The following is a 125583-nucleotide window of genomic DNA, read 5'->3' as shown; positions in this document are numbered from 1 at the left end:
ATCACTTAAGACTCACAATTGTAACAAGCATGGAGACGAAAAACCTGCAAAGTCTTACATTTGTCTGACTTTCTACTTTAATTGTTATTCCTTTCCTTCCCCTCTCATCCTTCGAGTGCCTCACGCCTGAGCATTATACTTCCATTAAACTCTCATAAAGTAACCTCATGGATTGTACCCTCGTGTGCAATTCATTGCCTTCACCGCTATCGAGAGGTAAAAAATAGTACTTGTAATATCACAAAGTCCTTTGAGAAAATGACAATGTTAAAAGGAAATCTACAAAAAATTATTTCCTTGTTTAATTCAACCTTGGTTCAGATAAGCCCCTATTGTCCAGAATCATCTCTGAAACACACATAGAACCCAAGTACAGTGTCTATCTGGTATTTGTAGCCCTAACATTTAATTTGATCACTAATAACATTTACTTTAAAAGTTAAAAGTTAAAACGGAAAATAAACCTTTTTACGGTGAGATACAAAATGCAAACAACTTAAACTACGTAAGCATAGTTTTCTTTGTTGCACAAATCAAAAACAAAAGGACATTAGAATACCTACATTTATCCATTACTTACATATAGTCTTTATTGAAGACTTTTTAAGGATTCTTGGTAAAATTTAAGGATCTTTAAGGGACCTTATTCAATGAAAAACCAATTTTGGAATTTTTTAAGGATGTCCAGGAGGCATATGAACCCTGCACTGTAATACCCCAAGTGTCTTAAAGAATAATTAAATAATAAGGTTAAAAGATTTGGAAGCTTTGATTACTGAGGCCCTCAATTAATAACTATAAAAGTCAACAACAGAGGCGACACTAGAAGTAAACAAAGAAAATTTAGGGACTCCCTACAAATACTTGGGAGTAAAAGGATCGTTATTATATATTAAATAAATAAAAACAACTGTTACGTCTATAGACTTCCTTATATTATTAATCATTGTTCTTTTTTTTTTGATAGATTAAATTTTCCTTAGTAAAGACTGTTTTTCATTGATAAGTGATCTTATTTACATAACTCACAATTACACTTATTATATGATATTCCTTAACGTTATTTACGATAGGGCCGGCCCTCAATGTATAACAAAAATTAAAATATTTAAAAACAAGAATGAAATTAACATTAGTAACTTTAAAGATTGTACATATAGTCCTTCCAAAACATAATATAAATTTCTTCTCCTCGAACTGCCTTTTACTGTCCGCTGTCTACTGGGTTACACTAATCTTGGGTTCGTGAATAAAAAGATAGAATTATGCGGGTATCACCCGGGGCTGTAGGTAGACGGTGATCAAGGTAGTAGGCCTAATGATGTTGGATTCTGCGCAGGAACCGACTCCAGAGGTTCTGGCAGAGGATTTTGGTTGCCCCAAACTTGGAACCCTGTCTGAAACAAAAGTCCAAATTCCAAAGAATTAGACCTGTTTCCAGACAGTATGCTTAAATGGCGCAAAAGGCCAATAGAAGGAAAATTAAGGGGGGGGGGATGACGTCAAGACTTACCAAAACAGGGTGTTGGTCCTGGCGCTCAGGAGAGGGCGTCTCGTCTCGGCAAACTCGAACCACGATTCGCGGTAGCCACGGAAGTCATCATGATTAATTAAAAAAAAATAATTTATATAAAAATACTAAGTTTCTCTACTTTCACCTAAACTACTGACTGGTTAATAATTTTAGCTAGGGACTCCATCCCTTTAGTCTGAGAAGACTACATAATATACGATGTCGATGATTCGCAGAAGATCGCAGATACAAACGGTACCAGTCAGTCAGGAGGCGCGCACCGAAGTAAATCCAGAGCGGGATCTCACCAGGATATCATAAGCGCGGGGTCTCTAGAGAATGGGAGGGGGGGTAGGCTCTGGGCCGAAAATTACCGAGTCCACCCGAAGGTGTCCGGCATAAAAAAAAATAGATCTTACTGGAGTGACTGCGCGACTGAGGCGCTATCTTTTGGTGGCGAGAGGAAGTACTAATAAATCGACTTGTGACCGACGAGTGTGTCAAGCTAGGGGGTTAATGGAGTAACCAGTGGTGCCACCTAGCGGCCTGAGACATAAGGAGGGGAGAGAGGTTGTCGTTACCTCCGCGCGAGCGCGGTAGTGTCGGCGCTGCCGACGCCTCACCAGTGGCATTAGTTACCACAGCCGTCGCTAGGTGTCGTTAAGGTGCAGAATCGTAACTGCGGCTGCCAAGCCTGAGATGGCCTTGAATTCGGTTAACGCACTCGAGCGGTCGTCGCTCCTAGCCACTTCTGAGAAGAGAGGGTGGGTGAGCAGGCGGGGGTGGCTTCAAAAAACGCATGGTCTGTGGGACACAAGGCCCACGGGATCCTCCTGTCGTGTCTTGCTGCTAGTGAACCTTATACCGATTCGTGACAGAGTTAGCAGGGCTCAGCACTGCTTCACAAGCTGCTCTTAGCAAAAGGAGACCCGCGAAGAAATAACGTTACCGGCTCCGACGTGCCTGGAGGCGGGAGAAATATTAGCCAGAATGCTAGCCTAGCATGAGGCTGGGAAAGAAAAACAGCTCGCCTCTGAGAACAGAGGCTGAGGGCTTGGCCGTAAAGAAAATAAGATGAGAGAAAAAAAAATAATATTTCCAAAAATATTTAAGATTACAAAATTTTTAAATAAAACGTGCCTAAATACTTAATACACGGCACATACTCCCCCGCGTTAAAGCGGAGCATAGGGGAAAGCAAAAACAAGAAACCAAAAACTTCAGTAGGACGAGTTACCAGGTTCGCCTGTATCCTACTACTTACATGCTAAAACACAAAAAAAATATTAAACACTCTTATGAACTAATGTGCACATTCTTAATGACTAACATGATTAAATTCATTATCTTAATTAAAATTATTAACTTAAGTGGCCACTTAAACTAACACCTTATATTAAGTTTTCTTACAAACTAGTACCATGGATTTTTATTGTTACTTAATGTTACTACCTAGGTTTTGTATTCTTCAGTTAAACTCCTTATTGAGTCTTATATATATATATATATCTGGCATGCCAAGGCTTAGAGAAAGTAATCGCTCCTATTTTAAATTCGGATGCGCTTTCTTAAGGTGGGAGATGTGCGCTCGTGTCACATACTCTCCGGAACTGGGGTCGGCTAGACTCACAGTCACTGGGGTTAGAAACCGTTGGATCTGTAATGGTCCAGTCCAGCGATACGATAACTTGGCCGATCGCTTATCGATGGCCTTACTCTGCGGGTGTGCTTTGCACATTACCGTGTCACCTACCCTGTAGGGGTTAGGGGAGCGGTACTTATTGTACCTTCTCTGACTTGTTTGGTGAGCCAAATTTAAATTCCTACGTGCCTTTCTCCAAATCTCCGTGATGTCCTTGGGATCATCCGGCAGTAGGTCTTCGAGAGACCAAAGATTGGAAAGGGGTGTGTTGGGCTTATAAGTAAACATAATCTCAAATGGGGTGGATTTGTGTCCTTCATGTCGGGCATAATTAAATGCCATCTGTAACCACACCAAATTACTGTCCCATTTTTCCTGCGCATTCGCGTGGAACGCTATGAGCGCCGAACGAAGATTTCTATTAAATCTCTCCGCGTGCGAGGGTTTAGGGTAGTATGGCGATGTTGTCACATGCTGTATACCATGCGAGAAACACATGTTCTTGAAAGTTCTGGATGTAAACTGTGTTCCGTTGTCGGATACAATTATGTTCGGTAATCCTGAAGTTTTAAAAATATGATTTTGTAATGCACGCACAGTGGTGTCAGCTGTAGCCTTACGGAGTGGAATAAGCCAAACAAATTTCGAAAAGGCATCTATGCCCACAAGAAGCATAGAGTGTCCGGATTTGGATCGAGGAAACGGCCCTACAAAATCAGTAAAAAGTTTTTGCATAGGTCTTTCGGCTACTTCTGAGGCAAGAAAACCGTACTGTGTATTTTGTGCAGGTTTACTTAGTGCACATAGCTTACATAACTTAACTCGCTGTGTAATGTCCCGGTGCATTCCTTCCCAAATAAAATGGCGTCGGATACCTTGAATGGTTTTATAAATACCTAAATGGGCACCGAGAGGTGAACTATGGTAATATGTGAAAATCATATCACGCAGATTTTGTGGAAGAACAATTTTAAAGTGCCTTGACTGTTGTGTACGTTTTTGTAGGAGACCTTTAGCTAACTTATAAAATTTCGGAGCTGTACCCGCTTTAACTTGTTCAATTATTTTTGCCAAATATGGGTCGGCTTGTTGATGTGTTTGTATGTCCTGAAAAGCTAAGGGGAAATCGGTTAGGAGTGCCTGACACGAAATCTGGGGTTCCTCCTGAGATATTGTTTCGGAGGGGTTCTCGAACATTCGAGAAAGTGTGTCAGCCACAATGTTTTGAGTACCGCGAATATGTTGAATATTAAATTTGAGAGAAGAAATTTTGGTGATCCATCTTCCAAGTTTTCCTAATTGTTTAGGGTGAGCTAACAGCCAAGCGAGTGCCTGATTATCAGTTTCCAATAGAAATTCCCTATGTTCCAGAAACTGTCGGAATTTATCAATACCAAAAACTACTGCTAAACATTCCAATTCATACACTGAAGATGCTTTCCTTTCCTGAAAAGTTAATGTACGTGAGGCAAAGGCAATGGGTTGCCTAGCGCCATCTATTTCCTGAGACAATACCGCCCCTATAGCAACGCTTGAGGCGTCTGTTTGTAAAATAAAGGGTTTACTAAAATCTGCCATGCGCAGAACAGGTGGATTCGCTATAGCTTCTTTCAAGAAATTAAATGCCTTGTCTTGTTCAGGACCCCAAATATATTGTGTATTTTTCTTACGTAATGCATTCAAAGGTGCCGCATGCTCGGCGAAATTTGGTATGTATTTGGCATAAAAATTAGCCATGCCAATAAAACGAGCTATGCCCTTTGTGTCTTTAGGTGGTTTGAATTCCCTGATCGCCTGTGTTCGTTCTGGATCAATTGTAACACCTTTGTGTGATACCAAATGTCCAAGAAAAGATATTTCGGAAGCAGCAAATTTTACCTTTTTTGTATTTACAGTGAGGCCTGCCTTGCGCAGTCTTTCAAGGACAAGAGTCAGATGCTGGATGTGTTCCTCAAAACTTTCTGAATAAATTACAAGATCATCTAAATAATTGTAAACAAATTTAAATTTAAAATCTCCTACTACTTGTTCAAGAAGTCGTGTGAGTACTTGAGCACCTGTGGCCAAGCCAAAAGGTACCACATTATACTGGTAAAGATTCCAAGGTACGCAAAATGCGGTAATAGGTTTTGAGTCTTGCGTGAGTGGGATCTGATGGTACGCCGAATTGAGATCGAACACACTGAAATACCTGGCCTTACTAAACCAATGAAAGGCTGAGTTCAAATCTGGGAGGGGTGTTTGCGGTATTTTAATCTGTTTGTTCAGTTTTCGATAATCAGTGACGAAACGTTGTTCCGTGCCCTTGGGTACTAGAAATGCAGGTGAACTGAAAGGAGAATTAGAAGGTTCTATTACCTTATTATCTAACATTTTCTGTACGTGTTTTCTCATAATTTCCATTTTGGGACCTAAAAGTTGATAAGGATGACTTTTGACTGGCATGGTATCAGTCAATTCAATTTGATATTCAATTAGGTTAGTTCGACCTAATTTCTTAGTTAGCACATCTGAAAATTCATTACACAAATCTCGAATAGCAACTTGTTTACTGGGCTCGAGATGATCCAGGGACAAAGAATTTCTCTCGTCAGTGTTGGTAGAAACATTAGTAACTTGTCCTGACCTTTTATTTTCAGGTTCCACGAATGATATGACAATATTTTTATTAAATTTAAATACAAAACTTCCTGCTTGTAGATCAATTAAAATACCTGTTTTAGCGATGAAGTCAGAGCCTAGAATAAGCTGCGTGGCTAAGTTTTCTGCCACAAGAAAAGGGAAATTCCAAGTGAATAATTCTATCCTGATTTTCACTATAGCCACTTTGGATATACTAATTGGTTCGTCCGCTGCAGTAAAACAGCGCACATCCGTGACTTCTGTTTTCAGAACCTGCTTGTTCTTCTGTAATTCCCTAAACAAATCGCCTGAAATAAAACTACGAGTAGCTCCTGTATCAATCAGACCAATAATTTGATTTTTGCCAAACATTGCTTTAGTGTATGGTAATACAGTTCGGACGTGACCGAAAATGTTGTGACACTTACGTTTTCCTTTGTTAGTCAGGCTAACACATGTTTTGCAAATTCTTGTGAATTTCTCAGAATTTTCTTTATGATTAATTTGCTGTGTTATAATCTTCTGTTTGTGTTTCCTGTGTTTTTCTGTGTATTTCTTTCGTTTATTTTTCTTGTGTTTTTGTTTTCCTGCGTTATGCCTTTTTTGATTTTTGTTTTGTTGCTGTGATTCGTTAGTATGCACATTATGCACTGAAAAATTCCTCTCGGATGAAGTTTTAGGTGGACCAGGTAGAAATTTGCCTGGCCACCGCCTTACGCGTTTTTTGCCTTGTTGAAATTTGGTTTGAAATTTTTGTGGTTACATTGCTCAATGTAATGTCCTGTTTGCTTGCAATAATTACAGAAAGGTGTTTGTTGTTGTATGTTCTTGTTTGAATTATACTTATTATTTCTGTAGTAGTTTGTTTTCTGTTGTGGGTGGCTATTTTGTTGTTTCGTGTATGGAAAACTAGTTGCAGTTTCTGCCTGAGAATCATGCTTATCCACGGACTTCGCTGACCTGTTTCTCTGAGTGTCTGCATATTCGTAACTCATGGCCTGTATACAAAGTTGATCTAGTTCTACAAAACTCCGTGGCCTAGCCTGGAAAACAGCGCGTGAGCGCTCTGCCTGATTTAGTCCGTCTACTATGCAACTAACTATTTCGCTCTCTGATACGCCCAATCTGAGAACCGCCGCGGCTTCTCTGATTGATGCTACATAGTGCGGCAAGGCTTCATTACTTCGCTGTAGCCTGTTGTACCATTCCAAACGGTAATTTGTCAAAAGTCTGGCAGGTATAAAAAAATTCAAAATTTCTTCGTGGTATTTGTCAAAAGAGTACTAACTATTTTCTATTGCTTGACTCGTTCTTTCACTCAGTGGTGGTTGGGTGTAGGGAAAAACTATCTCCAACAACTGTTTGTCAGGAATGCCCCCTTTCTGTCTGATTTTAAGTAAGTGCCTTATGAATTCGATTAATTTATCTGGGTCAAGACCACTTGTTTCAGGAAAACCAACAAGTAATCTCTCGACTGGATGGGCAATTTTCCCATAACAGCTATACTCAGCCGCCCTTGGCGTAACTGGTAATGTTGTTTCTGGTTGATTCTGCGTTGATGGCGGAGGTGGGGGTGAAGGATGTGCAATTTGCGCGGTGGGGATGGTAGGGATTGGAGTTCCTTGCCCGGATGTCAATAAAGAATGAAACTGGGAATATGGATTAAAATATGGCTGGTTTGTGGCGAATGGGAAAAACAAATTTTGTTGTGTTAAAGGATGTGGATTTGTAGGCAAGTTACCGGAAAATGTGACACTGGTGATGGGAGCTGTAGAAGCATGCATGCCTGAGGGAATTTGAATGGTGGCTGCTGGCATGGGAGGGGTTGAAACCGTGATGAGTGATTGAGATGTTGATGTTGATGAAATGGGCGGAACCTGCCTTGTTTGGCACAAAGATACTTGTGTGTCGGGTTGCCTTATTTCCTGGGGAAATTCCAGACTTTCACTCTCTACATTTCCTAGTGTTTCCATTCCTAGGTTTTCTGCCTGGGCAATGTTGGCCCGGAGGTCCTGTTGAGTTTCTAATTGGGCTGCCCTAGCTTTCAATTTAATTTGGAAGGTGTTTGTCTGTTGCAGACAACGATTTAGCTCTGTTCGATAAACACCATTGAGCACATCTGCGGAAAGTACCACAAGATTTTCCAGTCGTCTGGTGACATGCTCTAATCGCATAATGTGTCGCTTTACATTGGGCAAATTCTCTTCCACATCTGAATAACTTACGAAAGCAGCTATGTCGTAAAATTTGGAGCAAGCTATGTTGAATTCCTCGAGTATTTCTAAATTTAGATTATGTACTGAGGTAGGTAACTTATCACGTACTGCGGCTCGAAGCCTTTTTCGCAGCTCTTGCGCATTTACAGTAGTTGGTAAATTACGCAACTGCAACTCATAACTTAGTTCATCTACTAGTAATAGCTCCGGAGTAATCATCCTGTCCGGATTCATAGTATTACACAAAACAAAACAATACCCTCTTAAAATTATCTCTTAAAATTTAAACTTAGGTATACACTTAAATCTAGCTTATGATTAAAACAATTGCTTTATTGCGTGGGAAGTATGTGCCTTCATAATTTATTATTATAATTACTACGCGCGTCGGGAAATGAACAGTGTACTCGGGGGTAACAAGCTGTCAGGTTAGCTTGCACAACGGGGTACCTACAAGGAACGTCTCGTCAGCCGGCAGGACTGACCTTGGCGCGCAGCGCCTTTAACTAGGGGTGTGGGGGGGAGGGAGTATCTTGTCCAGCGGACACGTCTCTGTTGATAAGCCACGCGCGCGGCCCGAGTTGCGTGGGCGGGCAGCCAGCCAGCTGCTCACAGTGCGCGCTCAAATGTAAACACACAAAACTTATGATAATTTTAAAATTCAAGGGTCAATTTAACTACTACGTGTATCAGCGGACAGTTCACAAATTACTTACTACAAAAAGATTCTAAGTGACAAAAAAAATATAAAAAATTTTTTTTATTCAATTTTTTTTTTTTTAATTTTAATTTTAGGTATGACCTTTCAAATTAGGTATGCCTATAGACGTAACCATGCTCTGCTACCATTTTGTAATACCCCAAGTGTCTTAAAGAATAATTAAATAATAAGGTTAAAAGATTTGGAAGCTTTGATTACTGAGGCCCTCAATTAATAACTATAAAAGTCAACAACAGAGGCGACACTAGAAGTAAACAAAGAAAATTTAGGGACTCCCTACAAATACTTGGGAGTAAAAGGATCGTTATTATATATTAAATAAATAAAAACAACTGTTACGTCTATAGACTTCCTTATATTATTAATCATTGTTCTTTTTTTTTTGATAGATTAAATTTTCCTTAGTAAAGACTGTTTTTCATTGATAAGTGATCTTATTTACATAACTCACAATTACACTTATTATATGATATTCCTTAACGTTATTTACGATAGGGCCGGCCCTCAATGTATAACAAAAATTAAAATATTTAAAAACAAGAATGAAATTAACATTAGTAACTTTAAAGATTGTACATATAGTCCTTCCAAAACATAATATAAATTTCTTCTCCTCGAACTGCCTTTTACTGTCCGCTGTCTTAACTGGGTTACACTAATCTTGGGTTCGTGAATAAAAAGATAGAATTATGCGGGTATCACCCGGGGCTGTAGGTAGACGGTGATCAAGGTAGTAGGCCTAATGATGTTGGATTCTGCGCAGGAACCGACTCCAGAGGTTCTGGCAGAGGATTTTGGTTGCCCCAAACTTGGAACCCTGTCTGAAACAAAAGTCCAAATTCCAAAGAATTAGACCTGTTTCCAGACAGTATGCTTAAATGGCGCAAAAGGCCAATCGAAGGAAAATTAAGGGGGGGAGGATGACGTCAAGACTTACCAAAACAGGGTGTTGGTCCTGGCGCTCAGGAGAGGGCGTCTCGTCTCGGCAAACTCGAACCACGATTCGCGGTAGCCACGGAAGTCATCATGATTAATTAAAAAAAAATAATTTATATAAAAATACTAAGTTTCTCTACTTTCACCTAAACTACTGACTGGTTAATAATTTTAGCTAGGGACTCCATCCCTTTAGTCTGAGAAGACTACATAATATACGATGTCGATGATTCGCAGAAGATCGCAGATACAAACGGTACCAGTCAGTCAGGAGGCGCGCACCGAAGTAAATCCAGAGCGGGATCTCACCAGGATATCATAAGCGCGGGGTCTCTAGAGAATGGGAGGGGGGGTAGGCTCTGGGCCGAAAATTACTGAGTCCACCCGAAGGTGTCCGGCATAAAAAAAAATAGATCTTACTGGAGTGACTGCGCGACTGAGGCGCTATCTTTTGGTGGCGAGAGGAAGTACTAATAAATCGACTTGTGACCGACGAGTGTGTCAAGCTAGGGGGTTAATGGAGTAACCAGTGGTGCCACCTAGCGGCCTGAGACATAAGGAGGGGAGAGAGGTTGTCGTTACCTCCGCGCGAGCGCGGTAGTGTCGGCGCTGCCGACGCCTCACCAGTGGCATTAGTTACCACAGCCGTCGCTAGGTGTCGTTAAGGTGCAGAATCGTAACTGCGGCTGCCAAGCCTGAGATGGCCTTGAATTCGGTTAACGCACTCGAGCGGTCGTCGCTCCTAGCCACTTCTGAGAAGAGAGGGTGGGTGAGCAGGCGGGGGTGGCTTCAAAAAACGCATGGTCTGTGGGACACAAGGCCCACGGGATCCTCCTGTCGTGTCTTGCTGCTAGTGAACCTTATACCGATTCGTGACAGAGTTAGCAGGGCTCAGCACTGCTTCACAAGCTGCTCTTAGCAAAAGGAGACCCGCGAAGAAATAACGTTACCGGCTCCGACGTGCCTGGAGGCGGGAGAAATATTAGCCAGAATGCTAGCCTAGCATGAGGCTGGGAAAGAAAAACAGCTCGCCTCTGAGAACAGAGGCTGAGGGCCTGGCCGTAAAGAAAATAAGATGAGAGAAAAAAAAATAATATTTCCAAAAATATTTAAGATTACAAAATTTTTAAATAAAACGTGCCTAAATACTTAATACACGGCACAGCACCTTGACCTAGCCTACATGTTGTAAAGAAGTTTCACTTCAAAATATGTTCCATCATTAACAACTGCTAACAATTTATTGTACTCTTCTTCTTGAAGTACGAGATAATCTGGTCAAACAGTTTGTTGGGATGGCCATCAAACTACTGGAGCGTTCATGAAAGGTGCACAGCACCTGATGCACACCTAACAGCTGCTCATTATTAACACCTCACTCCACCACGTACCTGCATGGCCGGGCTGGCTTCTGGCTGCCGCAGGAACCACGTCCATGCTCACTGCCCGGTTCCCTCTCGGGCGGGAGTGCATCTCCCAGTGCTCTCAGGCGTCGGGGAAGTCCCAGCAGACGACTGTCTGTCTCCAGCTGTCACCCGTTGCAAGTGGCTGGGACTAGCTGGAATGACAAGAGTACCAGAAGGTGGGGAGCTCCCTGCCACAGACTTTCATCTCACAGCAGCACTACCGAGGTCATGACGACAGTCGCTGTAGACACTTACTTACAAGGAGAGGGCACGAACTTCGGGTCGCCCGAGTCTCACAGTAAAGGAGAAAACCCAAATCTCAATTGTTTTTGAGAAAAAGCCAATCAAATAACGAAGCACAAATTATGTACCCATAATTTTGTACTCAGACCAAGACAGCTTGAGCCGGCTTTTAGAGCGCCTGACTACAAGGCTGGCGACTTTGGTTCCATACCTGTATGGATACTTTATTTTCAATTTATCAATTTTTCATCGATAATGCGAAAATTCATGTTTATTTATTCAAAACAATACAATTTTTTTTTTTTTTACTAAAAACATTCAACTGCTAGGGTGAAGGTAATATGAAAAGAGCAAAATGCACAACATAGTTTATTTCTGAAACACATACAGAAGTGTAACAATATTTACACATCACTGACACAAGTCATTTTATACAGATTTGGTACACACTTGCAGGCAATACTTATCATAAAAAAAACCACGTAAAACATGTTTTGTTCGTATCACGCACATTGTATAGATGTAATAAGTTTGCATGAAATTTTTTTTAACAAAGACAGAGGGAATCAGATTATGTTAACATTTTGGAATGTGACTCGTGGTTCAATCAGTTTTGCAGCATACAAAACATATTTCAACATGATAGTATACTTTGGAGAGCTCAATTAGTGAAGAACTAATAAACGTATTTTAACGGCATCTTCGCACAGTGCTACTTCCCATTGTTCTTGACAGAGCAAGGGCATAAACGCACAGAGAACTCAAGAGAAATTTCTATTTTAAATAACATACAAGAAAAAAAATTGTCTTGATTTCAAACTGATAGTCCTTACCTTGATAAATTTATATATATATATTTTGTATTATAAATAAATAATCATAATTTTTCATATAATCCATGAAAGATCAATAAAAAAATTAAAAAAATAGTATATGAAATGGGACTGAACGCAAGTCACCAGCGTTGCAGTTAGATGCTCTTTAACACTGCCTTAGCAACACTGAACGCAACTACTATATGGGTCTAGAGGTTGTTCCTTGTTTTATGGCACTATATCTCAAAAACAACCGAGAGTTGGGTTTTCTACCTCTAGGGTGGTTTGCTATTGTGAAGTACTTTACTTTGCAACGGGAAACTAAAATCAGAAACCAGAAGTTTGCACCCTCTCCTTGTTAGTACCATGCCTTTTTAGGCACAAAGACCTCTGCCTACGGCAGAACTTTCCCACAACAGAATTTTAAACGTTCAAAGACTGGCCAAGCTAGAAAAAATTTCATCTTGAAACCAAAATTTCATGAATGGCCCCACATCCTGATACATCACTCTCTCTACCAGACGTCAGTGTATTATCTGACGACTGACGAGTAAAGTTTCTTCTCAACATAGGACAAGTATTAAATAAATATGAGAGAATTCTAAATAAGAAAGACCCTGTAATGTTTGATGACCCAAATGGCTAAAAATCTTAGCAGTCCTATCATTTTAAGCCCCTTGAGCACTTAAAATCTGAAACCTCACTCATGTGTTTGGAAATAGTAATTTTTTACTCTTATCTCTTTCATAATAAAAACAGTTGTGAAATTGGTTCATTTTCATCTTTGAAAAGTTGTTAGGTGGTTCCATGGTAAAACACTGAAGACATTACAGAGACCTGGGTTCCCACCGGTCCGGCCATCTTGAGTTCAGTGTTTCTTGGTTTCCCGAATTCACTCGCGGCAAATGCTAGGGTGGTTCCTTACAGGAGCATATGTAACTGTAAAAAAAAGGTGGGAGGGGGAAATACATACTAACCACCCCCCCCCCCCCCCCCCCCCAACCTAACAAATCTACCATTCACACTAACAAAAGTAAAGAATTCTAAAGCAAACATCATGCAAAGTAGTTCTACCCCCCTTCCCCCATCCCTAAATGAAATTATGTGCATGCTCCTAGTTTCTTAAAATCCTTCCCCAGTATCTCTGTGGTGCATAGTGTGCTTAATAACTCTGAAGACGTTAAGCTCAAATACAATAAATGAAAAATAAATACAACTATCTTAAAAATTAAGTTTAAATCTCAATGAGCAATGTCATCCTTCAAATCATCTTTGAAAGGGAGACACTAAAGAATATTTTTGTACCTTGTTTCACACTTAGCGGTAGCTTGGTATGTGCTTATGAGCTGATGTCTACAAACAAGAGCTTTACCTTTTACGTTTTTGATGTTATCACATAATTAGTGTTACCAGCTTTCCTAGTTTATGAATGGCAACATAAAACCGAATAGTAAATTTAACAAGCTTGATTATTTCACACAGCATTAAAAAACAGTTTTAAATTGTAGACAAAACAATTTATGGTTAAAACAACAAACCCCATATTAAGGTGTTGCATAACACTATGTTCTTACATAAATAATTTCACAGTAAATAAAAATGTAACTTTATTTTCAACCTTCACATCAGTATTACAAAAATTTTTTTTTAATATATTTTATATACAGCACTTCATTACAGAAAGTTCTGGACAAAAGAAAATGCACACCCTAATTCCATTAAAACATATTGCCTAAAGTTTACAATTAAAATACCCTGCAAAAATCTCAATTTAAAAAAATACACCACTCTGATAAAATAAAATTTACGTATTGAAGACTTTATGTCATATTTACGAACATATACTTCATTAATAATCCAACATTATAGAATAATAAACAATGGTAACCCAGTAAACGAAATATAGTGTCAAACAATTTAAATATAATAACAAAAATAATGGCTAAAAGAATATCTATTTTACATAATGTAATATCCTAACTGTATAGTGTTATGTACATGGTAAATAAACCTAGTAGGGAGGCCTATTTACAATGTTTTTGAACCATGCTTTACCATTAAATGTCCAAAAATTATTAGAACTATATTGGAAATGCAAACAAATGATGGTAAAGCTACTACTAACTCATTCAATTTTTATTATAAGTTAACTATAGCTATAAACAAATTCCATTTGTCTAAAAGGAAAGGAAAATTAATTCAAAAGTAAAAAGAAAACAATTGCTAACATATAACACTGAATCCTTCCATGTTAAATATGACAGTGCATGTACAATACAAATAAAATAGCACAATACTATCAAAGTTCTACATAATGGTTCAGTGTTGAGAATTTGTTTTGTTTTAAATTTTTTTGAACTTCAAAACATTTCTGACTTAGAAATTGTGCCACAAAAGCTACCAAGCACATAATAGGTACTTCATCACACTTTAGGTTTATAGTTTTTCTGCAATTTAATGCATTTTTATGTTTATTCAATACATTACAAATTTGAGAGTTATAAATAAAATAATTTACACCACAACATAGGCTATTCCAACATAAAATAAAATACATAAACTTAAGTAACAAGTTTCAGAATAAATTTCAAAATAAATTTCAAAAAAAAGACAAAAACTCTATCATAAATTTACAACATAAACTATCTACGTCAAACAGACCATAGTACATCACTATCATTTATACAATAAGCCCATATTCTCTACATGAAAAGCTTACATGTTAAAATATATTTCAGGCACAGCACTACAAGCTTTGTACAACCACATGTTACATAAAAAAACAATAAACCAACTCAACAGACATATACAAGATATTCACAAGGTACTCACTGCAGAATAACAGCATTACAAAGATCATGTCAAAATAATAATATACACACAAAATTATATTTCACACTCACCAATTCTGGTTAACTTCAGTACGTGTTCAAATAATGTAATAGGTATTTGAAATTCAAAGGCAACTAGCTCTCCCTCAGAAATCACGATAAAAGTTAAGGTAGCTCTTGAGGGGTGGTGGAAGTGGCAAGGATTGTATTTTGCAACGCATGTGGAAGCTGTACGAGTCCTTATTGGAGTCACCGTTGGACGTGGATGAGGTGGTCGCGTCGTTGGAGCAATCACTTCCCTCCAGCTTCTTGTCAGCGGACACGTGCGGCCGTTTGTTCTCCGGCAGGAACTCGCACGAGCTGCTCGAGCCGCCTTCTTCGCGGTCCGACTCGTCCACGACGTCCGAGTCGGAATCGTCAATCTCCATGTCCACCACCTCGTCGTCGTCCCGATCCGAGTCCGAGCTCAACCCTTTCCCGTTCTCGATGTCGTCCACGATCCCGCTGTCGAACTTCTCCCTCTTCGCGAGGTTCTTCCTCACCTCCATCACGGCTGCGCTGTCGGCGGAGCTCGGTAGGTTCGCTCCCTCGGTCGGCAGAGCAGCACTGCTCGCCTCCCTGAGGTCAGCTTCCCCGTCTTCGCTGCTGTCGCTCGACTCGCTGATCGTGGCCGGCAGCAGGCATCGCGCAAACTCCACCACCGCAGACGTGCGGTAGATAACTTGAGAGTGCGGCCGACTACGCACTTCGAAATGGGACAAGGAAACCATCTCGCCAGGATCTTCGATGATTGGGAACACCATGCGACGAAAGGTAGCCTTCTTCTTCAGCTTTTTCTTCGGCTGGCTGCGTCGGGTCTTGAGGTGTGGGTGCTCTCGCTCTATGTTTTGACGAAGAACAGAGCGGATTGAAAATCTGCACACATCTTGAAGAGGCATAGGATCCGGGTCAGCTATATGTGAACAAAAAAAAACAGCTTTTCAAACATGGGACAAAACCTGAATGTATCTGATAAAGCAAGTGCACACATGGAAATTTAAGGGACAATTTTAAAACATCAAGCCATATTACAATTAATGTACATACTTTTTTGAAAAAAAGCACAAATAATTTATATAATAAAATTGTAGCTTGTACATTTGACCCTGTTTGTATAAAATGTGACCATCTTTATAACAATTCTAATACAAAAATGATTGCCAGTGAATCCATATATGCAATTAAAAAAAAAAAGAGAAAAAGACAAGAAGTCAAACTTACGTAGTTCTATGTTATCTTTGATTGTCTCATCAGGAAGCAACAGAGAGGCAAACGAGACGGGCAGTACCATCTTGGTGTCCCAGGTGGTCTCGGAAGTGCGAACGATCTGCATTAGCTGGTCATTCAAGGGCATGACCAACACTCCCCCCACCTGGAACAATAGCACCAAGAAAGACTATGCCAGCTGATACCTTCATCTTGTACTTGAGACTGCAACAACCATCATGGCTATGCCAAATGCTTCTTTAGCAAAAACCACCAGCATTAACTGTCTGCGACACTCACAAATATGAGACTACAGCTAAATTGTAGCGGTTTACATCAGTCTTAATTAATTAACTATTTTAACATTATCAATAGTTTTGTCAGATCCAAGTTGATTTTGATAATTATACCATATGCACTATGTGAAAAACTGATAAAGGCATCAAAGTCAGCGTCTATCGGTATAAATAAACCTCTTAACGTAACAAAGTTTAAAATGTCCTCCTTTACCCGAAACAACTATAAAATCAGGGGTAACTTGCAAGATGGAATAATATAATTTGACAGCTTTAAAATTAAATACACACACAATGTGCCAAGGATTTGAAACAAGTAACTTAATGGCTTATGATTTTAAGGTTTTGGTACAAAAGTAACATCTCGGTGATTGTTCTCTGCCCAGGATGTCATCTCAAAATATTGTCAGCAACACAGCCACAGAATTACAACGACATTATATTAAATAACATGACAGCAACTAAGCTGCAACATTCAGGCAATGATCAGCACAACCTGCTACACACCCGTTGCTTCCCTAACACAGGAAGTCAACAGACAACCAAGTGATGTGAAGCGGCACAGGATGCTAGAGATTGCTGCTCCTGGGCCATTTGGCAACCCTCCCATGTTGGGAGAGTCAACGACGGGAGCACTAATTCCACTGCCCTTCACTGAGGGGAGAGCCATTCATCAACTCTCGACATAGGCATGACCACAGGGTGGTCACACAGGAACACTCATTACATCTGACAGGTGACAATATCTCCTCTTCTGAAATTTACAAATCCCATAGAATGAATACAGAAGTAAGGTGGGCGAGGCTGCACAGAATTGAATTTTTGTGCTTAACATCTATCGTGCCTAAATACACGAGATTACTGTTGAATAATCAGTAGAGGCAAGATTATTTTGTGGATTTATTAGGTAGCAAAGTAGACTTGAAGCACATATATAACTGTGTTTCTTCAACGATTGGACTTAAGTGCCCTTGACACTTCCTGGACAACTCCGAGCCAGTGATAAAGAGAAGATGTGGTTACACAATTTAGCGTAACCCGCCAAAGGATGCGACCTTGATCAACCAATGAGAATTCTAAAAAGGCTTGTTGATTTTAGGCTGGACTAGAACTAGTCCGGGGAAAAATTGTGGTTCTACTAATCAGTATCAAGGATTCGTACAAAAAAAAATATTGAGAAACTTATGGTTTTTATAATTTAGTAACTCAAGAAGTTGGCATCTGGGTCCTGGGCATAAGACCACCCAGTACCAGAACTCTAGCCACACCCACAACACAATTTGACAAAATGCTTCCCTAGACATTCTTCCACTAAACAAGATCAGCAGCATTCAACAATATGAACTCACATCCAATAACTACAGTGAAATTGTGAAATACTGTATATGACCAAGTGAAGGCTCAGATTTTTGGTTAACTGTGACCATTTATTTTCAAAATTATCACCTTGATCAAATTCTTCATGTAGCCCTCGTGGTTCTCCGGACACGAGGCCCCACAGTACACTCTGTCGTACCGATGGACGTCCGTGTTGATGCAGAGGCAGTTGCCTGCACACAAACAGAACTGTACTTAGTTCACGCAACCACGTTTTATACTCACATCAACCAGGTGAGCAGGGGAGGTGTTCAATCTATTTTATTTTGTGTTTTGTTGCCTTTATTAATGTGAAACGGTTGCCATTATAAATATAGTATGCTGTCAGGATCTGAAATTCATGACCAGTTTAAAAGTAGGTCTCACATGCCATGTTCTTTTTTTTCTCCCATTTTTTATTCATTACAGTCAAACCTCATCCATCCAGACAAATCTGGACAATCGGAAATCCGGATAATCTGAGTAATATTGGTAATAAGCAAAATAAAATACTTGAATAAGCGAATTTAAAGTTTATTATGATAAAAACTTAAGTTTTGTAACCAAACTACCTAGTATACATAACCTATATTATTTACAAGTGATTACAAAATATAAAAATAACTTTTCACATCATTTCTTATAAAGAATTTGTCCACTTTCTTCTGCTTTAAACATGTACTATAATAGCATTTGGTCATGCAAAAACTTTTATCATTAACAGTTCAGCTGGAACAGTGTCGGGCTGACGCTCCACTACGCCATGACATTTGTCAGCTGGTGCACTTGCTTAAACTCAAAAAAAAAAAAAAAGCATTTTACTACCATAATGCTGCCATCTGTGCAGGAACTGTACATTGAATCAAACTAAAAAGTCAATATTTGGCGTACTTGTAGTTTATGTTCTTGCTAACATAGTTAAAAAAAATTTTATGTGAACGTTAAATAAATGTCTACAAATCTGATCCGAATTATCCGGACATCTGGATCAATGAGGGCCGGATAAACAAGATTTTACCACTTTCATTTAAGGACTTTTTCTAAAATTTGAACTTAATACCTTTGCATTTTTTTCTGCTACAAATATTTTCAATAGATATTCGCTTAGTGTAATGTCATAGGTTTAAAAGAATCATGCAAGTTGTAATAATTATGAAGACTTGCATGCCTTTTTACACCAATGATGTTACATTAAGTGAATATCTGTTGAAAATATGTTTAGCAGAACTAATTCAAGCAAAATATAGAGTAGTTAAAATTTTCAAACAGACCTTAAGAAAAAGTAAAGACAAAAATGAAAAGAAAAAAAATCAATATTAAAATAACACAGGAGCTGTAACCTCAAACTCATTGTTTAGTAATATAATGATACAGTAAAAGAATACTGGTAATAGGGTAAGAAACCCAAGTTATACTTGTCTGCTACGACCACAATAAACCCACCATAAATACACTTATCCGTGCAATATAACTGGAGGCTCACGGGTCATGTAAAGTCTCTGAAGGCACATAAGGCGTGGCACTAAATCGGTTTTACTAATGTGAAGGACATTGATGCCCCATAAAATGGTCACAAAATTTTACTCCTGCACGTTTGCACCAGAGGCAAACAAGAACAAAAGCAATCAACAACTGAACTGGAGAATAGACACAACATGAACTGGTGTGTAATGACTCACGCTCATTTTAACTTTAAAGTTGTTTTTCACTGATAATAACTTCATTAAGATACATTCTTAAATAACTTGTATAAGAATGTACATACATACGTATTTTTAAGGTGATTTTAATATAGTAACTAAGTGCAAAAACTTTATGAGATTTTAGGTGAGGTTAGTTACATTTATGCATTCGAAAACTTAACTGGTGTTCAAACTGTATCAGAACTTGGCTATACCAATTAATATTTAAAATTCTTAGAACTCTAAACTCTACAGAAGGGTTAGTAAATTGTTTGCTAGCTGTCACACCATGAACTTTCACATTTTTTAAATATCTGGTAAAAATATAAATGTTCACTACCTTTAGCCACCTTGTAATTGACGTCTGCATTGGTGGGTACTTGGTTTGTGCATAAGGGTTTAGAACTATTACACATAGAGAAGTTTCAAAACAGTTACGAGCCAACTATACAGAATCGATGACATGAAAAAAAAAAAAAAACAATTACAGCAGGAAGAACTATGACAGGAGCCTATTTGGCTGTTTTAACTTGGAACTCATGTTTGGAAGTGTACTCGCAAGCTGTAATTGAAGTCACATGTATGAACAACGGCTGTCTTAGGTAAATCATCAGGATAGAATTCATAAAAAAAAGGAGATGATGCCGACAAAAGCTAATCTGTATTTATTTCTATCAAGCAACTTATTACAGATTGCTTAAAATATCATTATATTATATACTAATTTTTATTTGTATGCCCTTTAAAACTATTACTTGACTTTTGTAAAGCCGGCAAAATCACTAATTCGGCATGGCCTTGGTCTCGACGCTGTATGTAATCTAGTTTTACACAGCGATGACACAAAGTCATTAGAGACAAACCAGATGTATAACAGCACAAATGACGAAGTTGGGGATCAAGTCAACCATGGCGTACAGTACGAAACAATCTCAGTAATTGGCTGGACTAATTTCCAGAAACCTCGGGAAAATGAAATCAGAAAGGATGTTATAGTACTTGAACCTGAGTCCTCCAGATTAATAAGAGTTCACCATTTTACAGTCCCGCTCAGTATTTAACGAGAATCGCTTATATTACGATCCCAAATGCATCCTGATTAGTCGCTCCTCATAAGGCACTGGCTTTTTTGAGTGCCATTCTGCCAAAACTTACATTACAGGTTTCCAATAAAATTCTACTATTTAAATTCCTTAACTTTCCCAATTATTCCTGATAAAAACAGGAAAATATTCCAAACTCACTTAAGCTTACCGTAACATCAATAGTAGTAATAATTTCTAAATCATAAACAGACACTACAGAAAGTGTCTTGAATAAACTCATACATGAGGTTGTTTCCACCATTCCAAAGAAAGCATCTCCTTCTGCACAGCCACATAAAAATGTTTTTCATAAAACAGAGAAAAAAAAAAAAATTACTATAGTATGTGATTTCGGTTACAATAAGATAATGAATTATGTTGTTCTCAATTTTCTTCTCTAAAACAAAAACATGCTTTTTATCACAGATTATCTGAGGACACATTCCTGTAAAATGATATTTTATAATAAAATTCCTGAATTTATGTATGTATTTTTATTTATAAAACTTCTGTCTTTCAGTAACCATTCTCCGAATTCCTGACTTTACTGATTATGATGAACTAGTTCTCAATTACTGAAAAAGCAATACTGAAAAATTCCTGTATTAAAAGCAGCTAAATAAATTATTATAAAAAAATGGAAATAACACAGTACGAAGCACTTAATAAACCAGTAACACAATGAGCACCTTTCATAAATTTTGGCTCACAAAACTCATACTCGTCAAAGGCATGAGAGCTTTTCTTGAACTCCTCCAGTCTTTCGTTGGCGTAGTCTATTACATCCTGATGAAGTTCAATGCCATGATTTATTCCTTGAGCACCTGCAAGCAAGAAGTAAACATGAGTCACATGCTACAACTTAAAAGGAAATTATTTATCATGTACAAAAAAAGCTAGGTGTATAATAAATCACTTAATAATAAAATCTTTTTGTTCAAAAAAAGTTTTTAAAAAATAAGATTTTAAATGGTTGTTTATTACCAAAAGAACAAACTACAAGTATGACCTACATGTTCATATGTTCTTGTCTGCAATGGTACTTTTTGACCACTTTTTTCTGTCGCCTGCTAGGGCTGTAGCAAGATCATATTCTTTCTAAATGGTGAAAATGTAAACAAGAATTTACAATCATCAGGAATTTGCATAATGGTGCTTATTACATGCGTAGAGGTTCTTGTGATACTACTACGCACATTTTAGTCTGTTTAAAGCAGACCTACCAACGTTGAATTTCATGACTGCTCCAAACTTACTGACTGCAAACTGCAATAACCTTAGGCCTCTATAGGCCTACATATAAAAAAGTTACAACCATTTAGTCTGAAATTTTTTTCCATTTACTTTTTTTATTATTATTTATAACTCAAGAATTAACCAATTTTAGCTGTGATGCAGATTATTACCGTGAAAGGCAATATGAAGAGAAAACTACTTTCCCATTTTTTATATTGAAACATTTTGTTACATTATTTTAATAACCATATAATTTTTGTTTTCTGGATTCACGAAATAGTAAGTCGTTTGATTTGAAAACCCATCATGTAGTATGCAAGGACACAAAACATAGAAAAGAAATACAAAAAAAAATATTATAATAGTTTCACACTCATTCACATAAAATACTGCTATGCTAATTTCTAGGCTTCATTAACCCGTTCAGTCTATTCGTACACTGACGTGGACAATTATTATCTCAATGAAACAATAGAGTCTATCAAACTTTGAATGCATGGGTCATGGTGTACGTTCTAGTCGACTTAATACTTGATGCTTTCTTTGACTGGTTCTTGCAATGTGCGAGATTGATTCAAGATGTTGCATTGGACATACACCATTGCTGATTGCAATGTATGTCATAGTGAACCTCAATGAAAAAAAAAAAGATAAATATGCAAATACACAGAAAACAAGCCAATATCAAACATAGCAAGCACAGTAAATTCCATGGAAGGAATTAGTCAAAAAATTATTACAGCAAGGACAGACACAGTGGGACAGTAGCAACAAGAATAATAAATAAATACAAAAATGATCTTGTACAACACAATGAAAAACAGACGAATGCAACGATGATATTAAAAAGGTAAAATGAATGACACGACAACACACAGACACAGGCAAACCCAATGATGTGACAAAACAGATGTTCTGGACACCACGACAGAATTGAAGAACACAGTAGGCTTCCTAAGACAACAGTTGCAGCATTTCGCAAACTTAGATCTGTCTTATTGTTCCTGAAGACAAGAACAGATCTAAGTTCCCAAAACATCACAACTGTTGTCTTAAAAAGCCTACTGAGTAAGTCTGTGCCATTGTCATTGTGGTGTACACATATGTTGTCATATCACTGTAACTGTGTGTTGTTATTGTGCTGTCCATTTTATCTGGTTAGTACCATCGTTGGATTCTTCTTTTTGTGTTTTGTTGTACAAGGTAGTATTTTGTCTTTACTGTTCTTGCTGCTACTGTCTCGTCATTGTAAGTCCACTATATTCATCTGTGCTGTAATAATTTTTTGACTAATTCCTTCTCCTGAATTTACTGTGTTGTCTATGTTTTAAATTTTTTTCATAGCCTGATTTTGACTTGTTTTTTGTGTGTTTGCATATTTATATTTTTTATCTATAACTGAAGTTTCTTATGACATACGGTGCAATCAGCAATGGCATAAGTACAAAACAACCTCTTAATACATACTTTTTGGCTATTCAATAAATAAATTTTATTATAATTGTATGTATTATAATTTAATAACTTTATATAACATTATTTTATAGCTTAAGATTAATAATATATAAAATAAATTTAAAAAAAATATTTTTTTATTTATTTAAATATGTAACATGTCCACCGACAGTCAGAAGACTTTAATGGTGGGCACAACACACAAAGACAAATACATCGTAATCATTGCAAAGGTATGGACTCCCACCACCGTCTGTACCACAGCAAGCAGAACAACTGCAGATGGCCAACACAAAATAAAAAAAAATAAAAATTAATTATACCTAGTAATAATTGAAAGGGTTAAAAAAAAATCACAAAAAACCAGTGTAGTTTGTGGTCAAATGGGCCAAAACAGCATTGGCTTTGCTCCAAGCTACGTAACATAAGGTGCACTTTCACTTCATAAACTGGTGCAACATATCGTCTTCAAAATCCCTAACCCAAAGCCTTCTAGAAGGAGCTAACATGTCGCTCCAGGATTGACTACTACACGAACTTCTCATACACAGTGCAAGTATTTTTCGACCATGTACTTCATCTTGATCAACTGGCTTTCTTGGTCAGAGTCTCTTAAATATTTCAGCTTCACATGGCCACAGCTAATCAGGCTGTAGTCTATATGGGTAATGAATGTAAATACACTGATATGTTAAAGAGCGAAAAACCTGACTGAACAACAATGCCAGAATACTATGACCAAGTGCTGCGATGCAATTCAATGCACCCTAAGCCGGCAGTAAACAACAAATGTTTTCGTACTTTACATACTGTGCTGTGAATTATTGCTAATTGCTTTCAAGAAACACAGTACTACCACTTATTCTATATCAGAAACTTAAAAATTCAAATAAAAATACTAACTCTGCACAACTTTCTACGCTTATATGACATTTTATTAATTAAGACTGCAATCAGTATCTCTGTAAACTTAAATTACAAACACATTTGTTAAATAACCTGCATTATCCATGCATTTTTTTTATTAAAAGCAAACACACTCAACATATGTCGCATGCATCAAAGCTCCGTTTGGTCGAAGCTTATTTAATCTCAACACGAGGCATCAGTTAATGTGCAAAATGCTTTAGGAAAAACTATGATCTATTTCACAGGTAGGCCAACTATGCATAGAAGAACAAAATATATTCCGTGCTTTTACTTTTGTATGACCAGGGAAGCTAATGTCACATCTCTAACCACAGTACAAAATACAATGTGTATTTAGAGGAATTGTGGAGCTATCAATTTTTTCTGAACTATTAAAAAATTCCAAAAATAACATTTTAAGGTCCTATTTGATTAGATTAACTAATCCACCTACATTTTGGTTAATTCCTACTTCTTATTTTTATCACAAATCTGGACCTATTTAACCATGTGTAATTATTATAAATGTACAATTCAATAGCACAATTTTATATATATTTATGATAATGATTGACCCTTTTGTTCCATAATTCTATGTTATGTTAGTTCAGCTTCATTAAAAATATTGCAAGCTTGGTGGCAGCAAATTATTTTACTGATTATTACGTAATATGTTAAGTACGAAACTCAACAAGGCTAATTTTAAAAAGAACAATTTTTAAATGCTGCTTTTAAAGGATGGATCACAATCATAGCAATGGCAAAATCAAGAAATTTTTTTCAGGAAGGGATTTGAAGAAAAAAATAATTATAAGAATTCGTGTATTCAAAAAAACTTAAGTCAACAAAAGGGGTTTGGACAGAAATATTATCATTTTCGACATGCATCACTGCCTTTGAAGTTTGCAATTGTGTTGAAACAGCTCATCTTGCATCAACCAAAATAACATATTGCCGTTATCAAGATCTCCAACATTTTTCTTCAGGGGGGGGGGGGGGGGGGGGAGACATTCACAACCCCCCCCCCCCCGCAACCACCATTGAATCACAGCACAACATAACCATTGACGTGAAAAAAAAAATACTTAGTACTTCCTTATACCTGACACTAAAAGACAAATCTGCATACAGTATTTTAGCACAGGAGTAAGATTAGTATAATCTTATGCTAATTTCTATGCTCACAAATCACATGCAGCAGTTTTTCAGCTGTGTTGGTCACATAGAAGATACAGGCATATTGTTCAGTCCATAGCACACAAAATGTGAAAAGTGAAGCAAAAAATGAAATAGTTAAATCAACTAAACATTGGGGAAGAAATTGGCCATGGCTTAATCTATATGAATTTTTTAAGTTGTTATTGTTCTATTCCATAAGTGGAAGCCTAAATTTTAAGATTCAAGCTCAATTCTAAAAAGTTTTGGTGTATGCAAAAAAGTGATTTTTTTTAATGACAGGGATTCTTATGCATTTTTTTACAACCTAAAACCTTGCAACATTCATGAATGTCATAGCCCTTAACAATTGTAAAATTCTTGAAATGTAGGTAGAAAATTTTTGTGGAGGTAAACCTTTGACAAAATTACAATTTATAAAAAAAAAGAGAATATAATTGTTATGGTTATTTATTCTTTTTATTGGTCAGTACCATTCAGCATTACGTTAGCTTGATTAATAAACCTCTTAACTCCACTTAACGCAAACTTAAAATTTTTTGTAAAAAGTTCCTAAAAATTATTAATTGCTCATCTTATCAAAGCCTCAAAAACCAAGAAACTTCTCTATTAAACACAATTCCTTACGTAGCACACTTCTTAATCCCATACAGCCAATCCATTTGTCACTGGCATTACATTTTGACCTTTATTTTTTCTTTGTAAAATAACCAAAAGTTTTTTCCTCCAATTTAACAGTAAAAACTCGCTAACAGCCAAAATTTCAAAGACTTAAAATAAAACATTTTTAGAAAAATTATATACTTAAATATGCTGTCACAAGCACTACAATAATTGGGAACATTCTTTATACATGGTAAATTAAATTTTTTAAAAAAATACTGTTTAAAGTGTAAAAAATGTTTAAAGTAAATAAGATATAAAACTTTTTTTTTTTTTTAAGAATTAATTCTAACATTATATTATTTTTAATACTCTTTATCATAGGTTTTTAACATATTTTGTCACGTGTTATGAGTGACCAAGAAATAAACAAACATTTAATTTATTTTGGTAGTATGCTAAATTTGGGATGTAATACATTCTTAATGTCATTTATAAATTTGTTGGTATGGCTGGAACTCATTTTACATATGAGCATTAAGGAACTAAACTTCTACCTTAATGAATTAGGCAATAAAAAAATTCAATCATCATTTGTATAGTTTATTATTTATCTATAATTTAATTAGTGTATTTTTCACCTCCATGACAACATAGACTATGAATATCATTGTGGGCTGATTTTGATAGAGACAGAAGAGTTGGATGACAATTTCACTTCACTACTAGAGACATTACTGTTGGTTTCAGAGTCTGAGCTAATATCGGAACACCTTTAATTCGTGCTCTGGTCTTTCAAATAAATAAATAATTAAATAAATATATTTATTCATGTATGCATGTTCCCCTATGGACTCCAAAACGGCTGGACCGATTTTGATGAAATTTTCAGGCAATCTTCAGATTAGCCCAGGGGGTGATCCTGTGAAGTTTAGTAGCCATTGGATTAACAAATTTCTTTTTGTGACAATTTTGTCATATTTTCAATACAAATGAATAAATTTATATATATATATATATATATATATATATATATATATATATATATATATATAATATTAGGGTCACTAGTAGCCAATATTAGATGTTAAAGCTACTAAAATATTGAAAATGTTGAACTTTTTGATGTGATATAATTACTTGGCTTTTTTTACACATACTAACAAATGGTTTCTTTAGAGTGAAATTCAGCTTTTTTGGTACTGTGGTAATTTGAGCTTTTGTTTTATATTCCCCAATAGCCTCAATATTGACTTTGCAGTGCTCAGCAACGTTCAACCAAATGCATCCTTTAGGTTTAGAATAAATAGTAGGTTGCGCTATGATTTTTGCGGGAAAGTGTACAGAAATATTACAAGTGGATTTTTCCTGCTTAGGATTAATTGTTAGGTTGGTTTATTTATTTAGCAATTACCTATTTGAGATTATAAATGGATAATACATTATTGTTATTCACGTTCTAAACCGAGAGTCCATGTAGTATGTATCACTGATTAAAAGAGTCTAACTATTTAAATGATTATTAAATTTTTGTACATTTTAATATGTTTATCATGAAAATTTATTCATGTATTTCTTCTAAAGTCTGTAAATTTCTCAGTAAATTGTTTGCTTGCACACTGTGTGTGTGTGTGTGTGTGTGCACGTGTGTATGCATGCATGTGTGTTTGTGTGTGTTGTATGTGCGCGCATGTATGCGTTAGTGTGTATACACGCGCACGTGTGTGTGCGTGTATAATATAGCTGCTGACTGTTCCAGGCTTTATAAGAATTTTTACTTCTTTAACTTTTGACAAAAAAAAAACTAATTTTTGAAGCGTACATTATTCATTTTTGTTGAATGATAATATATTTGTAAAAAATAATGTGGTTTGTAAAAATTATCTGGTTTCATAGTTTAAACAAAAGTTTTTAAGCTTAGGTTCGTATGTTTGAAACATCTTGTCGGCAGATGTGCCACGAAACACAGTTTCATGAGTCTAGTGTTGAAGCAGTGCACTCAACCATGGTAACAAGGGAAAAGGAGGCAAACGTGACAGGGGCTTGTACGAGTGGAGATCGCATGAGGAGGACCCCGCCAACTTCACGGGGTAATGCCTAGCGACAAGAACGGTGGACATGTCTTTGGATGGCAAATCACTTCTTTACCTTCACTAGCATCAACCTAAAAAAAATCTGGTATGTTACTGCCCAAATAACCATTTTTATGCCACTCAAGTGCAAGTTACAGTCATAGGCGGCGCTGAACTCTCTTTTTTTCTATTTAACACAATAAATCAAGTTTTAGCTTATTCTATGTTCTCACATTTCTATACAACTATTGAGATGAGACTTTATTAATTAATGGCATGGAGTCATGGCCAAATTTTTTAAAAACTTATAAAGGAATGCTATTTAGGTTTTTGAAGAAACTTTAAAGTAATTTTTTTTAACATAAAATTATTGGTGATAGAAACTGCTATGAAACATCTTTTTTTTAAAAAAAAATCAAATTAACCAAACTTTACACTTTTTAAGGTTTAATGTAGGGAAGATTTATTTTTTTACTTTGACTGTTTAGACACTGAATTGGTGGGCGACCCTATCATAGCTCAGCTGTTGTGAGTTTGATGGGAACTATGAGTTGACACATTCAACACATAAAAGAACATAATTTTTTTGGGGTGACATAAAATTACCTACCAACACTGAGGAAGAACTGTTGTTACCTTTTGTTTGACACGTAAAGAAACGTTCATTGATTTTGGTTCATAGTGAGATATAGTTCACGTTTCCACAGATGAACTGAAATTTACAGAATTTTTTTTATATTGTTTTGTTGATAAAAAAATAAGAAAACTTTTTTCTACTTACTGATAACTTTTCTGTTGAATCTTAAATCTTTGCTATGCTTTGTGAAGGCAAAATAGCTAGTCATGATGACATTGTTAATTTAGTCTATGGTGTACCCTTTAGTTACTCAATCTCACATCATTAATGGTAAATTTGTGGCAGTTTGCAGCATAGCAATTTTTAATAATGTGTGATTAATATATTTTTTAAAGTGATTCTTAGTATTTATATCCAAGCGAGTGCACCTTTCACTTTTTTGATAATTTTGAGTGTTGGGCTTTTACTAAGCTCGTGGTTTGTATATTTAATAGGAGGATATTTTTCCAAACTCTGAGCCAATGTGATCTTCAGCCAAATTCATACAAGAAAGCTTTTGATTACTTTGTGTAACACCTGCTGAATAGGGGTTAGTTTAGTGTTTAACTTATTGGTAAAACCTTATGGTTTAATTCAATTCCCCACAATTGTATTAGTTATGTTATTTGACATGAGTTGTCAGAACTGATAAGTTTGAAATAGTTCAGGCCTACACAGTTTGGAAGTATCACACAAATATGTATAGCTGTTACAAAAACTTTTTTTTTTTGCTTGTGAGGTGGTTGTGGTGGATAATGTTGCATTTTATAATGATTTTCACAGCAGTTACTAAGTTAATAGAGAAATAGTTATATAGTAGGATAAGACGGAGAGAGATATATAGAGAGATTTAGGGATACAGAGATAGAGATTTATGCCTTGTACATCAAACAAATTACAAAAAAAATAGCCAGTCATGGGGACTGTTAACAGAAGTGTAAACTTAAAACTTTGTTTTTAAATGTGTAATATGACATCATTTCTATGTCAAATGTACGTAAGAAAATGATTTTGATATTATATCAGTACGATGTCAGCATGATATCATTTATCCTTACATAATTTTTTAGTCACAACAGATGTCAGTGGTATGTCAAAATTACGTAAAAATTCATTACCTAGGTCATGTATTCACGTGGTCAAATTAACTTCACTTACTGCTACTACAGCATGTCGGTGACGCAAACTCACAAGATTTTATCTATCCGAAAAAGAGTCCAACACGCACATGATACAGTCGAGTATATACAATGTATTAGTGTCTATATGCGTATACATGTACACAGGCCGCTGCGCGTCACCAGTCTGGCGCAACACGTCACTAGCATGTACATCAAAAGGAAAATTGTGAGGATTACATTATAAATAAATTTTACAGTGATTTTAACAACTTTCACTACACAAATTCCTAGTTTTTAATGTTTTTCAACCCAAAATATCACTGGACTTCATCATCGTTCCCATACAATTTTTTTTCAGTATCCAGATTAGTTTTGAAAACACTCTTTTGCAGCATAATAAACCAACACTAGTACTAGTACTAAAAGATACCATTTTCGCTATTTTATTTTAAAAGTTATAGCTTTCATTGTTTATCATCAATATATTGAGAACTATGTTTTATAATAACCCAAGAACATCATATGAAGACAGCATTTAACCAAACTATCAATAAATTTGATAAACAATTAAAATACTCCACAAACTCTTTTTTTCTTCTTAGATACTGCATTAACAAAATAGTAAGTTGATTTTTTAGCTTATATATAGCATCTTTATTTAACAAAAACTTTAAAATTCACTATACTTATTCAGACAACCTCACTTGTTAACATAACATGTACCTCACCATCTTCATTAACAAATCAAGGTACCAACTATCACACCTACATACTTCCAATTTAAGTCATTACTTAATCATTTTATTTATATATATGTATAAGAAAAAACAAAATTAATAAAGAACTTACTTTAGCAATAAAAATTTTAATGTTATAAAGAAGTTAAACATAAAATATCTTGTTGGTTTGGTAAAAAAAAAAGTTTCCATTATTGATGCTTTTCATGGATTGACTATTTCGTCAAAATATTTAATGCCAATCCCCGTATCTACTAAACTAATATAATTCTGTTGGTAAATATGTATTGTACGGATTAGCGCCAAAAAAAATCGTACAAATATGAAATAACTTTCATTATATGCTCTTTTACGTCCTCTTTTCAAAACCACCTGCGGAGATTAAAAATTCCAATTACTTTTGGAGATATCGCCGTTCTTATTTTGCAATACAAGCCCTATGTAATCATTCAACAGACAACATTTTATATTTTGCCGTGTGTGCGTGAATGCCTAAATAACAGAAATTTTCCATTAGGTAAGGTTAGTTACATGATAAATACTTCAAAATAAACGGAAATTAAAAATAATATCAATTAATTTTACTTGTATAGTTTTAAGTATTTATAATGTAACTGACCTGACCTAACAAAACGGGACAAAGGTGGATTAGGTCAGGTCAGCTACAGTATAAATACTTTGAAACTGAACGGACATTAAAAATAATAAAATTAATTTTAATGGTTGTTTAGTTTTAAAGTATTTATAATGTAGCTGACCTGACCTAACAAACCGGGAAAAAGGATGAACAGTAGGAACTCACGTAATTTTCTTTTTACGTGATGTAGTCGTTCAACTACGTCGCGAAAAAAAAAAACAACATAATAATACTTGTAAACAAGCAACAATGGTGAACGCGGGAAGCCTAGGATTCACTCATCCTTCTGGACATACCCGAATACTCACGTTGGCAAGCCTTCTTTCAACAGACGAGAGGCAAACGCCCGATCGTGCATCTTCGGTTTTTTTTTTTTGTTTATTGTAAATAAATATGCAACTCATGAAAACTAATGGTCAATTAGGTTATGTTAGCTACATTATAAATACTTCAAAACATTGTGGATGGTTGATTTGGTTAGGATAGCTACATTAAAAATACTGTGAAATCATGTAAACGGTTTCCTAGCGCTGGATAGCTACATATTAAAATGTTATTTGCTAAGCAACCATAAAATGATTTTACAGTTTTTTTAATGTAGCTATACTTACCTAATATAACCAACCATCTACAATGTTTTAAAGTATTTTTAATTACTTCTTGCTAATTTTAAGAAAAGAAGGCTTGCCAACGTGAGTATTCGGGTATGTCCAGAAGGATGTGTGAATCGTAGGCTTCCCGCTGAACGCCGCATCAGTGCACAACATGAAAATTATAAATGTCATATCTCCTAAAGTATTTGGAATTTCTGATCTCCGCCGGGTTTAATGAAAAGAGGAAGTTAAAGAGCACAGAATAAAGGTATTTTTGGATTTTTAAAATTTTTTTTAAAAAAAATCGCCAAAAAATTTGATATCTCCAAAAGTAATTGGAATTTTTTATCTCCGCAGGCGGTTCTGAAAAGAGGACATAAGATAGCATATAATGAAAGTTATTTCATATTTGTACGATTTTTTTTTGGCGCTAATCCGTACAATACATATTTACCATTCTGTTTAGTTTTGGTTTGATTTCTTAATGTATATAGTTCATGCCAATGTTATTTTCTGGAAAGCAGTGTGTACTTAATCGATTCTGCAGCTACAGTCGGGCACAAGCCCAGTGGCAAGCAGACCTCCCTACTTTTTTCCAACCTTCCTCCTAAAAAAACATTCCATACCAATTCACACTCCTCATCCAAGTTATTCCATTCACCAAATGTTCTTATAACCAGCGAGTTATGTCCTCCATCTGATTATACTTTCAATACCTTTCTGAAGTTTTCTCTCTTGCTGCTAGATCTCCATCTCTCTATCCTGGTCTCCACCATTCCCTTCTCGACATCCGTTACGTCCTCACCAACCTCACTGCTCCCCTTCAATCTTTTGAATTCTCCCACCGCATTTCCTTATCTCTGACGGGATATTATATACTCCCCCTCTACATTATATCCTATTCTCCTTGTAGCTGCTCTCCTCTGCCCAACCTCCAGTTCTCTCTCGAGCACAGCCACACACCAGTAGCATACTCCAGCCTGGGGCGCACCACGGAGGCGTACGGCTTCTTCAGCACACTGCTTCCTCCCCTCAGTTTTATTCCCAGCATACCTAACGCCTACCTGCTCAAATTTTCCACTTTCTCAACTTACTCCCCCCCCCCCCCCCCCCCGTAGATTTCGGATTTCGTTTGAGCACTATCCTAAGGTATTTTCCAGATTCTATTTCTTCCCCTTTCCATTAGTAGAGCCTTTTATTCAAAATAGTTTTCTTTGTGAATCTAACTACCCTGGTGAGGTAAATATGTAGAGTAGCGGTATTTGCGAGAAAAAAATGCTAAAAATCCGAAATTTCTTTTATTATATGCTCTTTCACTTCCTATTTTCATTAAAACCGGCGGAGATAAGAAATTCCAAATACTTTAGGAGATATCGAATTTTTTAATTTTCATCACAATACCTGTGTATTCATGCGGCACTTAACATTGTTTCTTGTTTACGAGTATCTATTTTTTTTTTTATTGGAGAATTTTGTCACGTTACAGTTCCGTGTTTGGCCAGTATTCAAATGAACCAATACGTGATTATTTATTCATTTATTGTAGCGCAAGTAATAAGTAAAAAAACAATTACGTGAGTTCCTACTGTTCTTCATTTGTCCCGGTTTGTTTGGTCAGGTCAGTTACATTATAAATACTTCAAAACTAAACAACCATTTCAATTAATTCACATTATTTTTAATGTCCGCTTAGTTTGAAAGTATTTATAATGTAACTGACCTGACCTAATCGACCATTTTAGTTCCTTCTGTTCATCCTTTGTCCCGGTTTGTTTGGTCCGGTCAGTTACATTATAAATATTTTAAAACTAAACAGCCATTAAAATTAATTGACATTATTTTTAATGTCCGCTTAGTTTGAAAGTATTAATAATGTAACTGACCTGACCACCATTTTAATAAATTACGTATTCACGAACACACGGCAAAATAACAAAAATGTAAACCATAGAATGATTGCACAGGTATAGTATTGCACAATTAAAAAATTCGATATCTCCTAGAATGTATTATCTCCGCTGGTTTTAATGAAAAGAGGAAGTGAAAGAGCATATAACAAAAGTAATTTCAGATTTTTAGCATTTTTTTTTCTCGCAAATACCACTACTCTACATGTTCAAAATTAAAAAAATTTGATATCTCCTAAAGTATTTGGAATTTATTATCTCCGCTGGTTAAAATGAAAAGAGGAAGTGAAAGAGCATATAATAAAAGTAATTTCAGATTTTTAGCATTTTTTTTTTTTTTGCAAATACCGCTACTCTACATATTTACCCCTGGTGATGCCTACATTTATCTTCATTCCATTTCTTTCCACAAATTCCTCTCAAGTGTTGAAATCTGCCTAGAAGCCTCTCATCTCTGCATCCCCATACATCTCACATCCATCGACAAAAAATTGTATATTCCTGGTTAAGCCTTTATCCTATATTATTGATCATGATTGTGAAGAGTAACGTGTCAAAACACTTCCTTGTAGCACCCCTGGCATAACTATACCCTTCTCAGACACTCGTTCTCTACTTGTACCATATGTTATTTAAATTTCCAATCAAAATTAAAACTACGGAGTTACAATGTATGCATAATTATATAAGTGGTAAAATTTGGTAAATATGTAGTTGGGCGGTATTTGCGAAAAAAAATGTTAAAAATCCGAAAATACCTTTATTTTATGCTCTTCAACGTCCTCTTTTCATTAAAAGTGGCGGAGGTAAGAAATTCCTAATACTTTAGGAGATATCGAATTTTTAAATATCATCATATGTAGTTGAGCGAAATTTGCGAAAAAAAATGTTAAAAATCCGAAAATACCTTTATTATATGCTCTTCAACTTCCTCTTTTCATTAAAAGCGGTGGAGATAAGAAATTCCAAATACTTTAGGAGATATCAAATTTTTTAATTTTGCAATACAAAACCTGTGGAACCATTCGAGCGACGCCATTTTTGTTATTTTGCCGTGTGTTCGTGAATACGTGAATCGTCAATGCGTAATTAATAAAATGGTTGATTAGGTCAGGTCAGTTACATTATTAATACTTTCAAACTAAGCCGACATTAAAAATAATGTGAATTAATTTTAATTATTTTTTAGTTTTAAATTATTTATAATGTAACTGACCTTACCTAACAAACCCGTAACAAAGGATGCACAGTAAAAACTCAAGTAAATTTTTTTTTGTTACTTATTACTTGCGCAACAATATCAAAAACACAAATAAGACTTTAAAATTAGAAACGTTAAAAACTCACCTAAATTGGAGGCGGTAATTAAACACCGTTTTAAACAATAAATGAACTAAATAATCACGTATTGGTTCGTTTGAATTCTGGCCTATCACGAACAATCACGTGACATCATTATCCAATAAAAAAAGTAGATACTCGTACCTCGTACGTAAACAATAAACAATGTTAACCGCCACATCACGGCACTGGTATTGTGATGAAATTTAAAAATTCGATATCTCCCAAAGTATTTGGAATTTCTTATCTCCGCCGCTTTTAATGAAAAGAGCAAGTTGAAGATCATATAATAAAGGTATTTTCGGATTTTTAACATTTTTTTTTGTACATACTGCTCAACTACATATTATGAAATTTAAAAATTCGATATCCCCTAAAGTATTAGGAATTTCTTACCTGCGCCACTTTTAATGAAAAGAGGACGTTGAAGAGCATAAAATAAAGGTATTTTCGGATTTTTAACATTTTTTTTCGCAAATACCGCCCAACTACATATTTACCTAAAATTTGAGAAACAAGTAATGTTTTCTCTCTCCTGTGAAATTTGTCTTCAGGTAGTTTTATATGCTAATTATACAAATTATTTACCCACTTTAAACTGTACAATCATTACAAAACTCTGCATCACCAATTAAACAATGTATTTACACTTGTAGCATTATTAAAATGCAAAAATGATTTATAACATTGGCCATTAAAGACCACATGAAGTCAACCTAAATTACTCATATAAAAAATATATAAATGACAAAAAACGTACCTAGGATTAGTCCAACCATTGTACTGAGGTAACCAGTACCAGAACCTAAGTTAAGGAAACTCAACCTAGGTGCTAGCTGCAAACTTTCCATAACTTCACTATAAATACATGGTGCAGAGAGATGAAGATTGCCATGTTTCCAAGCCAAGTCTTTATAAGCATTTTCTTTAAAACCGGGTGCAAAGTAATGAGCTCTATCAACTGCTCTAAAAACTCTTTCCACCGTAGGGCTTTTGATATAGTCTGCTTGGAGAAGATTATCGACGAGGTTGTCATTGTCTTCTCCTGCACTTACAGCGCCTCCCATTACTTACAACCTGAAATGGACAAGACTAGTTAAATCAAATTAATGCAATAACTTTCCAAGCAAGAATACAGCAAAAAAAAAAAAAAAAAAAAAAGCATATTCATGTAACTATAATTGAAATTCAATTTATACCTTGGGCAAGGTTCAAGGCCAGTCAGAAATCAGCTGGTTTTAACAAAGAACTTCATTTTTCAAAACAAATACACTACCAAAGAATTACGCAATTACTTGTTTTGAGTTTAGCTGACGAAAAATTTAACAAAGCTAAATTTTAAAAGAGCTGCAGATCAACACATCCTCCTATAATATATTGACGTCTCTAAATATTCCTAAAACATTTCGAAAACTAAAATGTCCTGAAATATGACCAAATATTCAATCCAAAATATTTTTACATTATCTAACAGGTCAATTCCGTTTCCGATTTCTCAAAACCATAGAATCCGAAAGACAAAGATATATTTTAAAAAATTGACATTTCAATATTGACATGTTGTAAACATTACATTAATTTATATTAATAATTAATTAATTTAATATAGCTGCGATTGGGTACAAAGTGCCCGGTGGCAAGCATTCTCCCTACTTCCCCCTCACTCTCCTTCTGAACTGGTCCACACTCCCAGCCGCCACACCCTCCTCCTCCAGCCTATTCCATTCCCCTACTGTCCTCACGACCATCGCATTTTTTCCCCTTTCTGTTCTCATCCTCTCTTTGAAAACCTTCCTAGTATTTTCCTTCCTACTTCTAGGCATTCCCATTTTGACTTTCCCCCTCAGCTCTCCCCATCCTCCCACTCCACTCAGCACCTGGTACATCTTGACCAATCTCTCCTTCTGTCTTCTATCCTTTAAGCTCTCCCATATCATTCCTATCATCATCTCTGTGGTACTGCACTCCCCCTTCCCTTCTCTCTTCGTTCTCCTCCACTTGCCCTTCACCCATCTAGCTGCTCTCCTCTGCACCCCCTCCAGCTCCCTCTCAAGTACTGCCGTGTATGGGTCCCACACTGCTGCGGCATACTCCAGCATGGGGCGGACCATAGTTTTATAGGCCTTGTCACGTATGCTGCTGCTTCCCCCCCTGAGCACTCATCCCAGCATGCCCAGTGCCTGTCTGCTCTTCTTCACTACCTTGTCTACATGCTCCCCCCCCCCCCCCCAGGTTACCCTGCAGCACCACCCCTAGATATTTATAGCTGTCGGCCTCACTTATCACGTCTCCCCTCCAGCGATATTCCCTCCTGACAATCTTCCTCTTCCTGGTAAACCTGACCACTTTCGTCTTTCCCACATTTATTTTCATACCATTATTTTCCACCCATTCTTCCAGCCTTTCCAGATCCTCCTGTAACCCATTTCTCTCCGCATCCATGTAAACCACGCAGTCGTCTGCAAAAAGCCTAATATGCCCTTGTATCTTATCTCCTATATCATTCATCATTATGGTGAAGAGAAGTGGGCCAAGCACACTGCCCTGCGGCACCCCTGACGTAACCCTTCCTTCCTCCGACAACTCCTCCTCCACACGTACCCTCTGTGTCCGGTTGCTTATGAAGTCACCAATCCAACCCACCACCCTCCTGTCACTTATAGCTCCCTCCACTTTTTTCATCATTTTTTCGTGAGGAACTTTATCGAATGCTTTTTCAAAATCAATGAAACAGGCATCAATCTGTAGACCATTATCTACCCCCTCCACCAGCTCCTCCAACAGTCCAGCCAGCTGAGTTTCACATGAATATCCCCTTCGAAATCCATGCTGTCTCCTGTCAATCCACTTTCTACCGTCCAGCTCCCCTACTACATGCCTGTGCACTAACCTCTCCATTACCTTGCCTACTGCCGACATGATACTAACTGGTCTATAGCTGGCTGGGTCCTCTTTGCTACCCCCCTTCTTGTATATCGGTACCACCACCGCCTCCTTACATTCTTGCGGCAAATTGCCCTCCTGCAGCGATCTACTGAATAGCAGCTCCAGGTACTTCACCATGGCTTGCCCCCCCAGCTTTATCATCCCATTCCCTATGCCATCCTTACCTATGGCTTTCCTGCTGTCTAACCTTTTCACTACTTTCTCAATTTCTTCCTTCCTGATCTCCAGCCGTTTCTCGTGTCGCCCTGTACTATGATCAGCATGTTTCCTTTCCCACTGTTTTCCCTTCTCGAACACTGACATGTACTGCATGGCCAACAAGTTTGCCTTTTCCTTGGATCCCGCTGCAATTTCACCTTCCTGATTCCTCAAAATTGGTACCCCTGTCCCTGTGCCCTTCGTGCTTCTAACAAACCCGTATAGCTTTTGCCAGTTGCCTTTTGTCCCCTGTACCATCAGGTCCCCGAGATAGGCCTCCTTCGCCTTCTTTATCTCTTTATTCAGTTGCTTTCCTATTTCTTTCAGCTCCTCTGTTACAGTCTTCTTTCCTTCCTTTTTCCCCAGCGCATATAACAGTCTACCCTTCCTCTTTAGTTTCCGAATTTCCCTTCCATAATAAGGTGGGTCCCCTCCCACATTAATCCTCTTTTTAGGTACGTATTGCTCTTGAGCATCTCCCACCACCTTTTTGAAATCCTTCCACAGTTCCTGCACATCGATGCCTATGCTCCATTGGTCGAATCTCTCTTCCAGAAACTCCTCCACCCTTGTCTGTACTGCCCTCCCATACAACCATATTTGCCTGCTGCTGCCTTTCATGACCTTCTTTTCCAGGCAAATCTCCACAACGGGAATATTGTGATCGCTTATCCCATCCACCACTTTAGAGTGAGTGGCTAGCTCCTCGGGTCTTACCAGCACTACATCCAATAGTGAGCCGCCAGCTCCCCCACCCATCCTAGTTTTCTCTACCACCACCTGTTGTAACCCCATGTTCACCAGTTTAGTTGCCCTCCGTTGTCCCAGTGGCCCCACCAGTTCCTTACCACACTGCCATTTGACCCCTGGAAGGTTGAGGTCACCTGCTACAACTACCATGCTGTCCTCCTTCAACCTATCAAGCCTTTCGAGTACAGCCTCCACCTCTGTACCCCCATCACCCGGCGGCCTGTACACCGCAAACAGCTGCATTTTCCTCTTCTTCCCTGAGATCTCCAAATGAAGTATTTCTTCCTTTTCTTCCATCCACTTTACTTCTGCATCCAACTCCCCCGAACAAGAACCACTATCCCACCCCCTCCCCTGTTTCTATCCCTTCTGAAAACTATGTAACTCCCTCTCCTGATTTCGTTGTCTGCAACATCCTCATCCAGCCATGTCTCTACTGCCACCACTATATCTGCCCCATAGAGCTCAACCACTGTCCAGAACTTGTCCACTTTGTTTAGGATACTCCTGCAGTTAACAACCATTATATTTACTCTCTCCCTTTTTTTCCTACCCTCTTCTCCTGTTTCTATATGCACCCTCCCCTCCCCATCCTGCTTTTGTCTTTCCCTCCCTCTCTCCATCCCTTCTTGATTATTTCCCCTGCCTCCCCCCTCCCCACCCACCTTTCTCACTTCATTCCTTTCTACTAGCTGCACCCTACCTTTGACCTCCCCCCTACCCCGTTTCCCTGCCCCATGTTACCCGCTCTTAAGCCGTCTATCATCACCTGCGTCAGGATTCCCACGCCTTCCCTATTCAGATGGATTTGATCCCTTGCCATGTGTCTCATCTGAAGTCGACTCCTTGCACTGATGTAGTTTGCTCCCCACTCCTGACACTGCTTCAGCATGATGGCTTCCGCAGCCCTGAGCTTGTGGATAGGCACACCCCTCCTAGGCAGCACTCCACTCACTAGGATGTCTCCCCTCACTTTCCTTTTTAACTCACAAAGCATTCCCTTCATGTCCTCCTCAAACTTTCCTGGTCCTCCCCCTCTAACAAGGTCGTTTGTGCCCACATGCACAATCACCTTCCTTATTCCGTCAAGCTGGCTAGCCTTAACTCTGTCTCTTACATCCTCCAACCTCTCACCACTCCTCCCTGCCTTATACACCCCCGGTATGTTTACATATCTGAGCATCGAATCCCCAAAAAATGCCACCTTTACGCTTCCGGTTCCCCTACCTTCCATAGTCCCCTCATTCCCAGCCCCTTTATTTGACTTATCTTCCTTTAGCCTGCCTGTGTCCTCTCTGGCTACCTCAGCCCATGATTTCTCTTCTCCCTTTTTGGTTCCGTCATTCTTGCATTTCGTCCCCTCCATTTTGCTTACCCAGTCATTCCTACCTTCCCCCTCGATTGTATCTTTCCACTTTTGTATCTGACCCTCTAGCGCTACCTTTTGCTTCCGCAAGTTGCTGACCTCTTCCTCCAGATCCCTAACCTTCCCGTTTTGCTTGCGTAGTCTGTCAATTTCTTTTCTCCCCTCCTCCAGTTCCCCCCTTAACATCCACACTTCATTCCTCAATTCAGCCTCCTTACTCCTAGTTTGCCCCAATGCCGTCCTTTTTTCATCTCTTGCATTTACCGCCAGTCCCTGCCCCTCCTGCATCCTGTCTGCTTTCCCTGCTTCATGCTTCTCTCCTATTCTTGCCCTTAACACTTCCTGCTGGAGGTCACCCATGTTCCCCTCCAGAGTTTTCACCTTATGTCTTAGTTTATCCACTTCCTCCTCCATTCTCTCCTCCCAGTTTTGCCTCCCCGCGCTTATGGTGTCCACTTCCCTTTTGGTACCTTTTATTAGCCCTTCCAGGTTTTTCTCTCTCCCAACTAGTTCCCTCTCTACATCTCCCTTCCAGGTACTCCACTCCTGTCGTGTTCCCTTTCCTCCCTCCACTATATTTCCAATTATTAGCTCCTTTACCCATTCCTGTATACCCCAGTTGTCTCTCATCACTCCTCCTACACTCACTACCTCCTTCCCCTGCATGGGTACCTCCTCTCCTTCAAGCATGTCGTTCGTTCCCTTTATATTTTCTTCCTCCGTTCGCCCTAGTGAACCTGTGTCTGTCCCCTTCACCAATTCAAAATCTTTGCCAGAACAATGTTTTTGTCCTTCAATTAGCCCCTCCTCATAATTTCCCCTACACAGTTCACATTCCCACTCCTTGTCTTTGAGACTTTCTAAGCCCACTATGATCCCTTCACATTCTACATGGTACCACTCGTCACATCTATCACACTGAACACCGTTCTCCTTCCTTCTCCACGCTTTCCCACACCCCCTACATTTCACTTTACCTCCCATCTCTAACCTAATTGCCACGTGCTTGCCACCGACCTTCGCCCTTTTAACTCCGCCTAATACGCACTCCCGTCGTGTATTTTATATACACACAATAACTCCCTAGTTCCTAGTATGATTTAAAACATATTTCGCTATAAACCACTGTATATTTATTAGCTCTTCACTAAATTACACCACAACCGGAGTTCACATATACCACATCCGCCATCTTGCTTACCATGAATGGTTAGAAGAAATTAAATGCAAAATAAGAAAATTAATTAACAAAACTGACATGAAAAAAAGTAATAAAACAACCAATTTTTTTTTAGTTCATTAAATGTCAACTCTTTAATGATTAATTTTTGGAAATAGTAAAACAAAATTATTTCCTATAATAGTATGACGCCATCCCCGCTACCTCTTACTATTTTGACGTGATTTTTGGTTGGGTTCGAGATCTCAGGGAGGGTTCGGCCTTGTGGCTAGAGGTAGGGGTTAACGCAGTAGGGCCCCCCGAGCTGTTATGGCCACTCGGGATGCCTGAAGAAGAACACAAAGTTTCTGGAGAATAGTTGATGAATTTATTACGGCACAGCCCTATACATAGTGCCGCCCGTTCTGGCCGTAACGGTTTTCCCGACGCGACTAGTCACACGCGCAGCTCACTTCCTCAGTGGCGGCTCACGATTTTAATGCGTGTGAGGGGCGGACTTGTACACCCGATGCGGCAGTTACAAAATACACTCTAACATGACGAATTATATCTTGACGAACAAAACACTTCACTATACCTAACACTTAATATACTGGGCTAGTGGCACGTAGGCCTGTGTCTCTGGCGACTCTACGTGATACCTAGATGTGTCCCAGGGACTGATTCGTTAGTACATTTGGTGGCACGATACCGTGCAGCGGTGGTGACTAAACTCTAACATGACAAATTCTACTTTGACGAGCAAACACTTCACTACTACATAACTTTTATTATACTGGGCTAGTGGCACGTAGGCCCGTGTCTCCGGCGACTCTACGTGATACCTAGATGTGTCCCAGGGACTGATTCGTTAGTACGTTCGGTGGCACGTGTCGCCTTCTGGCTGCCCCGTGCGGGCCAAAACTAAATAGCCGGTAAGCTAAGTTGGGGCGTGAAGCGCCGACGTAAAGTCTCATAGACTCCCCACAGTACTTACGTATTACATAGAACACTCATCTTGGAGCACTGATTTAATTAAGTGAAATACCTCATGGTAGATTGAGGCTGACCGCGGAACTGTACGTAAACGATTAAGAATATATTATCCTATTGTAACTACATGTCGGTGAAAACAAAGGTTGATGGTTCCGTGTTGCCCGCAGGTTGCCGGCCTCTCGGAGCTCCTGAAGGACACTGCCAGTGTCGCAGCGCGCAACCCCCCTCCCCCGCCAGCCCTCCCGTAGAAACGTGTGAATTTCGCGGGAAACTGAACCTGCCAGGTTCGGGACAAAATGCACAGTGAAACATGATTTTGAAAGGACTGAAATATTATTTGATGAAAAATAATGTTTAATAAAAACCTGTGGAAAAATATACATAAATTAATTTGTTGTAGTGCGGCGGAGGGATACGCCACACCCGGCCAGATCCTTCCGCCGGCGAAGCACTCGTTGCCTGGCGTTCGCCTCGTCGCACGAACTACACTTTGCTGTGCGCACCAACGCGTTCGGGGCACTCGCCTTTGTGAGACGTTTATGAGGCATAGCTTTCTATGCGACATAGAGGAGCATTGGCGGTCGGCTTCAAGTAAATATAATTTAATTTTAAAATCCTCCAGCAGTTGGGCACAAATTTGGTGTCAAGCAATCCTAATAAATGTTCCTTTACCATCATCCTAACTGTGCGGCATTCTTCACTGTTACTTCTCTTCCTCCAAACTATTCCAGGTCTCCTAGGGTGGTATTCATATTTATGTCTTGAACAATTCCTTCGTCAAGAAATCCTTATATGCATTCTTACTTAAATATTTGGGTGCCATAGATGTTGCTTGAGATTTTTAATTTATTTGCACTAAATATATTCAATTTTCGAACAGTATGTTTACAGAATAAAGGGCTTTACAGGTTGATATAAATTAAAATAAGTAAATAACACTTAAAACATATACACAAGAAATAACAAAAAAAACAGTCTTGATGAAGACCATATTATGATAGTCCCATATTTTGTCGTCGCCTGGCCGACTAGCCCCTGAATGATAGTATTTTGCCGGATACTCAGTGTTCGGTAGAGGGGGGTTCGGGCCGCGTGGCCAAGGGACTTGGTCACCAGAAGTAGCGGCCGGTATTAAAGAGCACAAGTGCACGTGCACACACAGTTTTCTACAGAACAATTATTTATTTTGTAGAGTTAAAAGTTCCTTTTTATCTACTTTTACCAGTGGCAGCTACCAGAGTTACACTCGTCGCTTTGTTTGCATCTGTCACGGACGTCTGTTTTTATTTTTTCGATTGCGGCGATACGGCAACGCTGTAGTGTTCACAATGGATCTGTGCACGAAACGCGCTGCCTGCATGCCTGCCTCGGTCCTTTTGCGCATGCGCACGAAGGAATTACGTCACCTCCTACGGGACATTTAACACTGGACGAGTGCACGACTCTGGTGTGCTCGTGATTGTCCTGGCGTTTCGTTGCTCATTGATGTAGTTCCAAATTTCAGCATGCACAGCAGCACTGATCAGAGAAGTAAGTCATAACTTATGAATCAGCCCGGTAGATGCCAGTATTGTCCACTCCAATACTATCACCCCTAACCAAACAAACTTTTCGTTTTCAGTTTTTTTACGTACAGTAGAAAAACTGTATTTGCGTGTGGTTCAATGCGAGTGTAAATATCTTTAAATAATTATTGTGAATGTGCGTTTGTAAAATATTTTTCTATGCCTTACGTAGGACAAAATTTTTCTGTGTTATGTTATAAAGTTTCCATTTGTTGTAAGACTTTAACTGTGAAAATGTGACTGCATTATTTGGCGCGTATAGCAAACATGTACGATTTTTAAAAATCGCCATAATGAATTCTGTACAAACAATTTTAGCGAACAGAAAACTTACTACAAGGAAAAGTTAACAATTAAAAACTTAGGAACACTTTGTCAGAAGAAAGACTTAGGGCGCGGTTACACGGGAGTCTGAACTACTTCAGGTGAACATGTTCAGCTGTTGAGTGGGGTTACACACAGTCTGAACATGTTTCGTTCGAGGCCATTTCCCATTTAACTTAAACAGGTTGGCAAAGTAGTTCAGATCGACATATCTTCTACATTAGCCTCTGATTGGCTGTTTAGAAAAGTCTTTTGCAGAAATTCAAGATGAAAAGTGTTTCTGGCACAAGTTCGAGTAATATTTTACCGAATGCAACAAAAAAAAACAACAGATAATTATATATATATATATATATATATATTTAAATTGATCCTGACCTTAATTTTCTTAAAACTGAGATAGATACTCTCGCTCAAAAAATAATAATAAATAAGTTTAAAAATTTTACTGTGCATGCTGTTTGAATTCCCGATTTGTAAAAAAAATATTGAGCAATATGAAAACACATTCCATTTCTGCTGATAATGCTGTATAAACAAGTGAGAAAATCCCGCGTTTTCTGGATACAATTACAAAATAGAGATCAACAACACGGTCATTCGTTGACAGTAGACAATCGGTTTAAGAGCTAAACACACTTTTCAGCAACTACCGTGTAACCGTACACTTTCGCGTTTATAAACGTGTTTGCTTAAACATGTTCACCTGAAGTAGTTCAGACTCCCGTGTAACCGCGCCCTTACTGCTTTAGCAATGTTGTCAATAGAAAAAAGACTAATAAATAGCATGCATGATTTTAATCATAGAGTCATCAACAAGTTTGCTCAGCTGAAAAGCAGAAGAATGGATTTTTTTACAAATAAATAATGGTGTAATACCTTTGTAGCATTAAAGTTTGTAAAATCATATTTTTTAGCTTCACATTGCTTTCAGGCGCAACACTTTGATAAGCTTAAGCCCAGCCACAAATTTGAAAAATCAAGAACATCAAACATAATTTTTTATTATTTATGTGAGGCTTGATCAGCGATCTACCATTATGAATTACAATTTAAAATCTCTTAAAAAACAACTAGTCTGATCAATATGCTTCGTTGTTTTAATTCGGGCTACAATTACAGACATGAGTTTGTGTAATAAATGAAATATATCTTTCACGATTCCAAGATAAGCAGTAACTGATACAATGCCACACCAACACATATAATCTGACACCAAAACAGGCTTCAAGAACGCAGTAAGGTAGGAGGTCTTTTTTTTTTTCTTTATGAGTGCATATTGCCATCACACGACCTCTGTGAAAGGCCCGGGGAGTATCTGACGGGCGCTACGGTAGTCGCGGTGCTCTTGTTGTCCGGAGGGGCGCCAGGCTAGCGGGCTGCTAGGCCGTTGGTGTTGGGTCGTAGGTACTCTGCCCTGGCGTGCCCCGCCAGGTACACGGCTTGAATCTACCCTGAATGGCCACGATGGCATTGGACACTTCTTGTCAAGCCGCATTATAAGTTCTTTCTTGATTTTGTCTTCAATTATTTCGCCTAGCGGCCCATATTACTTGTTCTGCTACTTACAGCGCTTCGCCACCATGTCTGCTTTACTCTTGTTTACTTTGTTTTAATTGTGTGAATGATTGTATTCATTTCGCGTCCCGCGGGAGCGCATTAGGATTTGCCTCAATGATAATTATTAACTGCTATAAACTGTAATTATTTATGTCATGTTCCATTTTCGCTCTAGAGGCATTTTATTATGAATAAAATTTTAATTTTCTAAAGCTTTATATTTTTTTCTAAAGCACCAGCTTCCCACTGTCGTTGGGTTTTAATGTAAAAACCCCCTCCCTGCTTTTGTCTTTGCCAGTTGTATTCAAGTCGGCTTCAATACGAGGTTCACGATAATCAGCCATTTTATACACTGCGATCTGATCAAGCAATTACTTGAGACGTGTCTGCAGTGGTCTTGGCAAAGACGGTCTTATTCGTGTTCTTAAGCTAGGTCTCACCGACTATGAAACATGCTTATGCGACGGTGTTCTCAAGTAACGACTATGATACAAGAGAATGCCCTCTCGGAATTAATAAATATGGGACTATCATAAGATGGTCTTCATCAAGACTGTCTTGTTTGCGATCTCTTGTGACAATCTCAAGCAACGTCTGTGGCACACAAATATTTAAATAAGAATGCATAGGTAAAATGATTTCTTTACGAAGGAATTGTTTAAGACATAAGTATGAATACCAACATTGGACCCCACTGAAACCGAAAAAAAGGGGGGGGGGGGGGGGTGAGTTCGAGTGGTCAAAAAAAATTAAGTCAACAAGTACCAGGAGTCGAGAAGTCAAGGCAAAAGTTAACTAGTGAGCCAACTATAGGCAAAAGAGCGTAGAATTTTACACCTACCATTCTGGAGGTGGAATAGTGAAAATCACTCCCTCGGAAGAAGCACTAGCGCTCGCGGTAGCCACGCGCGATTCATGCTACGACATTACCTAGTAATCCGAACTAAAGCGAATAGCAAACTTGAAAATAAAAAAAATAACATAGGGATCACATCCAGATTACATGGGATCACATCCCTTAAGTTAGTCGCGGCGAGACTGCTTTCGAATGGAATCATGGGCGAGAAGCATCAGAGAGATGCGACCACAGTGACGGAAGAAGGACGAATCAATCACTCCATAGAGTTGCGTCTAGTTTAAAAAAAAAATGTGTTAGGTGCTCGGAGTCCTAGGAAGTAGGAAAACTGGCCTCTGATTGGCTGGGGGTATAGGCCGGGGGGTGGCATAATGTGTTAATGTATATCCTGTTTTTTTTTAATTGCCATATTCAGCCACTTGGCCAACAACCCTAATGAGTGCTTGCAGGGCATAACATTTATGTATCCTTATCTAGAGACAGCCCAGACAGCAACAAAATGAAATGCAGCATGGTGTTTACGGGAAAAATCCTCCCACCATCCGAGCACAGACTGCAAACAATGATATTTTAAAAACCAATTCCTTGAAATATGTCGTGAAATACCTCAACATTTAAATTGACAAAAATATTTTTGTGGCATACACACATAGTTTGTTATTACAAGGTACAAAAATAAGGGTTTAGGTGTTTAATATGCTACACTAGTAGCCTAACCATATTCCTAGTGCATGATAGGATATGGCCAGTCCCTTATTTTTAGGGAACCAATTTTGGTATTTTAGCTGTTGCCATTGACGCCGACCGCCGGTGCTCCCTCTGGTTCGCACAGGCCGTTATGTCACAACAACACTTACTCTTAAGTGCATTGAACACGCCCGAGCGTGATGTCCGCCGAGTGTGTAAAAGTGCGCCGCAACGACCACCAAAGCGACGACAGCGCCCAGCCAGGTATTGCAATACGCCTAATTAAATACCTATGTAATTATTCTGTCCAAATAAAAAACAACCAATTTAATAAAAATTTAAAAGATAATTAATTCAAGGGAAATCATGTCTAATTGTTTTATAATCATATATTGTGTAACATGTCTTTTAAGCCCAAAACTGGCCGGATCTGTTTTTCCGCGCTCCACGCGTTTAGGCGCGAGTCCGCAGGGCGGTCTCGCGCTCAGTTACCGTCGGGAGCTCGCAGGGGTCGGACGCTCCGCGAACGCAGAGCCATCAACTTTCGCGCTACATCCACATATCAGCAATAGTGTAAGTTCTTAAAATCCTTTTACCAGCTCTGTGCCGACCCCACCCAGTCGCACGATATTTCGTGCGACTCGTAACTAATTAATTTTATCCCAGCAGGGAACTTTGCATTTTCTACGTAATTTCGTGTCCAGAGATTAAGGACAGCGTAATTGAGATACGCAGTTTCGGCTTCACAGCCACTTAATTGTTATCATCGAAGACTCTTAGCAACATGTGTCGAGTTCTTATTCGCTAACTTTCGCCTCTTAATTTTCATCGTCTATAAATGTGTAACTTGTAATGAGCAATCTAACTGAGTAATTTCCAATTAGAAAGTGACTGTAACGTGTATGCCTCCAGCTTACCGGGTGTACGTACTTTTCGGGACTTTAATATTTCGCCACAGGTTACAGTGCAAATAACTTTGGAACATATGTGTCATTCTCCATGTTAACGTAAATGTCTGCATAAGTTGTTGCAGCACAGTAGCTCCGCGACTATTCACCGCATCTTTCACGTTGACAGTCGGCCACTGTATCAGTCCGTATATACCCCTTTGCAACCTATCCTGGTCGCGTGCACCGTTCATGCGTAGAGATACGCGTGTCGCAACAGTCAGACAACAGACGCGGCCAGTACCTGGACCAATAAGTGTATCGGTTCTGAATAAAATCCAGTGTCGTGTCAATTCGTTTACCAGTTATTTATAAGGCGTCCTGGGTGGCCTGAACAGCCCAGGTAGGTTTCGAACCGCGACGCGCTCCTGCCTGCAACCACGAGGCTGAACCCCCGTTAAAACCCCTGAGATCTTTTCCAAACTTAATAGGTAATTCCTTAAAAAACTTAGACAGGCAGCGGGAGTGGCGTCACCATTTTGTTGCCAAAATTATGCGCATTTGCAATGCTCAACTTTTCGTTGATGTCATCCAGAAAACTGAATCGCATCTGGCGCCATTAACTCGTATATAGTCATTTTTATGACCAGCGGGTGACATACCAAGCGTGGAGGTGTGCTAAATGAATTTTTATGATAGCTAAACTATTCTGTAATACATTTTGGGGACTTTAATGGTCATAACAAGAAATAATCGGATCTTTAAAAGTAGTTCTTGTGAAAATTAAAACTAAACAATTTAATTCACACAATATCGCTGCTACCCATAGGATATTGTGCTGGAATGCATTGAAATCAGTTTTAGCTTCATACAGGACACAGTTTAAAAAACTTATTTTTTTTGTTATCCAATAGGGATTGGGTACTGACAGTTCTGGAATACTGTCTATGAGTTAGGTTACAGTTGTATCCCAACAAGGTAGTGTTTATTAACTGACGTCGTACCGACCATGGCCGTTAAGCCCGTGCTCCGCACCGCCGGTACCGTATCCCGTTTTCGGAGCGCGCCCCTTGCCCAGCCGGATTGAGTCAGGCGAGCGCCTCGGGCGTGACCCCAAAAGACATAATGAAATTTAAAGGTACGGAACCCCGGAGGCTCGAACCCATAATTCAATTAAGGGATAAGCCATTAGTACGAAATTACTAATTACCCGACATGTAATAAGTGCGTCGTAGCCACTCCAGGCGAGTACACCACGCACAGAGCAGACAACAAACCTCATTAACAGTCACCGCGGCCACTGGCCTTAATTAAAATGCCCGTGATTATGATCAAGTCAGAATAGGAGAAATCCCTCTAAACAATTCGCAGTGGGACAATATGTTAGTAAATTTACAGTCGCCAACTTGATGTCACAATTTAAATAATTAAATATATTAAAACCATTATTAAGCCTTAAGCACCCAATTACCAGGTGCCACATTTTAATTGGGCACCTGGAACATGTTTTAACTGGTAATAGAGTAAATTCAATTAATATAAATTTTTTGACGCCGACTCACAAAGAAGAGAAAGTTTCTCTTCCTTGCGAGGCGGCCATGTTCGGCAGTCTCCAACCACTCCGCGCCGGGAACAGACGTGTGTCCGTGGGCAGCATCCAAGATTCTTTCATTGATTATTTTTATTCTGTACTAAATCTTTAAATTTAAAACCTTTTGTTAATTCACCGCTGCCCACGTCGACTCGGCGCATATTTTGCGGAGCTGGGCCTATCCTGACCGTCTTCAGTGTGATACCGCACTACGTATTGTATCACAGAACGTACGGTACTGGCCGACTCCAGCGAAAGTGTTTTCACTTAAGGACGCCGTGCATATGCCTGCCGGCTGCACACACGTAAGTGTTTCACCGAATTTAAGAGCCCGCTCATAGAGCCCCCGCTGCACCCGTTAACTTTCGGCGCTGGCCGTCTCCAGCGAGCATCGACCCACGCCCCGCTAGACTGCCACGGTAACCATTAGTGTCGAGTAGTGTTATGTTTTTTTTGTGTTAATTGTGTAATGGCTAGACGTCGCCAAGTGTTGGTGAGAGTGTTTTGTAGCGGGACTAAATTAAAGGTAATTCTCACCAACCCGTGTACACTAATTTTCCGTAGTCCCCGTCCTCCACACGGCCGAGCGGCCTTTACAGTCAAGGGAGAGCCATTCAGGGTAGGTTACAAGCCGTGTACCTGGCGGGGCACGCGGGGGCAGAGTACCCACGACCCAACACCAACGGCCTAGAAGCCCGCTAGCCTGGCGCCCCTCCGGAAAACAAGAGCATCACGACGCCCGTAGCGCCCGTCAGGTACCCCCCGGGCCTTTCACAGAGGTCGGGTGACGGCATCACTACCTTACCCGAATGTCTTGGAATACCGAATGTAGACTCGAAGCGAGAACATGCCAATGGCAGAAAGTGTGAACTCTACCCAGTAATGAGAAAGCACTTCGCCAGTACAGTTCATAACAGGCTGCTGCTTTACAATACCTCATCCGACCAGTAATATATTATTTATGTTGCCCCTGAATGAGCAACTGCAACCAAAAAATGCCTTATTAAATTACAGAGAATTCAAATTAGATGTATTATAATCGCTTCAGTTACTTCCAAATATTGTCCTGTACAGTCACTGCATCGCAAAACGAACACATAAACTTTATATGACTTCTACATTCGAACACTGACCAAATTTTATGAAAAATGCGAAACTCATCTGTACCCATTGATTTCGTCTCTCCGAAATTATCTCCCGACGAGATACAGAAATATAAATGCCATAAAATGGTCATCGCATTTTCACTGCCCTAGCGCACCACAGTTGGCCAAGACTGTGACCAATCACTGCATGGCTGCCCCCGCGATACGAGCCAGCCCTAGCTTTGCAAAAAGATGCCGTCCGCCGCGGTCTCGTGTTCGAGGTCGGGCGCAAGTCCTAGCGGGGTGGCTGGCTTTCTTAGAGATTTCTGTTCCGGGGGGGGCGGGGGGGCGCCAAGCTAGCTCGGTGTCTAACCGTGTGATGGTCGTGGGTTCGTTGCCCCAGCGTAGCCCGCTAGAACCGTCGGCGGTGATGGAATTTGTTTCCTGATTAGGTTGGGTTGTTTAGGTTAATTTACATACACTGTTCTGGTTGTTCTACGGGTCGCACGTCGCGGCGGGAGGTGCGGGGTGGAAGTTTTATTGCTTACGATTTACACTGGTTCATTACATTGGGCGCGAGGTCTACTCGGCGGTACATGACTGCCAGTAAAGGTGTCGGAACATGTAGAAGTTTTGGTTACACTGTTATTACAATTACCCTTGAAAAAACAACACCCTGTGGTGCTCTTACGTACACGATTACACTCCACACATTATCTAAGAGGGACACCTGCGTGCCTCTACGTGTGTTTACTTAAGTCCTCATGCCAGTAGCAGTGGAGGGTGATTGTTTAATTAGCTTCGGCTAATCTCGTTAGCGGTAAATTGCGACGCGCGGGCTCACCTGTGTGGACCGCGGCTCGCTACTAAATTAAGAACACAATTAAAGTTTGTATGTAGCCGGTGCCTGTGCACTGGGCGAATTAACTAAAGTTCTGTGGTGGCGGGAGACGGCCCATACCATATAATGCACGGCCCCACGTAATGCTTTGTGTGGGGCGTGTTAAAATTAACGCGGCTGGGTTAGGCCCTACACCGGAAAAGGACCGGGCGCACACGGGGAGTATTTAAAAAGAGGTTTTGGTTGTGACTATAATTACCAGATGGAAGTTCGGTGAAACAAAGGGATGCTGGCTCCCCGTGGGATGTGCGTCCATCCCGGTCCGCGAGTCGCGCTGTACTGGCGTCTGGCCCTGGCGCGTGGGGAGGGGTGAGCTCCCTGTCGCGCCAGAGTTTCTAAAGTTCCATTATTCGTAAAAAATTACATTAATAATAAAAAGCAAGTGGCTCTAATTTCATACACTAAAACTTAATGATTAACTTAATATCTATATATGTTTTAGAATTGATATTTAATAAGTTTGTCTAAAATAAGTTTGAATATTAGAGTCAAGCTGGAGACTGTCTGTTTCTTGATAACTACTCCATTGGCGAATAATAATGCTAATTTGGGGTAGTTTGCATTACGTCACACATTTCACTACTGAATTTAGGCTGAAGGCCGCATGGTTTTCAGTCACAGCTGTTTTAGTAGAAAACTACAAGAGAGTGACCCGGACACTCCTACGTCGCACTCTATTAGTTAGGGGCTTTTGTTTGTTTCTGATTAATTTATTATTGTGTGGGGAATTTTGTAGGCACGGGGAGTGCGTTGCATGTGTAATTAAAATATTTCGCTATTCTCTACCTTGGGCTGCGGTCCGCTCACTTGACTCAGGTGGGCCATGACTAGGGGTTCTTTCCGTTAGTGGAGCCGAGTACTGGCGGGTGCAGGTCGGGCTTTGGGGTGGCCTTCGGCCGTACGATGTAAATGCCCCCCCCCCCCCCCCCCCTCGAGAAGCCAGACCTTGCACCGCGAGTGGCTCCGCCACATGAGGGCGCCCCTAGCTTCGGCAGCAGCACCGCTTCAGCGGTGTCCGTGATAGCCGCAGCTGGTAGGCTCTGCGTCCTGGGCCCAGGTCGTCCCACGTTGAACACCCGGGTGCTGGCCTGTTGACATCGTTCCTCGGCGCCTGGTATGGCGTGGATGGGTACAGCCTCCTCTCCCGTTCCGGTGTACCGGGCGTGTTTGGAGTAGAGGTCTCCTCGTCCTCGTCGTCCAGTTCCGTCACCATGGGGTGGTGTCGGCGTGGTTGTTCTGCGGTTGTGGCCTAAGCACCTCCCCGGACTCGTTCTCGGGGGGTGACAGTTGTTCCGAGTGTGGCTGTGGTGTCTCGCAGTGTGCGGCGGTGCGGTGGTGGCCAGGGTGCCGGCCGGCAGGGGGGCGGCGACCAAGGTCAGGTGGCTCTTGGCAGGTGGGCATCAAGCGCGGGCGGCGCTCGGCACGGCCCGGCTCAGCCTTGCCGACATGCGAGCGTTTCGCAGCCCGTCGTGCCAGACGGATGACAGGTGTCATCGTCTGAGTGACGGTCATGTGCGGTGGTGGGGCGGTCGGGCGTCCAGGTGCCGGGGCGTCGACCTGCATTGCGTCAGGCAGATGCAGGGAGCTCAAGTGACCCGGTAGCCGTGGTGACATCACTTTGTGGTGGCGCGGTGGCTTTGGGGGCCAGAGTGCGCGTCGCCTCGGCTGCTGCTGTGGCAGGCTGGCCGAGGGGCGGCGTAGTGGCGCCTGTGAAGCGCAGAGTACGCTTCGCCTCGGCAGCTGCTGTGGCAGGCTGGCCGAGGGGCGGCGTCGTGGCGCTTCTGGAGCACAGAGTGTGCGTCGCCTCGGTGGCTGCTGTGGCAGGCTGGCCGAGACGTGGCATCGTAGCGCCTCTGGAGCACAGAGTGCGCATCGCCTCTGCGGCTGCTGTGGCAGGCCGGCCGAGGGGTGGCGTCGTGGCGCCTCGGGCGTTCCTGATGTCGCCTCAGGTGGTGACGAAGACGGCATCTGCATCGTGTGAGTCTGTTTCGTTCTGGCGGGTTGTATCGACTGAGCCTCGAAGCCAGGCGGGCACTGCGGGGCGAATCCAGGCGGCGGGGCCTCGCACAGGCGTCTCGGCGTCGTGGTCCTAGGCGTTTCATTGTCCAGCGTCCCTTTTGAGACCGCGTACTCTTTGTGGCAGTGAGGACAGCTGCATGACATTGAAGCTAGGCGGTGGCGACAGTGTGGCGCGACGTGTCGGTGTCGAGTCTGGTGGCGTACCGGATGAGGCGTGTGTCAGAGACGACGCGGGTTGCGTCGGAATGGTCCTTCGCGGCACTTTGACGGTGGTCAGGTGCGGTGGCGAGGCCATCCCGGCGTCGTGAGGTGTCTCCGACATGAGGCGGGTTCGGGACGTCGTGACAGACTGGTGGCTTTTGGGGCCAGAGTGCGCGTCGCCTCGACGGCTGCTGTGGCAGGCCGGCCGAGGGGTGGCGTCGTGGCGACTCGGGCGTTCCTGATGTCGCCTCAGGTGGTGATGAAGACGGCATCAGCATCGTGTGAGTCTGTTTCGTTCTGGCGGGTTGTATCGACTGAGCCTCGAAGCCAGGCGGGCACCGCGGGGCGAATCCAGGCGGCGGGGCCTCGCACAGGCGTCTCGGCGTCGTGGCCCTAGGCGTTGCATTGTCCAGCGTCCCTTTTGAGACCGCGTACTCATGTGGCAGTGAGGACGGCTGTATGACGTTGAAGCTAGGCGGTGGCGACGGTGTGGCGCGACGTGTCGGTGTCGAGTCTGGTGGCATACCGGATGAGGCGTGTGTCAGAGACGACGCGGGTTGCGTCGGAATGGTCCTTCGCGGCACTTTGACGGTGGTCAGGTGCGGTGGCGAGGCCATCCCTGCGTCGTGAGGTGTCTCCGACATGAGGCGGGTTCGGGACCTCGTGACAGACTGCGGTGGGACAGTCGGCGTCGTGCGTCGTTTGGTCGGCTTCGGCGGGTCAAGCGTCGTCACAGTCATGTTGAGTGGCGTCAGGTCTGCGAGGGGTGTTGAGGTTGGTGTCTTTGGGCCCGGAGGCGGAGGGAGCGGGATTGGCGGTGAGAGGGTGACGAGCGTCGGTGTCGGGACGGCAGGCGTCCTTGGTACGTCATGCGTCGGCGTGAGTGGTGTCTCGATGTCGTGAATCGTCGCGGCGTTTAGTAGGGGAGGAATCGTTAGCGTCGCTGCCGAATACTGCACCTGGCTGTCTCGTTTTGTGGTACATCGCGCGCACGTGAAGGGGAAGGACTGGCGCCGCAAAGTCCCTTCACTCTCGTTGGTACAGTAACAATGCCATAGGCCAGCACACTCGTCGCAGTGGTAGCCCATGCTACTTCCTCCGGGACACGACCGGTTTCCACACATCGTCACTCCATATAGGTGGTACTCTTGACAATAGCCACACACGTACCCCGCGGCGGTCCTGCCTTATAAGTACCAACTCGGGCAGGGGTGGTAACACCCGATGCATTCGTCCGCATACATCTCTGGTTACCGTGCGTGTTCAGCTGTGTTGATTCGTCCTTTAATTCGTGGCGTCGTGCGCGCGGGTCAGTCTGCGCGCGGGGTCGCGCTCGCCGGCTGGGCAGGTGCCCAGACAGCCGCACAAAACGGAGGCCGAGAATGGCTGCGGCGCCGGCGGGGGTGCGAATGGGTGTGCGAGGCGATGACCGAGAGCGCCCGGACAGCCGCACAAAGCGGACGGGTGGAGGATTGAAGGAGGGGGAAGCAGTTCAGATGGCCGCGCGGAGCGGTGAGTTGCTAGGGGTTGGAGAGGTGGGGAGGTGGGGGGAAGGGCGTTCGGCCTGTCACGCGAAAGAGAAAGCGGGATGGTGCGGAAGTGAAGAGGGGTTGGGGGTGGCCGCTGGTCTGTGACGTCACTCGCCTGCGTCGCGCGTTCTGCTCCAATGTCGTGCGCTGGGGGAGGGGGAATGGGATCCTTTGTCCGCTGCTCCTGGCGCGTCAGCCTGTCTAACCCTCGCGCGTCCAAAATGGCCATTTTCTTGCAAATTTTTCGGTTTTCACGTATTTTGTTCAAAATTTTGCCCCACGTTGGGCGCCATTTGCCGTCCGCCGCGGTCTCGTGTTCGAGGTCGGGCGCAAGTCCTAGCGGGGTGGCTGGCTTTCTTAGATATTTCATTTCCGTGGGGGAGAGGGGTGCCAGGCTAGCTAGGTGTCTAACCGTGTGATGGTCGTGGGTTCGTTGCCCCAGCATGGCCCGCTAGAACCGTCGGCGGTGATGAAATTTGTTTCCTGATTAGGTTGGGTTGTTTAGGTTAATTTACATACACTGTTCTGGTTGTTCTACGGATCGCACGTCGCGCACGGGAGGTGCGGGGTGGACGTTTTATTGCTCACGATTTACACTGGTTCATTACATTGGGCGCGAGGTCTACTAGGTGGTACATGACTGCCAGTGAGGCGTCGGAACACGTAGAAGTTTTGGTTACACTATTATTACATTTACACTTGACAAAACGGTACCCTGTGGTGCTCTTACGTACACGATTACACTCCACACGTTATCTGAGAAGGACACCTGCGTGCCTCTATGTGTGTTTACTTATTAAGCCCTCACGCCAGTCGCAGTTGAGGGAGAGCATTCGATTAGAGTCGGCTAATCCCGTAATTGGTAAATTGCGACGCGCGGGCCCACCTGTGTGGACCACGGCTCACTACTAAATTAAAAACACGTCTACGATTGGATGTAGGCTGTGCCTGTGCACTGGGCGATTAATTAAAGTTCTGGGGTGGCGGGAGACGGCCCGTACCATATACTGCACGGCCCCACGTAATGCTTTGTGTGGGGTGTGTTAAAACGACGTGGCTGGGTTATGACCTACACTGAAAAAGGACCGGGCGCACAAGGGGAGTATTTAAAAAAAGGTTTCGGTTGTGACTTTAATTACCAGATGGACGTTCGGTGAACACAAAGAAATGATGGCTCCCCGTGTAGGACTTGTGTCCGTCCCGGTCCGCGAGTCGCGCTGTACTAGCGTCTGGCCCTGGCGCGAGGGGAGGGGTGAGCACCCTGTCGCGCCAGAATTTCTAAAGTTCCGTTATTCGTAAAAAATTACATTAATAATAAAAAGCAAGTGGCTCTAATTTCATACACTAAAACTTAATGATTAACTTAATATCTATATATGTTTTAGAATTGACATTTAATAAGTTTGTCTAAAAAAAGTTTGAATATTAGAGTCAAGCTGGAGACTGTTTCTTGATAACTACTCCAGTGGCGAATGATAATGCTAATTTGGGGCAGTTTGCGTTACGTCACACATTTCACTACTGAATTTAGGCTGACGGCCGCAAGGGTTGCACTCACAGCTGTTTTAGTAGAAAGCTACATGTGAGATAATGTCCGCGCCTGGGTTCACTGGGGGGTCGATGCTCCGAGTGGAAGCTCTCGTGAAGCCACAGGTGGATGATGAGGGGAGGGGGTTAAACTTGCTAAGTCGCCTGGGAAAGGTGTTGTTTGGACTGTCCCGAGGTGTCGCCGAGGGGTGTAACCTAGTCCTGTACGTGCTGGCAAAAGGCTTACCTTTGCTTGCCTCCAAGAAATGAAATTTGCTAGCAGTGGGCTTGGGGTAGCGTTCGCTAGCACGAAAAGTCATTTTGTTACAGGGAGAAAACGTGATTCAAACCGCGGTTGAGATGCTGCGATCACAAATCGTCAGCAAACAGTATCTAATTGAAGCCTGCGAACAAGCGCAGGTGCACTGGTTTGCACAAGATTAGGTCCGAGTGTACAGTAATGGAAACAAAATTAAATGAAATTAAAAATACAAATTGTTTATTTGGTTTCCTTCGTTAAAAATAAAAAAATAAATTTAAAATCGTACATTTGTGCCTGATAGTAGCACTGAAACGGCACAACACATTTTCTACTCTACTGCTTGTTTGATGTATTTTAGGAAGTCCTCATTCCACCTCTTCGTTCTCTCATCAATTATGATCCTCTCTGCCTTCTGCATCAGCTTATCTTAGACACCTAATTAAATGCTTTTTCAAAGACAACGAAACAAGTATTAATCTGCTTTCCCCTGTCTACTTCCTGCACAAGATCCTCTAGCAATAACATGAATAACCACTCTTGAACCCATGCTGCCTATCATACAACCATTGCCACTTTTCCATAACCTCTACCACATTCCTGCATACTATTTTATTTACATAATTTTCCCTATTTGATTTTTTTAGACTCATCAGTTATTTCAAGAAAATGATGGAGATTCATGAGATTATTTCTGACTCCACAGATGTGTCGCACAAGACTGTAGCATGGGTTAAAAGTGCCCAATTCCACTCCATGGAAGCAGAATTCGCATCAACATTACCACTAATTAAAATATCAGATACTGAAGGTCTGTATGTGAGTGACTATAAAAGACATAAATTGCTTTGGAATATATATAACTGTTTGTTTTGCTGTTTAAATATTTTAAGTAACATTTTTAAAACACAACAGTAGCGGCTGCTAGCCGCAATATCACAGGTTGTTTTGCAGCTGCAGCGTACGTTCTGTAACCTGGCTTTGCTTACTGCATAGTGCAGTATTGTGTCAAACTGGCTGAGTCCTCTTTCTATCCCCCTTTTTAATGTAGCAAATTTTAATTTTCAAGATTTGTGTGATATCAAGGAAGACTTCTTTTAGTTTAAGCAGGTTTTGAATCTCCTCTGTAATACCCATCGGAGAAAATTGTTTACAAGGAAATGAATTTTTAGCTCTTACTGTGGTTTTTTTTTCTCTGATAACAAGCAAATTTTAAATGAGAAATTTTTTTTGAACCAAAAATCAAATTATTACAAAGTAAACACATGGAATTTTTACCACGCGTTACATCAACTACAGTTTTATTTTTTTTAAATATTACCATTATATATTAATAAAAAAGTTTATTCCTAAAATAATTATTTCTTACTTTACTACTATATTTAACGACAGTAATATCAATTATATATTATTCTATATTATTGTTTGTTTTGTTTTGAAGAGTACTTGCTGAATTAATATTTTGTTTTTAGCTTTCTTATAAGGAGGCGGAGCATACGGCTATAGCACCGCGATCTGAAAATGGTAAGAAGTATTTGTATTTTTGATATTGTATATTAATTCATTTATATATATGACATGGAAGTAGCTTTTAAGCGGAAGAAAAAAACGTTTACCTTTAAAGCTATTTTTCCTTTTGCATGATGAAGTTTAACGCAAGCACGTTAACAAAGTTTGTATTTGTATTGAATACAATCACAGTTTCTAGACAAGTAAAAATTTAAAATTGAAAATATTGTGTCGAGTGCATATATTGAAAAAAATTGTTTATTAACGATATAGCGCAAAAACTGCAAATAACATTACACTTTTTAGTATACAAGTTTAAAAACGTGGTGTAAATTTGCCGTGGAAAATTGTTAAAGAACAGTTAATAAAGGGCGCATGTTTCAACGCACAGTGAATGTACACCACATCGCAGAACTTTGTTAACTCTAGATTGCACGAATTTACTTTTATTTGTTAAAAGGTAATTATTGATATTGAGTAAACCTTTTAAATTAAATTGCGATTATTTAAATACATGTTATAATTTATTTCAAGTGTTTATGAGTGACGTATGTTATGCAATTTTGAAAGACCTTCCGGCCAAAACGTGCGTATATTTTGAAGTTTTTTTTTTTTTAATTTGAAATAATTAGCTGCGGATTAGGATAAATTAATAATTGAATTTATTGTCGTAGGCTTTTTTTGTATCAATTGCGATAAAAAAAAAAGATCACGTATAAGAATTAAAATAAATGGCAAATATTTTTTTCCTTTACAATAAAATATTATAGATTATCTTACGAACTGTGCATATTTTGTTGTATTCACGTGAAAAATGTTATAATTCTCTGGTTCATTCAATAAGTTCTTCATATCAAACTGGTGGTCAGATTTTTTTTAAATATTTCTGTGTTTAAGTAATATGTGTCTACTTTTTGTGTGTTTGTTTAGACTTAATTTCCATTTTCTTTGTGGGCAAAATAATTAAATTGGAGGTGAAAAAAAATTGTACTATGGCTAACATGTGTTTTTAGTGATTTATTTTTCAAAATCATAGTAAACATCTTCAGAAAATGCATACTTCAAAAAAGTTAAGGTTTTATTCATTCATGAGCATATTTATTTTCATGTTCTTTATTTAAATTTTAAGCAATTTTTAGTTGTTTTTTTTTACTCTTGATTTTATCATATTATATTTTGTCTTCATAATTAAGCCCAGATTTCTGCATGTTTGTGTTTTATCTGTTGGGTGGATCCAATCATTGAAAGTGGTATTACATATTATCCACTTTTTTTTAAGTTATGGTATTGATATGTCTAGGCCTACCTATTTTAATCACCCATATTTGTAGAAAAAAAATATATAATTTCACTTTTTATTAAGATTAGAGTAATTGTGATACATCATAATGTTGATGTTCCTGTATATGGGAGACTGCTACTGTTAACCTATTTGTAGCATAAATAAGAATCAGTTTTTTTTATTAGTATTAGGTCACTGAATTGGTTATCTGTTTGAAGACGGGCTAACTATATCAAAACTTGCCATTCTAATTTGTTGTACTGTACGTACTTTAACATTTTAGGTTCATTTTTTTTTTTTTTTTGTAATGAAGGAGAAAGGGGCTACACATGCTAATAATTTGTTAGTCTTTTCCTCATGAATGAATAATCTTGTTTTGAAAGACACATTATATATTTCATGGGGCCAGGGCTTTGTACGACAATATCAGTGCTGCAACTATGTCATTATTACTCATTTAAACTTCCATTAACAGAAGTATGTGGTGTTTCTAGTACATAAACAGAGAAACGTTATGGCACATCTAAAATATTGTGTGTACCAGCGTTTCGTACTATATATCCAGCTCATGTAGCTGTTATCTCTGTGTACTTCCATTTACCCTACCCATTCATTCCTTCAATGCTCCATTAGCATATTATCACGCCTCATCATCTCTAATGACATCTATATCACTGAAACATTAAGCCCAATGTAATCCATTTATTGCTTTGGTTTACAAATGTTTTGTTGTATGTCATTACTTGTGATTGCTGATGGTTTTACATGGAAGTTACTAGTACCTACTGCAATAAATTGATGAAGGGCCCATCCCTAAATTTTTGATTTTATTTCCCTTGATGAGTGTATTGTTATCTTTATTTGATGCAAAACTTGTGCCACTTATATCTTTGAAAATTAACTCAAAAGTGAGAGTCGGGTGCAGTTACCGATAAAACATAAACAAACTTGTTGCAGATCCAGAATGATCACTTAGGGCAAGCTTTACGACCTCCCGTTAAATTTGAAGGCTTGCAACCTTCAGTTAAGCCAACATCAGGTTAAAAAATTAGTGTTGTATTGCGACTCATATTTAGCTAAAGGTTGGCTAACCAAAACCTGACGAAGCGTGTGGTGTAATATTGGATGTGTTGGTAGTAATAAAATGATCTAGAATTTGTTTACATTTGTTTTATAAATGTTGCAAGACATCTCTCTGGTAGTCTGATAGTCAGCTGTTGGTTTGAATTGTAAACCATAATTGTGACAGCTCAACAAAAAAATATGTCATAAACTTTATCTGGCAACAGAATTACATTAAATGAAACAAAAAAAACTATTCTGTCATCTTTGTTTGCATGAAACAATAAAATTACAATTAAAGATGAATAACTGTTTCAGTTTTCTTGTTTTCATTGATACTCTTGTATTTAAAGGCATGAGCAATGTTAGGTTATGTTAGGTTAATTTAAGACAAAACGAAACAAGTAATTGTCTACACACAAAAATTATAGAGATATTTTTATTTTATTTTTTTCATTTAGAACAACTTTTCTTTTTCGTCATATTGTATATTTATTAATCCATTTATGTAGACCCTTTCTCGGCAAATCACATGTCAATTTTCATTACACTTGTGTGGGTTTTATTTGTGTGCTGTTTTCATTTCAGTGATATTATTCACACCTTTTACTGCATGGCAGGAATATAGTACTGTATAGGTTTATAAGATAGGGAGGGGAAAAAAGGATACATTTATTTTCACATTTAATTGCATTTAGGGTAAATTGATCCATGTCTGAAGTCTGTAGATCCCAGCATGTGTCTACTTTATTCTGAATAAAGTTTCATTTATATACTTACGTACCACAAGTTCTGCTAATTAATTAATAGCAATTTTTTATGAACACACAAATTTTATATGTTGGAATAATACTTGTTTTGCAATTTTTAATGCAGTAAATTACACGTGTTCTAAAGCCATCGCATGTAAGTTTATGTGTGTGTGTGTGTGTGTGTGTGTGTGTATATGTTTATTTCCTTTGGGAATAATTAAAGACAAATGAGTCATTCCATATCAAATCAACCCAAAAGAAAAATTAATTTAGAAACTTCATGTTTCAGATTTATATGATTTTTTGTATATTGGTAATATCAACTAAATACATTATAAATATATTTTTTCTAAAAAAAAATTTAGTTTTTTTTGTATAAATTTTTGAAAATTGCAAAAATAGCCATTTTTAGCAATGTTTTGGATCACTAAAATACTTGTAGGTTTCCAACTAATGGTGCTAGAAGGCTGTTTGACAGCTCATTTTAAAGGTCATTGAATGGGCTTCAATTTGATATGTAATATGACCAACTTTGGAAAAAATAATAATTTTTATTTGTTTTCAAAATTTTTAATATTGAATTTCTAAAAAACACCATTTTCAATTTTTTTTTTTTTAAAAAAAAGTATGTTATTCTTACATATATTGGTTAGATTTGTGCCAAATTTCAAGGTGGAGAATCAATGGGATCATGAGTAAATAAAAATGAGAAGTTTAGTAGATGCTTAAGGGGGCATGGTAGATAAATAAATGCTTTAAGCGTCAGTTGGACGTTATTGGTTTTTGGAAGACAACATTGAAAAACTGCAAAACAACAATCCTACATAATGTTATTTGCCAACTTTATTAGTAGACGTCCTAAAAAGACAATTCTCGAGCGTTGTTTCTTCCGCAGCAATTAAATGTTAGAAATTACCAAGGCAGAAGTTTTGGCTTCAAGTAATCTTCAGTTTTTAATTAATGCATTTATCTCTGGTTTAGATACCATGCCACCTTAAGAAATAGTTGCAGCAAGGAAGATTAGCATAATTTTACATAAAATTTTGACTTAGTAAAGTATTCAAATTTTATTTTTAAAGACTAAAAATTTTTGACAAATTATAAAACACGGATAACAAATCTTACCTTACATTCATCCAGTGTTCTTTGATTAAACCAGGAATAAATCCCAGATTGCCTTGGTGGGAGACGAGTGTTCTGACCACTGAACCCCAATATAATCATACTGTATACGTCCTGTTTGCTGATCATGCAAAACTTGTGTCATATAAGTGTTGCTCTAAATGAAATCCAAAATTTGAAATAGACATGCTGCCTATAAAACCCTATTTACTGTAAATGTGTACAGTTCAGTTGATATCTGATGTTATTTTATTTTAGAGGATAATAAAGTAAACACTTTATCTTTCTGGCTCAACACACATATGAACTTTATATATTTTGTATTCTGGCTTTATACACACACACACACACACAATATCTATTGTATTTTTTTATTGTTTCAGAATGGTGTACACATGATACCGACAGGAAATATAGAGAAGAAAATTATGTAAGTATTGCTACATTGGATATGGTTAATCAACCATTCATTTAGAGGAGGCAAGTGAAGGCATAATGTGATTGTTTCATAGACTTACAATAAAACCAGCTTGCCCTAATAATTTAAAATGAAAAAAACAACATAAATTTCATAGCTTTATGTGCAGTTGCAGGTTGTGGACCTTAGGCTACTTCTTCTTTTACGTATCTTGGCTACCGTGTCTTGCAGGCTAATTACGTAGATCACTCATGTGCATTTAAACATCCTTTTTGTGCAGGTCATTGAATCTTAAAAAAAATATGGTGCGAAATCTTTACATGTTTTTCAAATCATTATTCTGCAGACTGTTTGATTCAATTCTCTGAGCATTTTCACCCAGCGCTAAACTTTTGTCTTCCTACAACCAGCACCTTCTACATCAAATTTAATCTGCTGCTCATATTCCTGCCTTTTTCAACCTTTATGGGGTTGAATGAAAATTTTGAATCAGCTAATGACACAAAACAAGATGAATGTCATTTTCATTAATTAAGGGATTTTTGTGAAAATTTATTTCTATAGCTCTCTTTATTTTCATGTTGGGTCACAAATCTTCCCACTAGATATTTACTGAACATTATTTTCGAGCTGACTTAGATCATCACTCAAGTGAACATAATTGTATTAATTTGCATGATTTTTTACTGCTATAAGATGACATTTAGTTAATATCTCTGAGAAAATTTATGATGAAACACATTATGCAAGAGAGCTATCAAGATGAATTGACAGGAGAAGCCCACAAACAACAGCAGGGTTGTTGCATTTTCGAAAAATATTTGATATTCGTGATTTTTTTTTTTTAAATGGTCAAAATACTCTTTTTTTATGTATATAATTAGTACGATCAAAAAAAAAACATTTTTAAACATAGAATTTTCCTGGTTGAAGAAAATGGGTTGCTAGGTTTTGATCTTGCAATTTGCAAGACTATTGTGGTTCCATTTATATTTCTTTCTCTCTTTCATTTTACTGCATCTTGCATCAATTTTCTTTTGGACTTCTATGAATTGTAAATTAAATGTTTTAATCTGTGTTTAAATTAAATTTAGAAAAATTACTCCATATTCGTGCTTAATTTGATATTTTATTCAAATAAAAAATACATAATTCACAGAAGCCTAGAAACTAAGGGCGTGGGGGCAAATAATTAGGTTGGCCTTATGTACAACTTTTCAACACCTGAATTTAAAAAAAAAAAATTAAGACCTTAAACATTACTGTTACTTTTCCAATGAATTATATTAGCAATAGACTTGTAATTTTCATCCTACTATATTGCTCCCCCTCCCCACCCCTTTTTCCACACCACAGATCATTCTCGACTCTCCTGAATACAAGTAATGACAATGAAATTAAATAGTAACTAACATGGAGTGGGAGACCTAGTCTCAAGTTCTAGCTTCCTAAAAATGGAAATGAAAAAGTGCTTATTCACAATAAACAAAAAGCAGCTACATATCAACATTTTCTGATTATTCCATTTACTTACATGTAAGCGCACACTTGGTACAGTAATAAAAGTGTCACTACTAATAAAATCCTCCAGTGTGGATTAGAGGCTGTTACCTATTTGTGTGGCAAATGAGGAATCACAAATTAATTGCTGAATAATTTTTGAATGATTATTTTTGTTACCTATTCTGCTTTTCATAGGGGATAAAATAATTCTTGAACTGGAACACCATTAGAACCACCATATGCACAAAAAACAGACCACAAAGTTTGAGGAGGGATAGGATCCTAAAGACCCTATAATGTTTTCAACATTTGTTAATAATTTAACATCAACAATTTTCCTTCATTGAAGCATAGTAACCCATTAAGAGATTTACAAAGCCCCTAAGATAGTGTTAAGTTACAGTATTATTACAGTTGTAGTCATTCCCAAAAATAAATTAAGTTCTAAACACCTATGACTGACTTTACAGGGTGAACTATTTGTAGCTGCCAGTCGCCATTCATGTTGTGAAGCAGGAGTGTGTGTGTTTTGCATAATGCTGACGTTTTGTGATTGGAACACAAATTTTTTTAAGCACCGTTATAATGTGGTTCCTGAAAGTTTTGCCGTCTTATAAGATAAGGAATTAATAAAACATAATTTTTTGAAATTTTGTAGTTATTTTCATGGAAATGGCTGTTCCCGGAGACTTTATTTTTTGTCACCTGTGAAATGCTGTTAGATAATTATCCATAACAGTATCAGAAGTTCATTGCGTAACTCACATTTTCTACACAAATAGGGTTGCAGCCAGGGATGCTGGCTGAAGCGAGAAAGCCGGTCTAAAATTAGTTGCGCATTGGTAACACACTGGTTTCACGTTCCAGAGGACTTTGGTTTGAATGCCAGAAGAGCCAACCTGACTTTGTTTTTGCGTGGTTTCCTGAAACCACTCTGGGGAAATGGCAGTTTGCTTTCCTGATATCCTGATCTGTGAGACAGTGTTTTACTGTCCAGCTGACCTTGCTGTCCAGGAAATGCCTTTCTGGGCAGATATACTGTGTGCAGAGCTTCAAAAGAAACCACAGCTTTAAAAACTGCTCAAGATAGCTGAGTGGTGTCTGTTTATGAAAAGTATTTCCGTTTCTGTATCTCATTTTTAAACTGTATTTTTAGGAGATTGAAAAAGGTTTAAACTTGTGTTTTCAGAATAATTTTTAGATGTGAAATGCCCGGTACAGATTCTTGAAAGCACTCAAGGGCCTTTCATAGTAAGTTGTCGTATGCACTAAGAGAAGACTGCATGGCAGTCCACAGCCTTGCACTTGGAGAAGATTCTGTACTAGAAGCTGTTGCACTTGCATCGCCTCACCAACATACACACACACCCCCTGACTAGACGGACCCTTTAAGTCTCTGTCTCACGTACCATTTTGATTTTATTTTCATTTCCTTGTTATTACTATTATTTAGGGGCTAATACTGAAAATATATCGTGATGTCTTATTTGCATTTGTTGTTCTGTCACTAATATTTTCAACAGATATAATCTTAGTGTAATATCATGGGTGTAAAAAGTTGTTCAACTGATAGTAATTACGAACACTTGCATGACTTTTTACACCTTTTATGTTACACTTGGTTAATTTCTTTTAACAATATTTGTGACAAAACAAAAATGCAAGGGAGGTATTGTGTTAAAAATTCAGCAATTGCACTTAAGTGTTAGCAATGGTGAGAAAGAGAAGGGGAAAAAAAATCAAATTGATGTACAAATAAAATTTAAAAATGTTAATAATGTTTTATTTACTCATTCAGTGTTTTTTGAACTCCCAGATTTTACCTCTATTACTAGATTACATTGAGTGAGGGAAAACAGTGATAAGACACTGGTCTAGCATTCCAGAGGATTTTGGTTGGAATCCTGATTCGGTACTTCCTTTAACTTCATTCAGCCTTTAACATTACATTCTGTTTTATTTTTGTTTGTTAATGCTAGATACATATTTAACTTACAACATTCTTCTGTAGCAACCACTTTTCAAAAGCTTCCATTATTTTAATTAATTTTTAATGATACAGCTTACACTGTCTGAAATTTAATGTCAAGTTTAAAGTTTTATAGTATGTATTTGTACGTGAGTGTGTGCAGCTGGTCTCATATTAAATTTATAGACACTATTTGTTGCGATATTTAATGGATTTACGTATTCTAGAGTGTAATATATTTTTAATTTATTTAGTATGTTGTAGTGTTTGTTATGTAAATGTGGCATACTTGTTTCAAGATGGGTGTGAAACTATATATTCTCCTTAAAAAAATTATAATAATAATAATAACATTGGGCACACAATTTTAGAACTAACATCAATTTTTTCCCCAAAATTTTTGCATCTCTTTCATGTTTTCACATATACATTCTTCACAGATTTGGTCTTATTTAAACACATATTTTTGTAAGATATATTTGGAATTTTGGGAGTCTCTGTCTTTAGTAAAGTATAACTAAACTTTACATTTCTGAATGTGGAATTTTAACTGCAGTTTAAAGGAATCAAGGATGCCCAAAGTGAAAGCTCAACTGACCTGCTTGGTTGCTCGGTGCGCAGGGTGAACGTGTCGACAATGTCTGTGCCCCACACCTCCATACTGCGGACGGACAAGACAGAGGTGGCGGGCCTGCAGGGTCCCTTGGCCCCCGCTCAGCAGCACCAGTCCGCGGGCACGCCCCGCATGCTGCCCCTGCTCTACATACAGAGCTCCCCGCCCGTCAGGATCAACGCCAGCAGCGCTGCCACCTCCACCATCACGGGAACTGTGTCGGCCCAGGTACCTGCTCGCCATATTTCTGTATTTCACTTCAGGCTGTGTTAAAGCTTAAAAACGTTTTTTGTTTTTTTTTTAAACAAAGTATTTCTTCCAATCTGAAAGATAAACTTATCAATAAAAATGTGATGAGACCATGAATGAAGTAAATGTGTGCTCACAGTAGTGATATCTTTAACACTGAAAATCTATTTAAACCCAGAACTGCACTATAATATTTTAGTTTGTTGCTCAAATATTCCTTTTTCCACTGGTTGGGTGGGTGGGTGGGGGTATGTGCGTATGTATGTTTGTATCTCAACCACGCCGTAACGGCTGAACGGATCTGGATGAAATTTGGCCTACAGCAAGCTCATAACCTGGATTAACACATAGACCACATGTTAATATGAAATTCCATCCCTAAGGTAGTGAAAAAATGATAATTTCATTTTATAACAGAAAAAATCATAGGCCATAGACATACAAATAGTGAGTGAGTGTCATTTCTCTATGTCTGCCACACAATAATACACATAGTAAGGTCTTGCAAATTCATATTTTTCTCCTTGGTGAGACCAGCCCGCTTAGTGGAGCTCGCAGCAGCTAGCAAAATAAAGGCGCTAATAACCGTTTGGTTCTTAACTTTGTCAATAGATAGAGTTGCCATGAATTATAAACGCACCTTCGTTCGATGCGTTTGTCATGTCTTTAATTTTAGTTTGTTTGTGTCGTATGCGTTCCTATACCATTTATCCGATTGCGATTAAATTTTGGTGAGTTGTTATGCGGATGCCCGTGAAGGTTTCTGAGACGGTATAACTATTTTGCAATAGTTGGAGCACGAATTGTTTAAAAAAAAGTGTTTATTTCATATTATATAGAGGCTCTTTGTCTGTTTTTGTTGTCTGAGTGCGCACGCATGAGACAAAATATTTAAATATAAAAGAGAGACAGAGATAGAGTGATATATATACACACACACACACACACAGAGAGTGAGATTGAGAGAGACAGAGAGATAAGTTGAGATAGAGCGAGGTATAGAGAATGAAATAGGTTAGATAAAGAGATATATAGATGTATAGCACTATATAGAGATTTATATATATAGAAGAGATAGAGATAGTGGGAGGTATATATGTATATACGTATGTAGATATAAAGAGATAAATAGAGATAGAGAGATGCATATATATATATGTAGATGTAAATAGAGATAAATATATATTTAGAGATATAGATGGATGATTTGTATATGTGTAATTACTTTAAACATATTACAAAACAAAACTGAATGAGGCATTGCAATGCATGCTGAGCATTAGCTAGATAATGGAATCATTTCATTATTAGTATCTTATTTTTCAGCTTTTTTCTATAGTACTTTATAAAATCTAGATTACATACAGACCACCAATTTTTCGATATATATATAGGTAAATAACTATACACTGGCAGAACGTCTGTCGGGATCTGAAAGTGATATAAATCATTTTGCACACTTGACATTCAAATTAAGAATACAATTACTAACTACATCTGATTTCGAAAAAGGTCCCCTTCACCCTGTTTACAGCCCGGGCAACGCCGGGTACTGCAGCTAGTATGACATATGAATTATAAAGGGTAGGGTAACATTTATCTTTTATCCTTAGCTTTAAGTTCAATAATTATTATAAAATGTTAAAAACAATTTGTTTTTGGCATAAGTAAAAGAATTTTGTACCACATATAAACAATAAATCGAAAATCATATGATCTCACTATGTATTAACTTATTTTAACAAATTTTTATTTTAGCGTAAGTAAAGTTATTTTTTTACCCCATATAAACAGTGAATCGAAAATCATACAATCAAATCTAATTCACATTGTATTAACTGATTTGATCATTCATACACATAGATTTAAGATGTTTTTTATTTGGGCATATGCCATTGCTGGTTACACTGTTTTTCATAAGAAACCTCAAAATGTACAAAAGAAAAATAAAGATGAAATTTCCAACACAAAGAAATGAAGCCAAAACCAGCCAATTTCAAAAAGTCAATAACATAGCACAGCAATTTTCATGAAGGTATTTTTCAGAGAATTATTACAGCACATGTGAACACAGTGAGCAAACAGCAATGAGGCAGTTTCATCAAAAATATTAAATAAAGACAAAAAATTTCCTTGGAGAAAACAGCTACAAACAGACAGCACTCAGTGATTATATGTATGTGTGTGTGTGTGTGTGTGTGTATAAAAATTTATAATAAACTATTTATTGGTTTGGCTACAAAAAAGCTCTAGGCTTTTTCCAGACTTACAGCTTCAACAATTTACTGTTTATAGCACTGAAAATAATAATTTGTTTGTATTGTTCTGTCCACAATGTTTTTTATTGTATGCTTACAAAGAAATGCATTGGCATACTGTTTCAGTCTTTAAAGAGGCTATCAAAGCAAATTAAAAGGTTTAGTATAGTTTTCAAGCTACAGTAAACACACCAAACTATTTAATGTAATATGTATTAATAAAAAAATAAATTCGAAATAATATAGAGAACACTTAATAAAACTAAAATTTACTCTATTCATCTAGTAATTACCTCAACAAATCTACTTACACCCTCCTTTAAAACATAGGAATAAAAAGAAAATATTACAATGGAAATAAATACAATAATTGTGAACTTTCAAAGAATCAAAATAATAAATTGTCCATCTAAATTATTGCCTACATTGAATTCAGTTTGTTAGCACAGTCAACAGTAAATTACTGCCACATTTCTTACACAATTTACTCTATTTGGCCAGAATAATTATACTTTACAAGTGTCATCAAGCATTTCATTTGACCAGTCAATAGTAAAATACATCTACACATCCATACACCACTTTACAAAAAAAAAACTTTAAAAACAATATTTGTATCATGTGTCCACGAGATCTTCGTCAACGCTATTAACATTAAAAACAAAGACGTGCCACTTTCAAAGGAATCCCGTTTGCCTAAAAGAGAAAGTTACTAGCCATTCCGCTAAATGGCTGTAGGTGCAGTGAACTTGCACTGCAAAAAAAGCATAAAATTTTAGAATGCCGAAAATTATTAAGGAAAATTTTAAATCAATCATTAATGCTATTAAACAAATATTCTGTGGAATTTGCACTTTTAATTGTTCTTTATACACCAGTCACCAATACTTACGTTTCAACGAATCAATTAACTGCCTATTTTAAAAACAAATTGAAACAAACATGGCGTCTTCTATTCTCACATCTATGGCACCTTCAACTGTTATGTTTTGATTGTAAAACGTAATTTGTTTACAGATGTGACGAGAATATTAAATATTTTCACGTATAATTTATTTTATAGTTAGAGAATAGAGATGAATATTATTCCACAGAAGTCCAAAAAAATAATTCATATGTGTATTGCACGTGAGTTGAGCCATTTCATGCTGCAGTTAAGTTGTAGTGAAGGACTATTTTCATAAAGGGTTTTGCTATACTGCCGGCACCGACATTTTAGCTGCGGTTCTCGGTGCCGGTTAAAATGCTGAGAACCGTAGGAACCGAGAACCGAGAACCGGTACCGACCCATCCCTAATTCAGACATTTGAAAAGTGAGCAATTTAACCATTATTCAAGAAAATTTATCACACTCATTTCAGTACACCTTTGAATAGGAAAGTCTATAGAATCTGCAAAATTCTTCACGCATATGAAAAATGTGTCAGTTAAGATTCATTAGATGAAAAAAATGATTCCCAACACATCCCCTTCATGCCCATTTTCCACAGGTGACAAAAAAATTTTATTTTACATTTTAAAACAGGTTTAATAGTATTTTATTATGTACGGGCTATAGAACGCCGTCCCAATAAATTATGACGTAAAAGGAAAAAGTAAGTCAAGGAAAGATGCCATGTAGCCAGCCCTGCGGCCTGTCTTGTGGAAGCCTCACCAACAGAGCTGAGCTGCCATCTTTTATCTTTATTTATCCTTGTGAATATCCACCGCTTGCTGGTAGATATGCATGCCACCAAGTGAGCTAGTATGGCAAGCTGAGAGTGACAGGGGACAGGGGGTGTCCAAGGAACCAATGTGACGCGCGATTATAGCGCAGCTCATCGGCAGTAGCACTGAACTATTTCACCGATAAAGCATAAAGGTTCACTGGATGCCGGAATGTTCCAAACCGAGCCTTCGTAATTACCCAACCCAACCCTGCCCCTAAAGCATTTAAGCATGCACCACAAAGCCTTGCATCTTCTATCGAGTGCCTGTTTCTTTACGAATATTACTATGATTTTGTAGTTTGGTGCCCGAACAGTGCTTCCTGATGATGGATCAGCTTATTGATTTCTCATTATTACCATCATTATTCAGGATCTGATATTTTCTTGTTGTTGGCAGACTGCGACGAGCACCATGCGGCCTACCATCGTGACGAGCAACAGCCACCAGTTCATTCCCGCGGCGCTGAGCACCAAGACGGCCGGCGGCACTAAGAACATGGGCTCCCAGCCGCACTTCCTCATCCAGACATCTCGCCCAGGCACGCAAGTGCCTGTCTCGGGCGGGAACAACAAGCACACCATCACGTATTTCAGCACCATCCTCAAGGTAGGGCGTGAGCCTGCAGCTGGCAATTGTTGGTTATCCCCTTTCTTACTTTTAATGTACGGTGGAAGGTTTTTCATTTGGACTATTGAATGTCGATACAGTTTTAATGGGTACACTAAAGAAAATTAATATACAGTACAGTGGAATTTAAAACAATTTGTAATTAGCTGTTTCACAGAAAGACTCTGATATGTTGCATCATACAATTTATATCGCTTCAAACAAATCATTGCGAAAATTTAACCAGCTATAAAATAGGAAAAATTTTACTGCAATGAAAAATGATAGTAATGATAAACTCTTAAGCAAATGAAAAATGCAGGCAGTGCAGTAATTTTATTTATTTATTTGAAGGTGAAACTCAACAGCGGGAATGTCCTTGTAAAAAAATTTTAACACACTTACATATCTACAGTTTTGTAACAAGGCAGTTAATTGTGACTTCTTCATTTTGGACTTTTATTTTGTTTGAAGAGCCATCCTAACTTTATTCTCATACTTGTTTGTCCTAAAGATTTCGTTGCTTTAAAGCAATAATTATTTAATTATGCTGTTAAGCAGTGTTTAAAAAATTGGGCAAGTATTTACATTTCAACTGGAGAATCTAGTGATCCATTTATTTTACCTATATACACATATACATTCAGTATAAAAGTTAATGAATCAAGGAGTGTGTTATAACTTTTTCTTCGTGTGGTTACATTTAGGTTCCTGATGTGGTGTTGCTTGCCGAGCTGGATAGTGTGGTGGTGTTTGCAGCAGCCGGGAGTGGGCGTGCCCAAGGCCGGAGACGGCACTCAGCTGGTGCTGCCCGCCGGCCAGCTGCAGACCAACATCCTGCCCGGCTCCAACCAGAAGCTCGTGCTGGCGCCCCTGCCGGTCCTGCCGTCTTCAACCTCGGGATCCGGCTGCCCTGCCCAGCCCGGGAAGCTGACGAGCGTGCTGATGCCCGTGTCGCTGGCTCCTCAGGTCGGCTCCACCAAGAGTAACATGATCAATCTGAAGATAGCCAACGGACAGATCCATCACGATGGGAAGGGACCTGTTACTGGTTAGTGGTTCCATTTATGTTTTGTATTTGTCATTACTGTAATAACATTCCTAATTATGACATTTACACCTTTAGCTTGCTGTCATGCCTGTACTCTTATAATAAAAAAGGCAATGCACGTCTTCTGTATTATTTTTGCATCATTATTATAGTAACAACTCTAAATTGATAAAAGTTTGTGCATTATCTTTTAAATATAATATGTATCACAGAATAAGTTTCACACATTTTTTCACAAGAAATAAAATTTAGTCTGGGTTTATGTGTGTGAATGTCCTAAGAGTCAATTAAGGAAGTCAACTTAATTTGAAGCAATACGTTTACCTAATGTGCCATTGGAGCAAGAAAATTGCTATTTGTTTCCGAAAGGCAGAGTTTGTGTATGTAATTTGAGTGTCACATATATGATGGACTTTGCCCTGATATTTTTATTTCTTGAAATCTGAGAAAGTGAAAACTTTTTTCAGTTCTCCGAGAGACAAAGCCCATGTCCGGGCCAGCGAGTCCTGCTGTGCCACCTCTCCAGCCCCTTGGGAAATTCCCGAGCAAAGTGAAGTGCGTCAACACGAACGGTGTGATCATATCAGAGCCGACCGCCATGACATCCATGCCGCTGGGGCAGTTCACCCACCTGGTGCCCATCGCGCCCAAGAAACACGGTACGTCAGACGAGAGCCGGATGGCCACCGCAAGCGGCGATGGCGGCGGTGCAGCCAGCAGCAAGAGCGCGCAGGAAGAGGAAGATGCGGTCGAGGAGAGGCGGAAGAGGAGCCAGAACCGCCTGCACGAGGCCCTTGCTGCAGTTCTGAACAACAGTTCCACGTCGGTCTCGAACAACAGTTCCACATCGATCCTGAACAACAGCTCTGCGGCTGTCGCGCAGCTGCCGGTGATGTCTGTGGCCACCCAGGCCAACATTCCCCCTGCAGCGCCGCGCCCCTGTCTCTCTCCCACGCCGGTCGAGACTGACATCTCCTCCGTGCTGCACATAAACGCCGTCTCCGTGCAGGCGGATGGGAGCGGACCCATGCAGGTGCCGGACGATGAATCGTCCAACTCTTCCGTGGCTGCGGAAAGCTCAAACAAATCACTGGATGGTGATAGCAAAAGCAAGGTTTCGAGCAAGCTCATGTCCATGGAGAAGAATGATAAAAGCAAGGGTTCGAGCAAACTCGTTTCCGTGGAGAAGAATGGAGGTGATGTCTCTGACAGTGATGAAGATAAATGTGTGATAGTTGACGATATCAATATTGAGGTCATCAAGTCTGACAAGTCGGAGCCTGTTAAGACACGGTTAGAACCTTTTGATTCCAAAGCTGAAGATTTTGACCCAATAAAAGTTCTTGAGTGGAAAGATGGAATTGGAACTCTTCCTGGGAGCAGACTTAAGGTGAGCAATCATTAGATACTAGGTCTGTTTGAATATTCAAATTTTCGAATATCAATACGAATAGTGTATTATGAGTGTTCGATTTGATTTGGAGTACTAACACTTCAAAAAAACGAATATTCAGTCGTTAACTAATACGGCTGTGCAGGATTTTCTAAGTCTGGAAAAATTTCAGGATAACAAAAGTTTTTCTGTTCCGGGTGTGACAAAATCTCCACAGGTTATTCATAATGTTTTAGGGTTATTTATTTGTAGTTTTTTGCTACATTTGGCCATGCAAATTTTGATGAGACCAATATAGTAAAGCCGGATTTATCACAAATCATTCGGAACCATTACTTACACCCATGTTATCAGCTAAAGTATTTTATGGAGAAGAGAGTTCGGGAGGTTGTTAAAAATAGAATAGTATTGACAGCATTACTGTCCATAAAAATCAAAACACTGCGTGGGTGAAAGTTGACAGTTTTCAGATTAGAGGGTAGAAACACCGCATGCCAGCCCTGTAATTAGTTTCGTTCAGAACGGGGGGGCAAAGAGAAAAACGTGTATAGATCTGGTGGAAAACATCTGGTCGTAAACTCACAGCAATGACTCCTAAAGCATAAAAACCTACGACAACATTTTTCTTATGGATAATACACAGTGAATGACAACCAGATACAGGCCCACACAAACATTCCTAGTGTAGTGACAGCTCAGGCAATTATCTTGTCATGTCACCCAAAAAAAGTTCTTAGTAAGGGGAGGGGGGGGGGAACTTTGCCTCTTTTTTATCAAGCTTACATACACTGGACAGATAATGAGAGGAACGTTCTAAGCAGCTTCTGTGTTCCTACACTCTAGTTAAAACTGTCGCGGTCCCGTCTCCGACAGAGTGGTGGAGATGCGGAAGTAACTCGATCGCTTTGCTGATGATTGGATGTTTGCTTGCCCGGCTCCAGCTCTATGGAAAGAGCGGCCTCTAACTCTGAGGCGGGAGTGTTTAGTCCAGCCCAGTGTGGCTGACCGAGGACATCGCCCCTGCAGAGAACTCTGGAGCGAAAATTTTGTGGACTACTAGTTGGTCCACGTGTTGTGAGCCCGTGTATGACAAGGCAAATAGGAGGCAGGCGGATTAAGTCGCAAAGGAATACTTGCAGTTCAGTGGCAGTTTGTTCTAGCTCAGGGCACTAAGAAATGCCGCTACAAAACATACACGATACAAAAGAAAACAAACAGAAAAAGAAACAACAAAGATGGATTTGCAATGGAGAGCCATGTGACCACGTCTGGCCTCGGCGGTGGCCCGGGTGGGACTGGAGACCAGGATGTCGGGATGCCACTCCCGTGCACACGGAGCGGAATTGACTTCACAGACACTGCTCCGGCATGCTGCGGACAGGGCTGAGACCTGGGCTTTAATTAATGGGCAAGGAGGTACAACGTCAAAACAAGCCAAAAAATATAATCCATTAATGTTATTATATTTTAATATAAATAATAATTTATTTTCGCATAGTGTGAAATTCAAACAAACAAATTTAAAAAATTTTTTAGACCTACATAATATTTAACTATAGATTAAAACTGCTCACTGTACATACTTTTTAAACTCACCCTTTTGAAGTTTTTTCACACATACTGCAATAATTGCCTTACGTATTTGTTATTCACTGTTTATTACAATATTTTTTTTTGCAGATCCTATTTTGTTTACCATAAAAATACGTATTTATATTTTTCTTTCAAAATTTGAATATTTCAATAAAAATTTTACCTATAGTAATTGTATCCTACTTTAACCAACTGTTCACTTTAGTATTATTTATGTAATTTTCCAGAAGCCAATACACTACATATTTTTTCTTTCAATGTGTGTTTGTTATTTGAGAAAAAAAATTTTACAAGGTTTCTAATTCTTAATATTCAAATTCGATATTCGTGTTCGAGAATAATTTCATATTCATATTAATATTTGATTCAAACTAAAAAACTGATATTTGCAGAGGTCTATTAGAAGCACCTTTTATTGGTGAAAATTGTAGACAAATTTAAACATTGTACCAGCTAATGGTATCAATTTTTGGTCTTCAATTCTTTTATATATTTATATATATATATATATATTTTTTTTTTTTTTCCGAAATTTCTAACATGTTGGTACCGTAATTAATTCAACACCTGATTAAGACAATATGAACAATTTTTTCAAACTTTTTATGATATATGTCCAATCATTTTTACTTGATTTTGTGAGAACTTTTTATCAACTTGTACATTGAGTGACAATACATGTAAGTAATAGTGCTTATACCTGAATTTAGCAATAATTACATAACATCAGCTTACACAATGTACTTATTAATTGACTGAACATTAGATTTTTTAAATATTTCAATGCCACATCGAGGTCCAATAATATCGTAGCGATGTAAGAATTATCTAAACACTTTTTATGTGCATTTGAGGCAAATGAGCAAGGATCTAAATACTGGCTGCAAAATTGGTTAGTTGTTAATCCTCACACCATAATTATAGCATGTAAATAAAATATACTGGTGCATAGGAATTAAAGTTAATAGAAAAAATAGATCACTTGTATGACTAAACAATATTTATTCCTTTTTAGACTAGATTTTATAATTAAACCCTAGAATCATGCTGTTCCACTTGAGCAGAATCTTTCTGCTGCACCACGTACCCTTTTGAAAAAATTCAAACTGACCTTTTATAAAAATTAATTTTAGATTAATCCATTTAACTGAAGATGTGGTGTATATAGAATGTGTCTAATCAATGTCAACCCATGTGCCTTGCAAATCTCATAATTGAGCTTTTTTTTAATTTTTCTAATATACTGTAAAAATGAATAGGTTACAAATTTGTAGTAAAAGTGTGAACTCTTTTTTTATGCTGAATGGGTAGTTTGTCAATGCTTGTAATTGTGTGTCTAAATTGTTAATTGATCTGTAGTTAAAATGTATGGGTACATCGCTATCGCGAGTTATACCATCCCCTCAAAGGAATAATTAGAATGTAAGTGTAGTGTACAGTAGAATAAGGAAGGGCAGGGCTAGCCTTTTCTTCAATGTTACTCTTGAGTGCATTGGCAGCACTGGCATGGCAGACAGATGGCAGGAGCCAGGTTGCATCAGCCTGCTTTCAGGGCTTCCACTCACAAACACAGGTCATGGATTTAGTCTTTGGTATTGAAGCCCTAGCTCTGTCCTTGGAACTCTGGTCAGACGCCAACTAGTAACGAAGTGAACCCGCCTGTGTCGAGTACTTTTACCGCCAGCTGACACAGTTAACAGAAGGTAGCAGGTGGCTTTCCTCTCTCTGGCCTGCACACGTGTGCGTGCACTGTGACAGTGCGTGAACCTTCCTTTGTGGGTGGCATTTTATCAATGCTTAATCTTGCAGATGATTTCTGCACTGTGTGTGTTGCAGGTGCCTTTGTCTGCTATGTACATATGATTTCCAGCACTAATGAAAGCATGATTATTGTTAATTATTTGTACTGTACTTATATTTGTCTAAAGCTAGGCCGGTGAAAAGTCTTGCATTTTCTTGTTTCTAGTTCCGTATGAATGAATTTGGCTTGATGGAAATGGTTGAAGATGAAGACTATGAAAAAATGTTAAACAAATCTGCTGTTACCTCAGAGCCAGTAGTAACTGACCACAAAGAAGGAAAATCGCCTGGTGCGTCCATCTCTGTCGGTAATGAGAAGGATGGTGCTGTTGGAAACAATCTGAAACAGAATGATGCAGGGGAAACAGAAGACAGTTTATTAAGTGAGTTTTCTGGTCAAAGTGTGTTATTATGTGTAAACATTAATGAACTGTCGGATATAACTTTTTCAGTAAATAATTAAAACAATTTTTTTTCTTTTTAGTTTTTAACATAGGTTAATTGATTAAATTTAAATAAAAGATGCCTATTTTTAAATAAAAATATTACATATAGATTAATTTGACTTTTTGTAATGCAAAAATGTAAAAGAGAATAAAATGTTTATATAGAGGTAAAAGAATAATGCCTTGTGTTAAAAATAATTTTTAAAAAGATATTTTTGCTAAATAGTTTAACTATTTTGAGATATTACTGTATTTTTAGATAATGATGTAAGCAAAACAAGGAGAAGTGTTGGCCTGTGATCTGCATCAAACCATAAACAAGTGCCTAAAGCTAAACTAAAATAGTAGCCATGAGGATTGAGTGGTATGAGGCTTGCTTTGCAAAACAAACCCAGATATTTTAGCCAGTGGATTTTCTCAGGGTACTCCAATTTCTCCACACAGTCATTCCATCAATGTACCCTTCTCATGTCATTTCTCCTAATAGTCTCTTAATATCCTAGCATCAATGAAACATAACGCTATAATTTATTATTTCGCATTTACGCTCTGCATAGTTCTCAGCGATTGAAAAAACTTTAATTTTTTCTTTTAAAGGTTTAACACAAATTCACAAAGTAGGTTATGTGTGGCAATGATCACTGACATGTCATACTTACGTGGCAAGGATCATGGGTTTACAATCAAACCTCACTAATGAAAATCTAAAGGGACCATAATTTTGTCACAGTACAATTAAAGGTTTGTAATAACCAAACTATAACAAAATTTTATGACAATTTTTATATAATTTCTAAATTAAATTCAAATAAAGTTAAAATGTGAACACAATTTTGTATTGCACCTTCTTTTCTTTTTTTCGGGAGAGGGGGGGGGGGGAGCATCTTAAAATACAATGTAAGAATGACTACACCTTTGACTCAAAAAGTTTTAACTACTGTGTCAAACTTAAAAAGGTTATAAGACAGAAGAATAAAGCAAAGATTTAGAAATGACGTACAAAAGGAATAGTAACATTTCCAACCTACAATGAACAAGACCAGTCAGAAGTGGCATAAATATTATTTTAATTGATACTTCACATGGTTTCTTCACATTAATTTGGGATATTTGTATTAACCATTATTTAGTACATGTATTTGTTTACCCTTGGAATATATACAACTTTATATTACATAATAACTATACTTTTATTTAAAAGGTTTTAATTAATGAGGTTTCACTGTAATCATAATACAACTATCCCTCACTTAGCACGTCTTCAGATTGCATGGATTCATTTAGTGCAATGTGAATTTTACTGCCCAGTCTTGAATAGAATGTCTGTAAATTTCAATTAGCACGAAATCTCAGGAGGCAAAAAAAAAAATGTCAACACGACACCAAGAAGTCTGTTTCAACTTCTGTAAACGACAGATGTGCTGTGGGATACAGTTAGCCAAACAAGGGGGGAAGAGATTCGCGTGCAGGTGTGTACGCTATCGGCTGTTGTACAAACATCAGCTATTGCAAGTTAAATTGTGGCTATGGAGTGTAAAGGACCAAATGTTTTTACGTCCATGCGTATCCCGAAGTGCCATACCGTTATCGCCTGGCCACAAACCGGGCCATGAACTCAGTCTAGCCAGTGGCGGGCAATTAATTCACTCATCAAAAGTAACGTCTGCCCATTCAGCTGCCGGTAACTGTACGTGCTTGTATCACTCATAATGCATCTTGTTCAAGTATTTGAGACAAAACTAGAAGTATTACGCGCACAGATTGTCATGAATACCACGCTTATGTTGGTCGCACTTTAGTTTTAAGCAAGTCAACTGTGTGCACAATAGTACGAAATAAGAACTCTTACTAAAAGTTTACATAAGTCTGATGCTGTTGGTTGTACTAGTGGGAAAATATTTGACATTAGATACCGGAACAGAAATGAAGAACAGATGATTCACGTGGAAAAGGATGTTAAATGAATGTTTTGCAATTTAAAAAAATAAACATTGGCCTGACAGGATTGGTATGAACCAGGTGGTGATACGCTTATAAGCACTTTAATTTTTGAAAAATTAAAATGTTATTATCCGGACAGTAATACCGGTTTCACTGTCAGTAAAGGATGGTTTGGAAAGGTACGCAACGTGAGTTGAGGGTCACGCCCGGGCGGGCAAGTCAGCCAGCTGACTGACGATAGAGTACATAACCACATACCTCCCGTTACACGGTGTCGTATTTGTCATACAAAGTGCGATGGGACGCATATAAAGATAAATGGTGTGACATAGTTATAGTTGAGTGTTATTCAACGCATTTATATTACATAAAGTATATTTTCCTACACAATTTTGGAACACATTAAATAAATTACCCTTGCGATTTATGGAAACTAATGCTTCAGAATACGCAATTTTCAATAACACGAGAATTTTTAGGAACGAATTTGTCGTGCTAAGTGATGGATATGTGTACTTATATATATGTATATATGTGTATATATTTGTGTGTGTGTATATATATATATATATGAGCTTAGAGTCGGAACTTGAGTGGTTTGGAGTCACCAAAAACTTTGAAGGCCTCGTTTTGTAAACACTTTGAGCGTAACTGTTAGCTTTGTGTTACTTACAAGCTACGCGCGGGGTTCCTGCAGATGGACCAAACAAGGAGAACACGAAGGCGAAGCTGGCCACCAGCAGCAGCCGGGACGACATCTACTGCTGCGAGTCGTGCGGCTGCTACGGCCTGTCCTCGGAGTTCGTGAGCACGCTGTTCTGCAGCCACACGTGTGCCACGTCGTACGCAGCCAAGCAGGAGCAGCAGTCGAGGAAGGAGCGCGAGGTGCTGCAGCTGCGGCTGCGGCGTCGCAAGAAGCGCCTGCTGCACCTCATGAAGCAGCAGCAGATGGCGCTGCAGAAGCACCTGCAGCCGCCGCCCGGGGGCAGTCCCGCCGCTGCAGCCACCGCTGCCGCCACCGCTGCCACCGCGACCACCCCCGCACCGGGCGCCTGCAGCAGCAAGGCTTCCAGCTGCACCGAGGAAGACGCTGCTTCCAGCGACACTGGTCAGGTATGTAGCTGTGCCCTGGTCATGCTTACATCAACATTCGGGAGTCCTGCTTAGCCAACCGGCCTACTAAGAGACCTGGCTATGTGCCAGAATGGGACTTAGCATCTTTAATTCTGTTAGGCATGATTGAGCCATTTTTCACTGTGTGTACCAATGAGAATAACATGGCTGTAAGAGAAATAGTTATGCAAAAAAGTTATTGTAGGTGTGTGATTCCAAGTGTTTTTAATGTTAAAATGTTAGTAGCATCACCTTGAGCTAAGTAGGCTCGTGTTGAGTTAGGCGAAACTGTTACATCGTTATGTACAACATGCTGTCGCCCTCCTTGTCTCCCTACCTGAGAGAGAAGTGGCAGTCAGGCAGCCTTAGTTTTGTGCTGTCCTGCCACAGGACGCTGGTTGGCGAGCTCAAAGGTCATGTTCCTCCGGGCGGGGCAGGGGCTCTGCGACAGGCCTAGTAGAAGCACGAGTCTGGAAATGTTTTCAGCCTGTGCCACAGCTCACGGTGCGGTCAGGGCGCTGCTCCGCTGAAGCTGGACCCGTTCGCTGTAGCTGCACAGCTGCATGGCTCTTGGTTTTCACGGCTCTTGGTTTTCACTTGGGCAGGGCTCCCCTCTTTGGCCATCATTCAGGTTCGGAGACCTTCCCGCCTCTTTACTTCCCTCTAGTTGCGATAGGGCATAAGGTCAGGCGGGGTAGGAGCAGGGAAAAGGCAATGCAAGAGGTAGCTGTGGCTGCCAATGTCTGACCGATCAGGTGTGCGTTGCTGCAGTGTGCTGTGGTTAGTGTTCCTGACCAACCACCCCGTCCTCAGGCGTGACTCTTCGCGACGGATCAATGTCGCTGGGTACTTTCGGTTCTGCCCAAGTGTTCGACGGTGAATCCATTGTGGGCTGTTTCTCCGAGTGTACCAATGTCGATGGATATCTGGCCGCTGAGGAACTACTCCACTGCTGTGTCAGTGAGGAACGAGACAAGGTGCGAAGGTCGAACTCAGGTCACGGAGCCAATTATACCTGTCTGTTCCCTCAAGTCAGCAGCATGCCGGCAAAGGGCCGTGGCGGGTGATAGACAACAGATAAAAGAATTGAGTTAGAGGCAGTGCATTGCAGGATGCTGTAAGGCTCACTGCCCAGAGAACACAAGCACTGCCTTTATACCGTCCTGGGGAGAGGGGTGTAGGGCGAGCTGCGGCATGGAAGGGATGTAGCTTAGCTCCCTGTTTCCAAGGCTCTGGAGGGTGGTGAGCAGTTGTGTAGCGAGTTGCCGGCCTCCAGGTGCTGGCAAGCAGGGTGTTACGGTGGGGGAACTGACATCAATGCTCTTTGAGGGTGGCACGGGCACGCAATAGTACATAAACAAAAATAAAAGTTTTTTTAGCAGCCACCAATTTCTCAAACACAGAATGTTTCATATGATTTTATGTTAAGGAACTACCTTTTGTAATGCATTCTTTCATTCTCAGTTTTCAGGCAGAGAATTATTTTTGACGTTTTTATTTTAAATGTGTTCAAGTTACCCTGAATCGACTGCAACTGCTAGCACAAAGCTTGTAGCTTTATATTCTCACCTAATTGCACAAAGATTCTGCAAAACGTTAGGAGAAAATATGAGCATTTGCTTTAAGTGTTTTCTTCCTTCTCATAAGGGTTGCATTAGATCCAGGTTTCCTGAGGTTCCTGTCCAGTAAATGTAGTGCCTGGACCAGTATTTTAAAATGTTGATTAAATATTAAAACTTAAACTGGTGGTGGATTTGTTACTATGTTAACAGCTTAACATTTAACATCCATTACCTGCTATGTATACAATCATCTTAACTTTTTGCTTTGAATGTAATGGTAAAATGGTAACAGCAGTAGTGTCCCACATTGAAAGTGACTGAAAATAACGGTTGAACACAAATTACCTCCTGGCAAGCATAGACTCAAGCACTTGGTTCTCTTCTAAAAGATTAAAACTAAAAGAAGTGTGATTTTTAAATTAAATTTTATTTTTCCTTAATAATTTATGTTAATATAAATTTTGTTTAGTGTGATGATAAATTTGTAGTTTTAAATTGGGAAAAGTGTAAAGAACTTGTAAATAAGCAGACATAACTTAAATAACTATTGTTTTGTGTGTTGCCAGAGAGTCCCGTGGTTAGCTGGAAAGAGTGGTTTCTCATGGACAAAATATTTGGATTGCTGCAAGGCTAAAGCTGCTCCAACGAAGCTCTTCAAGGATCCATTCCCGTACATGAAGAACGGCTTCAAAACTGGCATGAAGATGGAGGGCATTGATCCAGAACATCCATCTGTGTTTTGTGTGCTGACTGTGATGGATGTGCAAGGTTAGAACCAGCTGTTAGCTGTTAAAGCTATTGTTAACATTGCATGTAGCACCTGTTAGGAATATGTGGGGTTGTGCTAACGAGGGCTATGAAACCTATGCAAAGCCCATGTTATCTGTGGAGGATATGTATATAAATTGCATCAAGTATAAATTAGAGAGCAAAATAATTACTCTATCTAAAAAAAATTATATAAAAAAGGCATTTTGAATGTTTATGTTGTGACGAACAGTGTAAGGCAGGTATGCACAACTATTCAGTATTGGTACACTGTCATAAAATTTGAACTGAAATATTTTGTGATAAATTCTGCTGATGAAAGTAATAAATTGAGGCCACTTGTGGCGGCCTCAGTCATTTTGGTTATTATTATTACTTTAATTTTGCGTAAAGTTTATTCTAAGATGAGTTAATTTTTTTATAACACTATTTATGTGCTTATATTATTTAATGGTGTATGTTAATATTTATTTATTGTAACTTTTAATAGTATACTTGGTTTATTTTACGTTAAGTACTCTTATTCTGTAGTGGGACCTACAAGAAGTAACCAGAACGATCTAGCGGAGTGAGGGGTGGTAGTAGAGGAGGGGGGTGACGTCAGCTGACGGGACAAGGGGAGGCGACTGCCAGCTGTTTGCGTAGGGGAGTGTGTGTTTGACCGCCGGCCGGGAACTGCTCGTGCTGAGTAGAAATTGCTTCCGAGGAACGGGCAAGTTGTGTTACGTTATGTGAACAAGAATTAACTGCAATACGACGGTAATGCCATGACACGTTTGGCGAAGCGAAATAAGTGGTGGTATACGAGAGCGCGATGGTGTGCGCCTAGTGCACGGGCCACAGAAGCGGTGCTATGCAAGAGGCGCAAAAAGGTGAGTCGGGTTTACACCCGACCCCGGCAGTCACCGGCTTCAGAGGTATGCTTCAGTAACAAGTAAGTGTGAGAACTGGATTTTTTGTACCTTTTTTCCCCGGCTGGTGTGACTTACCGAAGATGTGTTTTGAAAACAGAGTGCGGCGACGGGATTTAGTGGTTGGATTATCTAGGCTGAAGAACGTGATTATTTCCTCCTCCCCCCCCCCCCCCTCCTCCTCCGTAATAGACTTTTTTGGGACTTTGGATAAGAATTAATTATAGTGCAAGAGTGCCTGTATCGCTACATGTCTTGAATTCAATTATACCAATTTAAATGATACCTAGAATGTACCTTTTAAGTCCCTTTACCTTTTTACAGTATTTAAGTTTGAGCATCTTATATTTGGTAATTCATTATTATACCTATCACGATAGAGTTTCCAGGACTGTCGGTAAATTTAGTATGCTAATATGTTTTTTTGCGCACTTGCCAAATGTTAGACCAGTCGATGCGCGTCTGTTAAACTTAATTTCTTTACACTCTCAGTATCAGTATGTCAGTGGTGACGCGTACACGGGACTGGCATGGTGGGTGCGGGCGTGTGCAACTACCCCGGTATAAGGGGAGTTGGCCACAAAATAAAAATTTTACATTAATAATTATTTAAGTGTAATTCATGTATATGTGTGTGTGTGCATGCGTGTGTTTGTGTGTGTGTGTGTGTGTGTGATTTCCAAATTTTAATGTTCAATTTCAAATCTACACAAACATTTAAAGATACCTAAATGTACACCAACTTTACTTTGATTGCAAGACTTTTTATTTTATTTATAAGAACAAAAACAAGAAATAATTCATTATTCTGTAAACTTTTTTGTTAAGATTTATAACTGAACAAAGGTTTTTTTTTTTTTTTTTTTTTTCATATTCATGAAAATTCAGTAATGATTCTTTGATTTTTGTTTTATTAAACAACACAACTTAAAGCTTTAGGTTGTTCAGAACTTGAAACAAAATATTTTTTTTTAAATTAGAGAAACAGGATAAAGAAATTTTTGCTATTTATAAAATAGGTTAGACATATATTGTATAAGTGGAGGAACACTAGGAACTGTAACATTTTAATCTCACTGTAAAGTGCTGATCACCAATACTGAGCCTAAAAAGTATTAAAGTAATAACAATTAACAACATGATAAAACATAAATAAACAAACAACTAAATATTAATTTTAAACTCCTCTGTTTGTGTTTTAGTCATGTGTTTTGCCATTTAATCCTGGAATTACAGTATTTACACACAGCTTTACATAAACATTAAACTGTTTAGCTGAAAACTCTGCTGCTCTATTGAAAACTGCAACAACCATTTTCAAGAACAAAGTTTTGAGAGCATGCAAGTAATGACTTTCCACACCAGTGTCATTTTAAAACAATGCCTTTTTAAAACCTTTTCTTCAAATGAATTTTGTCATTGTAACAAGTGAAAGCTATGGACTGTATTGCAAATACATTAACAATTAAAGGATATCTCGAAAACTTTTGAGCTGGTTGGGTGTAAAATTATGTTAATGATTCAATACTGTTAGGGGTCGTCCATTAATCACGTGATGTTTTTTTAGCAAATTTTTAACCCCCCCTCCCCCCTAGTGATTTGTGGTGAGGTTTCAGACAAACCACACCCCCCCCCCCAATAAATCACGTGTATTTTTTGGTGCAAAATATTTTTAAAAATTTTGGAATAATATCTTCAAATATATGTATAATCTAATTTAATTCTGGAAAATTAAGCACAGTGATAAAAATGTCCAGACACACATTTAGGTTGCAGGTTTATTCTCACTGGAATAAAAATAATAAAGGCTTATATGTGATTTACGCATGTATTCGGCGCGGAAATCACAGTCTTACTAGCGACTGGCAAGCCGAGCCGGGTGGTTCATGTTGCGGCGGGCGGGGATATTGTTGCCTGGCTACGGCGAGTCAAGGTCACGCATCGCTTTTCGGTTTAGTAGAAATCGGGCGGAAAAAAAAATACACGTGATATCTCTCTACACCCCCCTTGTGATATTTCGTGATTTTTCCCGACCCCCCCCCCCCCCCCCCCCCTTTCGAGCCTCACGTGATTAATGGACGATCCGATCCCTTACTGGTAGTTTTCAAACAAACAAGATTAACTAAACACTCATTTTTATTCCCCAAGCCTGCAAACGACTACTGATGAGACAAAGCAAGGTACAAGAAAAAACAGAACAAATGCTTCCTTCCTATTGGTTACAACGATCACTCTTACAATTACGATTATGTGATTCCTTGGTCAGAGAGCCTTCCCACTGTCCTGCTTTCACTTAAACCACTGTTCTATGTTCTAGAAAAGTTATAAACACACTATGAAACACATAAGAAAAATTATAACTATAAAAAGAACATTAAAATGAAACTAAACATTGAAAATCACACTTACATAAATAGTACCTTGAAACAATAGTGATAAATGCTTGGAAAAAAAAAAAAAGTAGGTAAAAGGCTTTTCTAAATGAAAATAATTGAATATAAAGATTAATTACTAGAATACTAAAAACTATAAAATATAAATACCAAACTACATCACTGACCCTGACTTTACATAACCTGCTGATGCATTGAATGACAAAAGCATAATTATTTTATCAAAAGGGAAGAGCAGGGGATTACAATACTACATCGTTTTTGACTACCGCCGACCATTGCTGAAGATTGGTTTTGCTAACTTACATGTTTACTCTTTCTAGTCAGAGATGTTTTCTGTTACTTAAACATGATCATTTTTCACACTTATTTTGTGATTTTGGTACCAGATTAGTAAAAATGAGGTTAAAAGTGAAAATTTCACACTGTGCAGCATCACGAAATACAGTTATCTGTAACAGTGAGTATTACTTTGTTCCAATGTACCCATTATAATGTACCCTGTGATCAGTTGGTCTTGTGTCACAAGCGAAACTTGATGTCGATGTCATCGTCGTGTCATGCAGTCCTAGTGTTTAAGTTCAGGAGCTTGTGGTTTTCTTTGCAGGCTACCGCATGCGTCTGCACTTCGATGGCTACCCTGTTTCACATGACTTCTGGGTAAATGCGGACTCGATGGATATCTTCCCAGCTGGCTGGTGTGAGAAGAATAACCATAAATTGCAGCCGCCCAAAACCATTCACGCCAACACGTTCAACTGGGGCTCGTACTTGAAATTGTGTCGGGCACAGGCTGCCCCAAGAAATCTTTTTGCCAACAAGACTGGCAGTGTGAGTATTGCTTTCTCCCCCTCCCCCTCTTTTTTTCCTTTATGCTTTATTTAAGCATACTTATGCAAGGGGTTGAAGGGAGTCTTTGCTCCTATTCCCCCCCTGCCACACCATTCCTCCTCTTTCTAACCAATTCCAAAAAAAGTTGTGTCTCAGCCTCACCTGCTATGTTGGGGTTTCACTTTTTTTTTTTGATGTTACTTTTGTTTTAGGTTTATGCCTGCATTTGTTTCACTGTACATAAACATTGTAAATTATGTTTTGTTGCAAATTCTGTTACCAGATATGCATGTGCTAAAAATTAGCTGCTATTCGTGAACAGTGAGGTTTGTATTCATAATAACTTATTTGATTAACTTGTGACTAATTAATCACTAGATGTTTAGTTTCTGTTTCCACAATTGAATAACATTTACATAATAGCTTCTATAGTAACTGTTTTTAATACAACATAATAAAAATCTAAAATCATTTGATCCTGAATTTAAAAATAATTGATAACTTTGTATGTGTTTGAAGCACTGCATATGCTTATACTAACTTTTTTTTTTTTGCTGTCATCTAAGTTTAAAAAATAACTAATTAAATTGATGAGAAAAAAATTTGTCCATAACTCATAGCCATAGTATCACTTATAGGAGTATGATTTATTTTTTATTTTATTTTTATTTATGAAAATAAAAAACATAGGCATTTTAGCATTGGAAGTAACATTAACTGTTGCATTTCAATATTGTAATTAATAACTTTATTTACTAAGATATAGTCAGACTTACAAGTTTTGTAGCAGCCATCTACTTTGCTTTCTGCGATTCTGCTACCACAGCCAGTACATACAAACTGGCTGCAAATGTGAAGAGCACACTTAAGCTTGTAAGTTTAGGAACAATACTAAAGTCCTATGTATATAGTACACCATATTGAGAAATTTAAATTTATTCCTGCACCTTTACACGCACATCCTTTTTATATGGAACAAATAATTTGTGGTAATAATTCAAATTATTTACAATACTCTATTTTTATGTATATAATCTTATGACTTTGTTAGTAGGAATGATATATATCTCATGATAACTCTGTGAAAATTTATTTGCTCTGCTCTTGCTTTTATTTGTAAAGGAATTTTTGTGGCACCGAGGAAAATATTCAGTAAAATATATCAATGATCCGTGCCCAAAGTGTCTCTATAACAGGGTATATGCAGGTCTTGAAAGTCAAGAAAGTTGCGAAAAAGTAATTAAACTGGAGAACTGGCTACTAAAGTCTCTAAACAGTAACGCTAACATAAATGTAGGCTCTTTCCTGCAAACAGTAGATCTTTTTCATATTATACTTAATTTTACTTATTGTATATAAAAAATTAATCTGTAATATAAAAGTGTTTCAAGAAAAACAGAAAACCACATATAAGAATATCTTAATAAGTCCTGAAATTGGTTTACCAAGTATTACTAGACAGCATGGCTTGTTTGTAACTGTTTACTGTGACGCCAGCTCGGGCTTGATATACATCGTGTTGAATGGTGCTTGCAGTCAATTTGTCCGAATGCATTTCGCCTGGGGATGAAGCTAGAGGCAGTAGACCGCAAGAACGTGACTGTAGTGCGGGTCGCTACGGTTGCCAACCTGCTGGACAGTCGCATATTGGTCCATTTCGACAACCTCGACAAGAAGTACGACTACTGGGCGGACCCGTCGTCGCCGTACATACATCCTGTGGGCTGGTGCAAAGAGAACAAGCGTTTCCTCACCCCACCACCAGGTGAGTTCCATATACAGGACGACTAGTTAATGTGCTGTACAGTTTACAAAATCTTTTTATTTATAAAATTTCATTTAAATCCCTGGGCTAAATGAATTGATTATAAGACACTATTATAAGATAGATAAACATAGTTTTAATTTCAAATACTACGATAATTTTAGATCAACCAGTTAAAATGTAATGTTTCATATTGTAACTTCTTTCTGTCCCAGTGACGGCTGAGCGTTCATAGCCGACGGACGTGCGCGCGCGCTCCCCGGCTTTAATGTGTTATTATTTCTTCACTATCGTTAAGTTCGAGTTCCACTCATAATTGATTCATCGCTGCTTAATCTTTCCGACTTTCATGGGTTTTCATTACCCGATAATAATGATACGATCATTGAATTAGTTCCTGACACGGTTACTAAAATGTTCAGATCGCCTACTAAAAAAGTGATTTCTAATTCGCCGGGAATATCTGAAAAAGCAAGTGAAAGTTCATCGAAGCAAAAATCATCTAGTGAAGCTTGGACGGTAAAACTTCTTGATCCCACCATGGAAGACTTAATCTCGGCCGTGAAATCCCTCAGTATGAAATTTGACGAGTTAAAAAGCGAGAATATCGACTCTCGTAGTGAAACTGCAGAGATAAAAAATGAACTGCAACAGATCAAACAGATCTTATCTTCTAAGACTGATTCTGTTAATTCATACAGTCAAGTAGTAAAAAAAGTCTCCTCAAACAAGAAACCTGTTTGTGTCGAGTCATCCGGTGTATCTGGCAACAGTGCGCCCACCAGTGACCCACTTACAACTCAGCGTGTCTCCAAAGACGTCATCAGAAAAAACGGTAAACAGCTCGTCGACGAAGACAGCTTCACCGTAGTACAACATTCACGCAAGTCCACGAATAATGAAAACTCCGATAGAAAATCATCTAACACGGATCGTAAGAAAAATCCCTTGCAAATTGGCATCAGGAATGTTTCAACATTAAAAACAATTGCTAAACTTATTTACAAAAAAACAAAAGCTCTATTTGTCACGCATTTTGAGCCGTCTGTCACGGAACAAGAAGTCGTAGATTATATTTCCAACTAACTAAATCTGAAGCAAGTCAAAGTGGCCAAGCTCCGGACAAAGCATAATTCTTACGCCTCCTTCCATGTATCTGTTCTGGAAGAAGATTTTAGTAGAATTAATAATATTGTTTTTTGGCCCAGTGGCTGTTTAATCAGTCCTTTCTTTGGAAAACTGCATCAAGACCAAATTGTTAGTACTAATTCATCTCCTGAAGCTCTCTGTAATTCTACCCAATTACCTCCAAGTTCCTGCAGTACATCGTCACCTTTTATGCCAGCAACTTTTATGCCAGGGCCTGGAGGAGTGCTTCCTACTCACTTTCCAGTGAATGCCCAATCTTAATGAATGGAAAATTGCATATCAGAATGTTAGAGGACTTAGAACAAAATCCGTTGAATTCTTTGATAATCTTATTAATACTCAGTATGACATAATCTGTCTAACAGATACTTGGTTCAACGAAAGATGTATCAATGCTCATTATTTCACCGATAATTATTCTATTTTTAGAACTGATAGGGATCCGCTACTCTCATCAATGGAACGTGGTGGCGGAGTGTTGATCGCAGTGAATAAACATAAATTCCCTTCTGTTCAGCTAATTCAATTATATGACTATCGTGGAGTAGAAGCCGTATGGATTAATATTAAAATTGCTTTTAATAAGTACTTAACATTGGGTAATATTTATCTTCCTCCAACTACATCACCTAATCTATTCACATTGTATTTTGAAGCTCTTGAACAAAAACTCGTTAATTCTCATGATAATGTGATTATCTTAGGTGACTTCAATGTACCTGGGATAGATTGGAAAGGTAATCACTATTTCAATATTGCTCGTGCACATGTCAGATTCAAGGCTCAGTGCCTACTTGATTTCATATCTAATTTGGATTTAATTCAGCACAACCTAATACAATCTTCCAATAACCTTCTAGATCTTTGTCTTTCTAATCTATCCCATTGTGTGGTTGAAAAAGCTGTTGAATCTCTGGTCAAAGAGGATATCTATCATCCTACCCTACTTATTAAACGACTTATTGAGGCGACCTCACACAATTTTACTCCAGATTCTATTTTCAGAAACTACAAACCTGGTGATTACTTAAGCCTATATAACTCTCTAAAAACCCACAATTGGGATGAATATTATAACACCTCTGATGTAGATGCTCTTGTAGATCAACTTACATCTTGTATCTGTGATAAAATCAATACTCACATTCCATTATCCACACGTAAGGCCTCTAAACATCCTTATTGGTTCTCGGGTGATTTAATTCATGCCTTAAAATCTAAAAAACACTTTCATAAACTCTATAAAAGTAACAATAATACTCAGTATTACCTTCTTTTCTCTAAATATAGAGCACTAGTTAAAAATCTTATTAAGCGTGATAAAACTAATTGGAATCGTAGTATCAATAATAAGGTTAAGAATAACCCTAAAAAATTCTGGAGATATGTCAATGTTATGAAAAATGGTTATAGTGAACCTCATTCTCTTAATGTCAATGGTGATATCTGTAATGATCCAGGTATTCTATCTAATGTCTTTGCTAAGTACTTTGCTAGTGTATATGTACCATCCACCAACCACCCTCGTATCATTGATCCCGATATTATTCACGATTCAATTCCTGTATCATTCTTATCAGAAAGCCAGGTCTTATGGGGAATTAAATCATACTGGTCCTGACGGTATACCAAATTTAATTATTAAAGGCTGCTCTTTTATTCTAATGCCTCTATTGTTGCATCTATTTAATACAAGTCTAAAATCACAAGTATTTCCCACTAAATGGAAAATAGCTAAGGTTATTCCCATACATAAAAAGGGTAGTAAACTCAGTGTATTTAATTATAGGCCTATATCATTATTAAATGGCTTTACTAAAATCTTTGAAAAAATAATATTTAAACATATTAACTTCCCAATAAACAACAGATTAGCTCCTAATCAGCATGGCTTTAGAAATAGTATGACAACTTCTACTAATCTTCTCTCATTTATTAATCCTATATACAATAAAGTTACAACAAGGGGGCAGGTTGATGCATGTTATTTTGATCTGGCTAAAGCCTTTGATACTGTCAATCACTCCATTTTACTAGCTAAACTTTCTAACTTCGGTCTCTGTAATAATTATATAACCTGGTTTACTAGTTACCTTAAAGATAGATGTTTCTTTGTTTCACTTAATAAAAACACTTCTACTTTATATCATGCTACTTCTGGTTGCCTCAAGGGGGTACTTTATCTCCCTTATTATTCAATATTTATATCAATGATATTTTTAAAGTTCTTCATCATACTACTGGTTTTCTGTTTGCTGACGATCTTAAAATATCCAGAGAAATTTCCTCCTTAAATGACTGTCTGCTTCTTCAATCTGATATTTCTGAAATTGATAATTGGTGTAAAATGAATTTAGTTTCACTTAACAAAGATAAAACAAAAAATATTTCTTTCACAAGGAAAATTCATCCAGTTAAATATGATTATTTTCTTGACAACTCAAAAATTTCCATATCTCTTAGTATAAAAGATCTTGGTGTTATTCTTGACTCCAAACTATTCTTTCATCAACATGTTAATTCTTTAGTATCCTTTTCCCGTAGAACCTTATATTTAATAAATTATATAACTTACTATGCATCTAATATTGAATCCATTCTTACTCTTTATTTGTCCTTAGTTAGAAGTAAACTCGAATATTGCTCAGTTATATGGAACAGTATTAACACCACCGATAGTGACAAAATTGAATCCATACAAAATAAATTTCTCAAAATAATTAGTTCTAGACACCATCAATTACCCAAATTAGAATCTCTTTCAAATCGTCGCATCCATCTGGATGCCCTGTTTGTGTTTAAGTGCTATAGTTCAAAAATTAATTCCTTATACTTACTTGATAACTCTGGTATTCGAGTCCCGCAGTTCAAAAGCCGCCTTCGATCCCTATTATGTTCCTTACACAATAATAATGATTTAATTTACAGACTTATCTCAAATTTCAATAAATATGAAAATTTTATTAAAAACTTTAAATTTTAATTCTTTATGATTACCCTAATATCTTGAGTAATTTTATAATCCTGTTTATTCTTCCCATTCTAGATCATTTAGTTAAGATTATCTCAGTTGCTGTTTTTTTTTTTGTCTTTTATTATCCTGTGTATGTTGTATTTATTCGCTTGTATGTGTCGTCTTTTATTATCCTGTTTATGTTGTATTTATTCGCTTGTATGTGTCGTGTTTTTATTACTTGTTCTGTGCCCACCTCCAAAGCTTCGGCTGTTGGTGTGCATGTCACAAATCTAATAAATAAATAATAAATAATATTTTGTAAGTATTTTGCCCTCTAGGCTATACCAATGTGAACATGAGCAGAAATTTAACAAGAGTCTTTTTTAATACATTCATTTGAAAATTAGTTGACCTTAAATTATATACAGTTGTAAAATTTCTTTTGTTACGATTACCTCTCCATTGTAACCCTTTTTCAAGGAACTGTAAAACAGTTTGTGTTCAAAAGTCTAAAATTTAAAGGAAATCTGTTGAAAATTTGTTTAAAGCGTCATGTGCTGAATTTCTGGTGGCAAACACTGTACTGTACATAGCGTAGTAGACTCCCTTTCTCCTGGCTGACCCTCTTTACTCTCCTACCACATATAACATTCCGTGGTGCCAGGCGTGGCTGCCAACAATTGTGATATCACTTGCTCTTGGAAATGCTACTATCTTTGCTTCTGTTATTACCACTTGGTTTTGAGTCATTTTGGATATCTTTTTGACATCTTGGTTTTGATAACTTTTTGTTGAGAACTTATAACAAATTATTTTACTCCTATTTTAACATTTTTGGTTTTATTTGGTGAATGATTGTTGGTGACAAACACATATATTTTTTTAATATACTGACTTCTGATTTCAGTAAAATTAGTAGTAATTGAACTAGTTTGTCCCTCTTTGAAACTTACGAAAATTTATAAGAAGTGGATGAAAATAAGATGCCAAAGATGAAGATTGCTTGGCAGCATGGCATCGCAAAGTTGACTCTTCACAATTTTGAAATTAAGGGAGGAAATTTGTAATGCAGTGCAGAAGCAAGACCTTAATATCAATTTAAAAAATCTCAGCCCCCCAATGCACATAGATATGGAGTAAGCTTTGCTGGGATTTTTCAGCCAGCTCAGAGTGCAAAACTTGCTAGTAAGCAGGCTAATGCTGCAAAGAAAGGCCCATGAACTTGCCTTAAAGTTAGGCTCCTAGCAACTTTAAATGCTCGAATGAATGAATCATTTCAAAGCACATCATGAAATAAACAACCACAAAATCCACTGTGAAAGTGCATAAGTCAAACTACCATCGGTGAGTGATTGGTTGCCCTTGCACCGAAACATCGTCAGCCACTACCAGCCTTGTGACGTCTACACTGCTGACGAGCGGGGGATGTTTCGTAACGTGATGCCAGATCACATTGCAGTGAAAGGAGATGTGTGTGAAGGAGCAAAGAGAAGCAATGAATGCCTGACTGTCCTGTGCTGCAACATGGATGATGACGACGACATGATGGCGAAATTCGAGAAACAGCAGGGTTTCGTGGGCAACATATTTCTGTGCCCTTACCATTTTACTAAAAAGGCCAGGATGACCTCAGCAGTGTTCACGAGGTGGCTTTCCGTCTTCGACACAAAGATAGGCGCTGCAAACAGAAAGGTCATCCCCTTCATCGTTGACAATTGCCCTGCACATCTTACTCTCTAAAACCACAGGTGTATTGAGTTGGTGTTCCTGCCTAAGAACACCAAAAGCATGTTTCAGACCTTATATTTATATCTAATCTTTGTGCTGAGCAAGTTAACAAGTACATGAAGTAGGACATGTTTAGAGCAATGGAAGCGATCACCGCTAGTTGGATGGCAGTGAAACAAACAATCATTGTCATCTGCTTCAGACATGACCAATTGTTACACCAGTCGATGATCTGAGAGAATTCATGGAAAAGCTGCAATTGAAAAGAAGTAGACCACCATTAAGGACTTTTTAAAAGTAGTGCTGGATTAATTTTCACATTTTTACATATCATATGTGTAACATGTGTCTAGGGAATTTACTACTTTTTTTTGTGTGTGTGTTTGTAAATAAATGAGTATCAGCCAAAAAACTGTCACATTCTTGGATATTATTAGATGAGTTTTCATATTTATTAATTGAAATTGCCTTTTGTGTATTTTCTTTTCTTTTACTTGTACTATACCCATCATAGGGTATTATAATATTTAATGCATTTGTTTTTATATAATATAATTAACTTTAATGAGCTGCTAAGTACATCTTAGCATTTTAAAGCAACATGTCTGCTGGAATAAATCGTCAGCCTTTCAGTAAATGCAAGTACAGTAGAACCCTGTTATAATGCTCCTGCATATAATGTTTTCCTGCTTATAATGACATATTTTTGAAGTCCCAATATTTCCCCCATAAGGACAATGTATTTATTTCCTGCATATAACGTTCATAAATAGAGTAATTTCCTGCTTATAATGTTTGCTTTCTAACATTCAATAAATGGGGAAAAAATGTTTTAAAACCAAATTATTCCAACACTTACGATAAAAAGTTTCCTTCATGTATGTTTATGTTTGCAATCACTGCCATACAATGCATGAAGTTTATTCAAATACAATTTTATGCAATATACTGAAGGTACACAATGTTCATAGTTACGTGTCAGTAGGCACCTTTAGTCAACTCTTCTGTTCCTTGCCATTCCAGTGGGTATTTGCACGTACATAGTCCTACGATATTTAAGTTGCCAACCATTGAGCGAGGGCATAACTAAAAGTGTTTTCTATTGCTTACAAATATTTTTTTTTCATTCATACGTAGGAATCCCAAAATTAAACATTTTCAGATGGCGAAGGAGTAGACGTTCTCACTCTTAATGTTGTCATCATGAATCGTGAGACAATTTTACAAAAAATGTGGCAGTGTATCTTTAAAGACAAACAAAATTTAAGCAGGGAACAAGACGAAGTTTAAAAATTGTTGGCTTGTTTCAGAAAATTCATGTATCAAGTATACTATCTTTGGTTTTAACATTAAAGTTATTTACATAGCTTGGTGAGTCCATTGGCACAAAGCTCGAACATTGTTAAGTGCTAAATTGATATTTCCTGCTTATAACGTTTTCCTGCTTATAATGTTTTTTTCTTGTGCTTCCTTGAAAAACATTATAACAGGGTTCTACTGTATTCAGTGTCCCGTATTTGTCAGAAGACAGGCTCAGCGGAATTGATCTCATCGCTAGTGCGGAACAGGCACAGCTGCCTGCCGTCCGACCTCCTCTGCATTCCCCTCCTCCACCCTTTGTAACATTCCATGTCTTGACCTCTCTGCCATGTCAAATAAATTTTTGGCTCATGAAATCAGTCTCACGTAGGCTTAGGATTTGTTGAAAGATACGATTGTGTAGCGTGTACGCTCTTTTGGCGGTAAATAGTAAGTGGTTGAAATTTTTTCTTTTTTTAAGATGTCTGCTATTAAATTTAATGTACTTTTATTTTTATAAACTTGTCAATTTAGTGCTAGAGATGACTAAACATGTTCTGGTTAGAAAGTGCCATATTTTGACGTATAGGGGTCGGGGGTTAGTTAGTTGATCCAAAATGTTTATTTTGACCCTATTCCCGGGATTAGTGAGGGCTCATAACAATGGGGTTTTACTGTACTTTAGAGATTGTGTTTTCTCTATAAGAGGTAATTTAATATGCCATTAGTTCAGCTTTTTGTTATTTTCTAGTGAGCCACTTAGTTGCTTGTGTTGCAGGTTTCAAGGCAGAGCCGTTTTCGTGGGAACAGTATCTAAAAGAAACTAAGGCAGTGGCTGCCCCGGCCAGGGCGTTCAAGCAGCGGCCTGCGTCTGGGTTCCGGCCGGACATGCGGCTCGAGTGTGTCGACCCGCGTGTGCCTTCAATTGTTCGAGTTGCAACGGTTGCGGATGTGAAAGGCCACCAGATAAAGATACAGTTTGATGGGTGGCACAAGCGCTACTCCTTCTGGGTGGATGACGACAGTCCAGACATTCACCCTGTGGGCTGGTGCCTGAAGACTGGTCACCCAATAGAACCACCACTCTGTGAGTAGAACTGACTTGAACTGTCGTCACATTCTAAACTAGGGGTGGATATAACGGTTTTTAACTTTTAAGTGTCTATTTTCAGATCCCTACGAGATGTGTTGTACATTGTTTAAGAGTCCAGTCAAAACAAAGTTCTTTTTTTTTTATTAATTACCAGAACTGTGGGTTTTTCTAGGTATCTTATAACAGGGGCGGATCCAGGATTGACTTTCAGGGGGATGGGGGGAGTGGCAGAACCAGTAGTCTGGACCTAGTTTGTCACCTGTTATATTACTTCAGACGTCATATTATCCAGTGTATATTTTACCCTCCCTCTAAATCGACCATGTCTTATAGTGAGATTTTATGGTATACATACATAAAATATTTCATGTGAGCCTATTGTCTTATTTGAACTAGTATTTACTATTTTAAGAAATATCAAATGTAGAAAATTAACGAGAAATAAGTTTTCCTAATCTATAAAGATATTTACATGAGCTAGTTTTCTTATGGTACTTCAGTTTCTTTCACCCATTGATTTCATCAATGCTTGATTCTCATCTTACAACTTCAGTTAATGACTGATATCACAAAACATGTGTTAAGCCCTAGTTCTTCCATTCATTCAAAGGAAATTTAGCTAGAGATGGGCAACATATCAGAAGAATGAAAAGTATTAACTTTAAACTTTAAGCCTTTGTTTTTATTTAGCATTGCTGCAGTTCATCAAATATGTACTGTCCAAAATATTGGGACAGTTCACAGTGCACAGCCATTAAGGAAATACTTAGTTTGTAGATTTTTTTTTAATGATGGCTATAATGTAATTTTCCAAATGTTTATTCAAGATTAATTATGTTTGTCAGCGGCCGATGAAACTGATGCTGAATACAGCTGTCCGACCGTAGGCTGCAAAGGCGTGGGCCATGTGAAGGGCCCCAAGTTTCCAAACCACAACACAGTGGCTGCCTGTCCATACGCTTCTCAGAACCTGTCTGTGGATGGTCACATTCCGGACAGGCTGTCTGGTCTAGCAGACTCGGCCGACGAGAAGACTGAAACATGCCAAGAAGTCAGGTACAGTGCCCGTCTTTTTTCGGGTTCAAATCTGTAATTTGTTACTCCAGTCCGTGCATTTCAGATTCATTTTAAATGTTCACAGCAAACCTTCGGAGTCTCGTAAACACCCGGGTCGTCCTCCGAAATGGCGGAAAATTGAAGTTGAAGACATCAAGCAAGAAACGCTAGAAGTGAATGGCATTGAAGATGATGAGGATGAAGAGCAGAAGAAAAGGAAGAGGTAAGTTTCAAAATACTGTTGTACACCTATCCCTCACTTAGCACGTCTTCAGATTGCACGGATTCATTTAGTGCAATGTTAATTTTACTACCCCAGTCTTGAATAGCACATCTGTAAATTTCAGTTAGCACGAAATCTCTGTAAGCTAAGCTATATATTATAATATAATATAAAAAAATTAAAAAAACAAACAGGCATGGCGCCACAAAGTCTGTTTGAACTTCTGTAAACAACAGATGTGCCGTGGGATACAGTTAGCCAAACAAGGGGGGAAGAGATGCGCGTGCAGGTCTGTCTATGCTATCGGCTGTTGTATAAACATCAGCTATGACATATTAAATTGCGGCTATGGAGTGTAAAGGAATAAATGTTTTTACGTCCGCGCGTATGCTGCCATGCCGTACCATTGTCGCCTGGTCACAAACCGGGTCGTGAACTCAATCCAGCCAGTGGCAGGGAATTCACTCAAACAAAAGCAACGTCTGCCCATTCAGCTGCTGGTAACTGTATGTGCTTGATCACTCATAATGCATTGTGTTCAAGTATTTGAGACAAAACTAGAAATATTACGGCGTGCAGATTGTCATGAAGACCACGCTTATGTTGGTCGCACTTTAGTTTTAAGCAAGTCAACTGTGCACACAATCGTACGAAGTAAGGACTCTTATCTAAAGTTTATATAAGTCTGATGCTGTTGGTTGTACTAGCGGAAATATATTTGACATTAGATACCGGAACAGAAATGTACAGATGATTCACGTAGAAAAGGTTGTTAAATGAATGTTGCAATTAAAAAAAAATAATCATTGGCCTGACAGGATTGGTGTGAACCAGGTGGTGATACGCTTATAATCACTTTAATTTTTGAAAAATTGAAATATAATTAATTATCCGGACAGTAATGTTGATTTCACTATCAGTAAAGGATGGTTCGGAAAGATACGCGACGTGAGTTGGTCACGCCCGGGCGTGCATGTCAGCCAGCGAACTGACGATAAAGTACATAACCACATATCTCGCGTTACAGGGTGTCGTATTTGTCATACATTGTGCGATGGGAGGCATGTAAAGATTAATGGTGTGACATATTTATAGTTGAGTGTTATTTTACGCATTTATATTACGTAAAGTATATTTTCCTACACAATTTTGGAACACATTAAATAAATTACCCTTGCAATTTATGGAAATGAATGCTTCAGAATAAGCGGTTTTGAATAACACAAGCATTTTTAGGAACAAATTAGTCGTGCTAAGTGAGGGATAGGTGTATTCTTGATGTGATTTTTATTCTGCTATTGTGTGTTGTGTTCAGTTTTTGAGTTTTTAATTCCCGTTTGTATCTTTATACTACCAAGGTGTCTACAAGTCCCAAAAAAGTCCTGAAATTAACAGTAACGGTGCTAAAAGTCACAAAACTTCAATTTTCAGCAGCTGTTTGCTAACTTGCATTTTGTTCTTTGACCTCTCACTTCAGTTTAACTTTGCACTTTAAATATAAATAATTGGCAACTCTCCATGTAAATAATTCATTGCTGCCAAGTAGTATGGATTGCCTATGATTATTACTGATTTAGAGTACTAAGATGTACATTTACGGGTTCACACAGTGTTATTTATTTAAATATTATTTAAAGAAATAAATTTGTAGATATGACAGAAATATTGGTTCCCCACAAACTGTGTGATTGACTTAGGTGTTAGCAAAAAGTTACTGTATAAAATTAAATAGAAAAGTAAGATTTGCTATTCAATGTGGTACTCACAGTCTATATAATAACAATAATAATGAAAATAATAGCTTCAATCAGTATATAAAAATCTATGTTTTACAGTAAGATCTTGTGTATGACACCATAATATAGACAAAATTAATATTTTCAACAAAGCATGTTAGCAAAATGTGATGTAGCAACCATGCCCTAGAGGCATTAATTTGAAGTAACATAGGTAAAATATATGATGCATGTGAATAGCCAGATGTTGATGTGTTGTTTCATGAGGTGTGTCATATAATTAAAAGCTGTGCATGTGTATTTCAGGCCTGTCAAAGACAAAGAGAGTCCATCGCCTTCGAAGATGGACATCCTTCGGAAGGAACTGCAGCAGTCCATCCTGGACCCAGGGTACGAAGTGAACGCCAACAAGGCTACGCCATTTTTGTGGGCCAAACACTCTCTCTTCCTCACCAACTACGTTCATTCCGTCCAGACGGCGGACAACCCTGCGGCCTGGACCAAGGAGGACGTGGCTCGCTTCGTCGCCTCCATCCCTGGCTGCGAGAGCAAAGCTAACGTCTTCATATCACAGGTAACTGCTGTCAAAATTCATGTTTAGCCACCTAGGTTATGAGATTTGTAAGTTTAGGTTGGGTAGGTGTTGTAATCGGTGCACCGTGGCACACTTACTAGTGTGCCACAAGATTTTGGTAAGTTAGAAAATATTAGAATGTAAACTTTATGCATTGTGTACCAATTTTTAACATAGCCATCATTCATTACCACAGTAGAATAAATATTTTGATTTATGTTATAAATGTTCTATAATTTTTAAAGCCCTTGAAACATTTAAAAAGAACCATATGTACAAATTTGCAAAATTTTGCATAGAGTGCCACCAGTTTCAGCAATACCCAGGTCATGGTCCCATGATCCGTAAAAAGAGCTGTTCTAGTGTCTGATGTTTTAGTAAAAGTAAGAACTTACAATTTTTTTTCTAAATGAGCTACCTTCCCTTTTCCTAGGGTTGAAACTTTAAATTTTTATTTTATTGTATTGTGTGAATATAATTTCTGTGTGTTAATCTAATGTGAATCAAATATATTTACAATGGGGCAGTTGATGAATGTGTCTTGGTATATACGAAACTGTCATCTGTCCAGAGGACATGAGATAAACTCTGGAATTGATAAATGACAGAGATTTTCACACTAGACAATTATGTACATGGTAGTCATCTTTTCCTTCACTACTTTAAAAAAAAAAACTCCACGGAGGTATGTCATAAAGTCATAACACAAACAAAGAAGACCCAAACACTGAACACTGAATAATGTGCTTGTTTGACCCTTAAATTTTTCTGTTTTTTTTTTTTTTTTTTTTTTTTTGTATCTTATCATTAACAATAATGTACGTATTTTTCTATATATCAGTTTTACTGCCTGTGATTAGCTGATGTATTCATTAATTTTTTTGTGAACATTTTTGGGTTTGTTTGTCTTACAGCACATTGATGGCGAAGCATTCTTGATGATGGCTCAGAGTGACCTCATTCGCATAGTTGGTTTCAAACTGGGCCCAGCCATTAAGGTATACAACAGTATTGTGCTGCTGCGACAGAAAACGGGCAAAAGCTAGGTGCCGTTTTGTCTGTTTTGGAAAAAGAACACAATTTTACTGCCATTGTGTTGTGATGAAATCACTGTCTGAATGTGAACTTCCTTTGAAAGTGTGTGATATACATTCACGATTACTGTTGTGTCAGGGTATGCTCTGATTATTTTGCTTTTTTTTTTTTAATCTATTGTTTAGTGGATTTTTATGTAATAATTGTGCTGTTAATTAAGCTGTTTTCAGTATTGTTATTTGCCTCTGTGTTTTTTTGATTATGGTTTTGATTACTTTCTCACCACCGAGAACAATTTTGCGAAATTGTAAATTATTGCAATATGAGATTTTTGACTGCCCTGTTCTTTGTATATATATATATATAGATTAATAATACAAAACCCACTAACAACAATTTTTTAATTTGTGTTTATGTTAATTAAATGATTACAAAACACAATAAATTGTTTTTATTAATACTATTTTCATACATACATGAAGAACATAAATGAATTAACATAAGTTTATAAAATTATAAAATTACTAAAAAAAGAAGCTACATGACTTAATTAAAATGGCTATTTATATGTTCACATTTGGAAGAAATGTTGATCTGACAATGCATTGTTTGATGATGTCACATTTGTAATATTTTTTGTTACTTCATCTAAACTGCAAGCAAGATATTATTGATTGTTGTTTAACACCATTTCAAGTTAACCAGGTTAAACTGGTTGTTGATTTGGTCTGGCTGTATGTTTTAAAAGAACTCTACTCCTGTATTATTTACAGTATTACATCTCTTTACAAGATGATTAGATAATCAGGACACACAATGCTGGGATGAAACATATCTCAGAATAAATCATTTGCAAAATGCATGCTTTACTACTATGCATGTTTTTTTTATAGATAATGTATCTTTTTAATATAGTATTGAAATTTTTTGAAATTAGTGGTCATCTATGGGATACTAATCCTCATTTTAACACAATATAATAGTGATAATTTCAAGATCTTTTTTGATTTTCAAATGTACTTCAGATGTACCATTGAGAATCTTTCAACAGCCATATACTGAAAGACTGGAAATGGAAACCCAACTTTTTTTTCTGTGCCTGCATACAATCACAGATTACACTGCCATCTATGAATCCACAAAATGAAGTAACGTGATCAAAAGTGTTTGATGATAGAATGTATTGAAGAAAACAAATTAACAGTTTTTTTAAGCCTGGACGGGGGCCCTACATACCTATCAGTCTCGCATGGATATTGTATTAATATTAATAATAATAATTTTAATAAATGCCTCAAGTTTTGTTTATTGCCAGGATGCTTGATACATTTTCAGATCGCTGAGAGGATTATTTTCATTATAAAACAGTTCTTTACTTAATTGACTATGTTATACATACTTACCGGTACTAATTCCAAATGATCAGGTGGCAACTCATTACCTTAAGAAAAACCTACATTTAACAAATAATATTCAATATCAATTATCTTTGAAAGATTTGTGCAATGGGAGTGCATGACTTGATGTAGGCTTTTGGATATACGTCATATTGCTTAGCACATGTATGTCTGCAGAAGAAAACTACAAAAAAACACAAATGACAAAAAACACAAATTAAGCAAAAATTGCTGTTGTCAGGATTTAACGCCACACAATATTCCACAACAGGAATATGGTCAACAAACAAGGAAAAAACAAAGAAAAATGGACTAACAGAACGAAAAAAAACCCACAAATGATGACAGCACAAAAATTCCGAACCCAAAAAAATTCAACACAACAGTTGAAACGAGACAAAAAACACAGCAAAACGAAAAGACGAAACAAACACAATAGTTTTCAAAAAAAAAAAAAACCCACAAATTATGACAGCACAAAAAATATTGAACCCAAAAAATTCAGCACAACAATCAAAACGAGACAAAAATACGACCAAACGAAAAGACGAAACGAACACAACAGTTTTCTAAAACAGAAACAAGCGACGTTTCGGGAACTGATATCTGCTCCCGTTCTCAGGCAGAGACGCACATGGTACAGAAAACTATTGTGTTTGTTTCGTCTTTTCGTTTTGCTGTGTTTTTTGTCTCGTTTCAACTGTTGTGTTGAATTTTTTTGGGTTCGGAATTTTTGTGCTGTCATCATTTGTGGGGGTTTTTTCGTTCTGTTAGTCCATTTTTCTTTGTTTTTTCCTTGTTTGTTGACCATATTCCTGTTGTGGAATGTTGTGTGGCGTTAAATCCTGACAACCGCAATTTTTGCTTAATTTGTTTTTTGTCATTTGTGTTTTTTTTTGTAGTTTTCTTCTGCAGACATACATGTGCTAAGCAATGGCGTATGTCCAAAAGCCTACATAAAGTCATTCAATATCAATTTATGTTTTTAGGTATTTACAAACTATTTATTATTCAATTCATACATTTAATTCCATCGTAAATATTTCATTCGGTATACATATATAAATACACACTATGAATTTATAAAAGAATTAGCTAGCTATAGTAGTGCTATCTTTCGTGTCGATTTTAAACACTTCTTGGGTACATTGCAGGTTATTTGATTTGCCACCTGCTGCTTATTGCTGTGATATGTAACATCTTTAAAACATTGCAAAGACTCTAGATTAACCAGAATTAAAGTTAAAATGGTTAACTGTAACTTATTTTCATACATTTGGTGAATAAAAGAAGCATATGAATTATTTAGCTGATGGACACTAGGTGAAGTTTTTTGCAGTAGTGTTATTTTTGGTCTGCAATAACTTTAATTCAATACATAATTCAGAAACGCAGGGAATTTAAAAAAAATTCAGATTGGGCAATGCACATGCAACCAACATCTTTGTATTATCGAGCTGAAGAAGAGTAAACGTGTGAGATAGGAAAGCCAGCTTTAGCATGTATTTGAGTTGAATGCATTGTGTTGTTACACAGGATATCTGCATTCTGGAAAGTCAGGGAAGTTGAAATTGGTCAGGGAAAGTCAGGGAGTTTACTTTGAAACCTGGAAAAGTCATGGAAATTCCTCAGTGATAGTAATTTGAGGGGGGAAATGTCATGCTCTGGTATGCCATCACCCAGACTTTAAAAATGGTGTATGTAAGGTTCTGTTTGAAAATTGCAAAAAAAGGTAAATTATTTTTTAAAAATTATTGGGGGAAATTGGTTATTTTGGTCATGGAAAGTTAGGGAAATTTCTCTACAGATTTGTGTGGACATTCTGAACAGTTTCCGTACGTTTCAAATGTGTGGTGTTTTTGATTTGTACTATGAACATTTAATATGCAACACAACCTAAAAAAAAGTGAGGAAAGGTGTGGGATAGGGAAGAGGGGTTCAATTTTTTTGTTTCAATATGTCAAAAGTGTAAAATTGTAAGCAATACAGTACTCACAAAATCCATTATGTAGTGCCTCAAGTCAGAAACAAAAAATTGGTTTTCTGTAAAGTCGGTTTACGGACGATAGTTTAACATGACGTCATAACAAAACATTGATGAAATGATTAAGGTAAGTGCACCGGTACTCGTCACTGCTCCAATGGTCGTCACTAGCAACTTCAAATGTAAATAATAGAGAAGTAGCTCAATATATCGCCAACTTAAATATTGACAAAAATTTGGTCGACGTTCTAGCTGAAATTACCACAATAGTTTTCGGAACAAACGCTATTTTCAATCAAAAAAAGTCCGTGCATCAAAAGTTCGTAGAGCAGTGAAGATAAATAGGGGAATTCCTACACTAAAACACTAAGGACGTAAGTGCACATTTTTACTTCTAATTCTGTAATTTTTCATGTTTATTCGTGATGTTTTGTGCTGAACGTGTTAGTTAAATGTTCTTGAAGAGGTGAAAGTGTTTATTTAAAAAAATTCGTTTTCTTTGTATGATTTAGTTAGGGTGACGAAAACTGGATCAAAAAAAACCTTGTATTGCTAGTGTTCGTCATACCTGACGAGCACTGGTACATTTATATTTTATTTAAAGTTGTGCTAAGTTACACCCTAGAGTTCTTAAATAATATTGGTTCTTTGTTGTTGATAGACAAAGTACATTATTATGATAAGATCCAGTAGTCGTCACCTATGACGACTTCCGATGCATGTGTATGACGACTTCTGGGTCGGAAATTACTTTACTTTATTGATTGCAGAAATTGTGTAGGCATTGTTGTTTACATTAATTTAGGGGTCATTCGATATATATTTTGAAATTAATAAGTAAATTAAACATTGTAATGTGTCTCGTTTTTTAATTACAGGGCAAAATGCCAAAACGGAAAATACTGTTGTATGAAGAGTCAGCCATGGAAGCTGCTCTTAAAGATGTAGCGAATGGTATGAGTATAAAACGAGCAGCGGAAAAAAATAGTGTGCCAAGAAACACATTGTCCGATAAACACAAAGGCAAATCGCATTTGGGTAGGAAGATGGGCCCTGATTCATTTTTAAATTTTACTTCTGATACCGCATAACATGCTATGTTATGTTGCAGCAACGAATCGAGTCGTATTGCGTACGCGTACAGTATGACGTCGCGTAAATAATAATAAATAGAATATAAACAATAAACAATATTTGATACGTAATTAAACAGTTTTTGTTAACCAAGAAACAATTAAATCTCATTAGAGCGGCTTTATTATATCTCTTTTAAGATAAGAACAAAAAAACCGTGAAAATACGCGATAGTGAAAAACAAAAACAAACATATTTCTAATTTGTAAAAAAATACTTTGTTACGTTGTTTCTGTTCCAATCTCAAACTTTGTCTACACACATAATACCTTTAATAAACAGTAAAAAAACTTAGACGAGGAATTTCCAAATTATACTTTACTTAATAAACAAACATCGTTCTTTGTAACGTAAATTCATCGAATATGCGCGCGCATGCGTAAAATATACGAGAAATGCGAGTAACAAAATGCAGCCGTGTGTAACGTTTCGTTACTCGTTACTAGACTGCGCACCCGTTACTCAGTAACGAATACATACGGTTTGCTACAGCTCTATATATTTTCATGTTAGTTAGAGGTGTAAAAGTAACGAAAAAAAGTGTACCCGTATGTATTCGTTACTATAACAATTAGTACTCGTTACTTTCGTATCGTTATTCGTTACTTCTGATACCGCATAACATGCTATTTTATGTAACAGCAACGAATCGAGTCGTATTTCGTACGCGTACAGTATGACGTCGCGTAAATAATAATAATAAATCGAATATAAACAATTAAAAATATTTGATAATTAACAGCTTTTGTTAACCAAGAAACAATTAAATCTCATTAGAGCGGCTTTATTATAATATCTCTTTTAAGATAAGAACAAAAAACGTGAAAATACGCGATAATAAAAAACAAAAACATACATATTTATAATTTGTAAAAAATACTTTCTTACGTTGTTTCTGTTCCAATCTCAAACTTTGTCTACACACACAATACCTTTAATAAACAGTAAAAAACTTGGACGACGAATTTCCAAATTATACTTTTCTTAATAAACAAACATCGTTCTTTGTAATGAATAAGCGCGCGCATGCGTAAAACATACGTAAAATGCGAGTAACGAAATGCATTTGTGTGTAACGTTTCGTTACTCGTTACTAGATGCCACACCCGTTACTCAATAACGAATACATACGGTTTGCTACAGCTCTAATGTTAGTTGTGTTGTCCCTCTTTGTTCCGTGAGTGCTGTAAGTAAATTCAAAATTTAATGAGGATTATTCATTATATTACTAAACGATCTTTATGAATTGCCATTTTGAGGTTTAAAATATAGTACCTAATAAAATTTGAAGCCCAAATAGTACAATACTATCATTCTGGATCCATGAATTAAAACTAATGCAGCCGAAATCGCACATGACAACTACTGGCACAAACATGTGACGAACACTGGCAAACACGAAAATTTGCATGACGACTACTGGCTCGAAATCACACTTTTTTCAAAATTATAAATCTACAAAAATAATTTGTTTTTATCGAAGAGTGTTGGATAGCATTGTAGAGTAAAGTTTGAGGTTAAAAACAAACATGTAGGGGCAGTAATATACCTACGAGGTTATGTACACAATTTTTTTTTCTTAAACTCTTCTTAGCATGACGACTACTGGTACATTTACCTTAATCCAGAAGAAAAGAAAATATCATATTCAGCCTGAGACTGAGCCGTAATAGGTTTTTGCAACCAAACCATTTAGGCATTAAAAATATTATATTCTTTAAGGAAGAAATTTTTTTTTAAATTTTTATATCTTTTGTATGATAAAATCTACCTCTGCATACTTTTATGAATAAAATTGAATCAATTTTATTGAATTATCACTATTTTGTATGGATATAAAGGAGGAGTGAAATGAAATGTACAATTTAATTAATAAATTTACTTTTATTTGCATTCATTAATTCAAATATATTTATTACTTTTGAAATGTTGCATGCGCCGTATTTATTTTTACAAGTACAAAAAAAATTCGCAGCTGCCGAGATATGAACCTTTGGATTGAAAGTCATCCATGCTAACCACACGGCCACGAGACCATATTGAAAATAATTGTTTCAGATGGTATAAATTAATAATATTCCACGCACAATATTTGTTTAAATTTCTTTTAACTAGCATATTCTCTGTTGGACTTGAAATATTTACACGCTTGTGGGCTCATAACTATAATACGGTGTGTGATTTAGTTGATCAAATAATAACTCGTGACAAATAATTACCAATGTCAAACTAAAGCGTGAAAAGTATCATACCAGCAATAAATATTTAGTTACACAGCTAAAACAATACTCATACAACACTGTTTAAATATACTGATTTACACTGGTAATTAAAATAATACGTACTTGTAAGAACGCCATTTCCTTGAGAATATACTGCCGTGGCGTGGTGCACAACAATAACTTCGAACCAGTACGCCGCCACGCGCTGGCCGAGTTCTCTGTACCGTCCGCAACATACCAGAGAGATGCCACGCATGCGTAAACACATCCGTTGTGGGACATCCGTAGTGGGACAATTTTTCGTGCATGCAGCCAGCGTTCATCGATTTATTAGACGTCACATCAAAAAAATATATGTATTCTGAAATTGAAGATGAATAAATTTGCAACCATTATAGCTAATAAATAATGCATTTAAAGCCTGTGCAATGGTGACTGCACCCAGCTTCATGCAATCATTTTTATTTCATGTTTATGGAACAAAGTTGTTTAATTTTGAAATTTTACATATTGTATGTACACTTGTGCTTTAACAATAATGCAGTTCTGCAAAAAACTTAAAGCTTCATTTGTTCAAATAGTTCTGTTGAAAACTTTTTTTTGGACTTAGCGATATGGGGCATTCTATTGTATTCAGATCATAAGTCTGAAAAATAACAGATCAGGGTGTCCAAACTAGGTAATCTGTATATATTTTTATATTTTAAAATAATTTACATATTTTGAAATTTTTTAAAGAAATAAATTTTTTTTAAAGAAATAAAGATAATTCAGCCCCTGCCATTCCAATAGCTGCCTAGTTCTAACAACTGTGTCTAAAGGTGGGTCTACACTGTATAACAAAACAAGTTATAAAATGTTATATTACAAAGTTATACAACATGTTACAAAATGAAAAGAATGAAAATTATATTGCAAGTTATACAACAAAGTTATATAACTTGTTATGAAAAAATGAAGAAAAATGTTATATAACACCATGTTTTATAACAAAATAAGTGTTATAAAACAAGTTATATGTTTCCCATGCAGTGTCGGTGAAGATCAAAGGAAGTTAAATAACTTGTTGTATAACATGTTGGCCGTTTGTCCACACTGGTATGCATGTTTAAAAACATGTAACATGTTATGAAACAAGTTGTATTACTTGTTATATAACTTATTATTTAACTTGTTATGTAACATGTTATGAAACAAGTTGTGTAACTTGTTATATAACATGTTACAAATATAACATGTTTTTGTTATATAGTGTAGACCCACCTTAAGCCTTTTTATAGTGTGTACCACTACGCACTAAAACACCATCTAAATAATTAAAGTTTTCACCGTCTGGGTGATGGCAGACTGAAGAATGACACTTTCCCCTCAAATTACTACCACGGGGGAATTTCCATGATTTGTCTAAGTTCTTAAGTAAATTCCCTGACACTCCCTGACCAGTTCCAACTTGCTTGACTTACCAGAATGTGGTGTCCATCCTGCTGAAGAAGTTCTTTGATGAACTTGTGTAGAAATGTACTTGTCTTGAGTTGTTTGTTTTCTAAACATCTTTGAACAGAAAGATCTCCGATGAAGACTACATACACATTATTAATTCAAAGCAACCACCCCGACCGACCATTGCAAAGCATCCTTGCAAACCTTACGAGTAACTCCTGGTATGTTTCAGACCCCACTATTGTGAATTCTAGAAGACACAGCTTTGAATATTGGGAGGAGGTAATGGATGACCAGAGTGTTTTTAGGGGAATTTTTAATTTTATTTTTCATATTGTTTAATCATATTGCTGGGGTTTGATACATGTTTTATTTATATATATATATATATATATATATATATATATATATATATATATGTATGTATATATATATGTGTGTGTGTGTGTATTTATATATATATAATACATAAATATATATATATATGTATTTATATTTATATATATAATACATAAAAAATATAATAAAGAACACAAAATATATAATTATATTATACTTACATGGAAATCCTATCATTGATTAGGTGAAACTACAAGAAATAATAATAAAAATAACAATAAAATTCAATGTATACCATATTCAAACAACCTCAATAATATAGCATAAATTTATGCTTTGGTTTAAGTCACACAATCCACTAGTTTTTGCATCTCTATTTAAAAAACACTTGTTTATATATATTTTAAATGTGGTAAACAACAGTACAAGCAGAATACCTTCAGTTAAATGGGGAGTTAAAAATTCTAAAAACTAATGGCTCTTCGAGCTATTAACGCATTTTTGACATCTTGAAAAAGTAATTTTTAATTATTCAGTTAGTTTTAACCATACGGTCATTGTCCCCATTGCTCCTCCCATAGGAATGCCACTGCACGTAAGCCCTCCTCTCTTCTTGGCGAGGCAACCATGAACTTAACAAGTAGTGTGTGCAGACCTTGCATGCTGCAATCCCAGGAAGGGACTAAGCAAATAGTCTGACTCGCGATCAGGTGAGTGCTGTTTATGTCTTCACCTGCTTCCTGGTCTGCCCAAAACCACCTGGAGCCCATTTCACTAAAGTGCAAGTTTGTAACTGACAAGTAGAATTTTACAAGTTTGTGAAAATATACAGTTACAAGTTTTTTATGAAATTATAGTGTAAATTTTTATTGAAAAGTCAATTTTTGTAAGTTTAAAAGTTTTGAAAACTGTGGGTTTGACAATTGAAGGCTTGAAGTAAATTGGGATCTAATTGCCATTGTCAATATTTTGCAGGAATTGCATTTTGACGTGACGTCTAATAAATCGATGAACGGCTGCACGCACGAAAGTGTCCCGTTATGCACATTGTTCCATTACGCTGTGTCCCGTTACGCTCATTGTACGCTTGCGCCGCATCTATCTCTCTTCCACTTTATTGGAACTACCATCGATTTGACTTTTTCGAGGCACATTAAACTTGAAACACTCCCATTCGTTTCCTACTTTTCCTATCATCGTCCTATCCTTAACAGAATAACACAGATTGGAAGAAGTTACATAGCAAACATGTACATGAGCGTCGCAAGGATATATTTTTTGGGGGGGGACTTCAATTGATTTAGTTGTTTGAGGAATATCCATCCCCTGGGGGGGGAAAAAGCGGGGGGTCTGGGGGTCCTCCCCCAGGAAAATTTGGGGTTCGAAGGTGCAAAAAGGTGGTTTTTAGGCATTTTTCTTTCCTAAATATTCTAATTATAGTTGGTTGCACTATATAATCTATTTTTTATAAAAAATATTTTCAGAGAACAAATTTTTAAAAACACAGTTAACATATCTGCTGGTGCTATATCCACACAAAATCATTAGGCCTAATTTAAACATCAGGAGAAACTACGAAACTAAATATATTATTGGAGGGGACGAAATTGAAGACTTTTATTATTACGTCCCCCCCGGTATCGATGCCCATGAACATGTATAAAAGTTATAGTTAAAATAATCTGTTTGTTAAAGTAATAAACATATTTGAATTAATGAGTGCAAATAAAAGTAATTTTATCAATTAAATTGTAGATTTAAATCACTCCTTTATATCCATACAAAATAGTGATAATTCAATAAAAATGATTCAATTTTATTCATAAAAGTATGCAATCATTTCATCAATGTTTTGTTATGACGTCACGTTAAACTATCGTCCGTAAACAGACTTTGCAGACATCCAATTATTTTTTTCTTTGGCTGGTACTTCTTTTAAATTTCTCATTCTAAATAGGTTTATATAGTTAACTTAAGACTTTACACTGTGCTCAATCATCAAAAATATAATAAAAAAAGCAAAAGTCAGAACATGCTGTTAGTATTTGTCCCAAAATAGGCTGAAGCGCCTGAGACACTTATATCACTTTTTACCAATGTTTAATTGAATATTAGCTAAACATAATATTTACTATTCTTGCCTATGATAATATAAATAAACCAATAATACAAACGCAATAAGGAATATCAAAGTTCATTAATACAATGTTATGGAAATATATTAATACACCACATTGGAATAATAAAAACATTCTGAATATGGCTTGAATTTTAAGATTTGATGCATTCATAAAACAGTTTGTCTAGGTTTTACCAAAAACTCAATAATAGTTTGTAATTCAGCTTTCTGACCTTCTGTAATATGTGATTTGCACAACCACCTAGGTAATGTTGCCTCTTATACTGTCTTTTTGGTCAAACCTTTCTTGAAAACATTAATTTCAGTCTATTGTTTGAGTTCATTGACGATCCTTTTAACCAGGATTTTACCTGGTTTATGAGAAGTATCTTTTATCCATGAAAGTTTTGTTACGTTAACTTTCGCTGTGTTAGTAAAAGTGTATGCTGCTTAGCATGTTTACTTTAAAACGAATTTGTTAATTTAACATTTTCTATCATGGACTTTTTAGTATTCTGTAACATTGCATTTAATAAGTCTCTTTCGCTTTTCAATAGCAGCAAAATCACGGTCACAGTTGAGGAAGGAGTGTCACCCGACTAAGAACTTACGGTTTATTTCTAGGTACTTTCAGTGCAAGTTAAGTATGTATACCCATAAAAATATCATTATTTTATTTTTATTCTGCCCACAGCAGTTATCACTCCACGTGTGAGTTTGTCCTTTGATTCAATTTCTTTGTGGGCTCGAAAGACAGGATGCAACTCCATTTTCTCCCCTACCTGATATTCCTTCAAGCCACATATTCATCATACTGTTGTAATTGTTAAAATGGGTACAAAGGTTGAAATTTGAAAGTTGCCTTAGGTAGTACATGTTAGTATGAGTAACAGCCGGTAAAGACAGTACTTTTTCTAATTAAATTTCAAATGTTACACTAGTGCTACTAGGAATTTGAGATTCATTAAAATCTTAAGTTTCATTTCTTGTCTTGCTTTTTCAGCATTCAAATGATGTTTTATTTCTGAACTCTTTTTTTAGCTGTACCAGACAATGTTGCAATCTGACAAGCTAACCAATCACATGTTGTACAGGTGTCTGTTCTAGGTTCCTTGAAGGATAGTTTACTTTTTAAATGCTTATTAATTATTAAATACCATGTAATAAAAATGGTACGACACATTGCTTTCAGGATATTGTTTCTTAAAAGCCTCGAACAACCTGAATCTTGCCTCCCATAGTGGCTTGCATCCCAGTTCTTTATGGGTTTTTAATTGCTGAAGGCAAATAGTCACACCTATCAATACATGTAAAGGCAGCTTTGCTTTATACTATTTTATTACCTTACAAAGATGTTAATATTTCTGTAGCATGTGGTTTGTATGTCAGGTTTGTGTGATTATTTGCATTGGAAGCAATTGTGTTAAATATGGGAGAAAAAAATGAATATGTTGACTTTCCTAGCTCCATATATTTTAATGAGATGTTTTAATACTGGGTCATGGTAACTCAAGTGCAAGATTAGGTTAAGTTGGGTCAGTGATATTTCAAATACCATAAAAAGCACACAAATATACCAATTCTTATAGAATGGTGTTCTTTTTCTGCAGTGAAGTTGCACCAACATACTGCAATCTTCAAGTATCTTCATAACTGTATTGGAGTCCGACATTGTGCCTTAGGGTTACCTTACTGAAAAGAAATATCTAGTGAGATACATATAATTTCTTCTGTCACCTTCGTTGTGATTTTGCATATTGATTTTAATATTTCATCTAATTCATGTTACAACACTCACTTGTTTCCCCCCACGAAAGTTAATGAATGTTCCAGCAGAAAGGAATCATAAAAGGTGACTGGAAAAAAATGAATTTATAAACTGAGGATAAGTTAGATTCGAATTTGAAAAATTACCGGATCGTACAATAATTTTCGTACACACCTTAAAAACACAGAAATTCCTTCGTGCAACAACATCCCAAGTCAATTCCTTACATTAATGCGTATAAAACAGGAAAAAATATATATATATATATATCATACACACACACACACATATATACATATACATATACATGTTCATGAACTTATACGTGTTAATAAAATGGTTTGCAAGACTGTTCTTCAAAATTAAATAAAAACATAAATGTTTAATTAGGATAAGTAAGATTCGAAACTGAGATTCGAATTTGAAAACATAAGCATAATTTTAATACCTACCTATATAAAAATAAACTAGCCTATGGTGCAACATTCGGCTTGGTGCAAACTTTTAATGAGACCCTTGGTTACACCACACAACCTTCAGAATTGGGGGATATGGCACCATTTTTTACCAAGAGCCCCCCTTTGTGGTAAATGTGTGTATTCTGATCAGATTTGTCAATAAAAAAATCAATAAAAAATAAACTAGACAACGGTGCAACTGAAAAGTAGACAAATAAATGTCCCTAGTCAATATTTTAATAAATATTAGCCTTGCAAGTAGTATCTATATAAAAGTCGAACATATATAATGTTTTAGTGTGCTACTGATAAAATCTGATGCCATATCCCCCAATTCTGAAGGTTGTGTGGTGTAACCAAGGGTATCCTTAAACGTTTGCACGAAGCCGAATAATATATATATATATATATATATATATAATTTTCCCTGTTTTATACACTTTAATTTAAGGAATTGACTTAGGCTGTTGTTTCACGAATTTATTTCTGTGTTTTTTAAGGTGTGTACAATAATTATGGTACGATCCGGTAATTTTTCAAATTTGAATCTAACTTATCCTCAGTATGTATAATGTGTTAAGTGTATTTTCACCGTGTTTCACATTGGCATTGTATGGCATGATAATTGCAGGGTTAAGTGATTTTAACAAATTAGAAAGTTGGTTTGATTATGTTAGGTTAGTTACAAAAATAATATTTAAAATCATTATTAATTATTAATACTGTTGGGGGGGGGGGGGGGGGGAAATATTTTTTGTTTCATTTTCTGAGAGGGTAGGTTATTATAAAACTTAAGTAAAAGGTTTGATTAAGTCTGTATGTTAAAATTCTCACAAAATTGTGGATTCTAGAAAAATGGTTAACTATGAAAGGCCTTGAAGATGGGTAAATTGTATGGTTTAAGAAGTTAAAAAAAAATTGCAAATTTTGATTAAAAATATTGAAATTACTGGAATCTCCTTAAGTTATTTTTATAATTTGCATTTGAATATTTATTCATATTTAATGTGTTTTACTACAATATTATCGTGGACTAAGTAACATCCTTATTAATGACTAAAAAATTCATAAGTATTTTTAAAAAGCAAATTTGTGAGACAATGAAAGAACATTTGTACTACTATAAAATAAATTTGTTGGTATTTTTATTTTACACTGAAAAGTTGTGATTCTTCACAATTAAATTTCAGAGAATTATTTTACCTTACGAATTTTGTGTGTACAAATATGGGCAATTGTGCTTAACAGTTGTTTGAAAGTATAGGGTTTTTTTCACCTCTGATTCAATCATCTAGGCTAGATTTGTTACCACATAAGTCACCCACAATAGAAAACTATATATCAATGGTTCCCAGTGATTCACTTACAAGGACAAGGTAAGCAGAGATCCTTTGCCTACCTTAGGTATAAACTCTAGGTCAGTGTTTAAAAAAAAAATTTGTAATAATTATTTTGTCTTCATAAAATGAAACATGATTTTATTTTGCTCTAGAGTAATATTAACTATTGATAGTTCAAAACTATTATTAAATAGCTTCTTCATCCAAAGGCTCTTTCCCCCAAAGTTTTATAGTGAGGCCAGCAGCAGAAAGCAAAAATGGTTTCGTGGGGTGCGGACTCAACGTACCCACCACTGTCCCACCATGAGAAAGTTTGTTTACTACGGACTCTGTCACGAGATCCCAACACCACACACACCCATCACTTGCTCCTGACAATACATGCTTGTCACTCTGGTCCACGCAGCTCTCTACCCGGTAGTCTCCGACCTGGTGCCCTGTGTAGCTCCCGAGAAGCTCACCCGTGTCCTTGTCCAGAAGCCTGAGATTGCCATCGGAGCAGCCGGCTAGCATGCACTGGCCATCTCGAGTTAAACTTGCGCACATCACAGGCTCGCCTACAAAGTCTGTGAACAGCTCGCCGCTCCGGATGTCATACCTCCGGAGGCGGCAATCCAACGAGCCGACAAGCACCTCGTGATCCGTCACCTGGACGGACGTCACACTGTCCTTAGCGTGCTTCAGCACTTGTATGGGTTCGGACTTGCGGCTGCGCGCGTCCCAGAACATCACTGTGTTGTCCTGGGAACCCGACACCGCCACCGTTGACAGTTCGTTGAAACACACGCAGGTAACTCGCGTCGCGTGTCCCCTCAACCTGCGCATTGGCTGGCCTGTGCTCACATCCCACAAGATAACGGACTTGTCTGCGCCACACGACACTATTTGGCTACTGTCGCTAGAGCCACGAGCATCGAGCACTTCGTCACCGTGCCCCCCGTATGTTTTAAGTAGCAAACCGCGGTGCGGATTCCATAATTTAACCTTGCGGTCCGCACCACTCGTCAAGCAGTATGAACCGTCAACATTAAACCTGACTGCTCGGACTGCGCCTTGCTGACAGTCAATAGTCTTTATGCATGAATAATCCATATGAGGAAATATTCTACAATATTTTATAAAGGCTCAAAGCCCCGCTCTTTATCACATGACTTCAATAATATTTATCTTAGAGTTCAACAAATACAGTCATAGACGTACTATCTATATAGAACCTTCAGAGCGCGAAAACTGTGCAGTAGAATGTTTAATTAAATCAAGCCTGCAAATATACAACAGTAACCTTCAAGTTGGAGGAAGAATTGAATTAACTATTACAAAATATTGTAGTACGACAATATAGGAAACATAACTTTTACCATTGCGAACGCTGGTGACACGACTGCAGCGATCATAGCAACTCAGCCAAAAAAACACCCGCGAAATTCAAATTCCCTTGTATTACAATGGGCGATCTTGGCACAGATTTTCTCTCGTCGTTTGCTCGACTCTTGAGTTTGTACTAGTGCTGTCCAGGATTTGACGTTATTCCAAGACACAAAAATAGGGTTTAGATGTTGATTATGACACACTTGTACCTTAAGCATATTACTAGTGCAGGATGAGACACGGTCAGTCACTTGTTTTGTTTTTTTAATCAGAATTTGGTTTCCTATCCGTTACTGTTCTGTTGCCCAAATTGAGCGATGTGTAGAGCTCATTTTTTCGTTTATTTCGTCCAGATGGTTGAATCATGCCTGGTGCCATTTACTAGTATATGGTCATTTTTGTGGATCATTTGGGGATGTACCAAATGTGTTAGTATGTCAAATGAAACTATCCTGGAATATATTTTATACACTTTATGGTCATAAAAACAAACAATTGTAACTTAAAAGTACTAGAGAAAATTACTATTACATCATTTAATTCGCGCGATAGTTCTGCTAACTGTAGGCTTTTTGGAATAGCAAAAGTATCGATAGTTGTCAAAAATTTGCTAGATTGTATTGAAATCAGTTTCTAACTTCGTGCATGGCACACTTTATTAAAACAGTTGGTTTTCCGTTACCTAATAGGGATTGGATGTGGACTCATTCTGGAATATGGTCTGTGAGTTATGTTACGGTTGTATCCAAACAAGGTAGTGCTTATTCGCTACCTTACCCAAAAGTCTTGGAATACTGCACACATACTTTGCAAGGTACTGGGCTATTTTCTGTTGCCTAATATTTCAGCGAGGATCCTTACTGAGGAGTCTGGAAGGAAAGGGGTAGTCCACAAAGAAAAAAAGAGGAGTTTGGAGGCCCTGTTCCAAAAGATTTTGAATAATGAACTCTTTCAAATATTTTTTTTTCATAGCCAACTAGAAACTTAAATGTCAATGATGGTTTTGCTAATTTATTAATAATTTAAAGGTATAGTAAATGAATTATGTGAACAATAAAGTTTATTTCAGGTTATTAAAATTCAACCAAAGCATGTTTTTATTATAATAGGCCTAATAGAGATTAAAAAATTTTGAGAAACATTTCACATATCAGGTGTGTCCGTAATACAATGGACGTGTGGGGCCCTGGGCTGTGGCCTGGCTCCCTCTGACTTGTAATTATTCGTCTCTGTGCTTGACATAAAACATAATGAATTGACCTTAATTTATGTAATTTACAATTACTATTTATTAAGCTTGAAAATTTCGTGTGTGTATATCTGTCATGGGAATTGTTGCATTCACTTAAAATTATACTGGATATACATGTTTAAAGGGAACTTTAACACAGGAAACAATTAATCAACACCTGGGGACACAACTTGACTGGTCTTTTTTTTTACGGTGAGTGGGTTCATTCTGCCCACGGGGGTGCATATTTGACAAAGTGGGGATTAGGTTTTCAAAAGCCACGAGGTATTGACGCCGACCGCCAATGCTCCTCTGTCGCATAGACCGCTATGCCTCATCAACGTCTCGCAAAAGCGTGTGCACCGAACGCGCCCGTGCGCGCAGCAAAGTGCAGTTCGTGCGACGAGGCGAACGCCATACAACGAGTGCTACACCGGCGCAAGGATCCGGCCGGGTGTGGCATATCCTTCCGCCGCACTACAAAAAATTGTTATAATTATGTTTTTCCACAGGATTTTATTAAACATTATTTTTTATTAATTAATAATTAAGTCTTTGCAAAATCATGTTTCAATGTGCGATTTGTCCCGAACCTAGCCGGTTCAGTTTCCCGCGAAATTCACACGTTTCCGCGGGAGGGCTGGCGGGGGAGGGGGGTCGCGCGCGGCGACACCGCTAGTGTCCTTCGAGAGCTCAACCAGGCCGGCAGCCTGCGCGCAACGCGGAACCTTCAACCTTTGCATTCACCGACATGTAGTTTTCCATAGTGTAATTTCTTTTCAACCTTTTGTACAGTTCCGCGGTCGGCCTAAATTTACCATGAGGTACTTAACTTAATTCAATCAGTGCTCCGAGATGAGTGTTTACGTCATACGTAAGTACTGTGGGGAGAGTATGTGTTTTTACGTCGGCGCTTCACGCCCAACCTAGCCTACAGGCTACTTAGTTTTGGCCCGCACGGGGCAGCCAGCAGGCGACACGTGCCATCCAACTTAATAACGATTCAGTCCCTGGGACACACCTAGACACCACGTAGAGTCGCCGGAGACACGGGCCTACGTGTTGCTAGCCCAGTTTATCAAGTGTAATGTGTTAGCGGAATAGTTGTTCGCCTAAGTGTAATTCGTCATGTCAGGGCTTATGTATCACCGTCGTACTGCAGTGCGCCACCAAACTTAATAACGATTCAGTCCCTGGGACACACCTAGTCACCACGTAGAGTCGCCGGAGACACGGGCCTACGTGTTGCTAGCCCAGTTTATCCAGAGCTAGGTATTAGTGTAGTGTATTGTGCTTCAAAATATCGTGTGCCATGTCAGAGTGTCTTTTGTAACTTTCGCGTCACGTATACGAGTCTGCCCCTCACGCGCATAAGAATCGTGAGCCGCCACTGAGGAAGTGAGCTGCGCGTGTGACTAGTCGCGTCGGGCAAACCGTTACGGCCAGAACGGGCAGCACCATGTATTGGGCTGTGCTGTATTAAATTCACCAACTATCTGAACAGGTTTTGTGTTATTATTCAGGCGTCCCGAGTGGCCTCAACAGCTCGGGGGGCCCTACTGCGTTGACCCCTACCTCTAGCCACAAGGCCGAACCTTCCCTGAGATCACGAACTGAACAAAATCACGTCTAAATACTCAGAGGTAGCGGGGACGGCGTCAAATTGGCGCCCGACTAGTGTGGCTTTAATTTTCTAAAAATTAATTTCCAAATTTTGTTTCAAATTTTTCAAATTTTTTCTCAAATTTTTCAAATTTTATACTTCAAATTAGTGTACCAGTAAGGGCTCGCGTAGGAAGTCGGGAATCGCGCGGAAACGGACGCGACGCGCAGACAGCCAAAGGAGCGGGCACCTGGCGATAGGCGCGCGTCAAGTTACACGCCAGACGCGCATCAAGTTACGCGTCAGGCGAGATAACGGCTGTGGGAGCGGAAGTCCGCGCGCCTCGCACACGGATCAGGTGGCGCAGCTGCGCAGCTGCTACGCGCCGAACAGGAGCACGAACATGAGCCGTGACGGAGCGGTAAAGATAGACATGGAAGGGGTATGCCACGCATGCCTTCTGCCAGGGTTGCCAATAAATCATGCCAAGGCAGGGGTTTTCGCCACCTGTACCTGCGACACAGATAGGAAGCACAAAACAGACTTTGACGACAGAAAATCAGGGCCGACGTCTACAATTCAGTGCGGCGCGAGGGGATGTCATCGGCGGCCCGATGAGGTGGCGTTCTGCCACCAGTGCGGCACCGTGAGGCACCGCTCGTGCACCGAGGCCCGGGAGTTCCTTAACTTCCGGAATGGGCTATTCATGTGCCGCGCGTGCGAGCTCGCGCTGGACAGACCGTCAGCGACGCCGGCGGCCCCTGTCGCACCGCGCCCCGGCGGCACCCTCAAGCTGCCGGAGTTCGGAGGGCAGGAGCACGAGGACCCCGCAAAGTTCCTGCGGACATGCCGAGACAGGCTGGCACGATACGCGGTGCCTACAGATGAGTGGACGGAGAAGGCGTGCGATCAGCTGAGGGGGTGTGCCCTTGACTGGTGGACCACAGCCGGAGAATACGGCATGGAGTGGGGTGACTTCGCCAACGGACTGGAGGAGCGTTTCAACGACGCCCGTGCCCGGGCCCGGTGTCAACAGTCACTGTTCTGCCGGCCTCAGGAGGCGGGGGAGAGCGCGGAGGCCTTCATCAGGTCTAACGCGCGGCTCCACCGACGGCTGGCGGAAGGGGAGGACGACAGCAGCATGCTAGGGGTAGTCGTCCAGCTGATGCTGCCCGAACTGCGGCCATTCCTTAGGGCCGCCACCGACAAGGGACTGGAGACGTTCGTGCGGTTGGCGAACGAGGTGGAGCGCGACGTGCAAGCTGTCCGTCGCAGCCGCGAGCCGCCCACCCGACGGCCAGGTGCGTCGCCACCGATGTTGGCGGCCCCCGAGGTCTCCAGGGCTCTGGTACCGTACGTGGAGCCAGTGCCGAGGCAACAGGGGGAGCAGCCGTCCCGACGTACCGCACCCAGGGAGAACACCGGGGCACCAAACCAGGGGGCTCCGCGCTGCAAGTACTGCCGTGAGGAGCGGTACCACTGGCACGACGTCTGTCCCACGCGGGCAGCTGTCTGGCAAGCCCGTGGGGCGGGCGGCCTTACGTCGGGAAACGCCCGCTAGGGGGTAGTGCCATGGCTGGCCACTGTCCCTGGAACCCTAGCCCGGCCTCCACTGTCACCCCGGCGCGCCCCGTCAGGACGGACGGGCGCGGCGCACTCGACTCGTCAGCGGCCTGCACCGGGTCGTCGGCGAGCCGCACCGGACACCAGGTGGCCCCGGCGACACCGGCAGCACCTGCGGTGTCCGCGGACACACCGGCACGCCCCGTCAGGACGGACGGGCGCGGCGCACCCGACTCGTCAGCGGCCTGCACCGGGTCGTCGGCGAGCCGCACCGGACACCAGGTGGCCCCGGCGACACCGGCAGCACCTGCGGTGTCCGCTGACACACCGGCACGCCCCGTCAGGACGGACGGGCGCGGTGCACCCGACTCGTCAGCGGCCTGCACCGGGTCGTCGGCGAGCCGCACCGGACACCAGGTGGCCCCGGCGACACCGGCAGCACCTGCGGTGTCCGCTGACACACCGGCACGCCCCGTCAGGACGGACGGGCGCGGCGCACCCGACTCGTCAGCGGCCTGCACCAGGTCATCGGCGAGCCGCACCGGACACCAGGTGGCCCCGGCGACACCGGCAGCACCTGCGGTGTCCGCTGACACACCGGCACGCCCCGTCAGGACGGACGGGCGCGGCGCACCCGACTCGTCAGCGGCCTGCACCGGGTCGTCGGCGAGCCGCACCGGACACCAGGTGGCCCCGGCGACACCGGCAGCACCTGCGGTGTCCGCTGACACACCGGCACGCCCCGTCAGGACGGACGGGCGCGGCGCACCCGACTCGTCAGCGGCCTGCACCGGGTCGTCGGCGAGCCGCACCGGACACCAGGTGGCCCCGGCGACACCGGCAGCACCTGCGGTGTCCGCTGACACACCGGCACGCCCCGTCAGGACGGACGGGCGCGGCGCACCCGACTCGTCAGCGGCCTGCACCGGGTCGTCGGCGAGCCGCACCGGACACCAGGTGGCCCCGGCGACACCGGCAGCACCTGCGGTGTCCGCTGACACACCGGCACGCCCCGTCAGGACGGACGGGCGCGGCGCACCCGACTCGTCAGCGGCCTGCACCGGGTCGTCGGCGAGCCGCACCGGACACCAGGGGGCCCCGGCGACACCGGCAGCACCTGCGGTGTCCGCTGACACACCGGCACGCCCCGTCAGGACGGACGGGCGCGGCGCACCCGACTCGTCAGCGGCCTGCACCGGGTCGTCGGCGAGCCGCACCGGACACCAGGTGGCCCCGGCGACACCGGCAGCACCTGCGGTGTCCGCTGATACACCGGCACGCCCCGTCAGGACGGACGGGCGCGGCGCACCCGACTCGTCAGCGGCCTGCACCGGGTCGTCGGCGAGCAGTACCGGACACCAGGTGACCCCGGCGACACCGGCAGCACCTGCGGACCGCCTGACGGCAGCGGCAGCGCCCCGGGAGCAGTGTGGTGAGTCGTTCCAATTAGGGCAGTTGGGACCTGGGGCGGGGCATTTACTCCGGATTCCCGTCAGGATGGATGGACAGCCGGTGCATGCTCTTGTCGACACGGCCGCCAGCCACACGTATGTGTCGGCTCAATGCTCGAGCGTACGGGACATTGTCTCAGATGTGGAGGAGGTACAGTTAGCGACGCAGGGGGCGACAGCGCGTATTGTTGGCCGCTCGAACATCACCCTCTCCATCAGGGACCATGTTAGTCACACAACAGCACTAGTAGTAGAGGGACTACGGGAGATGCTGATCCTAGGTCTGCCTTGGCTGGCGCAGGAGGACGCCACTGTGGAAGTCAGGGAGGGGAGGTTGCACGTTGGCCACCACGAGCGGCGCACAGTTTACAGCCTGGGCTATCGGCCACCCGCCGAGCAGGGGACACCCATCACGCTCGCGGACTTGAGGAACGGTGTGCCCGCTGCCCATGTAGAGCTCATAAACAATGTCTTGTCTCAACAGCCACAGGTGTTTGCGGCCACAGATATGCTCCGCCGTACCACAACCACGGAACACACCATCCCCACCCGACCTCACCAACCCCAGTTCGTAAAACCATACGGGTTCGGACCCACTGAAAGGCACGTCATCCAGACCCAGATCACGGAAATGTTATGCGATGGAGTCATCGAACCCAGTGAGTCGCCATACAACTGCCAGATTGTCATGGCGAACAAGAAAGATGGCTCCATGCGTTTTTGTGTGAATTTCAAACCAGTCAATTCAGTAACCATACCCGCCCCACCACCGCTCATCAACATAACAGACGCTTTGGCGGGGCTGGGCGACGCCCGCATCTTCACGTCCCTGGACCTCAAGTCCGGGTACTGGCAGGTGCCGGTACGTCCAGAGGACCGCCCGAAGACCGCGTTCACTGCCCCTGACGGCCGGCGTTTCCAGTTCTGTGCCATGCCGTTCGGGCTGATGGACGCCCCCGCGACCTTCCAGGCCATGATGGTGCGTGTGTTAGACGGGTACGCGGGCGAGTTCGCCGCCGCGTACCTGGATGACGTCATCATCTGGTCACGGTCGTGGGAGGACCACGCCCGGCACCTCGGCCTGGTCCTTGAGCGGCTGGCCAGACACGGCCTCACGTGTGCCCCCCAGAAATGCCACGTGGGCGCGGCTGAACTGGAGTACCTAGGGCACATGGTGGACGCGGAGGGTTGCCGCCCTCTGCCAAAGCACCTGAACATTATTGAGTCCAAACCCGCCCCTCGAACCCGCAAGCAGCTGCAGAAGTTGATGGGCCTTCTC

General features: G+C 38.9%; 3 protein-coding genes across 7 annotated transcripts; 1 reads left to right on the top strand and 2 right to left on the bottom strand.

The window, feature by feature from the left end:
* Window positions 1–13708: 13708 nt before the first annotated feature.
* LOC134534029 (protein-L-isoaspartate O-methyltransferase domain-containing protein 1-like) lies at window positions 13709–36515 on the bottom strand. The gene is made up of 6 exons (XM_063371977.1): window positions 36212–36515; window positions 35773–36089; window positions 21299–21433; window positions 17933–18036; window positions 16206–16356; window positions 13709–15897 (listed from the first exon to the last, which is right to left on the bottom strand). Exons 2-6 carry the CDS (start codon window positions 36077–36079, stop codon window positions 15092–15094), a joined length of 1503 nt encoding a protein of 500 aa, XP_063228047.1. The 5' UTR covers window positions 36080–36089; window positions 36212–36515; the 3' UTR covers window positions 13709–15091.
* Window positions 36516–58897: 22382 nt separating this feature from the next.
* On the top strand, window positions 58898–103332 carry LOC134533983 (lethal(3)malignant brain tumor-like protein 3). 5 transcript variants are annotated; one of them, XM_063371850.1, is made up of 16 exons: window positions 58898–58942; window positions 63529–63575; window positions 67657–67876; window positions 72262–72471; window positions 73231–73522; window positions 73990–74912; window positions 78475–78691; window positions 81393–81808; window positions 83937–84138; window positions 88050–88273; window positions 89810–90038; window positions 97949–98257; window positions 99109–99319; window positions 99405–99542; window positions 101585–101852; window positions 102767–103332. In XM_063371850.1, exons 1-16 carry the CDS (start codon window positions 58940–58942, stop codon window positions 102896–102898), a joined length of 4041 nt encoding a protein of 1346 aa, XP_063227920.1. In that variant the 5' UTR covers window positions 58898–58939; the 3' UTR covers window positions 102899–103332. The 5 variants fall into 5 exon arrangements, with proteins under 5 accessions (XP_063227920.1, XP_063227929.1, XP_063227936.1 ...); XM_063371859.1 differs by having other exon boundaries at window positions 73234–73522; window positions 102767–103326; XM_063371866.1 differs by lacking the exon at window positions 58898–58942 and adding an exon at window positions 58985–59387 and having other exon boundaries at window positions 102767–103326.
* A 13866-nt stretch (window positions 103333–117198) lies between these two features.
* Window positions 117199–118267, bottom strand: LOC134527933 (WD repeat domain-containing protein 83-like). Its single transcript, XM_063360978.1, has one exon. It carries the CDS (start codon window positions 118178–118180, stop codon window positions 117275–117277), a length of 906 nt encoding a protein of 301 aa, XP_063217048.1. The 5' UTR covers window positions 118181–118267; the 3' UTR covers window positions 117199–117274.
* Window positions 118268–125583: the final 7316 nt, after the last annotated feature.

The sequence above is a fragment of the Bacillus rossius genome, chromosome 1 (genome assembly GCF_032445375.1).
Source record: "Bacillus rossius redtenbacheri isolate Brsri chromosome 1, Brsri_v3, whole genome shotgun sequence".
Classification (NCBI taxonomy): Eukaryota; Metazoa; Arthropoda; class Insecta; order Phasmatodea; family Bacillidae; genus Bacillus; species Bacillus rossius.
This window is presented reverse-complemented; position numbering and strand designations above follow the sequence as displayed.

Coding starts and splice junctions, on each gene's coding strand:
- LOC134534029 (XM_063371977.1), bottom strand. CDS start 36,079: ATGGGAGGCGCTGTAAGTGCAGGAGAAGACAATGACAACCTCGTCGAT. Junction 21,434..35,772: donor AATGGTTGGACTAATCCTAG/GTACGTTTTTTG, acceptor TCTTGCTTGCAG/GTGCTCAAGGAATAAATCAT. Junction 15,898..16,205: donor CAAAGATAACATAGAACTAC/GTAAGTTTGACT, acceptor GTTCACATATAG/CTGACCCGGATCCTATGCCT.
- LOC134527933 (XM_063360978.1), bottom strand. CDS start 118,180: ATGGATTATTCATGCATAAAGACTATTGACTGTCAGCAAGGCGCAGTC.
- LOC134533983 (XM_063371850.1), top strand. Junction 81,809..83,936: donor CTTCCAGCGACACTGGTCAG/GTATGTAGCTGT, acceptor GTGTGTTGCCAG/AGAGTCCCGTGGTTAGCTGG. Junction 98,258..99,108: donor CCCAATAGAACCACCACTCT/GTGAGTAGAACT, acceptor TATGTTTGTCAG/CGGCCGATGAAACTGATGCT.